The following is a 144179-nucleotide window of genomic DNA, read 5'->3' on the forward strand; positions in this document are numbered from 1 at the left end:
CCAGCCTCAGATATTTGTTAGTGGAGAGAGATATGAGAGATATGCTTTTGCAGTTGGAGAGTTATTACACTGAGGTGATTTTCTGGTACCTTGTTTCGTCCCTCATTTTCTTTCTGCCATTTTTGTCGATTTATTTGGTATACAATGTTGTACCTCTGCTAATCCTTCTGTTCAGACACCTTAGCTTTGATATTTTTGCCCTCTGATCTTCGTACACCGGAACAAACTTCACCGGAGCTGGCCGAGTGAGTTAAAAAAAAAAAAAAAATAGTAATAGATTTAAAACAAAAATAAATAAATAAAAAATAAAAATAGTATTTGTTGTTGGTATATTGTTCTTTGTTGAGTTCATTAAGAAGAAAAATGAAAGTGAATACAAAAAAAAAAAAAAAAAAGTTCCCATAATCAGAGTTCATACAATCTATATAGAGACATTCGGGTTGAAACCTCCATTCACACCAACAAAAGCATTTTAGCACCGATCGAACAGAACGACGGATTTTGAACATACACACAACAAACAAGTAAGATCTGGTGCAAGGAGAGGAAAATCCCAAAATAAATCGAGTTATGCGTACCAGAGATACAAACACGGAACAAGGTTACGAGTAGAGGATGGTTGAGGCGTTGCGGAAGTAGTGTTGGCCTGGATTGATCGTCTGATCTTGGGCAGTCTTCTCTCATTTTTTCGTTCTTCTTCATCATTGTCTACTTCGTGTGTGAAGAAAATGAAACGCTAGCATCCACACAGAGATGTGCATTGGTGTATATGGGGTAGTTTGGTAATTGTCCATTCTCCTCACGTACCTAGCAATTTGTGATTTTGTAGCCAAATTTGTCCGTATGTGATTTTTTAGCCTAAAAACGATTTCCCAACCTAGGCCAAACTCAACTTGTTTGACCCCGATTTGTCCAGCTTTAATTAGAATTTATCTCGGTTTTAATTATTTCTCATCATTTTTGTCTAGATTTAATTGAATTTTGTCTCGATTTTAGTAGACTTGATTCTTGATTAATTAGATCTAAACTCAATTTGTTTGTTATTGTTATTGTGTTTATTTTTTCCATAAACAAAACCCAAAAGAAGGCAGTTTATTACTAGCTGACTGAATTTCGAAATCTTACAAAAGTTTACTATCACTGTGTACGGGGAGTAAATATTCGTCTCTTTCCGTACTCGTTGTGTCCAAGTTTTACTCATTTCCGAATAACCTGAGAACACAAAGACGGTGAGCTATCCAGCGGTGTGCAGCTGGAAAACCCCTCTGACGATCAAGTTAGCTCACTTAGAGAGAGGGAAGGAGGAGGTGAGAGGAGACAAAGGAGTAGGTAGCTTTGATAACTAGAAGTTTCAGACCTGTGCATAGAGGCGTAGCACCATTTATATACTTTCTGCGCGCTTCTCTCTGTCCATCTTCCTTCTGACGAGTGGATATGTTTCCCTCTTACCTTCTTTCACGTATAGGCGCAAATATTGCCAAACACCAAATAGTGAAACCGCCTAATGGTATTGACGTGTACGGACAGCAAAATCTCATTCCTGCAATCTAAACACGCCATGTGGTACACCTTACCGAGCGGTGCTAAGCACAGTGGCACAGTTTTCTCTCAGGACCGCGCTATTTGCACGGTCCCATCGGAGAAGTCCTGCGCGCAGGCTCAACCGAGCTCTACGGTCCACAATAAGCTCTTGCTCGATTGAACCTAGTCTTTTGAGGACAAATTCTGCCCAACTTAGTGAAACGCACATCTCTAGATGGAGCTTGTACCTCAAGCTTGTCCTTAGCTTGACCGGGCTAAGACCTCGGTCCAGCGCGTATCCAACATCTGACCGAGTAAAGACCTTGACTAAGGCCCAAACTAGCTCGGCCCATATTGGGTCATAAATCTCCCTCTCACACTGTTATTTTATTTTATTTATTTATTAGAAGTCTGCTATCTTACTATGATTAATAAGAAATTTTAAAATTAACTTTAATTTAGTATTGTTAATCCCTTGTCTTGTATTTAGCCCATTCATTAAACAGAAAGATATAGGCCCTGTTTGGTGATTTTTTTTAAAGTTACAAGTTAATAATCAGAAAGTAGAAGTTAAAACATCATTTTTTCAGTTTTTATTGTTTTGAAAAGTTGGTTAAAGTTAGTTTTTAAGTTTTTTTTTGAAAAAATATGTAAAAAAATAGAGAGGTGATATAATATAACTTAAAAGTTAAAAAATTGGTTTTTTTTACCATCTTTCCAAATTGGTCCTAAATAATTTGATTTTTTTAAAGTTTATTTAAGTTATTTTTACCTAAAAAGTTATAAACAGAAGTCGTACTACAATTTGATACAAATTCTTAAATTAAAATACTAATCACTTCCTAAAAATTATCCCAACAATCTCATAATAATAAATGGCAAGATTAAAGGTAAAAGATTATACTCCAATGCATGTCATTACAGCAAGAAATATAACGAAGACATTATTGAAGTAAAAGCTTCTCTAGTTTGGCTCAATAAATATAATTTGTGAATAAATATGATTTTACTATTAATAATTTTCCATCAATATTATTTATTTATATATTTATCCTTTTAAAGAATGGGCTTGTTACATTTTCTACCTTTAAATTATTACCAAAAGGTTTACTTAATCTTTAAATTATTAATTGAGTCTACTTTGTATTTAAAGTATACAAATTAAAATTTATTTAGTTTTTAAACTATCGATTGAATCTATCTAATCCGTAAAGTATTTAATTCAAATATATTTAATTCCTGAAATGATTATAAAAATAAAATATATATCTATAAATATTATAAATTAGTAAAAGACCTTATCAAGTTAAAATTTTATTTTAGAAAAATTTTAAATTTTTATTTTGTCTTTTAAAATGTGCTTGATTTACCTGTGTGTTTAAATTATACAAGTATTAGACGTACTAAATAAGTAAAATACGATAATTTAAATAATAACATTTCGCTACAAAGTATAATAGAATAAAAGAATACATTAATTTAGTTATAAAAAGAATTCAACGACAAACTTAAAAACAATCAATTATAAATTATAAATCTAGTAAAGCTAAGTGAATAGCTATTGTAGAAAATAAGTACGAAAATATTATAAATAACTACCTTTATCTTTATAAAAGAAAATTCACCAGAAGAAGTGACACCCATTTTTTGAAGACGGAATAAAAATTTAAGATTTTTTAAAATAAAATTTTGACTAAATAAAGTCTTTTCCTAATTCATAATATTTATGGGCTTATATATATATATATACATATGAGAGGGAGATTTATAATCTAGTTTTGGACCGTAGAAGAGGTCGAACAGGTCATGGCCGAGAATGTTTGGGCCGAGATCACTTGGGCCTGATTTGGAGTGGGATTTGCTCGGTCGAGGCCCCAGCCCCAGTCTAGGCCGAGCTAACTGGGGCTTCCCTGGAGGTGATCTTGCTCGGTCGAGGCCCAGGCCTGAGGTTCGCGCCCATGTGATTGACTGAACTCCCCCGGATTTGGCCTTGCTGGGCCGAGATGAGCATCTGCTACACAGGTTTTGGGGGAGCATGGTTAGCTCGGTAATAAAGTCTTCTATTCACCAGCTCGGCTTATCTTAAACTCGGTTATGCCGGAATGCTACCGAGTTCGGTTGTTATGGTGCTCGGCGAGTGGAGCACTCGGGCACGTTACGCAGCACGGACGTGGAAGGCCGAGGTGATTCTGCCGATCTGCCGAGACCCTGTTAATGTTGTCTGGCGGTTTGGTTAGGTGGTGATTGCGGGATTTGTGCTGACAGATGGGAGAGCAGCTCCACGTGTCAAGGGACTAATGGGAGCAGATATAAGCGCATAAAGTATATAAGCTTGACTGCGCCCCCCATGCTGGGATGGAATATCATTTGGTGAGATAGACTTACATTCATTGAGTTTCTCTCTATCTCTCTCTCTCTCTCTAAGTGTGTGCTAACTTGACTGTTGGAGGGGTTTTCCGGCAACACACCGTCGAGTAGTTCACTGACGTTGTGTTCTCAGGTTGATCAGATAGATTCGGAGCTTGGACGAAAGGAGTACGGACAGCGATGAATATCTTTTCCCTGTACAATTGGCGTCGTCTGTGGAAACTTTGATAGACAAAACCTTGTCTTCCAAGCTCATCTGATCGCCTTCCATGGCAAACAACGGCGAGATACCGTTGTCTGCCATCGACGGTGTTACCCTGGAGTCAGCTAGACGGAGAGACGGACTCCCCGCCGTTCTAAACATGGCGGGCCTGGAGACTTTGTCAGGAGGACATTCAAGAGACGCGCGGGATAAGCGCAGTAGAAGTTTTGGTAACTCTCGGAGCCCAGACAGGCACCGGTAGAGACGAGAATCGCACGCCAGGCGTCTGGAGCACAAGTTAAGAGACCAAGACGCCATCATCCGGAGAATGGCGGCGGAGATAGAAGATCTCAAATGACATGTCAAAAGGAAGGGTGTTGCTGGAGTGGGAGACTACAGTGAGCGCACCCAACCACGCCGTTCAGGCAGTTAGAGCTAGCGGCACCAGAAGCTACAGGATTGGAGAACCGACGCGCCTGTAGAGAAGTCTAGCGCGCAAGATAGTACCTATCAACCCTCACATCTGGCGACGACGTCGAGGTATTCCTATTTCGCTCGCTTGGAGGACTTGCGGGTAGTCTTGAAGGAGCGGGCTCGCCGGCAGGAGACTCAAAGGGTGCCGGCGCTCCAGCGGCTATCTTTCGGCGGCGGCGCTAGTGAAGAGGTCATAATGCCACCACCCCGCCCAGCCGTGCCTCTTCATCTAGACACAGATTTGGCGCGGCTGAGCGCCACCCTCTTCTCCCTTGAGATAGAAACCACTCATCTCCCCATGGGCTTTCACCAACCCAAGTTTACGCTCTATGACGGAAAGACCGATCCATACATGCATGTAAGCCACTTCCGGTAAGTCATGGCCAGACATAGGCGCAATAACGCTCTTATGTGCCTTATCTTCCCATCAAGTTTGGGTGAGCTGGGCTTGAAATGGTTTAAGAGGCTACTGGAAGAAAGCATCGAAAGGTGGCAACAGTTGGCGGAAGCATTTGTGACTCGTTTCAAGACCAACACCAAAACACCAAAGGAGGTGGACCACATTCTCAGTGTCAAAATGGAGTTGAGCGACACATTCAAGGCATACAACTCCAGATACTGGGAAACCTTCAACGAGATTTTAGATTGCCCGATCAACCTGGCCATCACCCAATATAAGCGCAGTCTCCCGGTCAGACATAGGCTGCGGGACTCGCTTACCATGAACCAGCCGACATCCATGGGCCAACTAATACAGCGCATCAATGAGCACATCCCGGTAGAGGACAATACGGCGACATCCACCGTGAAGACAACTCCGGTGGTAACAGACAAGAGGTCGGCTGGCAAGGTACACGCGGTCGGACAGAAGTCTAACCGACCAAATGATCGCGCCGAGGAATCTGACCGTGGGTCAAATCATCGGAACCGGGAAAGGGGCCGTCGGAATGACCGAGCTGAATACCCCCGCGATGATGTAGCTGATGCGAACAGAAGGTTGAAAGCTTGCACGGGCATCACCACGGTCTTCAAAATTCCAATCTATCGCATACTTAGTGAAATCCGTGACGAGGATTACGTCCGGTTTCCTGCTAAGATAGGCAACGCGCAAAAGGGCTTCAATCCACGGTATCGTTATACATATCACTGGGAGCGAGGACACCGGACAGAGGACTATTTGCCTTTGAAGCAACAGTTGGAGGAGTTAGTCGCAGCCGGACACTTGGATCTTTACATTGATGGGGGAGTTACGGCCGCGCATCCCGCCCCGGTTGATCCGTATGGACCGGATGACTAGAAGGCGCCCCCTTGAGGAGTGGTTAATGTGATCCACGGCATAGTGGAGCCAGCGCGTGTATGCGAGCTCCGAGGAATGATCAAAAAGGCTGAACATATGAGGGAAGTTTTGTTAGTCCAGCCCGCGATCAAAAGGGAGAAGACCGAGCAAAAAGACGTGATTAGTTTCTCTACCAGGGACCTGGAGCGCATTCAAATGCCACACAACGACACCCTAGTGGTCACTCTTGGCGTCAAAGAGTTCGATGTCAAGCGCATCTTAATTGACCAGGGAAGTTTGGTTGAGATTATGTACTATGATGTGTTCAACCAACTCAAACCCCGTGATACAGACTTGGCTCCGGTGACTTCGCCACTGGTAGGTTTCAACTCGCAACCGGAATGGCCTTTGGGAAAGATAATTTTACCAGTCAAAGCCGGAACCGTGGTCAAGCAGGTGGAGTTCTGGGTACTACAGGTGCCATTTACGTACAATCTGATCCTCGGTAGGGGATGGCTTCACGCTATGCAAGCTATAGCATCGACGTACCACCAGGTTATGAGATTCCCCTCGGCTATGGGGGAAATTGAGAAAATTTGGGGCGATCAAGTCATGTCGAAGCAATGCTTCATGGCAGTGAACGGGAGTCATGCTGCCAAAGGCTTCGTCCAAATGATCGAAGGACCGGAGGACCAGGGAGTCCTTGAAGATGTGGGTGCCAAGGCTGAGGATAAAGCTGTTGAAGAGTTGGTAGAAGTGCGGATTGACACGAAAAGTCCGAACAAGTTCTTTTTGCTTGGATCAAGCCTTACTGCCCAAAAAAGAACCGAGATGGTAGAGTTCTTGATGGCAAATATCGAAGTCTTCGCATGGTCGCCCTACAACATGCCCGACATCGATCCAAGCTTTATTTGTCATCACTTCAATGTTTTCCCCAGTGCACGGCCGGTCATTTAGAGAACGAGAAGATCGGCGCTGCACCACGCCGAGGTAGTCGCGGAGGAGGTAAGGAACTTGCTTGAGGCACGGGCTATTCAGGAAGTACACTACCCTCGGTGGATTTCAAACACGGTCATAGTGCCCAAGAAGAATGGGAAGTGGCGAGTTTGCGTCGACTACAAAACCGTCAACCGAGCTTGCCCTAAAGACAGCTTTCCCCTGTCCTGAATAGACAAGCTGGTGGATCTAGCGGCTGGACATAACAGGTTTAGTTTCTTGGATGCCTACCACGGTTATCATCAGATTGCCATGCATGGCCCCGACCGTGAAATCACCTCCTTCACTACTCCAAGAGGACTCTTCTGCTACCGAGTCATGCCTTTTGGTTTGAAGAACGCTGGGGCGACTTTCCAAAGGATGGTGACCAAAATGTTCACTCCTATGCTAGGGCGGACGATGGAGGCTTATATCGATGACATGGTGGTCAAAAGCCGGCATCAAGCAGACCACTTGTTCGACCTAGCTGAGATGTTCGCTATTCTCAAACAGCACAAGCTACGCCTGAATGTGTCCAAGTGTGCCTTTGGTGTGAGATCCGAAAAATTCTTGGGCTTCTTAGTCATAAACCGAGGCATCGAGGCAGACCCCACACAAATCAGAGCCATACAAGAGTTAAAGCAGCCAAACTTGGCGAAGGACATGCAACATCTTGCTGGTATGGCAGCTGCGCTTAACAGATTCATAAGTCGGTCATCAGATCGCTGCCACCCTTTCTTTCGAGCCTTAAAATCCAAGTTTTCATGAGACGAGGAATGCGACAAGGCTTTGGCCGAGCTAAAGGCATATCTGTCTTCTGCTTCATTACTGGTGACGCCAAAGCCCGGCGAAGAACTCTACCTTTATCTGGCGGTTTCTCAGCATGCAGTTAGCGTGATGCTTGTTCGGTCAGAAGGCATCCAGTATTTTTCCATTTTTTAGTCAGCAAAACCATGCTACCGGTAGAGTCGAGATACTTGCCACTGGAAAAACTTGCCTTGGCGTTGATGATGGCCTCAAGGAAATTGGCGCACTATTTTCATGCTCACACAATCATCGTTTTGACCGAGTTCCCTCTCAATGTCTTGTTCGAGCGGGCAGATTTCTTCAGTCGAATCCTCAAGTGGGCGATCGAATTGGGACAATTTGACGTCAAGTTCCAACCACGAACTGCCATAAAAGCACAGACCTTGGCCGATTTCATTGCTGAATTCTCACCTGGCATTCATCCAATATGCCCGGTGGATCTTGCCACGGCAGCTGAGGAGGTGAATGCAGGCTCAACCGAAATTACACAGTACGGTGATGTTGGCAACGCGGAACCTGCGCACCCCGCCGTAGAACCTCTAGCCGGCATGATACTGCAGACCGGCGATGTGGCGACGGACTTGGGCATAACAAACCAACCTGTTGGGTCCAGTGCCACATCGCCGAGGGGGGGAGGAATTGGAACCGATCAGCATTGAAACTGAAGCCGAATAACCGAGCGACTGCGATCCCCTCAACTTTCAAGTCTCCTAGGACCCCTTAGAGTGTTGGAAGCTCTTTGACGGCGAAATGTGGAAACTCTTTGTAGATGGAGCCTCGAACCACCACGGTGCCGGGCTGGGCATAGTTCTGATTTCACCAGATGGTCTGACCATCGAACACTCCATCACTCTTGGGCTCCCTGCATCAAACAACGAGGCTGAGTACGAGGCGCTGTTGGCCAGGCTCAAGAGCACCCTTCAGGTGCACGCATCCGAGCTAATGGTTTACAGTGATTCCCAACTCGTTGTCAACCAAGTGTCTGGGGTTTATGAAGCTAAAGATGACAGAATGGAAAAATACCAAGCTCTAGTGAGAGAACACATCAAGCGATTCTAGGCAATCAGGGTCTAACAAATTGGCCGGGAAGACAACGGTCGTGGGGATGAGTTAGCCGGTCTGGCTTCCATGGTCGACCGAACATCTCCTAATCCTTTCCTGATTGAGTATCTTCCAAGGCCAAGCATCGAGGAAACCGAGTTGACAGAGGTACTTTGCACTGAGCTAGGTCCTTCTTGGATGGACTCTATTATCCTCTTCCTCAAGGAGCAGACCCTTCCGGCCGATAAAAAGGAAACGCATAGAGTCCGGGGGAAGTCAGAACGATTTTGGCTCTCTCCATTTAGCGCTTTATACAAGAAGTCTTTCACCGGCCCCTATCTCAAGTGTGTACACCCAAACAACGTGGAAGCTTTCTTGTACGAAATTTATGAAGGCATATGCGGCAGTCACATCGGGAGCAGATCTTTGGCCTACCGGGCTATTTCGCAAGGGTATTGGTGGGTGTGCATGCAAGCGGACACTCAGAAATATGTTCACAAATGCGAGAAGTGCCAGAAGTTCGCCCACCAAATTCACCAGTCGGCCAGAGAACTTCTTCCCCTCACAAGCCCTTGGCCTTTTGCGATGTGGAGGCTGGACACAGTGGGACCACTCCCAACGGCACCAGGCAACTGGAAGTTCTTCATCGCAGCTACGGACTACTTCACCAAATGGGTTGAAGCAGAGCCCTTAGCAACTATCAAGGAGAAAGACGTCAAACGGTTTGTCTGGCAGAATGTGGTAACGCGGTTTGGCATTCCTAAAATTTTGATCTCTGACAATGGCACCCAATTTGACGGGCGCCTATTCAGAGGATTTTGTGAAGAATTGAAGATTGAATTCTACAACTCCACCCCGGCTTACCCGCAGTCCAACGGCCAAGCCGAAGCATCAAATAAGACCATTCTTGATGGGTTGAAGAAAAGACTGGAAAAAGCCAAAGGAAAATGGGCTGAGGAACTCCCAAATGTCCTTTAGGCATACCGGATGACCCCGCGGCGATCTACCGGGAAAACTCCTTTTGCCCTGACATACGGCATGGAGGCGGTCATCCCGTTGGAAATCGGCATGCCCACCATCTGCAGTGAAAATTTTGAGCCAGAGCTGAATGCTGAAGCAGCAGCCCTGGAGTTGGACCTTGCTAAAGAGCGCCGAGAAAAAGCTTTGATTCACGTGGCTGCGTACCAACAAGAATTGTCCAGGAAATACAACAAAACCATGCACCCCAGACCGTTTAAAGTAGGCGATTAGGTTTTAAGGAAGGTCATGGGCAACACCCTGGTGCCAGGCGAAGGCAAGCTAGGGCCAAATTGGGAAGGACCCTACAAGATAACCGGTCTGGCGGGCAAGGGGGCATACCACTTGGAAGATTTGGATGGCAAAGGCATACCCCAGCCATAGAATGCAGCCAACCGCAAACTATACTATTTTTAAGTTTCTCATAGTTTTTATGTTATTCTTTTGAGCAAGAATTTGTTTGCCTTACGCTTCAGAATGTAACTCTTTTTGTCAATATAATAGAAGTGACTTGACTTTGCTGGAGCATTCTGTTGTTTTCGATGCTTACTTGGAGATTTCGACCGAGATGTTTTATTCCGATTGAATGAGTTGATGATTTACTCAACTCTTTGGAATTATAACCGAGATGTTTTACTCCGGTTGAATGAGTTGACGATTTACTCAACTTTTTGGAATTGTAACCGAGATGTTTTACTCCGGTTGAATGAGTTGATGATTTACTCAACTCTGAGATTTCAACCGAGATGTTTTACTCCGGTTGAATGAGTTGATGATTTACTCAACTCTGAAATTTCAACCGAGATGTTTTATTCTGGTTGAATGAGTTGATGATTTACTTAACTCTGAGATTTCAACCGAGATGTTTTACTCCGATTGAATGAGTTGATGATTTACTCAACTCTGAAATTTCAACCGAGATGTTTTATTCTGGTTGAATGAGTTGATGATTTACTCAACTTAGACCGAGATGTTTTATTCCGATTGAATGAGTTGATGATTTACTCAGCTTAGACCGAGATGTTTTATTCCGGTTGAATGAGTTGATGATTTACTCAGCTTAAACCGAAATGTTTTTCTCCGGTTATGTGAGTTGATGACTTGCTCAACTCTGTGATTTAGACCGAGATGATTTTGCTCTGGTTAAATGCATTGATGATTTACTCAACTTAGACCGAGATGTTTTATTCCGATTGAATGAGTTGATGATTTACTCAGCTTAAACCAAGATATTTTTCTCCGGTTACGGGAATTGATGATTTGCTCAACTCTGTGATTTAGACCGAGATGATTTTGCTCTAGTTAAATGAGTTGATGTTTTATCAACCGAGATGGTTTATCTCGGCTATATGAGTTGATAATTCGTTCAAGGACGAGTTGATGATTTTCTAAGCCAAGGTGATTTACCCCCGCCAAAGTTGTTTAGTTTAAACACAGTGCAAACACTTAATGAAATCAGAACTTTTCATTGATGAGGAATATAATTACATACAGTGGGGTTGGCAGCCCGGTTACATTCTTAAAAACAAAGAATAAAAAGACAAAACTAAACCAAGGGGGATAGGCCGGCGAAGTCATCCCCGGTTGAGGTTGCCTCCAGGTCAACCGTGATTGTGGTTTCTTTGACGCCAGTCTCAACTTGGCCGCCCTGCTTTGGACGGTTATCTCCCTCGGCAGTTTCCTCGGCCTCCTCCAAGCTTTCTTCTTCCTCGGCCTCAGCCTACGACGCGCTGAAGACGTCATTGGTATATGGCACCATGTATGCTGGCAGAAAGACAATGGGGGGAGAGGCAAACATGTCGGTCCCAGATCCTTGGCCGAGCTATTCGCAAGCAACTTTCCATCCAGACTTGAAGAAAATGTCCTTGGTGGCCTCCACTTGCTTGGTATAGTTTTCCTCGGCCTCATTGAAACCTTCGTTGTTTGCCTTGTCCAGTTCGTCCTTCCTCGATTGCTTCAACGCCTCCAGCTCGGCCCAGAGAGCGTCCCTTTCTTTCTCGGTGGCACCCAGTTGGCCAAGCAATTTGGAGTTGTCGGAGTTCGCGATCTCCAAAGAAGCTTTTGATTGCCCCAGCTCGGTCTGAAGGTGCTCAACCTGGCTGGTAGCGTCGATTGCCTTCTGCCGGAGTCTGTGAATCCGCTCCAATACAAGGTGTTGTTTTTGGATGGCCTGTAAAAAGAGAGTTTGATTAGAGATGGAACCGAGCAAACACTTTGAAAAATTTGAATAAAGCATGCAAAACTCTTACCCGGGTCATGGACTTGACCGAGGACTTCACCAGTCGGGTGTCAGGCACGTGATCGCTGCCGACGACGTCGCTTGGCAGTAGGAGGGCTTTTGTCAAGTCGAAGGCTAGGAGGTGTTCCTTGTTGCCTTTGATCGAGGCGGTCGCTGGGATCTCCTTACCCCGGTGTTTCAACTGGGGCTTCTAGGGCGTTGGTAGCTCGATTGTGACCGCGGGTTGCTCGGTGTTCAGCTTCGCGACGAGCTCGGCTGAGGGATCGGCGGTTCAAGGCCTTTTTCTAGCTCGGCGGGTGTCCTTGCTGGCCTGTGATGGGGGGTTGAGGCCAAGGCAATGACAGCCTCAGATGTTTGCCCGGCTCTTGAAGTGCGAGGTGGGATGCTCGGTAGCTCAGTGGATGTGGCGGTGATGAGATTCTTGATGCGGCTTCATTTGGCCATCTCCTTTGTCTCGGTCAGCTAGATGAAGGGCACGTCGGGTAATGTGGGGTTAGGAGGTGGCAATGGCGCTCGAAGAAAGTCTGTCACTCTACTCCGGCGTGGAGCGGAGTATCGGTAGGTCGGTACGTAGTCGAGAAGTTCGTGACAATCTCAGTTTCGATACCGCAGCACGGTTCTGATGGCTGCTTCATTGGGATAATGGTAGTTGGCTTGCAAAGCCTCAATTGCTGCAAAAGAAGAAAAGATATTAAGTATGGAATTTAGAAAGGAAGAAATTTGACCGAGCAGTTAGCACGGCTTACATGTTTCACCAAAGTTTTTGCTTATATACCAGTCCGGCACGTCGGTCGTTTCATAATTACCGGACACCCAGAAAAAGTCGTCGTCGTGCATGTCTTTATTCGAGGTGCCGGTCACTATCTTCTCCTTGCCCGGTCTGATCTTTAAATAATAGGCAAGGTCGTCGCCCGTATGCCCGAGGGTATATTAGCGAAGTATTTCGGCTAATCCTAAGTTGTTTCCTAGCCGGTTGTTCAGTTCGTGGATCCTGTTAATTATCGTGTAAGTGTTGGTTGAGACTTGGGTTAGCGCTAGCCCGGTGCGCCGCAAGAACTCGCACAAAAGGGAGTTAATCGGGAAGCAGAGGCCACCTTCTATTATGGATAGCACGGTGAAAGGACACTGGTGTAGTCTGTCCCAGGAGGTTGTTTCCTCGGCACCAAGCTCGAGATGTATGTCGGCTGGGATACCGTATTCTTCCCAGAACGCGGCTAGAGCGACCGGCGTGTCGACCAGGAAACGGTAGCGCCCCATGTGTGGTCGACTGGTTTTAGCACGACTGTATTGGTTTGGCACAAACTCTTGTTTGGTGGCTGCTCGGTCTTTGAGAGCCTCAATGTTGGTGCGTGGTCCCCTTGGACTCTGTAGGAAAAGGAGGGTAAGTGTAAGTGGGAGTGCGGTCGCGCAAAACGAGCTTGACTTTAGCTCAGTCAGGTGGAGTGCTAGACCACCCCAGTCATGAAGGTAAATCCAGAAGCTCGGCCGCTCAAGCAGACCAGATGTTAGCCCGGTCAAGCGGTCAAACCCTCTACCTACCTCGGTTCCTACAGGAGTTTTTACAAACTCGCAATTTGCTCGGTTTAGATGTTTTTTGGGATCAAAAGAAGACCTGGAGCCCGGTCCGCTCCAAATCTTCATGTGTTCATCATTTAGGCTGAAGAACAGTAAAGGGAACAGGGGTAGAGGTGGGTTTTGGGGAGTTATACCCTAAAATCTATGGTTTTGGTGCCTGAAAACGTGAAATACCAAAGGGAAAAGCTATAAAGAGATTCGAAGAGCTTACCAGTATAGAGGCAAGTGCTGGTTCCTCGAACACGAACGCAGAGGAGGGCAAGAATGGAGCTTGAGGAGGGCATTGCAGCTTCAGGTCGTCTGGAACGGAAGAGAGTCAGTAAGGAGGAAATGAAAGGGGGGAGAGGCGTATATGTAAGAGAAAAAGGCCGCCAAAATTCGAATTTGAAAGGGCGACTGGGTTGGCTGCTCGAGGTCAATAAATGCACGACATGTGTTCATAATGGCGGCGACGTCAGTACTTAGGAGACAAGATGGCGAGTTGAGGCGTCAACTGAGCAAGCCTAGAAACCGGGCATGGAGATTAGCGCGGTTACTGTCTTGCAAACTGAGGACCTCAGAAGAGTCTACCTCGGACGGATGATGTAATCCCAGTCACGCTTGCGCGGACGGAATTAAGGGGCAATTGAGAGGGAGATTTATAATTTGGCTTTGGACCATGGAAGAGGTTGAACAGGTCAGGGCCGAGCATGTTTGGGCCGAGATCACTTGGGCCTGGATCACTTGGGCCTGATTTGGAGTGGGATTTGCTTGGTCGAGGCCCAGGCCTGAGGTCTGCGGCCATGTGATTGACCGAACTCCCCCGGATTTGGACTTGCTGGGTTGAGATGAGCATCTGCTACACAGGTTTTGGGGGAGCATGGTTAGCTCGGTGGTAAAGTTTTCTGTTCACCGGCTCAGCTTATCTTAAACTCGATTATGCCGGAATGCTACCGAGCTCGGCTGTTATGGAGTTCGGCGAGTGGAGCACTCGGGCACATTACGCAGCATGGACGTGCAAGGCTGAGGTGATTCCGCCGATCTGCCGAGATCCTATTAATATTGTCTGGCAGTTTGGTTAGGTGGTGATTGCGGGATTTGTGCTGACAGATGGGAGAGCAGCTCCACGTGTCAAGAGACTAATGGGAGCAGATATAAGCGCAGAAAGTATATGAGCTTGACTGCGCCCCTCATATTGGGATGGAACATCATTGGTTGAGATAGACTTACATTCATTGAGTTTCTCTCTCTCTCTCTCTCTCTCTCTTTCTCTCTCTTTGAGTGTGTGCTAACTTGACCGTCGGAGGGTTTTTCCGGCAACACACCGTCGGGTAGCTCACTGCCGTTGTGTTCTCAGGTTGATCAGATAGATTCGGAGCTTGGACGAAAGGAGTACGGACAGCGACGAATATCTTTTCCCCGTACAATATATATTTGTAATCATTTTAGAGATTAAATAGGTTTGAACTAAATATTTTAAAGACTTAATAGATTTAATCAATGGTTTAGAAATTAAATAAGCTTTAATTTAGGGACTAAGTAGATTCAACCGATAATTTAAGAACTAAATAGACAATTTATCGATAATTTAAAGGTAAAAAATTAACAAACCCTTAGATAATCTCAATTTACATATGAAAAGGTCAGTATACAACAAAAAGTCTGAGTTTCATAAATACCAAAGGTCACAAACTCAAGCTTTTTTTTGGAAAGAGATCAAATTAGTTAAAAAATTTAAAAATTATTAAAAATATTAAATAGAATAAAAAAAATTAACAATATTTTTTTTCTATTTTTTTGAGAGAAATGTGATAAAAATAAATAAGTTATCGGATCGATTTTATTTCTTTTCTTAGATAACATATATATATTCGGAGAGCCTTATAAAATAAAATGCTCAAACCATCGAAATAAGACTAAGGTTCAAATCATCGAAATAAAACTCGTGGTGAATTTCACGAATCTGAATAGCACTCTCCAATCCAAATGAGGACCAGAATTAAGTCCTACCGATAACGAATATCTTGAGACACTCATTAGCATTTGTCTAAAAAAAAATAAAAATTGATACACACAATCTTATTTCACACACTAAAAACAACTAAATGATTCTTACAAGAGTCTATTAACATTAACACGGGTCTCTCTTCATTTTTCCACCCATGCTACATATATCAAAATGCACAAGAATCCTAGAAAGTAAAGATTACTATTTCCAAGCTATATCATATGTGAACCATAATCTATCTTTCATCAAAGAAAAATGTTAAGCATATACAAATTTTTTATTTAATTTTTTTAATCATTAAAACACGCAAGTATGAATTCCAATCTATGCTTGTTGATAAAATAACATTACTTTGATCAAATACTCTGTGAGAGAGAGAGTGAGAGAGAGAGAGAGTGGGGGGTGGACTTAGAGCCAAGGAGAATTGTAGATGGGAGTGACAGCAGATATTTGTCAAGAGCATCCATTCCCAAATCTCTTCCAAACCCACTCATCTTGAAGCCTCCATAACGGCAATCCGAGTCAAATGCAATATAACAATTGATCCAAATGACACCTGCCCTTATTGATCTTGAAACTGTATTTGCCAAGTTTAAGTCATTTGTCACAATCCTGCTGCGTGCCCATATTTTGTTGCATTTGCTCTCTCTATTGTCTCTTCCACAGTCCTACCAAAATGTATATCACATCAATGTTATAATTTTTTTTTTTAAGAGTTTGGCCATTATAACAAAATTAATGTTGATTTTTTAATTTGTCAATTTAAATCTTAAACAAAATCTAAATTATTTGTCAATTTTCATAAAGTACACAAAATGTATTTTTAGCCATCAAACTCAATTTAAGTATATATAAAATATCTAATGTACATGAAATGTCTAATATAATCTAATTGTTGAGTTTAATGACTAAAATATTATTTTTCTGTCTGTTTTACCTAACGAAAATAGACAGATGATTTAGATTGAAAACAAATTAAAAGATTAGAATTTAAATTGACAAAATAAAAAATCAGAGTTTATTTTGTTACAACTGTCAAATTCTAGTTGTTGTTGTTTATTTGTTTATTTTTTTTTTAAATTTATTTTTAAGTTCAATACTCCACTAGTCATCATTTTTGTTTAGGACTTTGCCCTTTTTCTTGAAATGCTTTTTAAAAAATGCTTTCTTATAAAACAACATCAGTTATGCCTTTTTATCTCCAGCAAGGGGTTCTGGAAAATTTGAACTCACTTGAACTTCATGAGTGACATTACAGGCCCCACTATTTCCTCTTTTGCAATTACCATGTTGTCCTGTGCAAGCCCATATATATATAAGATCAATGAAATTTGTTTGTGTTGATTTCTGACCACACTGCCAAACAGGTACTCAGCTGGAGAGCACCGGCATAATAGATTGTGCCCGAACAACCTATCACAGAAAGATAAGACTCCGGCGGTGGTTCATCCACCCAGGGGTACTTCGACGATCAAGTCAGCACTTAATTATCTCTTAAAGATAGCAAACAATGCTTAACTCACTAGCCAGGATACAAAAAGCGTACCTTAGACCTACGAGGGTGTCTTACTTTTATAGCCAACATTGACTTGATCCTTGTAAAAGCCTAGCTTCAATAGACTTTGGCTCAATGCTTATCTTGGACTCTCAAACATATAAAGATAAACTCCCTAAGAGCTTTATCTTTATCTAAGCTGAGGTCTTCCTCCATTCTAAGACTCTTATAACTTATCCGTTCATCTCGGATTCCGGTATCTCCCCAGATAACTTTGGCCTAGCCGAGATCACCTCGGCGCCATGACCAGGACACGTAGCACCTCGGCTGGCACTTCGGCGCCACCTTGGCCATGTGTTGACATTCACAAAAATATGCCCCCACAATTGCCCCCTAGGTTCTATTACCTCGGCATCCTGAGGTGATAGAACCTACATCATTTGTCCACATAGCACGTCGGCTAAAACTTTGCCCTATCTTTCATTACCGTCATCAACCGTCGGCTCCATATGACCAAGACCACAGTCTGCTTTACCAATGCCTAAGAACCAAGAACCAAGTTTTTCAAGCTTTTTAACCGAGATCATCCCTCTAGCCGAGGTTCTTGTTCCATTAAATCAAGAACTCCAAGAGTTCTATCTGCACATGAGCTGTCATGCATGGTTTCTCAACCGTTTTCACCACGCGTTTTTTTGTCATTGATCCGTACCTGACACGTGCCATCAGGTTGCGTCGCTTCTGCGCGCGCCGCCTGACAGACACATCGTCCAAGGTACATTCATTGTGGTTTGCCGCCTTGTGTTTTAACAAAAATGCTTTCCCTCTTTCCGTCTTTTCACTTCACATCTTTGATTTCACTCAAGCTTTCTCTCTCTAAAGTTTCTCGCTTCCAAACCGCCATTGTCCAAGTTCTCAAGCTCTGCAACTTGCCCCATTTATCCCCTTCGGTGAAGTATTCATCGTTCCGCTCCATTCACTGTCACTGTCTGACTCCGGCATACCTCATACCGGCATCATTCTCTTTGGTAAGTCACTGTTTCCCCCATTTTCAGTCTTTGATTTAATTCAAACTCTATTGCACTGTTTGTTGCCATTGTGAATCTGTTCGTGTTCTTGAATCTTTGCCTATGTTTTGAATTTCATCATTCGTGTGTTGAGCATGTTTGTTTGCGACTTTGCTTTTATCCAATCTCTTTCTGGGTGTGTGCATACACATACTACTCACACATTTGTTATTCTACCATTGTACTTGACTTTGCACATCTGCACACACTTTGTACAATGCTCTTGAATTTCTATTGGTTTTCTTAAGCCTGAATCATTGTTCTTTTCTGTTTTTCTTGCTTTATTTCCATATTCTTACCTTTGACTGCGTAGATTTAGGTTTGAGTTTTGATCTTAGAACTCCTATTCTTAGGAAAAATTGAAACAAATTCCCCTCAGATCTTCAAAAACCCTTGCCCCAATACCTGTTTAGGGTTTAGCCGAGGTCTTTTAAACCCACACAAACCATCTTCTTCTGAAATCCTGCACCCTCCCCCTTTAGCCAACGTTATGGGTATGTTCTGGTGGAGGGTAGATACCCCGGCCAAACTAGAGTACTTTAGGACAGAGTTCTCTATCCCAACCGATGTTCACCTTAGGCTGGTAGGGGAGGAGGACTCCATCATGCCTGATGGGGACTCTATGCCTTTCCCCAGAGTGACCTTCATATAGTGTGGACTAAGGTTCCCTCTCAACATTCTTTTCTGCCAAGTCCTTCATTATTACAAACTTAAACCAATCCAGCTGGCCATTAACTCTTACAGAGTCATTAATGGTATAATTGCCCTAGCTAGCCGAGAGAACGCTAGGATAACACTAGCTGACATCCAGTACTGTTACACCTTGTGTGGCCTAAAATCCGAGAAAGGCTACATCCATTATCTTAAGCCGAGATCCACTGAGTACAAACCCATGGCCGACCTCCCAGACTCTAACAAAGGTGCTGGAGATGATTATTTCATCGTCTCAAGCAACTGGGAGTTCCTATCTGATGATGACCTCCACCTCTACCCCTTAAGCCGATCAGTCTTTAAAGAGGGTAATGGTAAGAACCAAGTGTCACTTTACCTGTTTTCAAGTCTTTACTACTTTGTTCCTTTCATATGTCCTAATGGCTGTTTTTTTTTTTTTGTTTTTTGTTTGTTTGTTTGTTTGTGTACTTGCAGCTCTTCTTCAACCACCAAAGGACTTCCGCAAAACCTTTTACCCCGGTAAGGATTTTAAGAAGTTGTTGGGCTTGCCAGTCAATCTGCGCAAGGCCCCTCTGCTACTCAACTACATCCCAATCTACAAATCCGCCCTGCCCGACATCCCCAAGAAAAGCAAGTATCCACCTTCAGTAACAACTCCTACCACTTCATCACCACGGCCTGACCAAGCCTCAACCTCTGATCCAGCAGAGCAGCCATCAACATTCGCTCCCCAACTAATTCCTCCAGCCCAGCGTCAACGCCAATGTCGAGTTCCACTCCTCGCCCCCGCAGGCAGAACTCATAGCCGAAAATGCCAAAGTATTGAGGCGTTGGCTTACGATCCAACAAACCTGCCTACTGTATTGCCAGTAATTCGCTTTGGTACCAACGTCACTGTTGCCGCCACCGCTAACGAGATGGGACGCAGTGAGGCTGTCGTTGAAGATCTCCTGGCCGACATCCCTGGCGTTATGTCAGTTTAGTCTTCCCTATCACAATCCCAGCCAAAGGCCAAGCCAAAGAGGAGGAAGAAAGTCCAAGCAAAGGCAACGGTGACTCAGATCGATTCTGAGGACACGTTGCCAATTTTGAAATTGGCCGAGGCTGAGAAAAGTAATCCTTCGACCTACAAAAGGCCAGCCGAGGCCAAGGCATTTGACCTACCTCAATCCAAAAGGCCGAGGTCCAGTGGCTTCTCTGATCCTTCTACTTTCCAAGCCAATGCTCCTTGGAATCCATCCATTATGGTCGGAGACCGACCATTTCTTGCTGGGGATAGTGCCCTTGATAGCCTAGAGGTCGGTGCTGAAATATCCACCGTTGTTCTACTCCTAATCGACCTCAACCGGATGGCCAAGCTCACGGAGTATGAGAATTACGCTATGATGATGCAACATTGTGTCTTGGAAAGTCCCAACATTTGTAGCTTTTTACTTAACTTTTAACTTTGGTTTCCATACATAACTAACTTCTTTTGCAATCTTGCAGGCTATCCAACAGGGTCACTCCCAAGCAGTCAAGGCCAGTGATTTCAAGAAAGAGCTGACCAAAAAGACCAAGGAGGCAGACAAACTCCTTACTTTCCTCAACAAAGCCGAGGCTCGTATCCGAGGTCTCCTAGACCAGGCCAAGGTTACTGAGCTAGCCCTAAAGAATGTCAAGGATCATGCCAAGGCCGCAGAAAATGTTGCCCAGGTTGCTCAGGCTGAGGCAAAGGACGCCAAGGAGAAAGAAACCCAGGCCCAAACCGAACTTCAAACAGCTCTGGCTACGAAGGAGGCTGAGATCAAGGCGGCGGACGAGAAAGCTTATTCCGAGGGGGCAGCCGATATCTGTGAGGACTACAGAAAACAAGTTAGATAGGCATGCAACAAGGGTTACGCCCTTGGTTGGATGGCTGCTCTAAAAGGGCTGGCTGTCCCCGAGGACTCTTCCCTCCGAGATGAAGGCCAACTTTCGGTGCCATTCCCTCATGCTTCAAGCCAATCTGAGGCAAAGGCTGGGGAGGAAGAAAGAGGAGATGAAGACGAAGACGAAGAGGCCGAGGTGGTAGCTGATGCTGAGGGTTCTGCTGGGGCCAAGTCGCCAACTCTGAATGAGCAAGTCCTAGACTTGACTTAGGATGAAGAGGATGAGGTCTCAAAAAGTGCCTCCCCCAAGAAAACTACGTCCGAGGTGCCTATCGCCAAGAAGAGCCTCGATCAAACTCTACAAGAAACTGACGCTGAGCTCGAGGCTGAGAAGGTTGCCGAGAAGATTTCTCAATTGTCTTCTGAGGCCGAAACACAGTCTGCCACTGATGCCTAGTAATCTAACTAGAAGCTTTTATCTCTGTACTTTGTACTTTTTCCTTTGAACAATATTAGCTTTTAATTTGGCTGATGTGACCCTTTTTTTGTACTCCGAATAAGTTTTGTCTTTTGAATGCATGTCTCTTCCTTTGTCTAAGCATTTGAATGCCTTCTTTCTCCTATGTATGTTTTCCATTTCCATACTTAAAATATCTTTGCATGTTTTCAAAGTACACCTTAACTGTGCAATCTCCTCGGGGTAAAGTACCTCCGATATATCTTCTGATTGTTTACTTTGGCCTTGGCCTAACACTTAAAAATATTGTAAAATATTTTCATAAGTATTGTCTCTTTGACCTTGCCACTTCAATCTCATTTATTGTCTTCTATCCTTTCCAAGTTGGCAACCTGGTCATCTCGGCAAGTACGTATGTACTTCTTGCAATATTACCTCGGCTAATCTTCACATTGTAAATTTTTTTTTTGAAAATTTCATCGAGTGTTAAGCAATTTAAACTTTATTTCATCATGCTCCAGTTCTCTGGCCCCTAATGTGAATTTAAGTATTACTTATGTTCACATTAAGGATGTGCCTATGATTTTGTTGCCGAAGTTAGATTCAAACAATGACTAGCTGAGGTCCTCAACCTTGGTTTATCTGTTAATCTTACTGAAAGGCACTTAGTTCCAATATGAGTTTTGATTCTGCCGACATGGCAAATCTAGGTTATTCCAACTTAGTTCAACTCCATTATATGCAAGTATAATTTCACCTCTGCCATATAATGAGTCTAAGTTATTCGTCATGTTTTAATCAGAAACATCGCCAACTTAGTTCAACTCTATTATATGCAAGTATAATTCGACTTTGCCATATAATAAGTCTAAGTTATTCATCATGTTTCAATCAGAAACATCGCTAACTTAATTCAACTCTATTATATGCAAGTATAATTCAACTGTGCCATATAATAAGTCGAAGTTATTCGTCATGTTTCACTTTAGAAACATCGCCAACTTAGTTCAACTCTATTATATGCAAGTATAATTCAACTCTGCCAACTCTGCCATATAATAAGTCTAAGTTATTCGTCATGTTTCACTTTAGAAACATCGCCAACTTAGTTCAACTCTATTATATGTAAGAATAATTCAACTCTGCCATATTCTAAGTTATTTGTCATGTTTCATTTAGAAACATCGCCAAAGGACTGGTCAGTCATATTACACAAGTTTGAAATTAAAAATTGAGCTAAAATTTTATTATTACTTCAACTAATAACAAAAAATTTTAAAAAACAAAAAATCTAATGATAGAAAAACTTCAAGTTGCAAGTATTCCAGGGTCTTGGCAACTCTTTGCCGTCGCTGTCCTCAAGTCGATATGCACCATTGCCGGCAACCGAGATAATTCTATAAGATCCTTCCCAATTTGGGCCAAGCTTGCCCTTTTTGGGATCCTTCTTGTTACCGACCACTTTCCTCAGCATGAGGTCCCCAACTTTGAATTCTCTTGGGTTAACCTTTTTGTTGTAAGCGCTAGCAAGTTGTTGCTAGTATGCTCCCAGCCGAATTGCTGCTCTCTTCTTTCTTTCTTCCAACAGGTCCAGATCTCGGGCCAGGAATGCCTCATTGGTCTCATTCTTTACTCCCTGGGTTCTGATCCCTGGGATGCCGACTTCCAGTGGGATAACTGCTTCAGTGCCATAGGCCATGGCAAATGAAAATTCCCCAGTTGATCTTCTCGGCGTAGTCCGATATGCCCAAAGTACATTGGACAACTCTTCCACCCACTTTCCCTTTGCTGCTTCCAGCCTCTTCTTGATCCCATCCAAGATAGTTTTGTTGGATGCTTCTGCCTGACCATTGCTTTGAAGGAAGCTTGGAGTGGAGTAGTAGTTCTTGATTTTGTACTTGGCACAGAAGCTCTTGATTAGCTTATTGTCAAATTGTGTGCCATTGTCTGCTACTATTGCCCTTGTGATCTCGAACTTGGTGATGATGTTCTTCCATATGAAGTTCTTTACATCAATGTCTCGAATTTTTGCAAGGGGTTCAGCTTCTACCCACTTGGTGAAGTAATCTATTGCTACTAGTAGGAACTTCTTTTGTCCAGTCGCTTGAGGCAGTTGTCCAACAAGATCTATGCCCCACTGGGGAAATGGCCAAGGGCTGGATACTGGGTTTAAATCTGTTGCTGGTTGATGTATCAAAGGTGCAAACCTCTAACATTTCTCACACTTTCTGATATAAATTTTAGTATCTTTCTGCATATAAAGCCACCAGTACCCTTGAGTAATGGCCCTATGAGCAAGTGACCTGCCCCTAGAGTGGCTTCCACATACTCCTTCGTGTATTTCAGACATGAAGTCTTCAACTTGTGAATGACGCACACATCTCAAAAGGGGACCAGTAAAAGATCTTCTGTAGAGATGTCCTTCTGTTGTCAAACTGAACCTTGCCAACTTCAGTCTGATCTTGTGTGCTTCTTTGTGATCATCTGGCAGTTTCCCATCTCTAAGGAATACTACTATCGTATCCATCCAACTTGGTCATATCTCCACACACATTGCTTCATACACTGTGTTCAGTGGTTTTACACTTGGGCTTGACAAATAGTCAACCATTATTGTCCTTGCCTTTCTTGATTTCATTGCACTAGCCAGGTTAGCCAAGGTATCAGCATGGCTGTTATCATCTCGGCTAACTTGCTGTAGTCGGCAATCCTGGAATAAGGCTACCAGTCTGACAGCCTCCTTTACATAGGCCATCATTTTTCATCTTGGGCTGCGTATTTGCCTGTTGCCTGGTTGGCGATAAGCTAGGAGTCACAGAAAACCACCACCTCGTCGGCTTCCATTGCTGCTGCCAACTTTAATTCTGCGATCAGTGCTTTATATTCTGCTTCGTTGTTTGAGGCTTTAAATCCCAAATGAATAGATTGTTCTAGCATCCGCCCATCTGGCGATACTAGCACTACTCCTGCCCCCGCTCCCTGACGATTTGAACTCCCATCAACAAATAGACGGAAGGAGTCCCTGATGTAAATATTGCAGGGCCTGAGTTTCTCTTCTTTCTTCTGTTCTGCTATCCCCAGCTGGGTTTCGTCTTGTTCACCTGGACATCCTCAACCGCGACTTAACGGAGCCCGATGTTGAATGGTGCCAGGTGTGAACTCGGCCACGAAGTCAGCCAGAACTTGGCCTTTGACTGCTGTTCTGGGTTTGAATTCCAGGTCGTATTGGCCCAACACCACTGCCCATCTGGCTATCCTGCCTGTCAGATCTCCTTGCTGCAACAGGGATTTCGAAGGATGCTTAGTTAATACCACAATCTTGTGGGCTTGAAAGTAATGATTTAGCTTCTTGGAAGCCATTACTAAGACCAGTGTCGGTTTCTCCAAGGATAAGTATCTGGTCTCTGCATCTGCTAAGGTTTTACTCACGTAGTATACTGCCCTTTGTTCTCCATTCTCTTCTCTGATTATTACTGCACTTACTGTATGCTCCGAAACCGCCAAGTACAAGAACAGTTCCTCTCCAAGTACTGGATTTGAGAGAACTGGAGCTGTGGTTAAGTATTTTTTTCAAGTCAGCCAGGGTGACTTTGCACTCTTTTGTCCACAAGAAATCTGTGGCCTTCTTCTCTAAACTAAAAAAAGGTTTGCATTTGTCAGAGCTTCTGCTTATGAACCTATTCAAGGCTGCGGCCCTTCCAGTTTACATCAGTACTTGTTTTGCCGATGTCGGGCTCTTCAAGTCCAGGATGGCTTTGATTTGATCTAAGCTCGCCTCAATGCCCCTTCTGGTAACCAAGTATCCCAAGAACTTTCCTAACCCAACTCCAAATGCGTACTTTGACGCATTGAGTTGGAGCCGAAATGTCCTCAAGATATCAAAAACTACTTTCAGGTCAACCAGATGATCTTCAGGCTCTTTGGTCTTTATGACCATATCATCAATGTATACCACCATTGTTTTGCCTATTAGATGTCCAAACATCTTAGTCACCAATCTCTGGTAAGTTGCTCTTGCATTTTTCAACCCCAAAAGACATCACTTTGTAGCAATACAGCCTTTTTGGGGTGATAAATGCAGTCTTCTCCTCATTGGGAGGGGTATATGGCTATCTGATGGTACCCCCTGTAAGCGTCCAAGAAGCTCATCATTCCATGCCCTGATGTGGCATCTACCAATTGGTCAATCTTGGGGAATAGGAAACTGTCTTTGGGACAAGCCTTATTCAGGCTGGTGAAGTCCACGCAGACCCTCCACTTCTCATTCTTTTTCTTCACAACAACTGTGTTTGATAACCATGTTGGGTAATTAACCTCTCGAATGGCTCTCGCCTTCAGCAATTTATCCACCTTCTCTTCTACTGCCTCAACATGCATCAAGGTCGGCCTTCTAGCCTGTTGAATGATAGGTTTAGCCGACCTGTCTACATTTAGTCTATGGTAAGTGACCTCAGGGTTAATGCCAGACAGCTCGTATGGTGTCCAGGAAAACAACTCAATGTTTGCTTGTAAAAACACCTCTAACTCCTTTTTCCTCTTCTTCGGCCAAGCCTGAGTCGAGAAGGAAGAAGCGTTCTTCATCCCCTTGCTGGACCAGGATTTTTTTTAGGGCTTCCTCGCTTTTGTCAGCTGGTTTCTTGTCGACATCATCCAGGACCGTTATGTCCTTGTCTTCAATTTCTGTTGATTCTGCTTCTCACACGCTGTAGGTGGATTTCATTACTGCCACGGAGCAATTCTTTGTCTGCACCTGATCCCCTTTGACCTCCTCAACTCCATGCTTTGTTGGGAACCGCAACAGTTGGTGCAGTGTAGAGGGGACAACCCTCATTATGTGCAACCATGGCCTTTCCAAGATAATATTATAAGGGAAGGGGGTGTCAATCACTGTAAATTCTGTACTCACCTTCCTGGTGCCTACCTGTACCTCCAAATTTATTGCTTCCAAGGGCCATGTTGGCATTCTGTTGAACTCGACCATTGGACTACTGGACTGCTCGAGGTCATCTTGGTGAAGACCGAGCTCCTTGTAACATCTGACATACATGATGTCACAAGAGCTGCCTTGGTCAATCAGAATGTGCCTTACGTGGCATTCTCCAATCTTGAGGGATATCACCAGAGGATTGTTGTGTGGATGCTGTACCATGTCCAGGTCGGATTCAGTAAAAGACACCATGGGTCCTTGGTACACGTCTGCCCTAGGCCTCTTTTGTTGGGCCTAATATACATGATGTAGGTGTTTTACCTTCTGTGTCTCTCCCTGCATATCATTCTCGTTAACCTTCAAATGGATCACATTGATCACTCGAGGTCCGTCTGCTTGTGGCTGTGGTGCGAGTGGAGGTGATGCTGCTGGTGCTTGGGGCAGCCTTGCCTGTTCTTCCCTTGTTTTGGCTTCATTCACCAAGTCCCTTAAGTGACCTTGTCTTACTAGATCTTCCAAATGTACCTTTAGCGCTCTGCACACCTGAGTCAGATGCCCATCCTCATTGTAGTAGGCACAACGCTTTCCCAGACTTTTTTCCATAAATTTGCTAGGAATCTTCTTTGGAGCTCTATAATAGGGCTTATTCCAGATTCTTTCCAGGACTTTGTAAACCGGAATTTGGAATACGGTAGTGACTGCCTGTGTAGCCCTCAGTCCTGTTTCTTCCTTATTATATCCAGTATTACCTCGGCCTCGCTTCGGAAAGCCGTTTCTCTTCTCTTGTTTTGACGCCTTTGTCCCTAGCGTGTCTTCATCGGCTCTCGCATACTTCTCGATCTTGGCCATGAGTTCCTCCATACTTTTTGGCAATGTCTTTGCCAGTGATTTTCGAAGTAGACAGTCATCGTTCAGGCCGTTCTTAAAAGACACGACCGCCACCTCTTGGTTGCACCCTGGTATTCGGTTAAACACCTCATAGTACCTTTTGGCATAAGCCCTGAGGCTTTCATCCTCACCAATTCTCAGAGCCATCAGGGAGTCCACGCTCAACGGCTGTAGTTTGTTTGTCACAAACCTGGCCATGAACATTTTGGCCAGGCCTTCCCAGCTTTTCACAGTTCCTTTCGACAACTTGTGAAACCGGTCTGATGCTATTTTCCCAAAAGATGAGGGGAACACCTTGCAAAGCAACCGCTCATTCCCGGTGTACAGTGCCATTGAGTTAGGGTCAGACTTACTGTTGTATATCTAGAATCTCGGCATGTGGAACCTTTTTGGGGCCTCAAATTTGTCCAATTCTACCGAAAATGGCGTTCTCGGCTTAACTAGGTTACCTCGGCATCTTGTCGCTTTCTCTGGAGGTAATCCCTCAAATCCTCCTTGGTCCGTCCAGGAGCTCGGCTATCAACAGATTTCAGCCTTTTTGGTGCGCTACTCTTGGTGTCGTTATGAGTCCTCTTGGACCTCTCTCCATTAGTCGTGTCGAAACAAAGCTCATTTCCTTGAACATGCCGATATTCTTTGGTGTAGGCTTCTTTGGTACGATGTGTCTTCTGAGACTTTCATTTCATAGACTCTCCCCGCCCGACCTCCTATGAAGGCCAGTGAGAATGTTCCTTTGTCCTGTCACGTTGAGGGATTATAGGAACTGTTTTCTGCCCCCTTTTCTGGGCATCGGTCTTGGCTGCCGGAATCGGCATGTCTTGTAACGAAAACGGTGGCTGCATGACGTTCTGCATTATGAAACTGACGACCGGTTGTAGGTTTGCCAATTTGTTCGCAATTCCCTTCATCTCACTATCCCTCTGCAGGCATCTATCTTTCCATATCTGGAGGTCATTTTCGTTATAATACTCACCTTGGTCTGCCTTCTTTGTACATCTCCCTCTTGGCCGACGTCTTTCTCTCCGAGATTATTATCCCAAGGTTCTTCATTGCAGTTGTCCTCCTCAACGTTAGGGTCAATGTGTTTACTACTTCCAGTAAGGATGTCGTCCCCAATCTTCTTTTTCTGTCTATCGTTGGCTATCTATTCTCCTTTCTTTCCCACAGACGGCGCCAAATTGTATGTGTTGATTTCTGACCACACTGCCAAACAAGTACTCAGCTGGAGAACACCGGTAGAATAGATTGCGCTCGAACAACCTGTCACAGAAAGATAAGACTCCGGCGGTGGTTCGTCCACCCGGGGGCGCTTCGATGATCAAGTCAGCACTTAATTATCTCTTAAAGATAGCAAACAGTGCTTAACTCACTAGCCAGGATACAAAAAGCGTACCTTAGATCCATGAGGGTGTCTTACTTTTATAGCCAGCACTGACCTGATCCCTATAGAAGCTTAGCTTCAATGGACTCTGGCTCAATGCTTATCCTAGACTCTCAAATATATAAAGATAAACTAATTAAGAGCTTTATCTTTATCCAAGCCGAGATCCTCCTCCATTCTAGGACTCTTATAACTTATCCGTTCATCTCGGATTCCGATATCTCCACAGATAACCTTGGCCTAGCCGAGATCACCTCGGCGCCATGACCAGGATACGTGGTACCTTGGCTGGCACTTCGGCGCCACCTTGGCCATGTGTGTGTTCACAAAAATATGCCCTCACAAAATTAATATTAAACTCCACATAAAATACACTATGTTCGTGCCATTCAAGTATGAGCAATTGTAAAATAAAGTTGAAAAAAGGTTTAATTATCTTGACATTAGTGAAAATTGTTGGCTCAATATAGTATCCCTTCTGGCCACAAGGCTTGCCACCAGTTAACAATGTGGCTCCTTCTCTCTTTTCATGCTCAATGTATGAAAGTATTCTCTCAAATTGGGTCTTGTCAACCTGCACCATTTGTAATGTTGATTTCAAGACAAATATTTAACTAACTCAACAGGTGCTATTAGGGCATTGTGAAGCATTGATCACGTCACTACTAGAAATAAGACTTTTTGCGTCTATTTTTTTGCAACTGATTGTTTGACCGTCGCAAAAATTCACTTTTTACACCAAAATGTCATTTTATTTCAACTCCCAAATTGTGTTTTGAAAAAAAAAAAAAAAAACAAATCGTGTAAAACTTGCCCTATCTATCCCTTATTTCCCAAATCAATTCACTTTTTTCGTTGAAGACCGACCTCCAACGATACAAACTCTTGCACTCTCTCTCGCTCGACTTTCTCTTTGGACTCTCAATCTCAATTTTATTGTTTATTTGAAGATTTTGATCAATTGTTGATGAAGATTTGAAAATTTTGATGGATTGTTGATGAAGATTTGAAGATTTCGATTGATTCATAATCGGTAAGCCTAATTTCTATGAATGAATCCAACTTTCTCTCTCTATTATATTTATTAGCTGTGTTTAATGATTTCAATATTATGCAATGTGGAGGTTTTGGGGAGGTTTTGGTTCTCTCCTCTTCATTATTCTGTTGAATTTAAATATTCTGTTGAATTTAATTGGTTTTTGAAAACAATAGAGGTGTTTGAACCTCTTGGAACAATCTCTATCTACCCTTACTATTTCAACTGTGATTTCATCTGTGTTGTGTTGATCCAGAATTGTTGATTCATTTGCTTGTACACAGCTATGTTAGGTAGTTTCATGAACTAGGAACAGTGATAATTAAAGAGAGATTGTAAAATCTAGGGCTATATGGAAGGGCAATTGTTTGAATTGGCTTGGTTTTGAAAGTGTTTGGTTGCTTGAATTATTGCTGGAATTTCTGGATGCTAGCTAATAAGAGGTTTTCAAAACTTTTTTTATGTGAATTTTCCTTTATTTTTAGTGATTTGTTTTTTATTTATATTTTAGTCAATTCTTTTTTAGATTCATTAAAAATAAAATAAAAACAGTGGGGTAGAGGAAAAACAGTTTTGAAAGAGGTCATTAAGTGGAGATGAAGAATAGAGAGTATAGAAGAAAAATTAGAATGAGAACGAAAGTTTAAAAGAGAGAAGGGGTAGTCATCAAATGTTGTTTGCAATTTCAACCAACCTCTGTTTTTTACTTTTTACTTATGTTTTTATTTTTAAGAAGTGGGGTAGGTTGGTTGTTGAAGGAATTAAGAATTAAACTTAAAATCTTTTCTTGATATGCCCATGTACCTAAAGCCTAAATTGACCCCTTTCTTATTATTGTTTTTCCCAAATGTTTTTTTGGGAACTATGACAATGCTTTGCTTGTGGGGATTAGTTACCTGTATAGATATATCAAAACATCTATTATGCATGTGTCGTTTAACTATTGACAATGAAAACAAGTATTTATAGAGTATTTATTTAGTTATATAAAGAAACCAACAAACATTTGAGAGGAAAATCACCACCTTGCAATTGGAAGTATGTTAAAGAGTTTATAAGTAATGTTTCTATTGCAAGTTTTTAGTGTTTGATCTAATTATAAATTATTTGCTGATATAGGAAAAGAAACTTGTTGCAGAGATAAAGAGAACCACTAAAACAGGAAATGAGGTACATTCTGGGACGTTTTATCAAATATTAACACATTATACTAACATATTGTAGGTGCTGGATGCATCTAGTTGGCAATAAGCTTCAAAAGAAGATGAATAGGTATGCCACTATTCGAACAAATATTGAGTAGTCCATAATTTGATTTGGTGTTGATTGTTGCTGATAATAATAAATTACTTCAAACTTAGAGCAACAACTTTTGCATCTTTGTGAATTTGATAGTGCTCTAGGACCATGTAAATAAATATGAGTTTATTGACAATTTCGTACCTCTACGGTTTGTTGATTTGTAGCTGATCAATTGATTTCATATTTTTTCATCAATAGCATATTTGGTTATTCATGATTTTGTTTTGATTTTGTTTCTCAATCTACGTTTGTCTTCTATATATCGATTTATTGATTATAATGTGCTTGAAATTAGATAGAATGGTCATGTTTAATATTTCTCTTATGATTATGTGTGCACAGATGGAATGTAATTTGATATTTGTCATTGACATGTAATGGAACAGATTTGAAATTAATGGTATACAAGGTCTATTTGGGCGGGAAAGTTTTGCAAGTTTGAAACTTGTCATTTGGGGTTGGTTTTCTTATATCATTGTGTGGTGTAATAAAATGTTGTTTTTAATATTAAAATAAAATATGTGCATTTTATGCGCCAAAACCTGAATTTCAGCATTTAACAAATAAATTGGTTTTATTGCTAGATATAGCTCATAAAGAGCCAATGGATGGAAACCAAATTGACGAGGATTTAAATGAGCGAACCATGGGTGAGAAACTTGCAAGTTTAAATTTACTAGAGAATGATGAGATTAAGAGCCTTGAGAAAAAAGAAATTTCTAAGCACGTGATGCCTCCAAGTGTGGATTTTGTTCATGTTTGCTTAAGCAAACGCTACATACTAATGATTGAGCACTAATCTTATATTGCTTATATACCCAAGATGATAAGGTTCTTCCTTTAGTCCCTTTTTCTTTGGTTACATGTTTAAGGTTGTGAAGGTATGACTCACCTAATACTATGTTTTTGGTATTTCTTGCACGTGATTGCAAATTCAGTCTCACTATTAAATTTTCAGACTCAATGATATCTAGGTAAAGCACATTTGGCTTAATTGGTTTTATATAATACCTATACATGATGAATTAAAGTATTGTTTCAAATGTTACAAATTATTATGAAATTTTCAACTAGTTTGTTAATATTACGAACAATGCTAGCTGAGAAAGTCTGATATTGTGTTGGTTTTTGTGTTACTAGTGTTCAATAATCAAATTCGCACATTTTTTGCTCGAACTTGTAGTTTCAATATTAGAGGTTGATGATTTGTTTCCGATATTCTCTTGACAGCAGTGGTGGTAACAAGATTGTGACGAGAATTCTTTCAGGACAACCTATATTCTTCAAGACTTTGTAACAAGACTGTAAAGGAGTGCCTTGTTTCTTGTTTCCCTATACTAGTTTTTTATATGAATTAGGGTGGGTATTTGCAAGGATTCTTGGAATCAGAACTATTGTAACGTCTAATGTTTTTTGTAATTGCAAGAGGTGGAAAACTTTTGTAGGATTCTTTCAAGAACTCTTTGTTATTGTAACAAGAATTTTATTAAGAAAAGAGATGGAAAATAATGCATGAATGTTAAAATTTTTGTGAATATCTCTTCACATTTATTGTGTTGTATATAATATTTGAATATATGTATATATATATATATATATATGAGAATATAAGTTGTTAAAACATTGTAGGCATTTCTTTTTTTCTTGGCGATGGTAACAAGATGGTTGCTAATACATTATAGGCATTTTTTTACCTTTTTTGCGACGGCAAAACATCAGTCGCCATAAGTAGTTTAGGCAATCACAAATACTTTGCGACTACTATTTTGCAGTCACAAAAATTATTTGCCACCCCCACATTCGCAACTCCCATTTGTTGTCGCATGGGCCGTCGCAAAAAAAAATTTGTGACTATATTTCTATTATTTGTGACGATTTGTAGCGATCGCAAAAAATACTTTTTTTAGTAGTGTGTGGTGCTCCACATCATTCACAAACAGACACACTTTTGAGTAATTTGTCAGTGAATTCCACTTGTGATTATGTATCATATTGAGCGCTCAATAATTTTACCTCTTATATTTCTTGTGTTTCAGTTGATAAAATTTTCTTGCGTTTGCCTACGGGGATGGAATTAGAAGACTATGGGGGTTATGACCCCCTGTTTTTATGAAAGATATTATGTCATAACACTTTAAAAATATATATATATATATATATATATATATATATATATCATTTTATACATAAAATAGCCTCCCAGTATAAAATATATATATCTCATTCTTCTCCCAACTTGCATTATCTTTCTATTTTGCACAAAAAAATTTCATCATATTACAGATTGCTTCTACGGTATTTAACTCTCTCTCTCTCTCTCTCTCTCTCTCTATATATATATATATATATAATTTATATATCATATTCTATATACATGCATGTTTGTGTATATGGTGAAAAAAAAAATTTATTTTGTGATCCCTCCGGTAATAAAATCATGATTCCGTCGCTGTTTACCTATGACCTTAAGGCTCAATTTGGATGGGTGGATTTCAAATAAAGGGATTTGACATTGAATTTTATAAAATTATAAAGTAGATTAGTTATGGAAGGTAGATGGTAATTCTAAGGTGCATAATAGAATATAGGTATGTTTCATGTATTTTGTTAAGTTCTTTGTACAAGTATAGTATTTTATGGAAGGATTTCAAATAACTATTTTTTTTTTCAAAATTATTTGAAATCCATCATTATAAATCTCTCAATTCCATTCTTGATATCTAAATCTAAATTATTACATAGACTTAAAAGGCTATACTTCTCAAATTATTAATGTCAAAACCATTTATTTCTAATTTGTAAATTGAAAGGGTGCCTAAGAATGATAAATTTGGTGGTTGTGATAGTGATGTTGATAGGGTGGCAGCGGTGAAAAAAGGGTGGTGATGGTGATTGAAGCAATGGATGGTGGCCTTAGTAAAATTTTGACGTGTAACAATGTAAAAACTATGTTGTATGTGACAAATTGATGAAAAGTATTGGTTTAGAAAAAAGGGACAATATCAATTCAGTGCAAGTTCTACAAAACAAATAACATATATTAATAATTAGAGTTTTAAACTTTTTCATCACTCTATAATAATTTTTTAAAAATACCACTGAATAATAATTTTCTCTTCTAGTTACCTGTGGTCCATAACGAACAATAGGATCAAAAGGATCTCCAGCCACCCATGTCTTTGCCTTGTCTTCCAACTTCTTCACCAATTCTTCATAAATTCGTTCTTGAACAAAAACACGTGATCCAGGCACACAAATTTCTCCCTGCAAACAAAAGACTGCTATTGAGTTTTTGAGCTAAAAAAGTTGTTTCAATTTGGTTAGGATGAAAGTGTTGGAACAATCTTCTTTGTAAAATAAATAATTTGAAACTATATCAAACAAATAAAATAAATTACTCACAGAATTTATTTACCGAACCGAATAAATATTTAAAAGATCAAGTCGAATGTATGATACTCTGTCCTTAAGACAGATTCGTCCAGCTTCGGTGCTTACGGATGAATGGCGTCTATCTTTCAGGATACAATGATTTACCCAAATTGTAGTAGCACTCCAAACAATTTGTACGGCGAACAAAAACCTGTGTTCTATACTCTCCAAATTTTTCCTAAAATAATATGAAGAATAAATTGATGCAAGAGAGAAAAAGGAAGGCAAGAAGATGAATTTGTCGGAATGCCTTGACTGCTGGAAATGGCCTGGTATTTATAGATCTGAACAGGTAAGAAAATAAAACCGAACAGGTACAATTTCGAAATTGAACAGGTGCAGTTCAAATTTCAACAGATCTACTGGAATTGTTTGATTTGTCCGAACTGCTAGAACTGTTTGAATCTGTCCGAATAGTGCAGTTTCAAATATGTTGGAAATTAGACCGGAGGCATTGGACAAAAAATTTGAATTCAAATTTGGCGAAAAATTTGAATTAATTTTGTTCAGAAAAAAAAAATTCCCGCAAGAATTTTTTAGAAAAATTCAAATAAATTTTGTCCAAAAAATTAATGTTAGAACCGATCCGACCCATAACACACACCCAGCACGGCTCGGCCGGACGGCGGCTTGTGTGGTGGTTTGATTTGAGCCAAGGTTCACTTTGTGAGTAACTCTTCATTTCTACAAACTTGGGGTGCCCATTGGGACCCAATCCAAGTGTTGCCACCTAGAACTTATATACACACATAAGTTCTCTTAAGTTTTCAATGTGGGACAACCCATTTCAGGAAACCCACATTTACTTTTTTAATTGTCTATACCACGAACCTGAAAACGACGTCAACTTACTATTCACTCATAAATGGTTTTGACGAACCGTCTTCACCGTGTGACTTGCCATGCAGTAAAGAACACGTTACCTCTTTGGACCCACCCAAAAGACATGTGGGCCCCATCCAAATTTGGACTCAAAGTTAGCCGAAAATAAGCCTATAAAACTATTATTTTCAATAGAAAGTTGACGAAAATGCGAGCAATTAGATCCCAAAAAAAAAAAAATGTAACTTTTCTTGCATTAATTTAGCATAAGAGTGCAATAAATATAAATTTCCTGTACAACCTATATCAGTATGATAACTTGAGGTCTAATTTTTTGCAAAAAATATATGAGATTTTTTTTCTCTCATTAGGTAATCTTTCTTACAAAAATTTCATTTTATCTAAACACATATATTGAAAAGGGCAATCCAATAAAAGAGAGTTTTACCAAAGTGGAGTTTGAAAACGGTAAGATGTATGTAATTTTACTCTTATTCTTGGAAAGGTTGTTCATGTAACCAAATGTGCACTAAAAAAATTGACAAATTGCACTTTCCCCCTCATTATGAGCCGTTGTCACTCTACTCTTTCAACTAAAAATTCCTTTTGTCGCCCTAATTTTCTAATTTATTTCAATTTTAACCTTCTATTAACACTTTGTTATAAAAAGAGGATGAAAAAGTGGCATGTGAGCTATAAGCACCAATTTTATGATTAAAGTGGTCATTCGAGGGTTGGTTTTTTTATATATATATATATATAATATATATGTGTATGAGAGAGAGAGAGATGCTTCCTCCGATAATGAAATCTTAGTTCCGTCCCTGTATATATATATATATATATATACGTATGTGTGTGTGAGAGAGAGAGAGAGAGAGAGAGAAACATGTATATATATTTCAATTTAATCATAAAATTGACACGTGCATAAATTTTATGTCACATATGTGTAAACAAATTAGCTCTTGAATTGCTATAGTACGTGTAAATTCACATGTAATTTTTCGGTCTTCTTTCTTCACTAATGTCAACCGAATATTGAAATTAAAACAAATTGAAAGTTCAATGAAGCAAGATGTAATAATTTTTAGCTGAAAGTAGTAAAATGACAACCATCCATAAGCAAGAGAGAGAGAAAATATAGTTTACTCAAAAATTCATTTCACTCTCATTTTTTTTTACTTCACTATGGATCATCTTTTTCACTCTAACTAACGCTGTCATTCATATAATTTTCATTTTTTTTCATGGAATGAACTAAAAAACAAAGGAAAAAAAAAAACACAAAAGTGTGACTAAGACCTTGTTATACACAATTCCGAGGAGAGCAAGATCAGAGACTTTGTCAAGGTCAGCATTTTTTAAAATTATGACAGGTGACCTCCCTCCCAGCTCCAGCGACACTTCTTTCAAGTTGCTTTTTGCTGCTGCTTCCATTACAATCCTTCCCACTTCTGTGGACCCTGTAAAACTTATCTACAATCCATAAACACAAAGAGACAAAATTTTGTGAGTTGGTCCAAATGCCGGATAACAAGTTGTAATTTTTTTTTTTTATCGGACATAACTCTTTTATATGAGTGAAACTAGAGGGTAATTTTGTCCGGTTCTGTGAGCGCATTATGTGCATAGAGAAGAACTGTTAATAAGTAATGAAAAATTCTAAGGTTGTATTTTAGATCATAAATTTAGGTAGAGATTTGAAAAATGAAATGAAAAAAAATGAGAAAATTATGAATAAAATATAAGCAAATTTTTTTCCCCTTCATTTCACTCCCATTTTCTTACCTAATCAAATTACAAAATTAGACACAACCTTGTCGTATGAGATAGGTCTCATAAAATGTATGGATCCCAAGGTTGCATCCGATTTTTCCAATTCTGTGATCGAATTAACAGATAATAGCAACAAAAAAAAAAAAAAAACTGGAAATGTATAAAGTAAGTTATATCAAGAATCACTTTATCAATGTCCATATGAGAGGAAATGGCAGCTCCAGTAGTATGTCTGTACGGGAAAGAAATACACCTTCTCGTATAATTCTGTTGACTAAGTCTGTGCTCCTCCGTACGACGTCGCTTTATCACCTGAAAACACAAACGTGAGCTAGCCGGCGGGTGTGTGCCGGAAACCGCTCCGATGCCTAAGTCAGCAAACTTGACAAATAGACAAAGCTCTGTGTATTCAGAAAGCAAAGTTGTGTGTTACCTCCCCCAAGGTGATATTTGTGAGCTTTTATAGGTTTCGTGTAGCACAATCCTAGTAGGACTTCTATTCCTCCATGCAGAGTCCTCCTAGGATTCATACTCCTGAAAGATAATGCTTATCCTTCAACACCCCCCTCACTGCTTAAACCAAGTGAGATGGTTTTATCACGGCCGAACTCCAATGCGACCGAAATAAACACGACTATGCAAAGCCGTAGAAGAAGCCGAACTAGTTCTTCCTTTTACTTCTCTGACGTCGGCTTCTCAGGCACAGCACATGGCATGTTTGGACCGAGCTAACAAATTGCGACCGGTATAACTTCAAGACCGAGCTACCGAGTAGCTAGGTTTTGACCGTTCTAACCACAATACGTCACGACCAGACTAACACTGGGACCGGCCTAACTCCAAGTTGCTTCCAGATTGGAGTATCTTTACAATTCTTGGGCCGAAGTAACTTTATCTTTCTGGGGCCGGAGTAACTTTATCTCTCTTGGGCCGGAGTAACTTTATCTCTCTTGGGCCGGAGTAACTTTTCGGCCTTTTTACCCAGTCTTTCATACTTTGGGCCATAAAGTCCATCTCATAGCTCAGCCCAATTTTTACAAAAATTACTCTCTTAATTGCCCCTTAATTCCATCTGCGTAGCTTGATAGGGATTACCTGTTTACCAGCCGAGTTGAAGTTTTTAAGCCTTTCCAACCGAGCTAAAAACTCTTTAGCCTTCCAGCCGAGCTAATTTCACTCCGGGCTCTGTTTGTCCGGTCAAAACGTCCCTTCAGTCACAGCGACTGAAACGCTTCCCTTTCCAATGACACGTGGCAGGTTCTGATAGGCTGGGGGCAGCTGTCACGCCGCCCTCGTACTACGAAAAATTTGAACAGTTCCCGCTTTTTCTCTTTCGTCCTTTCTTTTACACAAAACACCTTTTATATTCCAGATTAACCATTCCATTATTACATCTCTTCTCTCTCCATCCTGTGTTCCTGTGTTCTTGCTGTTCTTCCGTTGCATTTGAAGAGACTGACTTTGCTGCTGTTTTTCCATCTTCAGTGTTTCTTTAATCTGGTAAGTAAGCCTATCCTTCTTGCTTTGTTTGTTTCTTGTATTCGTTCTATGTGTTCTGTTGTTTTTTTTGTGTTTTTGTAAAACATTTCCTTCTATTATACTTTGCTCTTGTGCTTCCATGAAAAAAGAACTTTGACAGTAGAACACATGAGTATATGATATATCCTGTAGAAAACTAGGTTTCGATCTAGAATCTTGTCCCAACCGAACTAGGAGACTGTTTGTGCTATATATGTAGATAAATTCAGACAATAACCGAACTAGAACTTGTAGAAATAACAGTAGTTTCAGCAAGTTACCAACTCTTGATTCACTTTAGCCGAGATAATCTCACCGAACGAAGTTTGCACTCATTAAACTAGGAACCCCGGCCTTCAACCGAGCTAAGCCTTTGGGGCTAATCCAGCTTTCTTAGTTTCTGAACCAAACTCAGAAAGCTGCCCCTAGGGGCTCAACCGAAGTAACAAAACTCATAGTTCAAACCGAGATAACCAACCTTATAAAAAAACCGATCTTGCGAACCCTATGCTCAAACCGAGCTACCAAGCATTTTGCTGAACCGAGATAGAACCTGTCCACAAAGCCGAAGTAGGGCTCTTTTACCTTGCTTTTAATTTGTAGCACGGTCCAATGATCTGTGCTTAACCCCTTTGTTTTTTACTTTGCAGACTTAGGTTGCCCAGACACTCCTTCATGCGCTCAACCGAGCTACTGAGCACAACTTTTGCACTGATCTAATTTATTCATAATTTATACCATAGATGGGGAAGTATAGGCATCTAGTAGACACTCCGGGCGGCCTAGCCGAATTCAGAAAAGACTTCAATATACCCGATGACGTCCACCTGATTTTGGCCGGAAAAAATGTCATTCCTTGGAACAATGAAGGCTTTGTCCCCTTCACACTCTTATCCATAATCGAAACCGGACTACGATTTCCAGTCCAACCTTTAATTTGCGAGTTTCTTAGGCAAACTAGACTATGTCCTACCCAACTATCCACCAATTCATACTGCATCATAATGGGAGTAGCCGAACTGAACCGCCAAGCCGGACTAAACCTAGGCCTGGCCGAAATCTTCCATCAATACTCCATTGGTTCAAAAGAAGATGGATGGGTCTATTATTTAAGAATACGTCGTCGCCGAGAGAAGATAATAAAACATACACCGGATAAAGACTTGAACGACGACGACTTTTTCTGGGTATCTGGGAATTTTGAGGATCTCCAAGCCCAGATTCCTGGCCGACGTATAAATTGGAAAAAAGGAGAGCCCGGTAAATGTACTTCGGTTTTCTTGCTTGCTATTTTGTATTTCGGTTTGTCAATCTTTCAGCCGAACTAACAGTTGTCTTTTTTCGTAGATTTTGCCCACCTCCATTCTTTATACAGCTATCCCAATCTAGCGACTTTGCGCGCCGCACTACGGTATCCAGAACGTAGTTGGGCTAAGCTGTTAAAGTTCGAGCCGACCTACAGATACAGCGGTCGCCGAAAAGCCAGAGTGACTGATTTTCTTCTTGAAGACGCACCAGAGCCGGACCCAACCTTACCACAAATCCGACTAATTCCACTAACCGCTGAAGAGGAGATGGCCAAAATGAACAGAGTAAGGGCGTTTCTAACCGAAACCAACAGGGCCGAAGTACCACCATCAAGTCAAACCCAAGAAGCGGTGGTGGCCCTTCCCACTCAACAACCGTCCTCATCCCGCCGAACCAAGCGCGCCCGGACCACCGAGACTGAACAAAGCTTGGTTGATGAAGACGAAAATGCTGTTCCACCGAGCCTGCCACCGAGCCCCCAACCGGAGCCTACCAACCGAACTACCACCAGCTGGGCACCCAAGCTTACCTTCAACGACCGAGATATCCAAGATTCTGATTCGGTTGTTGCTGACAAAGATCACCAGTTGGCCTTCAACCTGGGCAAAAGTGTGTGCCTCCCCAAAGACATGGAGCACCACCAAAAGCAACTAAACACCGAACTGAAGGCCATCCGATCTTCAACAAAGTCCATGATCCTGGTAAGTAGTTCTGTCCGTTTTTCTGTCTAATTTTTCCAACTTTCACTTCGGCTCAAGGGAAATCTTTGTTTTGTCAGGCCATTCAGAAAAACAACATCATTTACAAGAAAGTGCTAGAGCTCAGGAAAACAACAAGGCAAGCCGTGGCGGAAGCCGAAGTGAAAGCGGCCGAGCTAGAAGAAGCCAGAAAGCAAATGGCCGAGCTACAAGCTGAGAACGGCCGACTGGCCGGACTGGTTAGTTCGGCCGAAGCAGAAAAGCAGAAGGCCGCCATTGCTCTAAAAGACAAGTATCTGCGCGAGTTGTTGAAGCTTGAAAAGAAGAAAGATACCGAAATAACCCAACTGAAGGAGAGCGCAAAGGGAGCCGAAAAGCAAGGCTTCAAGAAGGCAGAGGATGTTTATATCAAGCAGTGCGAAGCCGCCAAGGAGCTATTCTTTAAGTGCGGCTGGAGGGCAGCTGTTGAGAAGCTCGGTCACGATCCACAGACTGAGGTTTTCAACCCTCCAGTCTACTTCATACCGAACTCCCTTGTGGAGTATGCTAATGCCATGCAACAACAATTTCTTGAAGGCTCGGACTCTGACGAAGACTCCGCTTCTGAGGATACTCCAACTGTCAGTGCGGACCAGTCAGTTCGGTTGGAACCCACGGTGGAAGACCTGACTATTGAACTACCAGGTGAAACCGTGGTTCCGACCGAAACTGCCCTTGAGAGCGAGCTCCCGCCTGAAACCGGTCTTCGTGTCGATGCTGATGCTGCGTTTGATGCCGAAATTGATGATCTTTTCAACTGATTCTTTTTGCTTTTCTTTTTTGTTACTTTTTGCTTTTGTAACCGGGCTATGCCCCTCCTTTGTAATTGCCTTTCAATGAATGAAAATCTTCTTTTGTGCTCAACTCTTATTCCGGTTTTGACTTGTATGCTTGTACTTGTAATGTCTTCTATTACTCCAACTGCTATTTCGGTTTTAGTAGGTTAAACTATGCTTACCAGCCAACCACTCCTTAGCCGACATAATTACTTCGGCTGAGGAGTACACAGAGTTTGTTTAATCCAGCCAACCACTCTTTAGCCTTACCCTTACTTCGGCTGAAGAGTAACAAGAGTTGGTTTATTCCAGTCAACCACTGTTCAGCCCTACCCTTACTTCGGCTGAAGAGTAACAAGAGTTGGTTTATTCCAGCCAACTACTCTTCAGCCCTACCCTTACTTTGGCTGAAGAGTAACAAGAGTTGGTTTATTCCAGCCAACTACTCTTCAGTCCTACCCTTACTTTGGCTGAAGAGTAACAAGAGTTGGTTTATTCCAGCCAACTACTCTTCAGCCATACCCTTACTTCGGCTGAAGAGTAACAATACTTGGTTTATTCCAGCCAACCACTCTTTAGCCCTACCCTTACTTCGGCTGAAGAGTAACAATGGTTGGTTTATTCCAACCAATCACTCTTCAGCCATACCCTTACTTTGGCTGAAGAGTTCAAAGAGTTGGTTTATTCCAGCCAACCACTCTTCAGCCATACCCTTACTTTGGCTGAAGAGTAACAAGAGTTAGTTTATTCCAGCCAACCACTCTTCAGCCATACCCTTACTTCGGCTGAAGAGTAACAAGAGTTGGTTTATTTCAGCCAACCACTCTTCAACCATACCCTTACTTCGGCTGAAGAGTAACAATAGTTGGTTTAATCCAGCCAACCTCTAAGTTAGTTTTTCCAGCTAACTTAGAATAAAATGTTTGGTTATTCCGACCAAACGTCCTGCAGCCTGGATCCTTATCCTGGGCTTATGAGGGGTGTTGGTTTATTCCAGCCAACCTCTAAGTTAGTTTTTCCAGCTAACTTAGAATAAAATGTTTGGTTATTCCGACCAAACGTCCTGCAGCCTGGATTCTTATCCTGGGCTTAGGAAGGGTGTTGGCTTGTTCCAGCCAACCTCTAAGTTAGTTTTTCCAGCTAACTTAGAATAAAATGTATGCAATGTTCCTAAACTTCACAAAAACTAACTTTTACAGAGAACAACTTATGCTGAAAAGAATCGCTCGTTTTATTGAGGGAAAAAGAAAACATTACATATGTTTGAAAGAGAAAAGCTAAAAGTAAAATAACTTGAGATTGGCCGTGTTCCATGGCCTAGGGATTGCTTTGCCGTTCTTGTCTTCTAGGTGGTATGCCCCTTTGCCTGCTAACCCAACCACCTTGTAAGGACCTTCCCAGTTTGGCCCTAACTTGCTGTCTCCTGGTACCAAGGTGTTCCCATCACTTTGCGCAGTACCCAATCCCCAATCTTGAATTGTTTTGGATGCACCGTTTTGTTGTATTTTCTGATTAGCTCTCGTTGGTATGAGGCTATGTGAACCAGTGCTCTTTCTCTTCTTTCTTCCGCAAGGTCGGGTTCCAATGCTATGGCTTCTCCATTCAAGTCTGGATCAAAATTTTCGCTTCGAATTGTGGAGGCCAACTTCTAGTGGGATTACTGCTTCCATTTTGTAGGCTAAGGAAAATGGTGTCTCTCCTGTTGATCGTCGAGGTGTGGTGCGGTAAGCCCATAAAACATGAGGAAGTTCATCCGCCCACTTGCCTTTTGCCTTCTCTAGCCTTTTCTTTAGTCCATCCAAGACGACTTTATTTGATGCTTCTGCTTGGCCATTTGCTTGAGGATATGCCGGTGTAGAATTGTAGAACTCTATCTTGTACTCTTCACAAAAACCTCTGAAGATTCTGCTGTCGAACTGAGTGCCATTGTCTGAGATTAGGGCTTTTGGTATGCCAAACCGAGTGATGATATTCTGCCAAATGAACTTCTTCACTTCTTTTTCTTTGATTGATGCCAATGCTTCTGCTTCCACCTACTTTGTGAAGTAGTCAGTTGCTGCGAGAAAGAACTTCCTGTTGCCGAGTGTTGTTGGAAGTGGTCCTACTATGTCCAAGCCCCACATTGCGAAAGGCCATGGGCTAGTTAATGATAGGAGTTTTCTTGCTGGTTAATGTATTTGGTGCGCGAATTTTTGGCATTTCTCACACTTCTTCACATATTTCTCTGAGTCTGCCTGCATATATGGCCACCAATATCCTTGCGAAATGGCCCTGTAAGCTAGCGATCTTCCCCCTTGATGGCTTCCACACACCCTTCATGTATTTTGAAAAGATTGCTTCCACTTTGCTGGGATGAACGCACTTTAGGTAAGGCCCTGAGAATGACTTCTTGTATAATGCCAAAGATGGAGATAGCCAAAATCGCTGCGACTTCGCTCTTATTCTGTTGGCTTCTTTTTTCTTTTCTGGTAGGATGCCGTCTTTTAGGAACAGGATGATGGGATCCATCCAAGAGGGGCCTAATTCTGCGCAACATACCTCTTCTGCTTCGGGGTCTTCTATGCTTGGTCTTGGTAAGTAGTCGATGAGCAATGGATGAGGGATGGATGCATCTGCCATTGAGGCAAAGCCTGCTAGTTCGTCTGCTCTGCTGTTTTCCTCCCTGCCAATTTGTTCTATCCTCACTACATCAAACTTCTTGATCTCTGCTCTGACCAATTCTTGGTACTTGGCCATTCTGTCATCTTTTGTTTCATAGTCGCCAGAAATTTGGTTTACCACCAACTGTGAGTCGCTGTAGACCATAAGTTCGGTGGCCTTCATGTAACATGTTGATTTGAGTCCTGCGAGAAGCGCTTCATACTCCGCTTCATTGTTTGATGCTGGGAAGCCAAGGTTGATTGCTTGCTCTACAACCAGGCCGTCTGGAGAAATGAGGACTATGCCAAGTCCTGCACCATGCCGGTTGGATGCTCCATCCACAAAGAGCTTCCACATCTCTCCAACGAACAACTTCCAGCAAGTGGAGGGGTCAGATGATGTCGTGGGGTCAAGAATGGTGTTTTCTTCAAGGTCCATGCTTGCTGTCTGCCCCTCGCCTTCTGATTGTACTTTTGGTGAGTCTTGGACTGTTTCTTCCTTGCTGTCTTTAGTTTGGTCTGCCTTGGAGTCTGACCGAGTGCTTTCTGCTAGGGGTTGTGTTATTCCGGCGTCAACTTACATCCCTAGTTCGGTTGTGTCAGTTAGGTCGACTGGGCAGATAAGGTGGCTTCCAAGAGTAAACTCTGCAACGAAGTCTGCCAAAGATTGGGCGTTTACTGCGGTTCTGGGTTGAAACTTAATGTCGAATTATCCCAACTCTACTGCCCACTTCAAGATTCGCCCAGAAAAGTTCGCCCTTTCAAACAAAACTTTTAGTGGAAAAGCTGTGAGGACGACTATGGTGTGGGCATGAAAGTAGTGTGCCAATTTCCTGAAGGCCATCATTAAGGCCAATGCTAATTTCTCCAAGGGCAAGTACCTTGTTTCAGCTCCCAACAATGTCTTGCTGACATAAAAGATGGGCAAGTGTTGTATTCCTTCTGCACGAACCAACACTGCGCTAACTGCGTGCTGAGAGACTGCCAGGTACAAGAAAAGTTCTTCACCAGGTACTGGGGTAACAAGCAGTGGTGGGGAAGACATATATTCCTTCAAGCTTTCCAGAGCTTGGTCGCATTCTTCATCCCACTCAAACTTGGCCTTTAAAGCTTGAAAGAATGGTCGTAGTCTGTCTGACGACCTGCTTATGAACCGATTGAGCGCAGCCGCCATGCCGGTGAGATGCTGCGCTTCTTTGACTGAGTTTGGTCTCTCCAACTCCTGGATTGCTTTGATCTGGGAGGGGTCTGCTTCTATACCCCGGTTGGTCACAAGGAAGCCCAAGAATTTGCCAGATCCTACTCCGAATGCGCACTTGGATGCATTGAGGCGCAACTTGTGCTTCTTCAAGACTTCAAACATCTCTCCTAAGTCCTTGAGATGGTCATTCTCATCCTTGCTTTTGACCACCATGTCGTCGATGTAAGCCTCCATTGTTCTGCCTAACAATGGTTCAAACATCTTGGTGACCATCCGTTGGAATGTCGCCCCTGCGTTCTTTAGGCCAAAGGGCATGACCTTGTAGCAGTATAGTCCTCTTGGTGTTGTAAAGGATGTGACCTCCTGGTCTGGTTCATGCATAGCGATTTGGTGGTAGCCTCTGTATGCATCCAGAAAGCTAAGTCGGTTGTGCCCCGCCGTTAGGTCCACCAGTTGATCTATCCGTGGTAGAGGAAAGCTGTCTTTTGGGCACGCCTTGTTGACTATTTTGTAGTCGACGCAGACACGCCATTTGCCATTCTTCTTTGGCACTACGACTGTGTTGGAGATCCATCTTGGGTAGTGCACTTCTCTAATGGCTCCTGCCTCCAGCAGGTTACCTACTTCTTCTGCCACTATTTCGGCATGGTGGAGTGCAGATCTGCGAGTGCGCTGAATGACTGGTCTGGCTGATGGGTGGACATTGAGTTGGTGACAGATGAAGTTTGGATCAATGCCTGGCACGTCGTAGGGCGTCTAGGCGAACACTTCGATGTTAGAGGTTAAGAATTCTAAGACCTCTAACCTCTTAGTGCTGGACAACGACGAACCGAGCAAAAAGAACTTATCCGGGTTCTTTTCATCTATTTTTACCTCTACCAAGTCCTCCACTGCTTTCTGATCAGCCGCTTTGCCAACGTCTGCGAATAGCTCATTGCTCTCAGGTTCTTCCACCGAATGAACGTATCCTCTGGCAGCGCGGCTGCCGTCCACCGTGGCGAAGCATTGCTTTGACATGATCTGATCTCCATAGACTTCTTCAATTATACCGGTGTCGTTGGGGAACCGCATTACTTGGTGGTAGGATGACGCCACCGATCGCATGGCATGCAGCCATGTTCTGCCCAAGATGATGTTGTAAGTGGAGGGGACCTTCAATACCCAGAACTCCACTTGTTTTGTCACGGTTCCTGCTCTGACTGGAATAATTATCTTACCAACGGGCCATTCTGGCATGGAGTTAAATCCAATTAGGGGAGATACTGCAGGCGCCAAGTCTTTGTCTTGCAGCTTTAATTGTTTAAATGTCTCGTAGTACATGATTTCACATGAACTACCCTGGCCAATCAGAATCCGCTTGACGTCAAAATCCTTGACTCGGAGAGTGACGACTAGGGCATCATTGTGAGGACAGTATATTCGATCCAGGTCTTTATTCGAAAAAAACATGACGTTTGTTGCCTCTGTCTTCCCTTTCTTAGTGGCAGGTTGGGCACTTAGCACCTCTCTAAAGTGCTCAGCCTTTTTGATTGATCCTCTAAGCTCGCATACACGCTCAGGTTCAAAAACTCCATGTATGACATTGATAATGCCTTGAGGCGGAGCGTCGATTGGCATCCCATTGGGGTTATTTTGGTCCTGGGGGGCTGGCTGCATCCCTCCTTTAATGTATTTGTCCAAGTGACCTGCCGCCACTAACTCTTCCAGGTGCTGTCTCAATGGTGTGCAATTCTCAGTTCGGTGCCCCTTTTCTTTGTGGAAGGTGCACCGTGATCTTTCGTCATAGTCTTTCTGAGCTTCTCCCAGTTTGGCTGGCCACTTGACGAAAGGCTCATCCCTTATTTCGCTCAGAATCCGATATATCGGTTTTTTGAACACCGTTGTTATGGCAGTGTGGATTCTCAACCATCTTTTATCTGGGTCTTCTCCGTTATCTCGTCTGCCACGTCCGTTTCTGTTCTGACGATCTACTGCATTGACCTTTGCTGAGGTTTTCTTTTCCGGTACTGCGGTCGCACTAGATTTTGCTTTGGCACGTGTGCCATCCTCTTCTACCCTGATGTGCTGATGCACTCTCTCCATCAGGGCTTCCATGGTGAGGGGTGGCGTCATGGTGATCGAGTCCCTTAGTCTGTTCCCGACTGGAAGGCCTCTTTTATATTGTGCAATGGCGAGATTGGTGGGGCAGTCCCCAATCTGATTGAATGTCTCCCAGTAGCGACTATTGTAGGATCTAAGGGTCTTTTTATCTCCCATGTCGATGGAGAGTAGCTGGTCGATCTCCACCAGTGTCTTAGTGTTAGTTCGGAACCTTGTTACGAATGCTTCTGCCAATTGAGCCCAGGAGGCTATGCTGACCTCTGGAAGTTTCTCGAACCAGGTCAAGCCTAAGTCGCCAAGGCTTGATGGGAAGAGTATGCACATTAGGGCCTCGTTTTGCCTGTATACAGCCATGACCTGGCGAAAGTGGCTTAAGTGTGAGTAGGGGTCCGTCTTCCCTTCATATGTAGTGAATTTGGGCTGAAGGAAGCCTGATGGTAGGGGCGCGTTTTCAATCGCCGGAACAAATGGCAAAGTCTGTAGCCTTGCCAATGCTTTGTCCGTTGGTACATAGGCAGGGCGCGGTATTGGCATTCCAACCTCGACGCTTCCATGCGTCTGAGGAGCCAACCGCTGTAAGACAGAAACTCTGTGTGGATCTCGCGCCCTGGCATCCTCCTTGCATCGTGCTTTTTCTTCGAGCACGGTTCGTAAGTCGGATGATCTGGGCAACTCTGTCTGTTTAGATCTGGTTCGGTGCGAATGTGAGGGCCAATATGTGCTTCCTTCAGTGTATGACCTTTCAGATCTCGTCCTCTCAGACCTGGAGTGACGAGTTCTGGAAGACCAGGATTGAGTGTCGCCTGTCTTGAGGCTTCTACTCTCTCCTTGCGAGGGTGTGGTATTCCTACCACGGTTTTCTGAGTGGCGAGGGGGTGCCTTGTTTTTGCGCCCCTCTCCTGTCGCCACTTCTTTTCCCTTCATCTGGCGTTTCAAAGCTTCCATGTCCGCCACCATCTTTTTTATTAATTCATCTTGTTCTTTCACGCGGTCTTCCAAAGCTTGAGGATCAATCCTTCGCCTTTGTCTGTCAGGACTTTGCGAACGAGAGCGATGGGGGCTGTTATTCCGCCTTCCCCTGGTATCCCTCCTGGTGTTATGTCGTTGGGGCTCCAAATCTGTCATGGGAGGGATAGAAGGTAGTCCTTCACGCCTTGCGCCCCCATTTGGAGTTTGTCCGTCGATGGCGGACTGTGGCAATTCTTCAATGTGCGCCATTGTCTCTGAAGAGGAGGAGTTTAATCAAGAGGTTTTGTTCTGTCTGTTTTTCCCATAGACGGCGCCAATTGTACGGGAAAGAAATACACCTTCTCGTATAATCCTGTTGACTAAGTCTGTGCTCCTCCGTACGACGTCGCTTTATCACCTGAAAACACAAACGTGAGCTAGCCGGCGGGTGTGTGCCGAAAACCGCTCCGATGCCTAAGTCAGCAAACTTGACAAATAGACAAAGCTCTGTGTATTCAGAAAGCAAAGTTGTGTGTTACCTCCCCCAAGGTGATATTTGTGAGCTTTTATAGGTTTCGTGTAGCACAATCCTAGTAGGACTTCTATTCCTCCATGCAGAGTCCTCCTAGGATTCATACTCCTGAAAGATAATGCTTATCCTTCAACACCCCCCTCACTGCTTAAACCAAGTGAGATGGTTTTATCACGGCCGAACTCCAATGCGACCAAAATAAACACGACTATGCAAAGCCGTAGAAGAAGCCGAACTAGTTCTTCCTTTTACTTCTCTGACGTCGGCTTCTCAGGCACAGCACATGGCATGTTTGGACCGAGCTAACAAATTGCGACCGGTATAACTTCAAGACCGAGCTACCGAGTAGCTAGGTTTTGACCGTTCTAACCACAATACGTCACGACCGGACTAACACTGGGACCGGCCTAACTTCAAGTTGCTGCTAGATTGGAGTATCTTTACAATTCTTGGGCCGAAGTAACTTTATCTTTCTGGGGCCGGAGTAACTTTATCTCTCTTGGGCCGGAGTAACTTTCCGGCCTTTTTACCCAGTCTTTCATACTTTGGGCCATAAAGTCCATCTCATAGCTCGGCCTAATTTTTACAAAAATTACTCTCTCAATGTCCGAATGCTGTTATAACATTTATCACTCCATCTGGGATTCCAACCTTTATCCCATCCAACAGTACACAGCAAAACCAAAGCAAAAACAAACAACTGTTAGAAGAGCTGAGTGAATATACATCTTTTACCCCAAAAAATAAAAAATTAGTGTGGCTGAGATTCAATTCTACTTTTGTGAAGCAGGATCACATATTGAATGAATGTGGATCACATATTGTTTTTCTGGGTATTTTATACGAGTATCTCGAATTACTAAAAATTGAAAGTTTTGGAGACATCAAGTTCATAATTTTGAGTCGTATGTTTGGCATACACTTAAAAAAGTCATTTTTTTTCCTTACTGAACTTTGTTATAGTTGGCGATCTTTTTTTAAAATTATGTCAATTTTTTAAAACTTTTTTAGTCCATCTTACGTAAATGAATCTAAAAAGTCACAAAATAAAAAATAAAAAAAACAAAAAATAAAAAAGATGCCAAAAAAACCACCTGTTTTTTACTTTTTTGTCTTTTCAGGACTTTTTTCAAAAGTTGTGCTTTTTGATCCATCTATTCGAATAGAACTCAAAGTCTAAAGTTTTTGAAAAAATTTAATAAAATTCATTAAAGACAGAAAAAAAGCAAAAAAAAAAAAAAAAAAAAAAAAAACCAATATAAGCAAACCCCAAATACCAAGATTAGAGCATTTAGATACAAACTATATACCTTAATGGGGAAAGAATCCAGTTCTGGGAGTATAAATGGATCAACAATTTATGTTTGAAGGAGGAATTTCCCAGGTTATATAGCTTATCTGAGGAGAAAGGAAGCACCATTATGCAGGTATATCAAAGGAGGAGCTCCTTACATGATTGGAATTTGCTTTTTAGAAGAGCTCTGTTTGCTTGGGAGGAGGAGGAGGTTCTTAGGCTGCATGAAGTACTAAGGGAAGCACCTTCACTTTCTATAGAGTCTGAGGATTCATGCATATGGTTGGCCAATCCATCAGGTACCTTCACAGTAGCAACAGCATGGAATTGGTGGGAGTCTTTGAAAGGTCCTATTGTAAGAGTAGCTGATGAACTGTGGAATAATATTGTTCCACCCAAGGTGAGCTTGCAGAGGTAGACTTAAAACTACAACTTTTATGAAGAGGATTGGTGTGTTGAATATGGAAGCAGATTCATTGTGCTTATTTTCCAAAGCAGAGGAGGAGACAGTAAATCATGTAATATTACTATTTTGTCCTCTGGTTTGGAAAGTGTGGACTGATATGTTAAAGTGGTGGGATTTGGTTTGGGCTTTGCCAGGATCAATTGAGGATTTATTGCATTGGCGGGCAGGCTTCAAGTTCAAAAAGGTGGTTCTAAAAATGTGGAAAGCAGTACCCTTAACAGTTATGTGGTCAGTTTGGAAAGCTAGAAATGAGTGTCTTTTTAAAGGGAAGATAGTTGATGGGAATGAATTATCTGAATTGGTGAAAGTGAGGGTAGCACTATGGAGTAAACTAAGTATAAGAGGATTGCAGTATTCAGTGCAGGATATAGTCACCAACCTTGATAAAATCAAAGCTTGAGTGTGGTGGAGATGTTGGTCTTACTTTCATATATGTGCTGCTGATGTTTTGGATTTTAGATCATTAGGAGTGGTTGGAGTTGTTCCTCTGTTTTCTTGTTTACTTTGGTTGGTTTCTCATCAATTTGGGATTTGCTCGCATATGATTGCACTAGATTTGCGGTGCCAACCTAGTTGGGATAGTTTAGTTTAGCTATGATGCATGTAGCCTTCCCCTTGCTTTATTGATGTTTGTATGATTTGTATCTTCGTTTCATCAATAAAGTTTTCCTTGCTTATCCAAAAAATATATATATATATATATATATATATATATATATTTTTGATCAGCAAAAAAGAACTTTATTGATGAAGAAAACATACAATACATATGAGATGAACATCAATAAAGGGGTGGAAGAGTAGAAGCGCATCAAAGCTAACAAACCCAATCCCAACTAGGTTGGCACCGAGAAAAAAACTCAATCATCTGCGAGCTCAACCACAAAGGGATGGCGAGAAACCATGCCCAGCAACAGAGAAAAAAAGAGAGGAAAAAAGAACGAACAAAATGAAAAGAAGACCCCAAAAACTCAATCCCCAATTCATACCCACACAACTCAGTCCTCACAAATCAATCCCACACAACTCAGTCCACACAATTCACCTGCAGAAACACCCATAAGCAAAACACCAGACCAGTCAGCCAATACCCCACTTCACAGCAGCAATCACCAAACAATCACCAGCTAACAGCAGCAGTGGCAAAGCCTGTGATGACTGTGATAGTAGCTTCATGCCTTCAAACCTCAGAAGTTTTGACCTTTGCTTCCATATGAACCTAAGTGCATACATGAGCCTTAACTCAGATCAACCCAAACAGAACACATCCAAGGAAAACAGACCCCAAAAGCTAGCAGCAGCAACCTGTTTGGAGCCTACCTTAAGGCAACTCTTGCTCAGGTTATGATCCCAAATTGGCCTAGACCTCCTAGAACTGCATAGAACAAATCCGAGTTGATGTGTTTGGAACAAGTGACAAGCTCTCCTTTCTTACTGTTTTCCACACCAAAATACTACAGCAGCAAACCAAAAACCAGAACCAGACCAACCCAGAACAATCTAAACCAGAACCAGAGCAACCCAACACTACATCTGGGACAACCTTCAGAACCACCCATATATAACGCAATTTATGAACTATTTGAGTATTTTATACAATATTGTTAGTTAAGTTTGATATATTTTCATAAAGTGAACCATATGACAAAATAATTGCATACCAGCTTAGCCAAATGGGCATTGTGAAGAGCTGAAAGCGGTGTCTGTTCAGCAGGCTTGACAATCATGGTGCACCTGGCTGCCAATGCTGGTGCAACCTTAGTAGAAAACATGATACTTGGGAAGTTCCAAGGGATGATATGCCCGACTACGCCCACTGGTTCGTGCAATGTGTCCGCTTGAAGCTCCTGCGACATTTTTAACGTCTCTCCGTGAATTTTATCTGCAGCACCGGCATAGTAACGGAGAGTTTCTGCTGCCGCAGGAATATCCACGGCCTTTCCCCTACCGAACAATTTACCGGCATCAATGGTGTCCAATGCAACTAGTTCTTCTGTATTTTCGTTGATTAAGTCTGCATATGTCATCATTATTCTTCGTATTGCCTGATTACGCCTCCAATCAGGCCAAAAAGAAGAAATATTTAGCTAGTCACTTCAATAAATTAATTAAGGTTTTAGAGATAAAATCACTTTTTTAAGACAAAATATTTGAAGGGTTACGTGCAGTTCTTAATAGGTGGACTTATTATCCAATATATCATTTGATAATAAATGGTATTTTTCATCAAGCACTATTAAACGTCACTAATTATAAATTTTCAAAGATGGTTTGAAAATTGTCACAAAAAATGTCACTAATTGTAAGTTTTAACGACAGGTTAAAAAAATCGTTACAAAAAAATCACTAATTTCAACTGTCAGTGACGGGTTGAAAAATCCGTCATAGAAAAACGACACTAATTGTAAGTTTTAGGGACAATTTTTAAAAACCGTAACAAAAAAAGTCACTAATTATTAATATTTAGCGACTTATACAAAAATTTTGCACAAAAATTATTTTTAACGATGATTTTACTATGACTTGATGGGAATTAAGTTCAACTATTAGGACCTATTGATAGTTTAAATATTTTTGTTATCAAAAGTATCGTTATTGTATTTTTAGCGATGAAATTGGACATTTAGTGATGAGTTAGTATTCTTTTGGGACTAAAATTTGTGTCTCAAAACAAAAACTTTCTTGGGACTAAATTGTTTTCGGGGAAATATAAAATCAGTGGTTTTTGGAAAAAGTAATTACAAACAAATAATAAATTTTACAAATATCAATAATTAAAATAATAATCTTTTTCATGATTTTGTAATTATTTTTGATAAGATGGATTGAAATGTAATTCTACCTTTTTCTTCTTGATTAGCGACATTTTTAAAATTGTATCTAAAAGTTATTTTTTTGACTTTTCAAAATGATTTTTTAGTGACTATTTTCACGACGACAAAAATTGAACTCTGAATATTTTTTGCAACAAATTTTTCACTTTTGAAGACAAAATTTTAATTTCTAAAACTCTTATTTTATTATGGTGAGTGCACAGATTTATAGTACACAAAATAGGATGTGACATTATCATAAATATTTGGAAAAAAAAATTGTTGCCATAACCTTCTCTGAGGCAATTTTCTTTATATTTTTCAAGAAGGATTCAGAATTTGCCAATATAATTGGTGGTGCTAAGTAATTTGGAATTGGAATTTCAAAGGAGAAAAGAGGTGAGGATATGATAAGGACATGATGAAAATAGGGAAGAAGGGAATGAAAATGCTGTCTGCATTTTTTTGATCCACAAAAAAAGAATTCATTGATAGAGTTAAAAAGCCAACAAAGACGCAATCCAATAGCCAGCAAGACTGGCAAAAAAGGACGGCAAGAACTTGATCCAATTGCCAGAAAAAACAAAGTGTTGACTAGGAATCAACACAACCACACCCTCCTGACAATTCATTGTTCAACTCTAAAACGAAGTGTTGTCTGCATTTAAAGTTGTTTGGACAGTGGCTACACCATTGATATTCAAAATAATTGTTATAATTAGCATCCTATAGACATTATTTGGAAAAATTACAAAAAAAAAAAATAAAAAATTGTACTGTTGTGTTTGGTTGGGGGATTTGAGGAGGGATTTGGAAAGGAAAATAGAAAAGACAGATAAAATGTGAATAAAATATACTTAAATTTCATCTAGTTTTACATACCTTTTCCATTTCCCTTTTCAAATCCCTTTCCAAATCCTCTAACCAAACACAACATAAGGTTTGATCTTTTTAACAAATTAAACTCTGAATTTTTAATTTTATCAATTTAAACCCCAAACTTTTGATTTATTTTCAATATAAATCATTTGTCTATTTTTGTTAAATAAAATCAACTGAAAAATAATATTTTAGTCATTAAACTTAATGAAAAATGATATTTTAGACATTTTATGTATACTTACATTTTAAAATACTTTTTTTTTCCTGTCGATTTTACTTAATAAAAACAGGCGAATAGTTTAAATTGAAAACAAATTAAAATATTAGAATTTAAATTGAAAAAATTAAAAATTCAAGGTTTAATTTGTTAAAAGGGTCAAACTCTTGGTTTTTTTTTTTTTTTTTGGTGTAATTGTCCCAAATTATTTTGATTAGGCCTTTAAATATACTATATCATTTACAAAAATAAATAACAATTGTGGCTATGGGAGGGAAAATTGAATGATAATTAGCATGAATTAGCCAACAGTAAAATTATTATTGAAATCATTTCCCTAAGTTAAATTCATAAAATAAAATAATAAAATAAAAAACTGAACTCAAACCATTTTTGGTTTCGCAAAAGATATTCTACTCAACCAATCACATATGCATAGGCAGAAATACCACAAAAGTCTATTACACTACGTGATTGTGTCTCTATTTAATGAAATTTTAAGATTTGTCTATCATTTTTTTAAAGGTGGTATTACATGTACCAATTAGTGTACTAACGAGTGTACCAACATTAATTATGACATTATTATTGACCACACTCATTAATCACATTACAAATATCAAAAACCTCTTAAATTATGCTATATCATCAATTGATACATTAATTAATACACTAATTGGTGTATATAACATTATTCTTTTTCTAAAGATCATGTAAGCATTTAATCCTTACTATCAAGTAGTATATAGCGAGTGTGGTATTTTTGAAATGAAAAATGAGTGGGAGCACTAATTAGTGCCACCACTAGTGGGTCTCACCCACTGTCATAATGTTGTTGTGTTTGTTTGTTTTGTTTTGTTTTTTTTTTATAATAAAAAAAGTGGATGTCACATTGTTAGTGGTTGCTTTAGAGCACCACTTTTAGTGATTTCTAACATTACCCTTAAAAATAAAATTAAGAGTTATGGATTAAAAAATTTAAACATTTTCCATGAAAAAAAGAAAAGAAAAAGAAATGGTTACTTACAGAACCAGATAAGCGAGGCCATGGGCCATGATCGAATGCAACTCGCGCAGCGTTGACTGCTAAATTAACATCTTCCTTGTCTCCCTCTGCTATCCTTGCTATCTGTTCTCTATTGTCCCAAATGTTTTTCCTTTAATTTAAAAAAAAAAAAAATTACTAAGATTCACAGATTCAAAAAAAAAAAAAAAAAAAAATTTAAGTTGCTCGGAAAAAATAATAATAATAATTTGAAATTTACCCAAGAAGAATTTTGAAAAAAATAATTATTTGAAAATGTTTATAATTTTAATTATTAATATTTATAAAATTTCTCATTGATTTGTAATTATTTTTTTAACAAATTTCATAGATTTGATATTTTCTCAAGTAAATATGGTTCTTTTTGTGACGTTGTTTGGGACCAACTAAGATAGCAATACACTTGTTTTTATATCCATTCAGTGATTGAGAGAAAAAATTATACAATGGTTGTGGAGCAAATCCATGTAGGGTTTCAACTTATATTTTACTAGCCTATCACCCGTGTTATGCATGGAATAATTATAGATATTTATATTTATTTTAGATTTTTTTTAATATATAAATTATGTTTTTTAAGATTTTTTATGAAAATAATTTAACAATCTTATCACTGACCATAATGTATGAGAGAAGTTGAAACGGGTACTGCAGTAACTATACACGGATTGTATCTATAATTATTTGTATGAGGAGATTTTAAATGTTGGTCAGGGGATTTTTGACCAAATTAATAAATGTAGGCATGTGGAAAGACATATGGATTGAAAAAAGTTAACAAATGTTGATCAGGAGATTTTGACCAAATTAATAAATGCTGAGTTTTTTTTTTTGCAGTAACTATATACGGATTGTATCTATAATTATTTGTATGAGGAGATTTTAAATGCTGATCAGGAAATTTTGACCAAATCAATAAATGTAGGCATGTAGAAAGACATGTGGATTGAAAAAAGTTAATAAATGCTGATTAGAAAATTTTGAACAAATCAATAAATGTTGAGTTTTTTTTTTTTTTTTTTTTTAAATAAAAAATTTAAAAAATTCAGATTAAGATATTGAAGCTCCCACAGATCTGGAGGGGTTAAAAACCTCATTTTACTTAATATATAGTATAGATTAGTTGAAACAATGAGACTCATAAAATTAATGTTGGATTGAGGGATAACGGAACAAGTGTCATACATTGAGGGATATGAAATATTAATCTAAAATTATCAACTAACCTCTCTATAGCGAGGGTGTGTGAAATTTACACCCATGTGAGTGAGACTCGTTCCCTCTTTCTCTTTGCAAATTATTGTTTGGTCAAGATGTAGCGGCATCTAATGCGCCTACAATATTTCAATTGGCTAGTCCCTTGTTGATGGCGCTGTGAGAGGTTATTATTGTCGATTCCTTAGACCATACACCAATAATAAGGGAGCTTCTATTTACACACACAACATACACTTTCTACACATCCCTCCTCACTACACTTTTTACACACTCTTTTCATTAAGTGTGTGTATAAAGAGGGTTTAGTGTGTGTAAATAGAAGCTCCCCAATAATAAGAATTTCAGATCGCTAGTTAAACTTGATCTTAGATAAGCCAATAACGTCTCCTCTACATATGTAAATGGGTGTATATATAGTGCGCTCCTAACATTGTTAATTTTGGACTCACTTTTATGTTAAAATCATTTATTTTGTAAGATCTAACTACACCATAAGATCATATTTAATCAAATTTGATGAAATCATAAATAGTAGATTGGTCTTCCTTTACGAATCAATCCAAACCATGTGCAACCCTCTCATTTACATACTAAAGCTTTTTTACAATTAAAAAAATCAAAGCATAGTAGTGATCAAAAGCACTCAAAAGGTAACAAAAACAAAATTTTTAGTTATAAATACGGTGGTGATTCTAAATTTTTTTTAGAGATAAGGTCACCATGCACAAGTTCCACAAATTCTTTAAAAAAATAATACAATAAAATAAAAAATTAAACTAAACAATACTTGGCCTTTGTTTGAAAACTTGACTTTTAGACTAGAAAAAGCAAAAAGGTTTATTACAAAAAATAAAAAAAATCCCAAAGAGTAATTAAAAAAAATTCAAAAACAAAAACTAAAAGCTATTAAAAAAAGAGTCATACAAACGAGTACGTTTTCTCGTACAACTAAAAAAAGTTAGAAAAATACTTTGGAGCTCTAATTCTTGAGTTCTAAAGCTAGCTCTAATGAGTTGGTAGTGAGCTCTACCCACAGTGATGTGATGTTTTGGTTTTAGTTTTAGTTTGTTTTTATTTTATTTTTTTTGCCCATTGCCATATCATCAGTGCTCTATTAGAGTATCAAAATTAGTGCTCTGAATCATTGCTGAAAAAGTTATTGTCAAATACAACAAAAAGAACTAAAAAATTATTTACAAAGTCAAACCTCAAATGATATCTTAAACTTCTCAAGTTTTAAATAGAATAATTTGTAAAAACATTATACTATTATTTGAACAAAAAAAAAATATAAACGTTTACTATTGCGTTTGATGAGATTTTATTTTTTTAGAATTATTGCATAATAATTTCATTATTAATAATGTCAAACAATACGATGAGCTGCCTTGATATTTTAATGAGGTTAAATTATGTGCACACATGATGTGTGTACAAACTCATTTGGAGTTATGATATGAAATTCATATTTTTTTTTTCTTCTAATAATGCACATATAAATCATATGTATAACTGTACACACACACATCAAAGAAGGAAGATCTAGAAAAGAACATGAAATGAAAGCAAGCATGTAAAAGAAAACACCTGAAATGGAATCGACGAAATTTCCATTGATGAAGAGCTTCGTGAACTTCATGTCTGGAATCTTAACAAAACTCCCTGAAGCCATTTCTCTCTCTGTCTCTCTCTGTCTCTGTCTCTCTCTCTCAAGTTTGTGCTTCTTTGTCTTCTGGTTAAGCTCACACCACATATATATATGTATAGCTTCTTGTCTTCTTATGTTAAGCTCACACGCGGGCATAGCCGTCCTAAAATAAAAAATCAAATATGCTAGGGACCAGATTAATTCATCAAAAAAAATTCTGAATGAGTGATTCTGTGATGAAAATTAATTTGTATAGTATAGAGTTCATGCGTAAAATAAAAGTAAATCATAAGATGAAAATTTTAGGTAATTTCTGGATTGACTAGGGTGGGCATGTATACTCTTCCCCAATTATATATTATATTGTTGAGTTTTCCTATGCAAATACGGTTTATATAAATTTCTTTTTTCAATCTAAGGAGGACCTGACTTGAGGACTCAGGACTTATCCAGGCTTAATTCGATAATCTGAATAATTCATATTATAAAATTTGTTAAATAGATTATTATCGAAAAAATTAAGTTAATTGGACATCTATAGTCACATAACAAAATCGTATTTGTTTTTAGAAAAATAAACAAGAATAACAATAGACTATCAATTTTTTTAAAACAATTACGACCTGATCTTGTAGTTATAAATATTTGATCAACTTAATTTTTTTTTATGGATAATTTACTCAATAAATAGTTTAGATTATCGAAATAGACTAAGGAAACCCCCCCCAACCGACCTCACAATCGCAATCCCGAGTCTATGTAAGTAACTAAACAATCATTCATTTATACAACTTTTATATTCTAATTCCTTTTTGATAGTCAGGTGTCCAGATCCACTTGCATACAGCTCGACTGATCTCGCACTACAAGAAAAGTCGCCTATTGCAACGTTTCTTTTATGGCGTTTATGAAAAACGCCATTATAGATTAGTTAAATACAACGTTTTCAAAACGTTGTCTCTCATCTCAGTAATATGGCGCCGCTTGGGTCAATTTGTTGACACCGTTCAATACTCCGTCCATTTCAAAAACGTCTCTCACTCTCACTCTCACTCGCACTTTTCCACAATTCAAACTCTCTCTCTATCACTCAGAAACTCATTCAATTTGAAGCTCAGAAATCCTCATTCTCACTGATCAGCTCTCACTCTCGCTCGATTTCAAACAAACTCACACGATTCCAAACACTCTCTCACTTGATTTCAAACAAACTCGCTCGATTTCAAAACTTGTTGCAGATTTTGAAAGCCACCAGATTTGCGCTTCTCTTCCGATTTTGGTTCTCCTCTCTTTCGATTTTGTGAGTTTCGATTTTGATCCTTTGGTCAATCCAGATTTTGAAGAATGTATACATTGGAACTGATATCTTGCATGTTTTGTTGCTGCTCTGTTTTGTTGCAGATCATATATTGGAACTGATACATTGGAACTGAGTTTCGATTTTGAAGATTTTGCTCAATCGGTCACTCAGATTTGTAAGTTTTTATTATATATGATATATATATATATATATATATATATATATATATATTACACAAAATCATCGAGTACATCATCCAGATCTCGCTCAGATTTGTAACTTGTAGAACAGATCTCGCTCATGGGTGAACAATACACAAAATCTACTTGATATATATATATATACATGTATATGTGTTATCTCTGATATTGAGTTTATTGTTTTGGTTCTATATATATACATGACCTGTATGTGTGACTGCTTGTTTAGGTTCTTCGGATGATTTTTAGTTGTCAACTTATTTTGGATATTTTTCTTTTACACTGCTATAAAGGTTTATTTTCTCAATTAGGGAAAATTATTTAGGGATATTAGGTTTAGTTGATTAGAAATGTGTTGTTGTCTTCACAATTCATATTTTAGTATTAGATATCCCTCTAGTGTCTATGCTATAACCCTATTGAAATTAGCATTTGTGTGTGTGCCACTCCTGGCTTTTTCACACTTGATGAGAATTGGAACATTTTGATGTGTAAAATTTGTCTTAGCTCAGAAGAAAAGAAAAAGTAATTATGCTTGCTTTTGTAATCAGTGTTAGAGAGGTGTGAATGGATTGAAGAAAGATATATAAGTTTTTTTGCTTTTGTTAATTTTGGTAGGATTTCTACACCATGTTTTGAGGGGTCAATTTTTTTTTTTGTCTGAATTTTTCATGGAATACTATTTTGAACTGTTATCGGATGATATTTTCTTTGTTACCGGTTTGAACTGCTATAATCGTCACTTTGAGTAGCCTTCATGGCTCTTTTTTGCACCTGACGATAATTCATATATTTAACTGTGTAAACTTTGTCTTAGATGTGGAGCAAAGCCTTGCAATCAGCAATTGTAAGTTAGGAATGCTGATGGTGGATATGATGGAGGGGAAGCTTTAGAGATTACTATGTATGATTATTTTACCAAACACCATAACATTGAACTTACTTATTCCGCATTCATGCCATGCATTGATGTTGGAAACCAAAACCGCCCAATTATCTTCCACTAGAGGTACGCAAAATTATTTTTTCTTGATTGTGTTTCTCAATCCCCACCCCCCTGGCCCTCCTTTTTTCTTTAACTCTCTCCCGCTACTCCCTTTCCTTTTGTACAAGATTTTGATGTTTTTGTCCTGGTATTCCAGCTTTGTACCCTTGTATCTCTTTAATGTTATACGAAGGCTTTATCTTCAATACAGAGAGCATCTTTAGTTGAAAAGTCAAGGCAAACGCCACAAGAACGATTACGAGTTGTGACTGATGTAAATTCTTGTTGCCATCTCGTACATGTGTTCTTAGTTTTTAATGTTGTAATCTTACTATTCATTTAATTTTGCAGGCTTTGAAAACCTACCGTTATGATGATGACCCTCTCTTTGTTGCTTGTGGCATTTCAATTGAGAAACAGCTCACCCAGGTTGATGGTCGTGTCCTTGAAGTACCAAAGGTAAATTTTGACTTTCTGTTAAAGGATGTTTCTATGTAACTATTGTTTCAAATATCAATAGTCTTTTAAATTTATTTAAGGATGTTGTTGTGCAAATTTTATTTCAAATTCCAATTAACTACCATTGTCTTTTGACTTATATTTGTCTTGCAATTTGTGGTTGAAGGTTGGTAATGGTGAAGATTGCATACCTCGTAATGGACGATGGAATTTTAAGAAGGTATTCCCTTGGTTTCGTTATAATAATGGAAGAGAAGTGTTCCAACTTTAGGTGGAGGGTTGCAGAAATTGATAATTCTTTTATATTCCCTATTTTGCTTAAATTCAGCAACTTTGTGAACTAATTTGGCAGTTGCTTGTTCTTGTTTTATTCTTTTAAAGCAACTCTTCACCCCTATCCGAATAGAACGGTGGGAAGTTGTCAACTTCTCTACTCGTTGTGATACAAGTCATCTTTCCCGAGAACTTATTAACTGTGGAAGGAACAAGGGCATTGTAAGTACCCTATATTTGTTTCTGTGATGGGTATTATTGTTTCAAACAAGCTTTGCTTGATATAATTAATTGTTTTCTTTACATTCAGAATATTCCTTTTTGTCTTGAAGGAAGAACATTAGAATCCTTGATTTTTTTTATTTTATTTTAGTTATTTATTTTTTTACTATAATGCGATGTTGGTTGTAGGCATCAGGCTCAGGATAAGTGAGTTTGTGTTTGCTTCATGATCCAAGCATCATAGTTTTTGTGTTGCCGCGGTTTTGACAAGTTTCTAGTTATGCACTGGACTTGTTTGTGGTAAGGTCTTAGAGAGGGATTTTGGGATTTTGGACTTGTTTTGTTTGTACTTAGCTCTTGTAAGTGTTGAATATTAGATATACTTTCCTTCATTCAGCTCCACTTCTATCTTCATTAACTTCTTCCAGGTCTTATTTAACATTTATCCTGTTAACTTGTAATTTTTCTTTTGAATTCCACTGCATGTTGTATGCTTTCCAAATTATTTTGAAGCCTTCTTTGGGTGCATTAGTATTTGGCATTGGCACAAATGCACCAGAAGCTTCATTTGTTGTTTTCTCTCGTATCTTTGTTTAGTTAGTAAAAAAAATATAACTATAAAGATGTGATGCCTGGGTTGCAAATTGTTCTTTTTCTTACTAGTTTTTTGTTTTATCAGTTCAGCTGACTTGTGACTTTTTGCATATTATTGTCCTTATATAATTTATGGTATTTGCTGTGTGGTATCTTGGTTTCTTTTGTGAAGATACTTTAATTTTACTTGATTTTGCTTTAACGTCAAGGGTAAGAAATGCTGCTTTGAAGTTATAATTAATCGTAAAAATAAAATTCAGTTTATTATTTATGTTTTGTTGTAATAGTTCATAAAAGCTCTGCAAGAGGATCCGTCAGCGTTAAAAATACTTTACTCATTTCCTCACCTGCAGAATTTTTCTCTTCAAGCTATGTCTCTTAACTGTTGTCTTCATTTTTTTGCTTGCCCTAGGTATGCAGATGATGTTGGTTCTCGATCTCATGTGCATCTCAGTTTGTGGGCAAATAGGAAAAATATATTTATGGCATCTGGTGGACACTCTAAGCATGGAATGTCGAAGGTTGGAGGAGAGTTCATGGCAGGGGTTTTAAATCATCTTCCTTCAATTCTGGCCTTTGCGGCTCCACTTCCAAACAAGTTTTTAATTTTTTCTTATAATTTTGATGATTCTTGTGCAAAACATGTGTCAGAGTTGAACCCATATGAATAGGTAGTTAGGTACTAATAGAGAAGTATGCATTTTTAGAGAATTGGGTGTTTTTGGTTTATATCATTATATGCTTGTGAGTTCGTTGGTTGGGTTCATTTTGTGATATGCTAGTTTTGGTGAATTAATTTGGTTCAGTTTCTGTCACTCTGCTCTGAATTTTGTGTATGAACAGAGTTGATTGTTTGTGTGTGTTGGAGGGTTTGGGAATGCTTGAAAAGTGGATGCTTGTCATGGAGGAAATCTTATCAGCCTCCTCGAGTTCTTGAGTAGTTAGCATAGTTATTTTTTTTCTGAAATCAATGCTTTCCAGATTTAGCTTATTTTTTTGATACCAATATGAATGAGTTTATGTTGTTCATTCTATTTATTTCTTTTGTATAGTATAAGTTTGGTTGCTGAGAAATTTGGAAGGAAAGGGGGAAAAAGGGAGAAATAAAAACTCTATAATTTACAATTAGAAGTCAAAACCAAAGCTACTATCCTGTTCCTCCATGTGTTTAGAATTTTATCTTCATAGACTGTCATTATGGAGGAGTCTATTGTGTTGCATGTGCTGTGGATGTACCCTGTGCATTAAAATTTGTTGGCCAGACATAGCCTTGTTTCAACGGACTATTGACTATTATGTCTTTTATATTAATTATCTTGTCCCTGTGTTCTGTCGTGAATCATTCTACAGGTTTCACAAAGTAGTTTGAGGGATTTGCTTCTTCAATGTTGCATGGACGATGCTCCTGATATCCGACAAAGTGCCTTTGCATTGCTTGGTGACCTTGCAAGAGTAAGTCAAAAGTGTATATATACTATACTATATGACTTTCTCTTGGTCTAACAATAGGAAAGCATTCTTGCCTCTATCATTAGCTCAGGTAGTCGCTGTTTTGGCAGGTTGCAATTTGAGACTTGTAGGCTACTAGATATGATTGGGCTGTAGGGCCAATTGGTGCCTCTGGAAGCTCATGCTCAATTTTATTTTTTTTTCTTGTTTATATACATATTTATGTTGCTTTTTATTGACAATGAATACTATGGCCTTTGTTGTATTTCATTAGGTTTGTCTTATTCATTTGCACCCGCGTTTGTCCGAATTTCTTGATGTTGCCAGTAAGCAGCTGGTAAGTAGAATGGATTTCTGATTTTTGAGATCCTTCTGATAGTCTTATTATTTCATAGATTTACTTATACAAACTTTCTACAGAGCATCCCTAAGCTGAAGGAAACTATTTCTGTGGCAAACAATGCATGTTGAGCAATTGGAGAATTAGCGGTTAAGGTAGTTTCACCTCCCTATTTGCATCAAAATGAATCTAGATAATATTGCATTTTCATGCACCATTCTCTGTTCTTCAACTAGTTAATTATGGCTTAAAACAATTGTGACTCGCATTGAAATGTGGGTTCTTTTTATGACTTCCAATTTTGCATGGTTCTCAATTTTTTTGGGCATAATTCTAATTTCTGATTTGATCTTTATGTTTCATATCATTTTGTGTATTGACTGGAAAAACATCATTAATGTTCATTTTGTTTTAAAATGAGGAAAATTATTAATCCATGACCCTAAAACAAGAGATGTCAAAGATGTTTGTCTTCATAGTTGATCTTCTTGATTTTGTGCTTGAATATATTAAAAGTATGTAACATGAAGAATGATCCTGTTATTTAGCAGGGGCAACTTAATTGAAAAAAAGGCAAGGTCCAGTTACTTTGTACATGCTACATGTCCTAAAACTGAGCGGGATGTAAATCCGTGAGCCTGGACATGATCCTTTTCCTCATGCCATACATCTGAAATTTCTGCCAACTTTATAGTTCATTTTTAGAATGCCAATTAAATTTGCTTCAAGTAGCTTCTTGACATGGTGAAAGTTGTCTTATCCGGACAATAAAGCTACATATTCATTTCACTTCTGATACTCTTATTACAGTCTTTGATGCTTGGAAATGTTATGTGGTTCACAAATTGTTTGTAGGAATGACAGTATTCTTTGCCAAAAAAATCTAGTGAATTGCACAAGTAAAATTTGATGATCAAAGAGCTTATTTATTTATGTGTGTATGTTTATTCTTTTTAAAATCTATTTGCTGTCTACTTACATTTGACACACATTTTGATACCTCCCTTTTTTTTTCAAAAATTATTTTTTTTTCTTCCCCTTTTCCTATGTCCATATATCTTATGGAGTCAATAGTCTGAACAAAATAAATTTCAAAATGTTAAATTATTCTATGTTTTGGCATTGCTGGCTAGCTTAACTAGTAAAGTCTCTTGGCAGTTGTACCAAAGACCTAGTTTGAATAATGCCTTCATCTGGGTTGGGGAGGTCAACCGAAAAAAGGAAAAAAATAGTGCAGTGACCATGTTCAGTCTATTTATTTTTCATGCTAACATGAGTTGTGTTGAGGTTTCATTTGATTGCTAAGCATCTCATTTCTTTCATGTCTATGTTTATTATTTGGGGCATGTGTTTCTTGTTGGTTTCCTTTTTGAATCAAATAGTAAATGGGGTGCACAAATTTATCAACAATGCCCTTTCCTAGACTAGAAGTATTTTGACATTTTGTAAACTAATAATTTCAGGTTCGTCAAGAAATTTCTCCAATAGTGATGACAGTCATTTCTTTCTTGATCCCGATTCTTCAACATGCTGAGGTGATTGTTTCTTTGCTATTTTCCAGTCATGCATGTGTATGCGTGCACACACTTGTGGGCATGGGTGTATGTTTCGGACTGTTATCTCTAATTAGTTACATTTCTTGATGTTGAGCAGGAGCTCAATAAGTCACTTATAGAAAATAGTGCTACAACGCTTGGTCGAGTTGCCTGGGTTTGTCCAGGGGTTGTATCACCACACATGGAGCATTGTCTTAGGAGTTTTTGAGTTGTTTGGGAAAAGATTGAAAGCTGGAGAAGGGGGTGGGATGGAAAACTTATGTTTGGGTCCCATATTACAGTGACAGGTTGATGTAGTTGCATCTCTATTGATGGTTAATAAGAGGGGATCCCTGCCAACCACACAACTATATTGACTTTGTCCGATCTCTCTCTCTGCAGATTATTGGAAAAGGTGCTTCATATATGTGTGTGTATTTGATGCACACTACTCTTTACATGTAACATGACATTTTTTTATTTTTCTATATGATGAAATTTAGAGAACAGAAATGTAGCCTTCAGTTTTTTGTTCTTTGATTGGAAGATGACATTCAAATAATAGAAATTCTTTAGGGGCCCAAATTGCTATTCATTTATGTGGCTCATGGTATTCTAGTTTTGCCCCACACACACACACACACACACAAAAAAGGTGGCGTTTTTGAAAAAACGCCACTAAATGACGTCATACGTTAGCTTGACGGAAGTTATAACCGGAGTCAAAGATTTTGCGGCATTTTATAAAACGCCATCTAATGTTTTTAGCGACGTTTTTCAAACGTCGTAGAGCTATTGCGACGGCTGTATCAGCGGCGTAAATATTAAACGTCACTGTACCTTTTTACGGCGTTTTCCAAGCTTTTAACGGCGTTTTTAAAACGCCACTAAAACTCCAATTTCCTGTAGTGTCGAAGTCCTAAAATTAACGACCAGACAATCTCCAATGATCTTTTGGAGTGACTTAAACTTGAGATTTTAAATCTTATTCTCAATTATTAGAATTTAATGTCCTAATTCAACATGTTGCATTAAACAGATATACCTATCTTTTGGATATATTTATTTTATTTGAAAAAATCTAAGAACAAATGAACCAAATATAGAACTGACTATTCAGAATATATGGATGAATGAGATTTTATCAGTTTGTTAGTAGAGTGTAGTTCTGAAAAATTAAAGAGGTGCAGTTCTTGAAAAGCCTATTCATTCATGAATTTTTTTATATTCAATTCTTTGTTTGATTTCTAACTTTTTGAATTATTTTTTATTTTTTTAAGAATTACTTTTCGGTCTTGACATAAGACCATTACATTAAAAAATAAAAGAAATAATGTGGGTAAAATATGCAGTGTGTGTGCAAAGATTGAAAGGGCTGGTGTCCATAGTATGAGTAGGAACAATGATTAAGGGCGCTAGAAAGAGAGTTTTAGAGGAGCTCTAAATGGGTGGGGTCTATTTGTGATGTGATGTATGTGCCTGTGTGTTTGTTTGTTTGTTTGTTTGTTTTTTTTTTTTTTTGAAAAAAGATTTGAAGCTCTAAATTAAGATCTTTAATAGCTCAAATTGGTGTATGAGTCCCATGTGATGTGATGTTTTAGCCTTGGTTTTTTTTTTTTTTTTTTTTTTTTTTGATTTTCCACATCATTAGTGTTCTTTTAGAGGTCCCAAATTAGAAGAATGTATCATTTATGTTTTTTTTTTCCTTGCCACATGTGTAGAGTTCTCTTTAGAGCTCAAATATTAAAACTCCCTATCATTGCTCTTATGAGTAGATTAAAAAGACCCATCTAAAAAGAAACTTTAGGCTTAGTTTGTTTAGAATGAAATAGATTGAAAATGAAAGAAAGAGAAGAAAAAAAAAATAGGGAAAATTATTTATAAGTCCTATTAAGGAGACTTATACTATGTTAAGCCTAAGAAATTTCTTATTAAGTTTGAAGTCCTATTTAAATTAGAAAGTATTCCATTAAGTTCTATCTGTTGTGTTTTAATTGAATTAGTTTACTATTATACCCTTGATACATGTTGCAATGTGTTAACCGTTTTCTTTCCATATTGTTTGGTGCCGTGATATGCGTCATGATCGTGGAGTCTGTTAGGTTTTCAATTGGTGAGTGTTGCTCTGGTTTGGTTGTTTCATCTTGCCGCTTTCGAGTCAGATTGTTTGAGGGAAGGAGATCAAGTTGTCTGCTTATTCAATTGGTGAGTGTTGATCTGGTTTTTTTTCGAATGTTTTGTTTTCAATGTCCTCATATATCGTATGAATTTCGCAATCTGTCATAGCAATCCATTGGTAGACTTTGTTATGGTAATCTTGCATCAACTTCCATGGTAATGATATTGTGTTATAATGTTCACATACATGTCACATTTCGTTTTGTAATAGTATTTTACGATAGCTTATTAGATTAGAAATTGAGAGTGTGAGAATGTTGCTGCGTTCTGCGAAATGGTGCAGCCTTGCATTGGCGCAATTCTGTAGATTCGAAGGCTGTTATGTGGTGATGGTCTGTGTTACATTCGTTTGTATTTAGTTTGTGTTTTGCAGTTGTGCTAGTTTTTCAAAACATATGTGTCACGTTACGAATCGCAAAATTATTGGGCTTTATTTTCTTCTTTCTCAATGTCATATTTGCTTGTCTGTGGATACTATTGGAATGTATATGAATGTAGCTCACATACACATGGAGAAGTACTTGGTTTTTGTATTGTGTTGTCTGATTCTTGTATTTACTGTGGAAATATGTGTCACATCTCGTTTCGCAAAGTCTTTGGTTTCTATTTTTTATAATTGAATGTGACAATTGTATCGGTTGATGGAATTTATTGGAATGTATATTAATGTTAATCTAACTTCTCTTTGTATGTTATTTAATTTGGGTTGTCATTGTGCAGATATAAAATTGAATGTGATTGAATGTGGGTTAGGTGATGTTGTGATTGTTTTTTGTAGGATGTATGTCACGGTTAATGTTTCATTCATTTTGTTGTGCAGGATATGGACATCATGCTTTTTTGCACCTTCGGTTCATCCACGGTTGCTGTCAGGGGTGTTAATGGATTGACATTAAAACGTTTGATACAAAATTTATGTGATAGGTGGGTGGATGTGACACCATCATCGATTTCAATATCTTACAAATTACTGTGTCACGAGAATCAAGTGATGTTGTGTAATGATGTGGACATGGAAAACATGTTTTCTATTGCAAGATCCATTGGCGTTACCCATATCAACGTTGTGATTGACTCACAAAATGAGGTGGATGATTTGAATCGAGGTACTCAATTCAGTGGGACTATGTCTGCAAATCATCTGGATCCTGACAGTGAACCATTTACAAGTTCCCAACCTTGTGTAGATTTGTTGGCCAATTATTGTCACCATAGTGAGAAAATGTTGATGACAGTTGATTGGTCACATGGCATTAGTCATGTCAGCCAATGTTTTGAAGGGGGTGTTGCTGCTTTTCGTTTGGTTTTGTCCAAATATGCTATTGAGTGTGGGTTTGACTTCAAATTTGTTAAAAATGACTCAGTTCGGGTTACGGCAGTGTGCACATTGCGAGAGCAAAAAGGGTGTTCATGGTTGGTACATGGAAAGGTTGAAACATGCAATGGTTATTTCTACTTGAAGAGGTTGAACAACTTGCATAGTTGTGGTGCTATTGTTCGCACTGGGAAGAATAACAGGCTTAACTCTGAATTGGTTTGCAATGTTATCGGTGATCGGTTACGTGATAAGCTGCTTACACGTCCTACTGACGTCGTGTTTGAGCTAAAAAAGGAGTACGACCTTAATGTTAGTTACCATGTAGCATGGTTAGGTGTGGAGAAGGCAAGAGGCGAAGTGTATGGTGACTACTATGCTTCATTTGATCAACTTAGGTGGTACGCGGATGCGGTTATGCATTACAACCCTGGGAGTTATGTCAACTTGGATTTTGAGTAGTCTACTGGCCGATTTAAGCGGTTCTTCATTTCATTTAAAGCTTGCATTGACGGATTCAACCATATCTGCCCATTATTGTTTCTTGATGGCACTTTTTTAAAAGGGAGATTTAAAGGCAATTTGCTTGCAGCGACGGGGAAGGATGAAAACAAAGGTATGTCTCTTATGATGATTACTTTATACTTCCATATAGTAACGCATTACATTGTGGCTAACCTTTTTTTTTAAGTCCACTACAGTAGTGGGTGATCCCCAATTGCAAGATTGTTTCCAATTTAATGCTATTTTACTAACATTGTGTGTGGTGCGATTCAAATTGTAAACAATTGTTAATGTGGATGTAAACTTTGTTAAAAATATTTCATCTAAGGTAAACCTGTTGAATCTGCCAGGTTTATTCCCATTAGCTTTTGCAATTGTTGACTCTGAAACAACTACAAATTGGACTTGGTTTTTACAGCAACTGACAAAGGTTGTTAGTAGTGCTCGCGCATTAACTTTCATATCGGACCGTAATATTGGGCTGCTTGAATCCTTGCCTGCTATATTCCCATCTACACACCATGCGTACTGCTTACAACATCTCCAAGCAAATTTGAGGGACAAATTACGATGGGTTGACAACCGTGTACGTTTTGGTTTAATGGCGAAGTTGCGTGAATGTGCGTATGCTCCAACCGAGGCTTCGTTTCAGCAGCATTGGAAGAAGCTAAAAGGAACAGGACGATCTGGAATAAATAATTTCTTGGAAAATATGCCACTGAAGCATTGGGCCAATGCATATTTTAGGTTCGTACGAGACTTACATGTGCTAACATTGCAAGTACCCAATATGTGATAGTATTTTCATTATGTTTTCATAATGTGAACAGGGGAAAACGGTATGGAGAGATGACCTCGAACGCTGCAGAATCGTTTAATAAATGGATACTTGATGCCCGTAATTATCCAATCACAAGGTTGGTTGATACAATCAGAAATCAAATAATGACTATGAGGGCTGAGCGTAAAGTTTTGGCTACTAATTGGAATGGGTTACTTTGTCCGAAAATGGAAAGCCGTGTTAGGGAGGCGTACTCCACTGGTTGCACATGGATTGTTAGGCAGTCAAATGAAGACATATATGAGGTCCATTCATTTACGACGGTGTTGGTAGACGTTGGCAAGCATTCATGTTCTTGCTTCCAGTGGCAATTGAACGGATTCCCATGTGCACATGCGGTGGTTGCAATACAGAGTAGTGGAAGGGATTTCAGTACATTTGTTGAACAATTTTTCACTGTTGATCAATATAAAGCCACTTATTCTGGATACATTCAGCCAATACCAACAGTTGATAAACCCTCATTCTCGGAAGACGACTTCATCATATATCCACCGGCAATTAAACGTCCTCCAGGGCGACCCAAGAAGAATCGAATACCCTCTCGGGGAGAGAAACTAAGTCAGATTAGGTGCGGTCGATGTGGGCGCATGGGCAGTCACAACCGAAAGACATGTAAAGAACCAATTTAGTAATAGGCATTTAGCATTCACTTTTGTAATCTGTTTTGAACAGCAGCATCGTATTATTGTAGTAGCATGTATCGAAGCCAATTGGTGACAGATTTTAATAAGTAAAGACACTGTTTACAATTGATCATTCAGCTATTTTTTCTTTCACACTGTCTCATTCATAAGTTGCTATTACATGTTTACTTATTTGGTCATGCAAACGTATGTTTCAGACCGGCAAAATACGTTAGATAATATGTGTTGCACACTGGCCTTATATGTGAGAAGACATTTATTTTGTAACAAACACAATCACATCCTATTTCACATTCACTATCATATAAACATAATAATTCACATTCACACAACCACATTCACATCTGTATTTCACATTCGTAAAAATAGTGTAGAACACAGTCATACATTTGCATTTGCATTTTGGGCGTAACAGGTATACAACCAAACCTGTTACGTCATCCACAATCACATCCAATTTCACATTCACCATCACATAAACGTAACCATTCACATTCACATAACCACATTCACATTTGTATTTCACATTTGCAAAAAAGTGCAAAACACTGTGATACATTCACATTTACTTTTTGGGTGTTACAGGTACACAACCAAACCTGTTATGTTATTCACATTCGCATTCGCTGTCACAATCACCATCACATTTACATACAACTTCACCCTCAGTCAACCACTTTCACATTTGTAATTTCACACTCCCTAATACAAGTACCAAACACTGCCATACATTCACAAACACAATCTATGTATTAGAAATGAACAACCCACATTGTTTTATGGCATTACCATTCACATTCACCTCACATTATGAGTGGCATTACCAATTACATTCACATTTATGCAACCTGATTCACACTTATGTAGCCAATATTCCTGCTGCCCTTAAATTCCTATTGACATTACTGAATGACACATAAAGCCATATTAACAAAATAAAGTGCATTCCCAAAAAAATCAATTAACCATTGTTGCCTATTCCCAAAACAAAATACACTAATCAGTAATCCATATTCACAATGCTACGAAAAACATCAAAAACTTCCATTTTTTCCTGTACCAACAAGCTTTTAATAACATTCCAAAGAAAAAACAGTGTGATTATATACCCAAAATATCAAATTTGCACCTATATACCACCATCAGTAGATAGTCAATTGCCAGCCACAAATGACCTTCTCCTGTCATTCACAAATGACTTCACCATACCGGCTCGCATTGTTCTGCAGCTCCCCCCTCCCATTGACTTGTCAACATCTAGGTGACGCACAAGTTGCTTCATAATGAAGCATACTATAATTCCACAATCATTCTTATCACGAAAATTTAAGTCATTAGTAACAATGTCAAAAGAGACCACGTGCAATGTACGGAAACATGAATGACATACGTTGCAAAGAAACGTAACAAACTTACGAGTTTGGTTTTTGTTGTGGACAATAATCAACCACTAGAAGCTCCTTCACCAAGTCTTGTGTTTCAACAGTGCCTACCTTCAGTTTGCGATTTATGTAATCCTCAAAGTAGGATTTCTACGTTATTGTCAAATTTATATTACAATAATTAGTATTGTTGTCCAAAATAAAATACAAATATCACTGCAAGAAAATAATTGATGTTTACTAACCAGCAACGACGCTTTCTAGTAATGTTTGTCTTCCCTCCCACGTCTTGGTTTCATAGAGTTGTAATGCAACCAAAACCCCTCCTCAGTGTCATAAACCATTAGTGTCCAATGGTTATCTAAGTGGATTGGGAATTGAATATATCTGGCCTTCAGGGCATGCGGGGCACGCAATGCCAAGTACCTGTCACGTACATCTTCGGCTACATCTCTTATCGTAGGCTGCAGACATTCATTTTGGAAATTTAAAATGACAAACTAAAAATGAAAATATTCATTTTTTCAGTTGCATGTCTTACCAAACATAATGTGCTAAAAATGTATGATTTTTCATCATCCGCGGATTTAGGCGACTTCATCTGCTGCTCGTACATCAGCATTTCCGCGTAGGCATCAATGACCTACGTGAAAAAGAAAACAATTTTTATTTTTCCTTCCCTTGTATACATGTACGTAAATTGCATTCTATGTGAAGAAGCTTCAGAAGTTTGACGAGTAATTAGAAATACCATACTTACATTGCCTCGTAATGTCAGCCCCTTAACAATCGCCCGTATGTCATTGAAAGACACAGAGTTGAACACATACGGTCCAGTCCAGACTTGCGCACTACAATACATTTTTTGAACAATAAATTCATGTAACATTGCATAATGGTAAGAGCAAGTTGCATAACCTACCTGTCACCCCCTTTCTCATATACTTCTTTAAGCTTGTCTTTCTCTTGCGTTGATAACAACTTCCAGATTGGTAGACGGTTAGTCAAGTCGAACCGAGAAAATGTCCTATCTGGGTCTGCAATGTTGTCAACCTCAATGATGTCATCTTCCATTTCTTGTTTACTGTCACACTCACCCTCATTGACCACACCACTATCAGATGGTTTCATCTGCCTCCCCAAAACCAGTGGATATTCATACTCTGGCAGTTTATGCTCTTTCTTATTTTTCTTTTTAATGTTTCTCACAAGCGAGTTTTGTAACACAGTTGTTCCAGTGTTTTGATTAATACCAGCCATTAAATCCACATCACATGCCATTTGCCCAATGTCGTTGATCGGGGTCACATGAGTATCCATCCCTTGCAACTCTGTCTTCTCATTCACATCAGATGGAAACGATGTTGACAATGGCATAATGGCAAGTACGTTTGCGTCACAGTGGTACATTTCCTCGTTACTTTGCTTCATCTCCTGTACACGAGTAGCTGCTTAGGTGTATTCATGGACTACGTACTCCTCCAACTGTTCCACGAGCTTCGCGTTTTTGTCATTAAGTTCATCCACTAGCTGCTGCATCCTTTCAATGTCATATTCCTTCTGCTTATTGTTCACTGTGATTTCTTGTTCTAACTTGGCATATTTTTCTTTGTACGCTGCCCTCATTGTTGCTAGTTCTGTCTGTAATGCAAATATGACATCAGATTTGCGTACTACTTCTATCTTAAGCACACCAATATCAAACAGTGCTCTCTGGTATTCTTCAGACATAGATGCACCCCGAGCACACTGATCATTACTCTCAGCACCAATCCCACTGCGCTTTGAACATTCGGCCTTTGCTCCAATTTGTTTAACGTCTTTTGTCTTCATGAAGCGCCGTTCAGAATGACTGATGTGCAGATCTCCTACCACAACCTGCAAACAATTTAAAAATCAAAAATCAAAAATAGTAAATAGGCACATCTAGTATTTACTCTAACGGTACAGAAAATTGTACTTCCACATCATTTGGCTGCTCAATGTCCACTGCTCTTATCCTTGTGACCAACTTGCTGATATTCCATTTCATAAACCTTGGAAATCCATCTCCACGATCTGCTTGTATCAAGTTAGTGTGCTCACATATCCAAAGTTGTGTGACTATGGGTTAAAAATATTAGCTGTGAAAGTTTTTCAAAACAAATACAAAATTATATTGTGGGAAAAAAAAAAACAGAGCACTTACAAGTAGGGCAGTAACATATCCAGTAACTTTTTCAGGCTTAGAGTAAAATCCCTTAATTGACTCCATCAAAGTTGTGCAGATTGCTCCAGCCCAATCATATGCCTTCATGTTGTCTAGATCCTCTACAACCCGGACGAACCCCCATCCCACGGTCTCTCCTGAAGTAGCAAAGAATAACTGCCCACACAAGTACAAACTTAGTAACTTTGCTACATCCTGGTGATCCTGAGTAGTGTCCCCGAGTAATGCATCCATTAATAGTTCCTTAATGGTCTTCAAGTTTATGCGTGCTATTTTGGGACACCTTCGTTGGATGAAGTCAGTCGGGAGTCTTGGCCCATGTGACACATCTAAACTCTTCTTACCACCTTGAATTCTAAATATTAGTTACATATCAATGCTCGTAAGCCCAATGTGTTTACCACCAATCATGAAAGCCGACTTATCTAGAACAAATGTTTGAATGATCCTTATTACAATGTCATCACATTTTTGGAATTCATGTTGGTTTAGATCGGTTTTTCGCATCGCATCCAACAACAACCAGAACGGTGTTTTCTGAAGATGTTGCAAATGCTCATCTTTCAGTTTTGACACTGCCACCAGCTTTACAATTCCAGCAATGTTGGAATGGTAGCAAAATGTTGGTTGTTTGTTCAGTCGTTGTTGAGGCTCATATTTCAGCTTCTTTCCTTTACGGGCACTGCTTTGCCGTAATGCGTTCACATTCTGTGACGGAGTTTGAGACCGCCATCTTTTACCAGTTCTAGTCCCTTCACTGCTGCTTACTTTCGCCTTGGAGCCTGACTATGGTGTACGTTTAATTGAGCCTCCTGAAAAAAATGCCACCAAAAATTCACATTTCATATACAAGCAAGATCCTACTGATAACGTATGTGAATATGTACTTTAATAGCAATACGTAACATTGCATGTTAGTTTGTTCATGATGTGACTAGTGTCACTGAGAAGTACTTGTAACTGTGACAAATTACGCGCACACATTCACGGCCATGTTTTCAAATGTGACTGAGAAGTACTTGACATAACTGTGACAAATTACGCACACACATTCATGGCCATGACTGTGAGAAATTACGCGCACACATTCACAGCCACTGTTTCAAATGTGACTGAGAAATACTTGATGTAACTGTGACAAATTACGCACACACATTCACAGCCATTTTTTCAAATGTGACTGAGAAATACTTGACGTAACTGTGACAAATTACGCGCACACATTCACAGCCATTGTTTCAAATGTAACTGACAAGTACTTGACGTAACTGTGACAAATTATGCTCACACATTCACGGCCATGACTGTGACAAATTATGCGCACACATTCACGGCCATGTTTTCAAATGTGACTGAGAAATACTTGACGTAACTGTGACAAATTACGGGCACACATTCACGGCCATGACTGTGCCAAATTACGTGCACACATTCACGGCCATAGGTTCAAATGTAACTGAGAAGTACTTGACGTAACTGTTACAAATTACGCGCCATGGTTTTCAAATGTGACTGAGAAGTGTTTGATGTAACTGTGACAGAGGTGTGCGTGTAATTTGTCAAATTTGTAATTTGTCACATTTGTATATCTGAGTGAAAACAACCAAACGACATCATACCACAACGTGGCACTGTACACACAGTCCAACTTACATGTGCGTCCACTCACATCCGACACTAATTTCATATTGGGCCACAATCACATTCATTAACTGTACAACACACAACGATAAACCCCCAAAATAGTCTACCAAACCCAATACTATGCTCGGATCGAAAAAAAAAAAAAAATCAAATAATGATTGTGACTGTGGCCCCCAAAATAGTCTAGCAAACCCAATTCAACAACGAATCAAGCATAAATCACCCACATTGGTCAACCCGCATAACCTCCATCGTACAATCCCAACATACATATTATTTCCAATTCGGAAACAATAAAATCAATTATTCATCACAATTCTCACAAAACATACAAATAACAAAGCAGGTTACGACTGAAGGTCACACAAACCCTAGTTTTGGGTTGTTAATAAAAGTCAAATAAATAAATGCACACTTACGTTTCGGAGTCATCATTCCTCATTCTCACTGTAAACGGTAACTGTTGTCACCTTCCCGTCGATCGTCTCTATCGAATCGCGCCCCTTCTGCTGTTCGTGGTGAGTTTCGAAATGTATACAACTGAATCAGCCTATTTTGGGGGTTTCAAAATGTTTTCTGAATTTCGAAATTAATGTATATGGATATGATATTAACATCTACTATTAAGGGTAAATATGTCAAGTAAATTTCCATAGGACTTATGAGAATATAAGTTTTTACTTAGGACTTAATCTATCATAAGTGTGTGAAAAAGGACTTATAAATAAGTCTCCCAAAAAATTAACTTCTATGGGTTTGTTTAGTTTGAAAATGGTGGAAAGTATACAAAAACTAATTTTCTTGTATAACCCGTATTAGCATTGTAACTAATTTTTTATTTCTTGGAAAAAACACAAGAAAACATAAGCAAAATTGAACATGTGAGTTATCTAGATCTAAACTTTTAAATTTTTCTATTTTTTCTTACAAAATTTTCATCTTGATCAAATATCTGCAAGAAAATATATATATATATATTTATTTATTTCTTTTCTTTTACTTCATTTTCTTTTATTTTTACTTTTTACTAAAATTTTTTCTAATCAAACGGTCGTAGAATATTCAATTGAACGTCTTGAGTATATATGTGGCCACCCCTATAAAAAAGAAAAATTTATATTAATCTCCATTGTTTTTTTTATTTTCTAATAGAGAAGTTAAATGCAATTATGGGGTGTTTTAGAAAGTTAATAAAAGGTTAATTTTTTGATTTTTTTAGTTTATTTTGTCTTTTGTGAGTAAGTTATGTGAGATGAGATATGACCCAAAATTGATAAAAAGTTAAAAGTTGACTTTTTACTAGCTTTCCAAAAGAGCACTATACTAATAAAAAAAAGAAGAAGGTATATGTCTCCATTGCTTTCAGCCGTCTCTCTGAAAAGTACAAGCTTTTAACTTGTTGCATTAAGTTCAAATCAATGACAACTTGGGAGAATTGCTTGGTGGGTTTATTGAGGGTTTGATTGGGATAATTCCAATAATTTACTTTTTAAGATTTTTTTAAAAGCATATTCTTACAAAAATATTAAAATAATTGAATATCGATAGTTATATATTTAAATCACATTTATATTATAAAAAAATGATGATTATTTTTAAAATTATTTTTATTATTTTTATTTTTAAGACAAATATGATTTAAACATTTAATTATTTATGCCTGATCATCTTAATTTTTTGTATGAATATTTAATTCAACGAGTCCTGAAAGGTAAATGGTTTCGATTTTAGCACCAAAATGAGCCCACTAAGCCCAATTGCTCTCTTTTATTTTTTATATATATATATATATATATATATATTTTTTTTAAGATCTAAAAGAAAATCTTCAGTGTAAAATTGATAAAAGATCAATCAATCCATTATAGTAGTATCACAAAAAACTTACAAAGAAATAAATAACCTCCATTGAATAAAGGATCTAAACCTCCAGAGAGAAGGAGAAAGGCCCCCTATAAGGGAGGGAAACAAACCTCTACAAGAAAGATTATTATATTAACAAACTAAAAATTAAAAAAAAAAACAAACAGGAAAAAAAAAAAAGAAAAAAAGATCCAAGTCGCCACCAAACTCATTCACTTTGCAACCTTCAACTTAAAATCTGAAGACCTTACCTTCGTTAGTCAAGATAGAACATTAAATTGAAGTGATCACCTAGCGTGTTACAAGCAGTATTGGCCTTCGGATTACGAGAAAATCTAAAATCACATCTTAAAGTTTTTGGCTCGAGCACGGAGAAGGTACTGTGGTGATTTAGGATTGTGCGAAGATCTAAAACTAGATCTTAAAGTTTTGGGCTTGAGCACGGACAAGGTAATGTGGTGATTTAGGACTGTGAGAAGAATTGAAACTAGATCTTAAAGTTTTGGACGTGATGGTGAAGAAGTTAAGGCGATGATTTCGGACTATGAGAAGATCTAAAGTTAGATAAGATGGTGATGGCCAAGTTGGTGAGGCAAATATCAAATCTGAGTTAAGGACCAAATCTGAAAGAGGATTTAAGGAAGAGAGTCCAAATCTTCTATACCAAGTGGGCTTCTCATCTTGCACTAAGTATCAATTTCTTTATCCAAATCCAAAAGGAAAAAAATAGTAGTTACAAGAAGGGAACATGACCTGAACGTATGACCATTGGCTTAATAAAGAACACTTTTACCACTTGAACAATATAGAAAATATATTTCAGAAATTGACCAATAAGTCCCATATTTTGGACTTGTAATCCACATAGTCCCATTTTTTTTTTTTTTTTTTGTGTGATCCATTTAGTTATTTTGGATGTGTAATGACTCATTTGCTTGCGACATTAGAATGTCACATTTGGAAAAAGTACACTAAAGAGTTTTTTAGTGTCACATCATACCCGCCACGTTAGGGTGTCACATTTGAGAAAAGTACACTAAAGAGTTTTTAATTTTTCTAGAGTGTTACATCATACCTGCCATGTTGAAGTTGTTGGAACAATTTTCTGTGTACAATAAATAAATTGAAATAAAATAAAATAAATAAAATAAATAACTTATAGAATTTATTTATCAAACCGAACGAAAAATAAAAAGACCAAGTCGAGTGTGTGACACTTTATCCTTAAGACAGATTCGCCCCGCTATGGTGCTCACGGTTATGTGGCATTTATCTCCCAGGATTCAATGATCTTCACAAATTTGTAGTAGCACTCCAAACAAATTTGTCCGGCGAACTAGAACCTTGTGTTCTATAACTCTCTGAAATTTTCCCTAAAATAATATGAAGAATAAATGATGCAAGAGAGCAAAATGAAGGCAAGGAAAATGAATTTTCGGAATCAATCAAAATTGGAATGAGACTGCCTTTATATAAGCTTTGTTGGCACCTATTCAATTTGAATAGAAGAGGCATGAAGAAGGGACATAACCCTTCCTTTAAAATAAAGAGACACCATGAAATGGTTGCACCCTTTCATTCAAATGAAGGTTTGACCCTTCATTTAAAACAAAAAGACACCATGAAAGGTTACACCCTTTCATTCAAAATGGAGTTTATTTCAATTTACAACTACCTCTTTATAAATTTTCCAACAATCCCCCACATGAATGAAATTGACAAAAAGAAAATGCAACAACATGATGTAAATACAGAAAGTACAGAAATTGAAAATATTCTGCAAAGGATAGGTAGCTTTTGGCTTTGAACCTTCCCTTGTGAGACACTATCGGATTTACTAGCTAACCAGTGAACATGATGTCTTGAACTGTTCAGCCGTTTGTGTAAACCAAGACAATAGAACTCACACAGTATATCACCAGACACAGTTTAGTTCTCACTATTGTGTTTATTTTGGCCCTGAACAACCTGGTCTTTCATGAGTGCTCTAGAGAATTGTAGCCCTTCACAAATCTCATAGAACCGGCCCAGTTCACACTCACATAGGTGATTCTTATGAAGAGTATCCTGCCATACTCCACTAGGTTTACCTAGCTATAAGAATCATTAAAATTTTACTTAACCTAAAACGCTGCAGACGTCACTTATTTCATCCTAGAAATGGATAGGAGTTGGACTCCTCAGTGATCCTTCTGAGTCATTCATAACTTAGTTGTCCCTTTGAACCTGGATCTTGGGATCTCCAGTCAACTAGGTTGGGTTGCTGTTGTGGTAACTCTTATTTAATAGGCTTAAGTCCCACTCCCTTTGATGAATTCTCAACTAACTCTCTTGTTAACCCTGTGGTTAGTGGATCCGCTATGTTGTCTTTAGACTTCATATATTCAATAGAAATAATTCTATTAGAGAGTAGTTGTTTTACGTTATTATGTCGACGGCGAATGTGTCGTGACTTACTGTTATATACATGACTCTGTGCTCTACCTATTACTGATTGACTATCACAATGTATGCATATAGCAGGCACTGATTTTGGCCACATTGGAATATTTTCAAGAAAGTGGAGAAGCCATTTTGCATCTTCCCTAGCTTTGTCTAAAGCTATGAGTTCTGATTCCATAGTAGACCTAGCAATGCGAGTCTGTTTGGAAGATTTCCAAGATACAACCGCTTCACCAAGAGTAAAGACATACCCACTGGTTGATTTTGAGTCTCTAGTATCCGATATCCAGCTTGCATCACAGTAACCTTCAAGTACTGCTGGATATCTAGTATAATTTAGTCTAATGTTACGAGTAAATCGGAGATATTTTAGAACCCTTATAATTGTTTTCTAGTGTTATACTTCTGAATTGCTTGTATATCTACTTAATTTACTTACTGCATAAGCAATATCCGGGCGAGTGCAGTTCATCAAGTACATTAAGCTTTCAATAATTTGGGCATACTGTAATTGAGAAATACTTTCTTGTACATTCTTAGATAGAAACAAATTAATATCTACAGGTGTTCTAGCAAGATGATCATCATCTTTGCTAAATTTGTCAAGTATTTTCTCAATGTAATGAGATTGTGACAAAGCACAACCTTCTGATGTTTTGGTAATTTTCATACCAAGAATTACATCAGTAATGCCCATGTCCTTCATGTCAAAATGTTTATTCAACATTTTCTTGGTAGTTTTGATCATTTCATTATTACTACCTATGATGAGTATATCATCTACATAAAGACATACAATGACATAACATTTGTCTGTATTTTTAATATAAACACATTTGTCACACTCATTAATTTTAAATCCATTTGACATCATTGCCTTATCAAATTTCTCGTGCCATTGCTTTGGCGCTTGTTTTAAACCATATAATGATTTAACTAATTTACACACTTTCTTTTCTTTTCCTGGAACAGAAAAACCTTCTGGTTGTTCCATGTAAATTTCTTCATCTAACTCACCATTTAAGAAAGCGGTTTTCATATCCATTTGATGAATTTCTAGATTGTACAAAACGCAATAGCAATTAGCATTTTTATGGATATTATTCTAGTAACCGGTGAGTATGTGTCAAAGTAATCTAGACCTTCTTTTTTACTATACCCTTTGACTACAAGTCTTGCCTTGTATTTGTCAATTGATCCATTTGCTTTCATTTTTCTTTTGAAAATCCACTTGTACCCAAGAGGTTTACAACCTGGTGGCAAATCCACCAATTCCCAAGTGTGATTTTGCAAGATGGATTCAACATCACTATTGACAGCTTCTTTCCATAAAGGAGCCTCAGGACTGGACATAGCCTCTTTAAAAGTTAAAGGCTCATTTTCTAACAAAAATGTTAGAAAATCTAGACCAAAAGATTTTGAGGTTCTAGCACGTTTACTACGCCTAAGTTCCTCTTCCTCATTTTGATCTATTTCTTGCTCTTGATCTTGTTCTTGATCATTAATACTAATAGCATCAAAAGATCTTTTATTAGTACTAGTTTCTCGTCTAGTCTTATTTGGAAATATATGTTCAAAGAATGATGAATTCCGAGACTCAATAATAGTATTTACATGCATTTCGGTATGTTCTGATTTATAAATCAAAAATCGACATGCACTACTATTCTTGGCATAACCAATGAAAATGCAATCAATGGTCTTACGACATATCTTAGTCTTTTTAGGACTAGAAATAGCCACTTTAACCAAACACCCCCACACTTTTAAGTATTTGTAGGATGATACTCTTCCATGCCACAATTCATAAGGTGTTTGATTCACTTTCTTTCGGGGCACTTTATTTAAAATATAATTTGTTGAAAGTATTGCTTCCCCTTACAAGTTCTGAGGTAATCCAGAACTTATTAACATAGCATTCATCATTTCTTTTAAAGTCCTATTTTTCCTTTCAGCAATTCCATTTTGCTGAGGTGAGTAAGGAGCGGTGGTTTGATGAATTATTCCATGTTCTTTATAAAACCTTATTAATGTACGGTTAATGTCACGCCCTCTATCACTTCTAATGTCATGCCCTCTATCACTTCTAATGTCACGTCTTAAAATTTGGACAATTAAATATTAAATTAGAACTAAACCCCAATTAATATTCCATCATCCAAATCCTAGGGGTGAAACAAAAAAACTAAACGCTAACCAAACCATCCACCATAATTTCATAACTAACCAATATCGTCAACATTAAAGTAACAATAAATAGTCAAAATAACTTAAATAATGTACGGTTACAAACCATACCAAATTATTTCAATACTAAAGTCATAAAAAAAAAAAAAAATACATAAACTAATATCAACCCTAAGCTCAAGAAAACAAAAGAAGTCCAAACGACAAGTCCAACAACTATAGTAATTCCACGTCACTAGCGTAGCCCTAACTAATCCTGCAAAGGAAGCTTGACTGCGCTCAATAGAACGCACCCGAGTTGCCAAGAGACAAAACGGGTCAGTATACAGGTATACTGGGATGATTACAAGATTTAACACCCACGTGTCCACCAGACACAAACAAAAATACATTTAATTCTTGTGACGGGACAAGGCAAGTAGTTCCAACCACACCGAGACGAATGGATAGTTTCCTGAGCCCGTACACAACAAAATATAAATTGAGTATAAAATAAACAAAATAGAAATAAAAATATGGTGGGTCAGCCCTGCATAAAAAGTTAGTAAGACCCACCATCCTGCAAAAAAAAATAAAGTTAGTATAATTTAATCATAAGTAACTTGCTGAAGAAGTATAAAAATGCACTGTTTCATGCTTAAATTATTCGAATTGACTAAAACTCAAAGAACAAAAGTTGTATAGAATCAAATTTCCTAAAAGAGAATTCGAATGAATTGAACAGAAACTAAATAGGTTGAGAGAAAAACTTGATAGAAAAACCTAGACGGAATTCAATCGAAAAATCTAAAATTGAAAACGAACAAAAACTTCCCTAAGATGATTTTTTTCGAAAAAGTTCAAAACATGAAAAGTGCAAAGAATAACATTTTACTTTAGTTTACGTGAAATCAATAAAAATGAGCTCGTTTCGTGGATTAAAACAATCTCTAAAATCTGCATTGCTAAAATGAATCAAAACTACAATAACCAAGATCATCCAATTATAAATTCTAATCGATCTTTTTAATAAAACGTTGAAACACAAAAGTTGTCTAGAATTACGTATACATACCTCTGCTCAACTTTCATAATTTACCGAGGCCGTTTACTAGTTTTCAAGATATACAAATCAACACAATTCACACTATATCAATAAACTCGTAATTTAATTCTTTGTACCTTAACTCTACCACTTCGGCCTCCACTTCCGGTCTACACATATATCCCATGTGCCTCCCGTATACCTAACACTGCTCCAAAGCCAAACTTGCATGGGGATACCGTCCCGAGTTTGACCCACACCTCTCGGATGGTTAGCATATACGTACACGCGTAAATCAAAGCACTCGTCTACTTATGAGAACGAGGCAACAATATATATATACAAAACATCTCACTCATGAGAACAAACATAATAATGCCAAGCCTAAGGCATTCAAATAAATCTCATAATCCTCACTTTTTTTCTCATACACTCTTTCTCACCATCACTCAAATAAAACAACAATCCATGGAGTCATAGTGGAGTGTAAGGAATTTATCTATGGGTTCCTAATTAATTTTAATTTCATATAACCATGAATGTGATTACAACCATAAAATAAATCCACATAAAAACCCTAAACATGGCATACACAACTAATCAAAATAATTAAAATTAATCAATCAACTAATAACCCTAAATCTTACATACACAACTAAACAAAATAATAAAAATCAATCAATCATCTAAAAACCCTAAACCTTACACACACAACTGATCAAAATAATTAAAATCAATCAATCATCTACATAAAAATATGAAATCAATTCAACATCAAATAAATAAAAATAAATAAATAAAAACAACAAATTAAATATAAATCAAGAGAAGTGGGTTTTGTACTCACAATATTATTTTAAAGATCAAAAAAATATTTGAATGATTAATGAAACCACCAAAATAAAACCCTAATCTTTTTCTTCCTTCTACTCCTCTTTTTTTTTTCTTCCTCTCACCGTTCCTCTTGATTCCTCAAATCCACTCACAGCCACACACAACACTATGTTTTGATCTCTCTCTCTCTCTCTCTCTCTCGGCGCCGTACAACTGCTCCTCTCTTTCTTTTCTTTGATTCCTCCATCCATATTCTAACCTAATTCACTTTATATAATATTATATTATATAATATAACATAATTATAATATATATAAATACAAATATAAGATTAAATATATATATATATATATATATCTATATAACACCTCTTTTTTTTATATGTAACAAATATAAATATTTAAATATTTAGATTAATTATACACAATTAAATAACACATTAAATTAATTAATTACCACATTAAATTCATTAAATATCAAATTAAATACTCATGTGACCACACAATTAACAAAGTCAAAAATAAAATAAGATAATAATAACCATAATAATATTAAATAATGACTTAAGAAAATTAGGGTCGCTACATCTAAGTTTCTTAATTTTCATACCAAGTTTCCAAAATTTCATCCTTCGTTCGAATTAAATAAACATAACTATATCTAGTACAATTATCTATAAAAGTGATAAAATACTTTTTTTCACCTCTAGTTTGAATTGATTTAAAATCATAAATGTCACTATGGATTAATTCAAGTGGTTCCGTACTTCTTTCAATTAAATGGAAATGAGTTTTGGATAATTTTGCCTCAACGCAAATTTCACACATATAATTTGAATCAATGTCAAATTTAGATAAACATTCCATCTTAATTAATCTACGTAAAGATCCATAATTAACATGTCCTAGTGTACCATGCCATAAATTTGAAGATTCAAGCAAGTAAGAAGAAGATGTATTTTTATTAATAACTGAGGGTACAACGGTCATTACATTCATCTTGAAAAGGCCATCAGACATGTAACCTTTTCCTACATACATCCCATTCTTAGTAAGTACAAATTTATCACTCTCAAACACTAGCCTAAATCCATTCTTACTCAACAAAGATTCGGAAACAAGATTCTTACGAATGTCCAGTACATGCAGCACATTGTTGAGAGTGAGTTCCTTTCCAGATGTCATCTTCAGAACAATCTTCCTTTGTCCTTCAACTTTGGAAGTTGAGGAGTTGCCCATAAAAAGTTGTTCATCGTTGTCCACTATAGAATAAGATGTGAACATCTTTTTGTCGGCACAAATGTGACGAAAAGCACCAGTGTCCACCCACCATTCTTTAGGATTTCTGACAAGATTTGCCTCAGAAACAACTGCTGAAAGATTGATGTCATCTACACCATTGGAAAGATTGTCCACTTCAGTTATATGGGCGTGAGCAGGCTTCTTACTTGTTATTCTTTTGCCTTTGCCTTTGCTACGACAATCTTTGGCCCGATGTCCCTTTTTGTCATAGATGTAACACTTGCCATTAAACTTGTACTTTTTAATTTTCTCTCCTTTAGAGCCTTGTGATGAACTTTCTCCAGAAAACTTCCGTTTCTTTGCTTTTGGAGCATGTTTCACCACATTTGCCTTAGACTCCATAGGATGCTTACTAGCCCGCTTTTCAGAATTACGGTTGTCCTCCTCAATCCTCAAACGCACAATTAATTTTTCTAAAGACATTTCTTTGCGCTTGTGTTTGAGGTAGTTTTTGAATTCCTTCCAGCCTTGTGGTAATTTCTCAATTAAGGCTGTAAGTTGGAAGGATTCACTGAAAGACATGCTTTTTACGTGAATCTCATGCAGAATGAGTTGGAGATTTTGAACTTGGCTAATCATAGTTTTAGAATCAACCATAACAAAGTCCAGGAATTTGCCAACCACAAATTTCTTTGAGTCGGCATCTTCCGTTTTGTATTTTTTTCTCCAAAGACTCCCAAAATTCCTTTGTTGTCTTTGTAGGACTGTAAACGTTGTATAATGTGTTGTCAAGTCCGTTCAAGATGTAGTTCCGACAAAGGAAATCAACATGTTTCCAAGCATCGACCGCAGCAACCACTTGCCGGTCAGTTTCATCTTCTTTAAAAATAGGAGCATCCTCACGGAGAAAACAAGTCAGGTTCAGAGTTGTAAGATAGAACAACATTTTCTATTGCCATCTTTTAAAATCAGCTCTTGAGAACTTCTTTGGCTTCTCACCGTGATTTACCGGCACTGTCACAACAGGAGAGGGTGTTGGCGCAATTGCAACCACCACACTAGTACTTGTTTGAGCATTTGTTTCGGTAGCCATGAATTCTAAATTATAAAACAAAATTATAATTAGAATTTATACTACACAGAAAATTAATCCAAATTCACAGAATTAAATTCTGTAAAAATAAAAGAAATAAGAATGTAACTTAAATAAAATAAAATTTTATTTTTCAATTAATTTGGAAATAAAATAAAATTTTATTTAACCAAATTAATTCCACACAGAAAATTAAATTTCTGTAACACTTCAATCATTAAAAAAATGAATTTATTTATTTATTTATTTTTAATTAATGAACACTCAGAAATAAATTAAAAAAACCAAAATTAATTTCTGACAAACTTCACAAATAAATATTCTGAATTGTTAATGACACCAGTATATTACTACTAGTTGTCAAAGAAAATAGACAGTATATTACTACCATCTGTCAAACAGTATATTACTACTATTTATTTTCCAACCAGAATATTATTTTGTAAAATCACATAAAATAATTTCTGTAAGAAGAAGAAAGAAAAAAAGAAATAAACGAAAAATTCTGTAAACAGAATAATTTGAATCTATCTCAAGATTGTTGGAACAATCTTCTGTGTACAATAAATAAATTGAAACAAAATCAAATAAATAAAATAAATAACTTACAGAATTTATTTTATCGATCCGAACGAAAAATAAAAAGACCAAGTCGAGTGTGTGACACTCTGTCCTTAAGACAGATTCGCCCTGCTACGGTGCTTACGGTTATGTGGTGTCTATCTCCCAGGATATAATGATCTTCACAAATTTGTAGTAGCACTCCAAACAAATTTGTCCGGCGAACTAGAACCTTGTGTTCTATAACTCTCTAAAATTTTTCCTAAAATAATATGAAGAATAAAGGATGCAAGAGAGCAAAATGAAGGCAAGGAAAATGAATTTTTGGAATCAATCAAAATTGGAATGGGGTTGCCTTTATATAGGCTTTGTTGGCACCTATTCAATTTGAATAGAAAAGGCATGAAGAAGGGACATAACCCTTCCTTTAAAATAAAGAGACACCATGAAAGGGTTGCACCCTTTCATTCAAATGGAGGTTTGACCCTTCCTTTAAAACAAAAAGACACCATGAAAGGTTATACCATTTCATTCAAAATGGAGTCTGTTTCAATTCACAACTACGTTTTTATAAATTTTCCAACAGAAGTGTCATATGTCACGTTTGGGAAAAGTATACTAAAGAGTTTTTAATTTTTTTTAGGTGTCACATCATACCCGCCACATTGTCACGTTTGAGAAAAGTACACTAAGGAGTTTTTATTTTTTTTGAAGTGTCACATCATACTTGTCACGTTGTCACATTTGAGAAAAGTATATTAAGGAGATTTTATTTTTTTTTGAAGTGTCACATCATACTCGCCACGTTGTCGCATTTGAGAAAAGTATACTAAAGAGCTTTTATTTTTTTTTTTTGGAGTACAAGTTTTGAGTGTCACGTTATACTTGCCACGTTGTCACATTTAGAAAAAAGTACACTAAGGAATTTTTAATTTTTTTTAAGTGTCACATCGTTGGAGTGTCACATCAATACCTGCTACATTAATAAAAGGGTATAGCTGTCCACCAAAATACTATCAAAATAAAAAATAGGACCACACGGAAAGAAACTCTCCACTAATAAGACTTAACAGATCAATAGAAAAAAATTTGGTCTAATTAGAGTACGTGTTTGTGAGATGAGATTTATTAATAAATATCCTAATATATTTTAATTTAAAATTAAAATTTATATTTTAAACATACTCATTGGGTGAGCTCACATCCCTAATATATATTGGCCTCAATAAATTAAAAATAACAACTCACCCACTAGATTAAAGATCCACTCGCTACCAATGGAAGTCAACTTAAGGCTACGTTTGTCATACGTTTTTTTTGCTATTTTAGTCACAAAAAGATAAAATAAGCTAAAAAGTTAACAAAACAAAATGTTACATCTAAACCATAATCATTTAAATTTTTGTTCACAAAAGTCAAAAAAGTCATCCTAAACGAGACTTTTTAATCACAGGCTAAAATAATCAAAAAATCAAAAAACCAACACACATCCCAAACAAAGGCTTAAGGAATTCAAAGGGTATGTTTGGTTTGTGTTTGAGAGATGTGTTTTAGAGATAAAAAGTACGAAAACATGTTTGGTTTAGTTTTTTTTAAAAGATGTTTTGGAAAATTATTTTGAGATAGAGTTTTGGAAAAAGTGATTGATTTGATATGTGAGAGAGAGAGATTTGTTTGGAAAACTTGTTTGGTTTACAAGTTTTGAGAAATTTTTTTGGGAAAATTTGTTTGGTTTGATTATTTTTGAAAACTTATTTGTAGAGAAAATTTCCCAAAATTTTTTCAGAAAATCAAACCAAACGAGCCCAAAATCTCTCTAACTTAAAAATGCAACGCTTATAAAAAATGACAACTCGTCAAATGTAATTTTATTTTGTTAAGATAATACTATTTTATTAAAAATTTAATTTATTTAAAGTTGGAGAATTTCAAATTTTAAATTAATTTAATTTTTTTCTCATAAAATTTGTAGAACCTGCTCATCTCTCGGAGCATAGGCCTGCTGTACTGACTGAGCCGAAGCAGCTCCCTGATTAGCTCGCGAAGTCTGGACTGAGTAAGCCTGCTGGTGGCTCTGAGTCTGCCTCGACCTTGATACGCTAGATGCGCCTCCCAACTGTGGGGAAACCCTCTTCATGTGCCCCGGCTGACCACACTGATAGCAAGTAAGTCCTTGCCCTCTATTCTGAGATTGGCTCTGGGATCAGTTAAGTGGTGATGGTGGCAACATCTGCTGTCCCCTCCCTTCTGTGGGCATGAAAAGGCCTTGTGACTTGGTTGGCCACACTTAAAACAAGAAAAACCACTTGGTGCACTCTTCCCCAGGCCCGCACTAGGCAAAGGGAAAGTGGATCTAGATTTCTGTGGTTGGGACTGCGATGAAAAGGTGCTCTTGCTTTTCTTGTTAGGTCTATGGTCCCCCTGTGACCCTTGACCCCTAGACCTTGAACCCCGGATTCTCTCCTCCTCGGCTTCCATGGTAATCTTTACGTGTACTGCCGCCTCCACAAGACGATCATAGTTCCGAATCATGTTCCCGGCAACCTTGAACAAAATCTTGGTTCTCAATTTCTTCTCAAACTCAATGCAACGTCGCTTTTTTGTTGCCACTGACTTCGGTGCAAACTGGGACAAACAAGAGAAGGCCGCTTCAAACTCGACCACGGACATGTTAAGTTGTTTGAGGTCTTGAAATTCCTGCCTCAACCTCTCCCTAGTAGTGGGAGGTAGATACTTATCTTGGAAAGCTACCACAAATGCTTTCCACGTCGGCTCTACTCGACCCTTGGCGTACTTCCACCATTGGCCCGCGTTCCCTTTGAGGTAGTAACTCGCAAGAGTCACCCTTAGCTCGCTATCCTCAATGTGAAGCATCTCAAATGTCTTCATTATTTGCTCTATCCATTCATCCACTTTCTTGGGCTCGGGACCACTGTGGAACTCATCCGGTTTGGCCCGCAAAAATCTTCTAGTAAGGAAACTCGCCCTTGTCTCCATGGCGTTTTCTCGTGCTTGGTTCTCTGCCCTCAATATGTTCATCGACTTCCTCAAAGTTCCCGCTATTTCTCAGGCTAGGACTTCCATTGCGGCTTGACCCGCTTGTCCCAGAATTTCTGCTTACCCTACTTGCTCGACCACATTAACTTGGCCCGCTTGTCTGGCCGTATTAACTTGGCCGAACCCCTCCTCTTGCACCGAAACCTCATGGACTGGTACTTCATGCACACCCCGGCGAGCCCTACCACGTCTCCCGCCTCTACCACCATGGGTTTGACCCCTTCCTGACGTCCTAATTAAGGAACAGATAAACAATTCAGCACATAACCCCAAATGTGCTCGCAACTTGTCTCACACGTTTGACCACAACAATTTTATATATTTATTTACCATATAAACAATTCAATTCCACTCCACATAAGCACTTAGTCACGTAAGCACATACAGATTATTCTTTTGTCATGAAATTCGTCCCATGAAAAACCAAGAATTCTTAGTAGAACGAGTATTGATCAAGTACCCTTCTAATAAGACCTCAAGGAATTTAATAGGCGCAAACAACATCCCAAAAGTCTAACTCCATACCCATATAGTCATATAAACATGTTATCACATAGTCACAAAATACAAAACATCTCCTAATCATGCGAAATGAACCCACTGTGGTATAATAATCACTTCTTACGAGCTCCAAGTATTCAAACCCGGTAGCTCTGATACCAAGTTGTAATGCCTCAAAAATTTTCTAACATAATTTAAGTACATCAACCAACATTCATAAAAAGATAATAACCATTCCCTAACCTTTACATCATTAATTCTTAAGGTTAGTACAAAATAGTCCCACATGTGAATTATACATTCAATGATATTATAATACATGAATCTATGGCATGTAGAACGTCAAATCCAAAAATAAATAAAATGCCCTCAAGGGCTTACACATTCCAAGCTTAAGCCCGGTTTCACAAAAGGTGGTTTCTCAAACCCATACATAAATAGCCCTTAACTTACAAAAATACAACCACAACAAAATAGAGCCTTGTGCTCTCGACACATACACCCATGCCCTAGTTTGGCGGGTTCACCACGTCTTTTCCTGTACCAAAATCCCATAGAGGTGAGCATAAAGCCCAGTAGAGAATTCTTAACAAAGTATATACATTTTGTACAAGCTTCAAGAATTGAAATGCACATGTCATGCTATGTTATGTTTTTCGAAGGAAACCACATTTATATCTTTTGAAAACCATCATGCTCAATGATAACTTGAAATTTAAACAATTCAAAAATTATCAATTCGTTCAGGAGGCGGTAAATACGACTCAGGTAATCCCTAGGTTGGTGTCTGAAAGTAGGCATAACTAGCACTACCAAAACCCCACTTTACCGGTTGCTAACCGGAAGGGAAGTGGAACCTCCTCCGCGCGTGTTTTCGGTCTTTCACCATGGACACTCAGGCCAATTTAATCAATTTCATCTACACTTCCTATCTGGACTTACCAACGTATTTACCTCAAAACATTTCAAATAATTTCATTTCACAATGTTACTTTCTCAATGTATAAAATTTCCAAATTTCAATTCAAAATATGTAATAATCAATTGAATGAACATGCCATGCAATAATTATCAATGCCACATAATATTTCTTCACTTTCCAATATCTCTAGCAAATATTTCGTAACAATCAAAACCCCCATTTCTCATTTCAATGCTATTTCACAAAATAGCCACATATTTATTACAATACATCAATATAGCAATGTTTCCATAATTCATACACTTCCAACATTTTAGTCATTTCTAAGCTATATCAATATTTGGATAACAACTTCCAATCTCAACAATTCTCATATGTTATGAAAATTCATTGTTTATACATATAAAAGTAAGGAATTTTCCCATCTTTATTCATTTTGGCACACAAGTAATATATCAACAATGTAAATCAAGTGTTCTCAACTTTCTTTAAAACCCCCAATTTCTAGGTTTTTCTCACCACACTACACCCACACAAATCTTTTGAAAGAACTTCTTCAAAAACATTTCTCCTAAACCAATGTAATTTAAAACCCTTAAGAAAATTACCCACATTGTCGAGCCAACCATCAATATTCAACATTAACAACAGAAATTCAAAAATCAACAATAAATCTTGCAATATATATATATATATATATATATAACTCTAAGAAAGTCCCTACCTCAAGTTCTTGGAAGAAAAGAGATGAAAGCCCCAAAATCAACAATGTCGAAACTCGATCTTCACTGCACACAATGAAGCCCTCGGTTAGCTCTCCAACTTTGATGAAGAAACTTGGGTAAAAAATGTTATGGATCTAAAGAGATCAAGAGTTTTAAGAGATTTGGTGTAGGAAATGTAGAGAAAATGAGGAGAAAATGATTTTTAGAGAGAGAGAGAGAGATGTGTAAAAAGTGATATACACTCAGCCCCAAAAGAGAGAAAAGACAGGATTTTCGGACTTAGCGGAGTCCCGCACGTGCGGCACCCACGACCGTACGTGCAGAGCATCCTCCCACACGTGCGGCCTTCATCCCCGCACCTGCTGCCCTGCGTGCATTTATTTCAATATGCACTCAGGTTTTCCTATGTTTTCCGTACGTGTGGCCCCTCTCCCGCACTTGCGGTCCAAACCCCCGCACATGCGGCCTTGGTCCTCCAGCCCAGAAAATTCTCAGTTTAACTCCCGCCACTCCGGGCCTGACCTCGCACCCTCCAAAACAAGTGAAACTCAACACCGAAATAAACAAGAACAAGAATTTTGAGAAAAACTTCCGAACGCGACAAACCCAAACGATTAACAAGGCTCCAAACTAAACCCGTCGCTCCAACAAGGGCAAACCCAATGTAAATAAGGAGGGAAGAGACACACAACGTAACCGGTCATCACAATAAAAAATAAAAATAAAAAAAGAAGAAGAAGAAAATCAGTTGAAGCCCTCCACCATTTTGCTATTTTGTCCAAACTACATCATTTAAAAAAATAAAAAATAATTATAAAAAAGCAGCAGCAACAATTGTATGGAAGTAAAAATTTTATGGAAATTGAGTTTTACAATATTTTTATTTATTTTAAAATCACTTCTTTGTAAAAATAAAATTAAAAAAAATTAATGCAAATTAATGTTAAAACATACAAAAATATTATGAACCATGACATATATATCCAGATTTTTCTGAGGAGAGTGATGTATTGTAGCGATCCTAATTTTCTTAAGTCATTTATTTATTATTATGATTATTATTATCTTATTTTATTTTTGGCTTTATTAATTGTGTGGTCACATGAAAATTTAATGTGATATTTAAGGAATTTAATGTGGTGATTAATTAATTAAATTTGTTATTTAATTATATATAATTAATCCAAATATTTATATATTTATATTTGTTATATAAAAAAAGGAGGTGTTATATATATAGGTATATATATATATATATATTATCTTATATTTATATTTATATATATTGTAATTATGTGTATAATATAATATAATATATTATAATAGTCATATTAGATTAGAAAAGGAAATTAGGTTATTATATATATATATTTTATAAGTAATCAACTAGGTATAGGAGTTGATAAGAAAGTAAAGATTAGAAAAGTGATTCAGAGAGGAGGCTGCCGTGAGAGAGAGCCGAGAGAGAGAGAGAGAAATCAAAATAGAGTGTTGTACTGTGTGCCGTGAAAAGAGAAGGAGGATTAGGGTTAGGTTCTTGTTTTGGTGGCTCCATTAATTTTCCAAAGATTTCTTTGATTTTTAAAATAATATTGTGAGTACAAAACTTACTTCCTTTGATTTATGTTTAATTTGTTGTTTTATTTATTTATTTATTTTTATTTGTTTGATGTTAGTTTGATTTTGTTTTTACATAAAGATGATAGATTAATTTTAATTATTCTGATTAGTTGTAGATGTAAGATTTAGGGTTTATAGATAATTGATTGATTTTAATTATTTTGTTTAGTTGTGTATGAAAGGTTTAGGGTTTTTAGTTGATTGATTGATTTTGATTTTTTGATTTGTTGGGTATGTCAAATTTAGGGTTGTTATATGAATTTATTTTATTATTGTAATCACACTCATGGTTATATGAAATTTAAAATTAATTAGGAACCCATAGATAAATTCTTTATACTTCACCATGACTCCATGGATTGTTGTTTTATTTGAGTGATGGTGAGAAAGAGTGTATAAAAAAAAAGTGAGGATTATGAGATTTATTTGAATGCTTTAGACTCGGCATTGTTATGTTTATTCTCATGTGTGAGATGTTGAGTATATATATATTGTTGCCTCGTTCTCATGAGTAGACGAGTGCTTTGATTTGCGCGCGTACGTATATGCTAACCATCCGGGGAGTGTGAGTCAAACTCGGGACGATATCCCCGTACAAGTTTGGCTTCGGAGTGGTGTTAGGTATACGGGAGGCACATGGGATATATGTGTAGGCCGGAAGGGGAGGGCCGAAGTGGTGGAGTTAAGGAATGAAGAATTTAATTATGAATTTATTAGTATAGTGTGAATGGTACTGATATGTACAAGATAAAAAATATATATATATAACATAAAACAATCTTGATAAATTATGAAATTTGAGCAGAAGCATGTATACGTGATTCTAGACAACTTTTGTGTTTTATCTTTTTATTAAAAAGATCGATTAGAACTTATAATCGGATGATCTTGATTATTGTCGGTTTGATTCATTTTAGCAAGGCAGATTTTAGAGGCTGTTTTAACCCACGAAACGAGCTCATTTTTATTGATTTCGCGTAAACTGAAGTAAAACATTATTCTGCACACTTTTCGTGTTTTGAAATTTTTCGAAAAAAATCATCTTAGGGCAGTTTTGGTTCGTTTTCAGCTTCAGATTTTTCGATTGAGTTCTGTCTAGATTTTTATATCAAGTTTTTCTCTTAACCTGTTCAGTTTCTGTTAAATTCGTTCGCATTGTCTTATAGGAAATTTGATTCTGTACAACTTTCGTTCTTTGAGTTTTGATCAATTCGAATTATTTAAGAATGAAACGGTGTAATTTTTTATATTTTTTTAATAAGTTAGTTATGATTAAATTATACTAACTTTATTTGTTTTGCAGGATGGTGGGTCTTACTAACTTTTTATGCAGGGCTGACCCACCATATTTTTTTTATTTCTATTTTGTCTATTCTATAATCAATTTATATTTCGTTGTGTACGGACAAGAAACTAAATGCCATCGTATTTCGGGAAACTACCCATTCGTCTCGGTACGGTTGGAACTACTTGTCTTGTCCCGTGATAAGAATTAAATGTATTTTTGTCTATGTCTGGTGGACACGTGGGTGTTAGATCTTGTACTCATACTAGTATAGTCGTATACTGACCCGTTTTGTCTCTTGGCAACTCGGGTGCGTTCTGTTTGAGCGCAGCTGAGCTTCCTTTGCAGGATTAGTTGAGGCTACGGTGGTGACGAGGAGTAACTAAAGTTTTTGGGCATATCTCTTGGATTTCTTTTGTTTTTTTTTGAGTTTAGGCTTATTAGTAGTTTATGTATTTATTATTATTATTATTATTTTTTTTTATGGCTTTAGTATTGGAATAATTTGGCATGGTTTGTAACCGTACTTTATTTAAGTTGTTTGGACTAGTTGTTGCTACTTTAATGTTGGAGGTATTTGATAGTTATGAAATTGTGGTGGATGGTTTGGTTGGCGTTTAGTTTTTTTTTTTTGTTTCACCCCTAGGATTTGGATGATGGAATATTGATTGGGGTTAGTCCTCATTTAATATTTAATTGTCCAAATTTTGGGGCGTGACATGTATGGTGAAAATTGAATTAATATGGTGTACATATAAAATGAATTTGAGCTATTGATATAAAATTTTAGGTAATTCTGGATTTTTATATTTGGATTCGTAACATTGCTGTAAAATATAACCACTTGAAATAAATGGAACTTCAATTATGCAACCTATAACAACCATATAATAGAAAACAAATTCAACATATAGTTACCAAATATATATATTGTGGGAGCCAAAATTGAATAGAAGCCCACGATGAGGAGCTGGGCCCAAGCAAGCCCAACCCAACTTGGCCCAATCTTAGATTGGCCCACTGGGCAAATCTGTTGGGTTGAATTAGAGCCGAGTGAACATTGAGAAACACCTTAAATACCGAATTAGAGATGTTCAGCCGTATGCCGAAGCCGAGTAGTTCAAGATAGTCGGAAGGGCCCCGTTGGACAACCTTGTTGTCCCATCCTAAGAAAGCATGGTAAGAAAGCAGGACCAATCCTAAGAAAGCATGATAAGAAAGTGGGACCAGAAAAAGATTCTATAAAAGGGGAAAAGAGGCTTAAGAGAGAGGTATGTGAGAATAACTTATGCTTTAAGAAAGATGAAATATCAAGAAATTAGACCTAAAATTGACTGAACTGTCGGAGTGCTAATTCCAGCATCACCGGCCGGAACTCTTTATCTATTTCAAGTGACATTTAAAGAATCTTTCAAACTCCTCTGGATTCGAGGAGTATTTTCGAATTTCCTCCCCCCTCCCCTCACACACACACATATATATATAATTGTAGCAATCAAAGATGACCAAAAATAAAAAATAAAGTTGAATCCAAAAAACTGTAAACTGACCAAATTATACAAATTTAAATTTCCAATATCATCTAAATCTAATTCATTCACATGCCAAAGTTCAAACAACAAAACGGTGGGGTTTTGGTGGGCTGCAGCTTGCAGCATGTGTGCTTGCATTGAATTTAAATTATTTTTCTTTTATGCAAAACAAAATATAGCAAAACGGAAGGGTTTTGCTGTCACATCAGGGTTGTCTAACAACATCCACTCCAAACTTGTCATTTTAGTCCGTAATTTTTAAATTATATTAATTTAGTCTCAAATACATAAAAATATTAGCGGGTAACGCAGGTGATACGTGTGTAATTTAAATAAATAAAAATAAAAATAATAATAATAATAATTTGTGTAATTTTTTTTAAAAAATAAAAAATAATGCCTCGTGGCATGAGGAGAGTGTGATGCCCCAATTTTTATTTACACGGAAATATTACCAAAGCCTGTAATTTAGGTCCATTTTTATTTTATTTTATTTTTATTTTTTACAAACATCCATTATCCTTGAGTAATAGAAATACAATGATACATGTTCTCTCTTTCTCAATGAATACAACAATGACAATAATAAATGTCAAGCTTCCACTACGGAGCTACAAACAAATAATTACAAACATGTACAATATTTATTTCTTTCACATCTATAATGAAATTACATATAAAAGACACATGGACTTCTTAACTCTTCAATAAAAAAATCCAAACTTTCTTCCTGTAAAAAGATGAAACAATAAGGGGTGAGCACTAATGCCCAGTAGGAATCTCATAGTTCTAAATCAATAGCTAACACACAGATAGAAATGATCATGCATGTAGGGTGATACCATATAGTAGGGTAACATTTTATAATTTCAAAATATCATAAGTAAAGTACATTTTTCTCAAAAACTATTCAAACACTTTTAAGAAAAACCTTCAGCCATTAAAAATCATCCATTAACTTTAGAAAACCGTAGATCCTTGTGAAATAAACATATTTAAGAAACAACATCATTTAAAAGTTATTAACCAATTCCCAAATTATTTCTCATTTAATTTTCATTTTTAATGTTTCTCTTTTTCTTTCATTCTTTTTTTCTACTCATTATATTTATTTAGACCTCCATAAATTCAAGTTTAAGTTCCCTAATTTGTTTACAGAACAACACTCATAATTTACCTTTATTGCCACAATTACTTCATTAAGTTTACCATCACCCGTCCATAATCCTCTTACCTATTTTTGGCTTCCATTCTTTACAAATAATGTCTATGCGCATTTCCTCTTTAAACCAAATTACACATCAATATGCAATTTCACAAATTCATCACAAGTCACAAATAACATCATCAACTCAACACACTTCTCAATACATATCTCAACACAATCCACCTTTTGCCGACTTACTACGGCGGGACAGCGGACACCCAATTCATAACACTTTCCACCTTTCGCCGGCTACTATACGGCGGGAAGTGAACTCCCAAAAAAAATATTTTCTCAAAAGTCATTTTCTTTCAAAACTCATATTTTTCCAAAAATCATTTTTCAACTTTTTAAAATCATCCCCTACATTTGCCGGTTACTATACGGTGGGATGTGGACACCCAAAACATTTTCGAAAACCTTCCGTTTTTTCACTTTTGCCAGCTACAATACAGCAGGACTGTGTGGACACCCAAAAATCATTTTTCCACTTTCGCCGGCTACTATACGGCAGGACTGTGTGGACACCCAAAAACATTTTTCCACATTCGTCCAGCGATAAGCCTAGACAAGGCAATTGGGCACCTTTAATTCAAACCACCTACACATTTGCCGACTATTATACGGCGGGACGTGGGCCCCCAAAAACCTTTTTCTTCACTTTTTTTAAAACCATCCCCCACATTTACCGGCTATTATACGAACGGTCATGGGCACCGAAAAACTGTTTTTCAACTCTCCGCGCAGGTACCAACACAACACCACCCAACACAACTCAACCCAAACTCAACACAACTCAACCCAACACAATTCAACATGATTCAAACATAATTCATCATAGTTCAACACAATTCAATTCAACATTATTCAACACAACAACATAACTCAACCCAACACAATTCAACATGATTCAAACACGATTCATCATAGTTCAACACAATTCAATTCAACATTATTCAACAAAACTTAATTCAACATAAGTCAACACAACTTAATTCAACAACACTATTTGCAATTCAACATAATTCAAGATAAATTCTTGAATCCCACTTCAACATTCCATAACTAAGTTTATTGCATCCATATCATTAACACATCTTTTCTCCCAAATTTCATTTCATATTATAGCATGATTTACAATGCCCATAACAAAGGTTCATTCGCTAATTTTTAATATAATTTTCAAACACTTTCAAAATCCAATTAAACTTGTATATATATAATTCAACCTATCAATTTCATGATTCTATTTTCAATTTGGGCAAAATCATTAATTATCATCATGAATTAACTTAGGGTTTTCAAGAAAAATCAAGATTTTCAAGAAAAATTCAAACTTCTCAAACCACTAATTTTTATTCCAATTTTCCCATTGATTATACACCTAAGGTTCATAATCCACAATCTTAACCCGACAATTAAACCCCAACACTTCAAACCCTAAACCCCCAAATTCCATGATATAACACTATATGCTCAATGGAGATTTTGCATTTATATAATCAAAATACTACAAATCTATCTATTAATGCAAGTATTGAAGAAGAACTAGGACTCCTACCTCAAGAATCAATTAATCATGAAAGAAAAGCTCCAAGAAGAATCCTTCGCAATTCCAAATTCCAATCGGTTGAAAAGTGAGATCTTCAAGCCTTCTTCACTTTTTTTGTAAGGGATCTTGGCCAAAACTTTGGGGAATAGAAGGTATTTGGGCCAAAATCTCTAGGGTTTTCGGACTAAGGGTGAGAGGGATGAAGAGAGAAGATGAAAGTGTGTAAAATGATCTAGAAAAGTGCCTTTAAACTTGTTGAATTCGCGCAGTCCGCTCGAGCGTCTATTTACACGCTCGAGCGTACCTACTTCCAGTATAGATATGAAAATTTCAAACAGGTATAACTCTCTCATCCGGACTCCGTTCTAGGTCATTCTTGTGTCCAAATCGAAGCCCCGGAAATAAACTTTCCAATGGTTTTAGCCTCACATCCAAATTCAAAGTGTGGAGAAAGAAAAGGGTAAAAGAGTGACGGCTATTCGTAGAAAAAATTATCCGAATTAAATTCTTGGTTCGCTCTTACTTTACCATTATGTTACCACTTCGATCAATGTCCTAAAATAAAACAAGGAATACACTAAAAAAATGCCAAGGGCAATCCCACTTTCCACGCTCGAGCATCGCTTCCCACACTCGAGTGCGCAGACCAACAAAGCCGTCCGCTCGAGCGAGAACTCACAACTCTCAGAAATTTCGAACAGACTGCAAAAATGCTGGGAGCCTCTCAAGTCGCTCGAGCGTCAACTCCTCCGCTCGAGCGGAGGGAAAATTTTTGGATCATTACAGAGAGCCTGCCACGTGACATGAGGAGAGCCCTTCACTATACTAATTGAGGGTCTTCAGTTGATAATTGTAAAAATATAGATATAGATAGATAGATATATTATAATTTGGTCTCCAATATTTAAATTGTGTCAATTTTTTCCCCAATGTATAAAGCGGTGTTTCGATCTAGTCCCTGCAATGTTTAATTGCGTCTATTAATTGAGTTAGATTGGTTCAATTTAGTCCTCCAATATGACTCTCGAGGTAATTATAACAAGTATAATCAACAGTATTTTATAAACAATAAATAAATTTTGCAAACAGCTATGCATTACTTTTAAATAATTTATCACTTCAATTATTTTTTAAATCTTTTTGGTTTGGGGACCTTATTTTCTAGTTAAAATGTCACTGTAAGTTATCAAATCATATCCCTATTTTTTGTATATTTTTTGTAAAAATTTAAAAAATCACTAAAATTAAAAGTCAATTCTCAAACACTTAATAGTTATTTCTTAGCTTCTTTATAGAATGACTATTCTCTCCTATTGATAAGTGATGATTCCATTTATAATTTTTTTTTGTATTATTTTCTTATCAAAAGTGAGAATAGAAATATGATAATAATTATTTCATTTTATTTATTTCAATAAACCAAACATAGCATGAAAACTAAAATAATTTAGAATTTCGGCGAAGGTCTATGAAGGAAGGACGGTATAGACTTATGGTGCAGCATGCTTCGATCGTGAGCAAGAGAGAGAGGAGATAGAAAATTTTGAAAATTTTGAAAATTAAAAAATAATTTTGGAATTTTTAATTACTATTTTTTTTTTTTAAATATAACATTGGTGTCTCTTCATTTTGTTACCCTAGAAATGCACAAGAATCCTAGAAATGAAGATTACAACTTCCAAGCTATATCATGTGTGATCCATAATCTTTTATGGAAAAATATCATTTTAGTGGGAGGTAGGAATTATATTTACAAATTATCGAAAAACATTGTTAAATTAAAAGTCAAACTCATAAAGTTTTCATGAAATTAATATTTATTTTTTAACTTTTCACTGATTTGGCATTTTTCCCATCTTTTATTAAAGAAAAATGTTAAGCATAAACAAATTTTTTATTTAGTCATTAAAATACAAACGCATGCACTCCAATTTGTGTCTGTTTATAAAAGATAAAAATAAAAATTTAACGAGTAAATCGTTTATGTATAACATTATTTTTGTCAACTACTTATTAAGTTGAGAGAGAGAGAGATGGATTTAAAGCCAAGGAGAATTGTAGATGGGAGTGACAACAGATTTGACTTGAAGATACTTGTCAAGAGCATCCATTCCCAAATCTCTTCCAAACCCACTCATCTTGAAGCCTCCATAAGGGCAATCCATGTCAAATGCAAAATAACAATTGATCCAAATGACTCCTGCCCTTATTGATCTTGAAACTGTATTTGCCAAGTTTAAGTCATTTGTCACAATCCCTGCTGCAAGCCCATATCTTGTTGCATTTGCTCTCTGTATTGCCTCTTCCACAGTCCTACCAAAATGTATATATATATATATCACATCACAATGTTGAATTTTCCAACCAATAATGTTAGAGCACAAGCACAGAACACAGAAAATGTACAGAAATCATATTATGCGGTTAAGACTTTTCTTTTAAGTATGGCTCATAATACACTTTTAATGAATTTCAACTACACAAAGTGTATTTATTTTTGTATTTTGTTTCTGTGCATTTAGCATTTTTATTTTCCAAACACTTTGGGAAGATGTAACGAAAACAGGGGACTCTAAACGTGGGGATAATTTAGGCTTAAACTCTTATACTGTGTTTGGTTGGGGGATTTAGAGAGGGATTCAGAAAGGGAAAGGGAAAAGGTGTGTGAAACTGGGTGAGATATAAACATATTTTATTTACATACATTTCACCTACCTTTTTCATTTTCGTTTCCAAATCCCTACTCAAATCCTCCAATCAAACACACCATTAAGCTCATTAGACTTACCATAGATCTCATTTTAATGATTTGAAGTGTTTATTTTGTAGGTTTCTATGTGTAGAGAATTTATGAAAAAAAGGACAAATTATGCTGGTAATCCCTCTCCTTGTATCATTTTAGTTCCTATAATTTCAATTGACTTGATTTTGATTTTAAACTTGCAATTTTGATTCAATTAACCCAATTGATTACAAATATTGGCATTTTTAATAGAAAATATGCACATATGTGGTATGTGTCATATTTTTTCGAAGCAAAATTAATAAGCTTGGTCAACTTAGTAAGTTAATCTTAACTAATTTAGTGATTATTTTCTATCAAAAACACTAATAATATTATCAATTATACCAAATTGACACAAAATCTAAAATTAGAGCCAATTGAAAGTGTAAGAACCAAAATGACACAAACGACAAAATGTAGGGATTACTAATGTAATTTACCCCCCCAAAAAATCAAATAGTCCGATAATAGTAATCATGTGATTTTATCACATTTATTTTTAAAAAATTGAACAACTATTTTCAATATTTGTCTGTCTATTTTATTTATTTTTGAATAAAATTTGATAAAATCATGTAATTATAATCATCAAATCTATTTAATTTTTTCAAGAATAATTTACATATAAAGGATTGCAAAATATATTATTCACATCACTGCAATGGAATTCTAGTGAGACCCACAAACCTAATTAGAGAGACCTGTCTAACAGAAAATTCTGCACATCATATGCAACATTATTACAAAATTACATAAGTTTTACGAATTTATATAAGTGATAGTATAAAAATGTGTAAATTTAATATAAATTCACATAAATTTATGAAAATTTAAAACTTATGCAAATTTGTATTCAATTTATAGATTTTTATAAATCATTTATGTAAATTTATGAAAACTTATCAGAGCATTTCTCCTCTCTAACTAGAGAAAAACTGGATCCTAGACAATGACTATGACAAGTATCCTAAACACAATAATGGTGTGGTCATTTTCTTTCTAAAGAGCACTCAGAGCATGTCCAACCTTTTTTGCTTTTTTAATCTAATTTGATCTTAATTTTGAATAAAAAGTTTGATTTGATATGAACTATGTTAATCATTTTATCAAGTTTTTATCAAAAAAAAATTAATTTATTTTTAATCAATTTTGATGAACAAAAATTATATCCAATCCATCATTTTTAAATTATTATTATTTTTTTTATTAAATTCAAATTTGATGAATTCTCAATTTGATGAAAAAAATGTTTCCCTCTTGATTTAATAAATATTTGAGGAAAAGATTGGAGATACTTTTTGAATTTTTTTATCAAATTTAAATTTGAAAAGAAAATAATGTTAAGTATTGAAAATACTAATGAATCCTACTTTTCAAATTGTAAGGACAACTAAGTCCTTTAAAGCTTTCTTAGACAAGATAATCTTTTGATAATTAGTAGTTTGTTTTTATTTTTATTTTTATTTTTACAAGTTCAAAACTCCACTAGCCATAAATTTTGTTTAACTTCGTTGTTTTTTTTTTTTTTTTTTTTTGGAAATACTTAAAAATGCTTTCTTACTAAAACAATATCAGTTATGATCTTTTTTTTTTCAATCTCCAACAAAATGCTCTATAAAATTGAACTCACTTGAATTTCATGAGTGACATGACAGGCCCAAATATTTCCTCCTTTGCAATTACCATGTTGTCCTGTGCAAAGGCCATATATGTATATATAAGATCAATGAAATTAATGTTAAACTCCACATAAAATGCACTTTGTGCATGCCATTCAAGTATAAGCAATTGTGATAAAGTTGAAAAAGACTCAATTATTACCTTGACATCAGTGAAAATTGTTGGCTCAATATAGTATCCCTTTTGGCCACAGGGCTTGCCACCAGTTAACAATGTCGCTCCTTCTCTCTTTCCATGCTCAATGTATGACAGTATTCTCTCAAACTGGGTCTTGTCAACCTGCACCATTCATAATGTTGATTTTCAAGCCATATATTTAACTAACTCATAGGTGCTATTAGGGCATCACATAAGTCACTTTGTGCTTCACATTATTCATAGGTAGACAGTATCTGATCAATCTATTAGTAGATTTTTTTTTTAGTTAACGAGTAAACTCTCCAAACCTGTCCCCTACCGACTTTAGAATCAACAACCTATTAGTAGATTCAACTTGTAGATGTTCGTCACTTTGCAGCCTACCAACATGAGATCACTTATTAGGATTATGTGTCACATTGTGAGTGATGGTGCACATAGACCACTTAATAAATTTTATTCTTATATTTTATTTGTTTCAGTTGATAATATTTTCTTGTGTTTGACTACGACCCCAAGGCTCAATTTGACTGGGTTCAGATAAAAGGATTTGATGTTGAATTTTATAAAATTATAAAGAAAATTAGTTATTGAAAGTATATGGTAGCTCGTGTATTTTGTTAAGATCCTTGCATAAGTAAAATATATTATGAAAGGATTTCATATAAAGCTCAAATCCATTCCTAATATCTAAATCTATAAGTTATTACAATGATTTAAAGGCTCTATACTTCTCAAATTATTAATGTCAAAACCATTCATTTCAGATCCATAAATCCAAAGGGAGCCTAAGAATGATGATGTTGGTAGTTGTGGTAGTGGTGGTGATAGGGCGGCAGTAATGATAGTAGGGTGGTGGTGTTGGTTTGTGACAATGAGTGGTAGTGTTGGTAAGATTTTGATCTGTCTCATTAGATTTCAATGTGATAAATTAATGAAAGTATTTTAGAAGTTCTTATAAGAGAAAATATCAATTCGGTGTAAGTTCAAAAAAAAAAAAATAAATAAAATACAAATTTCAATAATTAGAGTTTTAAATTTTCTCATCAATCTGTAATAATTTGCTGAAAGTATCACTGAATAATAATTATCTCTTCTAGTTACCTGAGGTCCATGACGAACAGTAGGATTAAAAGGATCTCCAACAGCCCATGTCTTTGCCTTCTCTTCCAACTTCTTCACTATTTCATCATAAATTCCTTCTTGTACAAAAACACGTGATCCAGCCACACAAACTTCTCCCTGCAAACAAGAAATTCCAATAACAAAAACAATATCACTGCCATTTTTAAGCTAAAAAAGTTGTTTCAAGGGTAAATTATGTCATTTGTCAATGTAGTTATTACTTTACTCATCAACTAAAACTTGCTTTTGTTCAACTAACCTTTTGATTTGTTTCAATCTCAACATTCTCTTAAAATTCTGTTTTGAAAAGAGAACGAAAAAGTGACATGTAAATAAACTATACGCGCAAATTTTATGATCATAGTACTAGGAAGTCTATATACACATACGTGAATATATATATATATATATATTTAAATTTGATCACAAAATTGACATGTGTGTTTAAATATTTCATATATATAGATATAAAACTTGCTCTTGAATGGCCAGTTTGGTCATAAAATTGGTAATGTCAATAGATGATTGAAATTGCAACAAAATTAGAACATCAATAAGCCAAAATGTAATAATTTTTAGCTGGAGAGTAAAGTGACAACGACCCATAACTAAGAAACATAAAACGTAATTTACCCAATAAAAATCTTATTTTTTTTCACTTCACTTTCCATCATCTTGATACTTTATCGATGTGTTTAATTTATGAAGTTGGGTAGAGATTTAAAAAAGGAAAGAGAAAAGGAAAATGTGTGTGAAATGTATGTGAAATGTAGTTATATTTCATTCACATTTAACTTACCCTTTTCTTTTTTCTTTTCAAATCCCTCTCTAAATTCATGAATTAAACACAGTGTAAGTGGACACAAAAAATAAAGAAACACAAGAAGTGAGAAGACCTTGTTATACATAATTCCGAGGAGAGCTAGATCAGCAGCTTTGTCAACATCTGCATCGTCGAAGATTATCACAGGGGACTTGCCTCCCAGCTCAAGTGATACTGCTTTCAAGTTGCTTTTTGCTGCTGCTACCATTACAAGCCTTCCTACTTCTGTGGACCCGGTAAAACTTATCTGACAGAAAATACACAACACACAAACAAAAATTACAACTACAATACCATTAGCTATGATTGGATTAATAAGCACAAAATTCTAAGCGCACATAATTTGAACTTAAAATCAGACATAACTCTCTTATATGTGGTGAAACCAGAGGGTGATTTTGTCCGGTTCTATGAGTAAATTATGTGCATATAGAAAAACCGTTAGGAAAAAATTTTACATGCACAAAATCAAATGATAGAATTGGACACAACCCTTTCACAAGAAGTGAGCTCCCATCAAATGTATGGATCCCATTGAAAAGGTCATGTGCAATTCTATTCCCATCAAATGTATAGATCCCATTAACAATGTTGTGTTCAATTCTGTAAACGTAAAAGAACTGATAAGCTAACATTAGCAAGAATCACCTTATCAATGTCCATATGAGAAGCAATGGCAGCACCGGCAGTTGGTCCGAATCCTGTTATAACATTTATGACTCCATCTGGGATTCCAGCCTTTATTCCATCCAACATTGCACAGCAAAACAAAAGCAAAAACAAATAACTGTTAGAAGAGTGAATATACATAATTTTACCCCCAAAAGAGTAGTGTGAATCAAATTGTCTCACATTAAATAAATCTGGATCATACATTGTTTTTATGGGAACTTTATTTGGGTACCTAGAATTTGTGAAAACTAAAAAGTTTCGGAGACCATAATGCATAATTTTGAGATCAATAGGTGTATTTTATTAGGATTCCAATGATAATTAAAACAGGACATATGAAATTAGACCATTTAGATACAAACAAACTATATACATTAAAATGAAATTGACAATTACAATTTTGGGAACTAAAAAAAGAACACACAACGCATATTTTAGAAATTATTTGAGTATTTTATACATTGTTAGTTATGTTTGATATAGGGTAAATTACACCATTAGTCCTTATAGTTTAAGCGAAGTATCATTTTAGTCCCTGTAGTTTTAATTTGAACAATTTGAATTGTATACTTTCAATTTTGTTACAATGTAGTCCTTCCGTCATTTACTATTAGAATTTTGAACCGAAAAGACTATGTGTAAAACTAGAAGGACCAAATATATTGGTCTTCTAGTTTTGCACGTGATTTTTTCTGTTCAAAATGTTAACAAACGCATGACGAAGAGATCACATTGTAACAAAATTGAAAGTGTAATGATCGAATTGTTCAAATTAAAACTACAAAAACTAAAGTGAAATTTCGCTTAAACTAGAGAGACTAATATACCCTTTGATATATTTTCATAAAGTGAACCATAAAACCAACTATTTGCATGCATACCAGCTTAGCCAAATGAGCATAGCGAAGAGCAGAAAGGGGTGTCTGCTCAGCAGGCTTGACAATCATGGTGCAGCCAGCTGCCAATGCTGGTGCAACCTTCATGAAGAACATGGAACTTGGGAAGTTCCAGGGGATGATATGTCCGACAATGCCAACAGGCTCGCGCAACGTGTACCCTTGAAGCTCCCTCGACATTTTTAATGTCTCTCCGTGAATTTTGTCTGCTGCACCGGCATAGTAACGCAGCATTTCTGCTACTACAGGAATATCCACGGCCTTTCCCCAACTGAACAATTTCCCGGCATCAATGGTGTCCAATGCAGCTAGTTCTTCTTTATTTTCCTCGATTAAGTCTGCATATTTCATCATTATTCTTCGCCTTGCCTGATTACGCCTCCAATCAGGCCAAAAAGAAGAAATATTTAGCTAGTCACTACAATAAATTAATTACGGTTTTAGAAATAAAAATTTAGGAATAAAATCACTTTTTTAAAACAAAATATTTGAAGGAGTTGTGTGTAGTTCTTAATAAATGAACTTATTATCCAATATATTCTATAATAATTAATGACATTTTTTATCAAATACTATTAAAAAACATCACTAATTGTTAATTTTTAGCAATAGTTTAAAAAAATTGTCACAAAAAAATCAAAAAATTGTTACAAAAAAATCACTAATTTTCAACTTTCAGCGATGGTTTGAAAAATTTCTCACAGAAAAATGTCACAAATTGTAAGTTTTAGCGTCAATTTTTTAAAATCATGAAAAAAAAATCACTAATTGTCAATTTACAGTGTCACAAAAAGTCACTAATTATCAATTTGTAGTGTTACAGAAGAAGTCACTATGCATCATTGGCATCAACGGTGTATTTTCGTTCTCTAAGTCTGCAAATTTCAACATCATCTTTCGCCTTGCCTGATCAGCCCTCTAAGCAAGAACACACACACACACATTTAGTTAGTGCACAAGTTAGGGTAAATTAGGCATAGTATCCTTGCATTTTCATTAAAATGTCCTTTTCATCTCTTCACTTTCAATTGTAATAGTCAACTCTTTATACTTTAAATCAAGTTTCAATCTCGCCATTCCGTCCATCTACTATGAATAAAATTAACAAAAATTAAAAGTGGAGAGATCAAAGTGAAATTTTAGTAGAAATGTGAGGGTGTTAATGAGACAACAAAAATGTCATGTATGATTCAAATAACAAGTTCCATCAATTTTGTTAATGGTAAATGGATGGAAGAGTAAGTGGATGTTTGGCATTTCCTAAAAAAGTTAAAAAGTCATTAAAAAAGCAAAAAAGTTAACACTATTGCTGAATAAACAAATGACAAAATTACAAATTTGCCCTTTTGAATTCAACAAGAAAAAGTGCATGTCAGTGTACCTATCTTTTTATAGTTCCAAAAAAGAAAAAAGAAAAAAAAGTGTACTTATCCTTACACATTGTGCCAAATGCATTGACGTGGCTAATTGTAAGTCACGAATTCCTAAAGTCAACAAAATTGAACAATGCACTCACGAAGGGTATAAGAATAATTTTGATATTTGACACAATATTTTATTACATATTTTTTTTATAAAAAGTTAAAAAGTTATCCCCAACATATATATTTTTTCCTTCTACTTTTATAATTAAAAAGTCAAAAAGTACACTTATATTGATCATTCCAAACAACCCATAAAATTGCAATTTGACTTTGACTATTACAATTAAAAGGAAAGAATTAAAGTAAAATTTGATAAAAGTACATAAATACATAGTGTAATTAACTCTTAAATTACATTTTGCGCCTTATGTCATTTTAGTCTTTATATTTTTATTTGGGTCAATTTTAACTCTTAAATTTAGATTATGTGTAAATTTGATCCAATTGATAATGTTGTTAATATTTTTGACAGAAAATAATTACTGAATTGATTAAGATTAACTCACTGAATATTTTAGTTAAAATCAATGAAAAATGATATTTTAGACATTTTTTTATTTTTTTTGTTGGTTTTACTTAAAATAAATAGGTTAATGATTCATATTAAAAACAAATCAAGAAATTAAGGTTAAAATTAACAAAATTAAAACTTCAGAATTTATTTTATTATAAAAGTCAATTTTTGAGATTTCTTATAAATTTCCTTATTTTAAAGAAGGATTTTCATTTTTGCCAATAGAATTGGTGGGCCAAGTAATTTGCAGTTGGAATTTAAAAGGAGAAAAGAGGCGAGGATATGATGAGGACATGTTGAAATTGGGAAGAAGGTAATCCCTTGATTATGATATAATTAGCATCCTATAGAAATTATTTGAAAAAATTATTTATAAGTCCTATTAGGGAGACTTATGCTATATATGGTCCTACTAAAAAATTTATGTTCCCATAAGTCCTGTGGAAAGTTTGTTGACACATTTACCCTCAATATTAGTTGTTAATATCATAAATAATAGTAAAACTATATATAGAAAATTAAATGTTACCATAAATCATATCTATATAAACGTAACGTAACGTGACACCTACATAAACGTAACGTGACACATATACGTAACGTGGCACCTACATAAACGTAATGTGACACCTACATAAACGTAACGTGACACAATTGAATGTTACTATAGATCATATCTATATAAACGTAACGTAACGTGACATCTATGATCTATGGCAACAATTGAATGTTACCATAGATCATATTTATATGAAACGTAACATGACACCAATATAAACTAGCAACATTTTCACATTCAATTTAAAAAAATAAAAACTCATTAAGTTTGCGAAACGTAACGTGACATGTAGGTGTCACGTTACCTTTATATAGGTGTCACGTTACGTTTATATAGGTGTCACGTTACGTTACGTTTATGTAAGTATCACGTCACGTTACGTTACGTTTATATAGAATCTTGTGGAATACATTCCTATCTAAATAGGACTTGAGACTCTATAAGAAATTACACAAGACTTAGCCTATCATAAGTGTCTGAAAAATGACTTATAAATAAATCTCCCAAATTATTTTGATTAGGCCTTTAAATATACTATCACTTAACAACACCCCCCCCCCAAAAAAAAAAAAAAAATTAATGTGCCTATGGACGGCAAATTGAATTATTATTTGCATGAATTATCCAACAGTAAAATTGTTATTGAAATAGTTTTCCTAAGTTAAATTCATATTAGACAATAAAAAAAATAAAAATAAAAAATAAAAACTGAACTCAAACCAATCTTTGAGACTGATTATTTGAGTTGGCAAACGGTAGTCAGCACAACAAAATCACATATGCCTTAGTAGGCAAAAATTATCACAGAGTCTATTGCACTGTATGGTTGTTTTTCTGTTTAATGAGATTTTAAGATTTGTCCGTTATGTTTTTTGATTTTTTTAAGACATTTAAGCATTTAGAGTAATATCAGAGATGTCAAATATTTTATCAGTGTTTAGTAAATTTTTTAATAAATAGAATCTTTAGCATTTTTAAAGCATTTAATCCCTTATTATTAAGTAGGTACACAACTAGTATGATATTTCTAAAATATAGAATAATTACTTTTAGCGAGATCATATATGATGTGAATTATATTATACACAAGTGTACATCACTAGAGGTACAAAAAATGAGTAGTGCTAGATACTCTTGTAACATTTATTTCTAAATTTACTCATTGATATGACAAGAGAGTTAGATCTTAATTAGTTGATTTCTAAATAAAATGAACAATTAATATGTAATAGGCTACATTATTAAGAGTAAAATTAAGAGTGGTGTATTAAAAAATTTAAACATTTTTCATTAAAAAAAAAAGGTTACTTACAGAACCAGGTAAGCGAGGCCAAGGGCCATGATCGAATGCATCTCGGGCAGCCTTGACAGCTAAATCAACATCTTCCTTGTCTCCCTCTGCTATCCTTGCTGTCTCTTCCCCTGTTCTTGGGTCTATTGTCCCAAATGTTTTACCTTCGAAAAAAAAAATAAAAAAAATAAGGATATTTATATGGAAAAATAAAAGGTATTGTGCGTCAACGTTGGATATGAAATGTCATTTTCATTAGCGACGCCTTTTCTCCACTCAAAAAACTTTTTATTTCAAATTCTTTTTTAGGAAAATGCATGAGACGCCGTGGAGGTGCTGGGGTCCATTTTGATTGGTTCAAAACATTTTTTTTTTTAATCCATTGGCAGCCTCCCACGTGGGGGTGGCGGGAGGGATGCTGGGGTCTTCTTCTGCTGGGTCCCAGCAGGACTCTTTTTTTTATCTGATAAAATCATTGCAATTATTAAAGTGATGTGATTTTTTTTATAAATGATTTCTACTCGTGGGACTACAAAATAAACTCCACATATCACGAAATTGAGCCCTGCAAAAGGAGCAAGGATCCTCTAGAGTTTTTTTTCCCTAAAGTTTCCTAGAGTGGTGTGTTGTATGGTTGAGATTTAATGACAAGTCACATCAATTTTTTAGCATTAAATCTCACCCATACAACACACCATTTTAAGAAACTTTAGGAAAAAAAAACTCTAGAGGATCCTTGGTGCTGCAAAAGGATCCAGTTAGACTTTTCTCTCATTGGAAAGAAACCCTGATCCAATAGAATTTAAGCCTTCTGTTATTAAAAAAAGTAGAATTTGAGCCTCATTTGACCCCTTTTTTTTCTTTTGATAGATTCTTTATTTGATTTTTTTAATTAACATTTATTTTGCTAAGATTTATAATTAAAAAAAACCAAAATTATTTTTTTATTGAAAAGTTAATTCCAAACAAGGCAATACAAGCATTACATGCTTATGATTACAAAATTTTAGACAAAGGATATTGTTGACGTTGACCATCCTAACCTGTGAAACTTTTGAACTCTTTTAACATCAGATTCATCTCCCCTATCGGACAGAAAAATTATATATAATATTCCTGAAATAAATTTGGGTGATTTTTCAAAATAGTTGTTATTGGTCTAAGCTATGAAGATAAAATATTAAAATAAAATGGAGTAATACTCGTTGTGTTTTATTCAAATTTTACTTACATTTTTCTTTTTTCTTTTTCTTTTCAAATCTCTACTCAATACAACATTTTCCTTTTCCTTTTTATTCATATTTTATCTACATTTTCTCTTTCTCTTTCTAAATCTCTATTCAAATTTTCCAACCAAACACAGTGTAAGAGTATTGAATAAATTCTACTAATCACACATTACCAGAATTTCTATTCTATGGGTCATTCAAAATAATTATTAAAAAAATCTCAATATTTATTAGTGAAATTAAGTGATGTTTAGTTTATTGAAATAAAGTGAAATACAATGACAATTTCATTAAAATATTTATTTTCATATTTAATTGACTATAAAATAATAAAAATATAATTATAAATGAAATCATCACTTACCATTAATCATCATTCCATCAATGAAGTCTAATGAATGACTTTCATTCCAACATACCTCTAAATTCTATGGTAAAGCAAGCCAATGTTGAAATTACTAATTAAACAACGATAAATAATTAAGAAGACCAGTTATATAAAAATGATTGTAAGATTTTAAAATCCATTTTAATTAATTAATTAATTTATTTTTTGGGCAAATTATACTAATTTCTCCTATGATTTGAAGAAAATACGGTTAGTTTCATATTTTTGACATAATTACAACAATTTCTCTTGAGATTTTAATATTATCATGTATTTTCTAGTAAAGTATATATTTGTTTTTATTTATTTATGTGTCTATATATCATTTGCATTAATTTTGATAACTTTAACCTTATTAAAATAAAAATTAATATAATTATATCAAATTTATGAGACTAATTATATTTTTATCAAACCTCATGCGAGTATAATTTATCCTTCAATTATTATTATTTTTGTTGAAGGAGATGTGTTCATGTGAGTATGCTTTAGGATAGGATTGTATATCTCTCATATTCATATCTCAATATTAGAAAAATTTTCCACCACGGGAATATAAACCATTCGTTTTGTAAAGCTTTCAATGTATATCATTTATATAAAAAAAAAAAAAAAAAAATTAGTTTGATCCAATAATTATAACATTTTTTTTTAGCGCATTTATCTTAAAAAAATAGACGACAAATATATTTTCAAAATAGACCATCTATTTTTTTAGAGACAAACACTATAAAATGAAAATGTCACAATTATTGGATTGACTTAATTTTTTTCATGAATGATATAGATGGAGAGTCACATAAAATGAACTAGTTAAACTATTAAAACGAGATCCGTGATGGATTTTATGGACCCCTCTCCAGTTCTCTAATAGTGATATATGAATATTGAAGAAAAAATTATACACATACTAACAATGTTATTAAAAATCTTATTAAAAAATAGGGGTGAGCATGGTCCGGATTGGACCGAATTGGAGTAAAACTAGGACTAATCCGTTATCTACGGATCCTGAAAAATTGGAACCAATCCAATCCATTTAAATCGTGGAACCAATCCGAACCAATCCATTTAAACACAGATTGGATCGGTTTAGGACCACGGATTTACATAATTAAAAAACAAAAAATATATATAACACTTTAATTTCATAAAAATATAAATATAGTACCATATTAGTTTCACAATAGCAACATGTATTTTCATAATAGCGACAAACTGTTTTAGAATTTAAACAATCATAAGAAAATTAGTTCCACCATAAATATTTAGACCATTACAAATTAACACTAAAAACTAGCAAAAAAAAATAATAAAAGAAGATACTATGCAAGTTTAGGCTTGGACTTAAGTTTTATATGAAATAAGAGAAGATACTATGTAGAAAGGTGTATAATAAAAATATAGACTATTTGTATACGGTCCGGATCAGTTCCAATCTGGAACCGTGGGGTTTAATCTGGAATCAATCCGTGAACTACGAATTTTTAATTTTTCAATCCGGAACCAAACCACGGATTCAAAAAATCAATCCAAACCTACTGGATTGAACTAGACTGGATCGGTTACGGATTTTATGGATTCCTTGTTCAGCCCTATTAAAAATACAAATGGTCAAATGTGATTGGTTGTCAAAAAAATAATAATAATTAAACCTCCAATGATATTTGGACATGGATGTTTTTTGTAAGATTATTAGTAAGATTTTAAGGCCCATTTTGGCAACTTTGGCTTTTTTGGCTTTTTAGATCATATTACCTCTCTATATTTCTATATATTTTTTTAAAAAAATCAACTTTTAACCTGCTTTCCAAACTTTCCAAAACAACCCTAGGTACATGCAGTCTTCATTGAAGAAACCCAATCCTTTAGAATTCTCTATTACAAAATTCTAACGGAATATCTTCATTATATTCCATAAAGATTATAAAATAATTATAAAAAAATATTAATATTTTAAATTTAAAAATAATCATTAAAATTTTTTAGATAATATAATGAAAATCTTTCATTATAATTTTAAAATGAAGAATATTAGTAGAAGAATCAAATTATGAGGGTCAGACAAAAGCCTTCAGCGTTGGAAGCGTCAAAGCCGCTAATGGTGGAATTAGGATGCCCTCTTTGTAATTTTATTTGCAAGGTCATTGGGCCCGTTTTTATGTTTAATTTTTATAATCCGAACCGTTCATATTTTAAGATTTATTCAGTATATCATATCTATAAAAAATCAAGTTGATCGGATATCAGAAAGCATGTATTCGGAAAACTGTTTATTAAATTCTTTAAAAAAATAGTTTTTAGTTCGAGTTTTCCGAACACATGCTTTTTGATACCTGATCAACTTAATTTTTTACAGGTATGATATACTGAACAAATCTTAAAATATGAACAGTTTAAATTATCAAAATAAGACCTAAAAGTAGACTCAATAACCTTGCAAGTAAAAAATGTAAGGAGGAAATGCAAGGAGAGATCTTGATTCCTAATGGTGACCCAACGCCGACAAGGAAAAATTTATTTTAAAAGAAAATTACCAAATTGACAGAATACGAATTGACATAAAAACAATATTGTAGAGTCACCAAATAACCACTCCCCAGTTCGATTGCAAATAGTGTGTTTTTATTGATGGGTCAGCAGCTGACACCAATTCTTTATTAGTGGCTCCGCCATGCGTACTACACGTACACCTTTCCACTCTCTCTCTCTCTCATTTGAGGTTATTATATTTCACACTATTTATTACATGATAAATAGTTATTGTTTTCTTAAAAATCAAAAAAGAAAATACAATTTCATAAAATATTAAGTTGAAATTTATCCAAGATCACTATATAATTTCCCCCCTCTGTTAGGTGTCTAAACGAGAGTAAATATGGTTCTATTTGTGACATTATTATTTGAGATCAATCATGAAAGTAACACACTTGTTCTATAAGTCATGTTAGAGATATTGAGAAATTTATTAAAAAAATTATCAAACACTCATATAAGCGTGAGTTCTACGTGTGAGTGTTTTTATATATTCATATGTGCAATTACCAAGCATTTTTGTGTTTTTATATATCCATACGCTGTCATTGAGAGGTAAAATTGTACACGAGTTTCGAAGCAAATTTATGTAATATCTTAATTTATTTTATATTAATTAAAATAGTGAGACCGACAATTCTTATGTTGAATTTTGAGAGATATAACAAGTTATATATTAAATGATGTGAAATATTGCTGTAAGATTCCCAAATAACTTTTCTATGGAGAGGATGTGCAGTATCTATACCCATGTGAGTGATGCTCATTTCCTATCTATGTTAAAATTATTGTTTGATCGTTGTGCTAGGACTGTCAATGGATTAGATTTAATCCGAATGCAACCCGAATCTATTTACAAAAAAATCGTTTCGGCAATTTGATAATCTGAATTCGTTTATTAAACAGATCGAATATACAAAAATCTAATCTGATTTGATAATCTGATCCAATCTTATATGATAATCTGATCCCATTATTCTCTATTTAAATGTAGGAAACACAAAACGAAAAAAAAAAATCAAATTATATAAAATTGTAACATAATAAATAAATAAATGGATCAGATCATATTATTGGATCAGATATCCAAAATTATCCGATTCAAATTCGGGTGATCTATAATCATATATGAGATAATGGATTCGGATCAAATTCGGGTTTATCTTGATCTGATCCAAATTTTGACAGATCTTACAGGCCTTACACCATTCCAATGGAATTTGGATCCTCGGCCGCCCTTTTGGGCGGCAGTTCCCAGCAGCCCCCCAAAACGACGTCGTTTTGGGGGGTTTTCTGTTTTTTTTTTTCTTTTTTCGCAGAACCAGAGCAGAGCAGAGGGGAGGGGAGGGGAGGGGAGCTCGCCGGATTTTGGGGTCCGCAGGTCGTCGAGCTCGCCGTCGCAGGTCATCGAGCACGCCAGCCGTCGATCGTCGCCCGATCTGCCGTCGCCTCCGCATCCGGCCCGCCTCCGCCTCCTCCTCCTCCTCCTTCTCCTCCTCCCCCGGTGATTATGGCCCCCTCCAGTCCGGTGCTCCCTCTTCTTCTCCCTTCCTCTCTCTCTCCTTCCCCTCCCCTCCCCCTCTCTCTCTCCCTCCCCTCCCCTCCCCTCCCCTCCCTCTGGTTCGGTCTTCCAACGAGGAAGAAGAAAGAAAAAAAAAAAAAAATCAAAAAAACCCCAAAACGACGTCGTTTTGGGGGGCTGCTGGAACGGCCGCCGGGAAGGGCGGCCGAGAATCCGGACTCATTCCAATGGGCTAGACCCCTTTGCTGGGAGGGCCCTCATGAGGCATCATTGTCAATTCATTAGATCATCCACCCATCATAAGGATGTTTGACGCACCAGTTGACCATGGTTTAGAAAATTGAGTCGAATTTTTAAATGTTCAAACTTGTTTACTAAGAATGAGTCGAGCCGGAACCCGAGCCGAGTTCTAGTCGAGTTTCAAAAATTGAGCTCCACTTCGACCCTCAAATATTTGTTGAACTCGGCTCGTCAAAAATCTATCTCTTGGTGAAGTAAAAAGTTGGACTTTATAACAAAACTCATTTACAAACTAAAGGTTTTTTGCAATTAGATGTCAGAAAGAAAAAGAAGAGAAAAATCAAAGCATAGTAGTGATCAAAAGCACACTTAAAAGGAAACAAAAGCAAAATTTTTAATTATATATATACATACACATCAAAGAAGGAAGATCTAGAAAATAATATGAAATGAAAGCCTGTAAAAGAAAAAAACCTGAAATGGAATCGACGAAATTTCCGTTGATGAAGAGCTTCGTAAACTTTATTTCTGGAATCTTAACAAAACTCTCTGAGCTTCCATTGCTTTCATCTGCCATTTCTCTCTCTCTCTCTCCCTCTCTCAAGTTTGTGCTTCTCTGTCCTCTTGTTAAGTTCACACCATATGTATAGCTTCTTAGGCTTCTTATTTTAAGCTCACACCAATGTCATTATATGTATAAATATATATAGAACCTGACAAGTATGCTCGTCAAGCACGGAACTGTGTAGCGACTGGGAGGTTCTTCCATTTTTTATAATTTATATTAACAAATATTTGTAAAATATATAATGGGAGATTTCTTAGTTTTATAAAAATTGTTTTAGTAACTTTCTATTTCATTAATATTTCAGTGTATGAAAATGATCTTTAATTATTTTAAATTTTAAAATATAAAATCAATTTTATCGAGTCAATTTTATTATTATAGAGGTGCATGTTACTTATTTTTTAAATTTAAAAAATAAAATGGTATATATATATATATATATAGAATTTAAAACTTTACTTATAAATTTGTCCACAATAACATTGTAGAGGTTGCGTCTTAATTGATTTATTTTTAACTAAATTAATTGATATTTAACATTCAAGGTCATTGAGTATAAATTTAGAAATTATGTTAAAAGGCTTTAAAATTTTGATTCCTACATATGAAATCATAACAATCAACTCCTTATGTTTCTGATCAAATTCCACTTTTGTTCTTACATATGAAATCATGACAGTTAACTTCCTATACTTATGAAATTGTGACAATTAACTCCCTGCACTTCTAGTTAGGTGTCAATGTCTCTTTTTTATTATTTCATCATATAAGTCTTTGACAGAAGTCATTAATATGACAATTATATGACTATAAAATGAGGATGAAAGAGAAAAATCACCCAATTTTTTCGTCTATACACATTTTGTCCTAAAATTTACATCAAATTTTGATTGTATTCCGCTAAAACAAAACGCAAATTTTGAATGATTCAGGAGATAAACTAGGATTTTGCAAAACTTGGAATAATGAAACTTTGTTTTCCACAGTAACAAAGTTTTCGATTTCTTTGTCACGTTTTTTCTTTTAATTGCAAAAATTTTATTTTCTTACTTGTTCGTCCTAATTTTCAGCATACACACACATATATTGTATTAAATAACTTTCACATGCTTATCACGTGGGACAGAGTATGTATTGATTGGAGATGAGAATTATTTTTCTCTTGCCCTCATTTCGTAGTTGCATGTTTGTTATATGACTAGATTCTATTAAAAACTTAAATAATGGAGTAATAGAAGGGAAAAATTGACATTTGACTAAAAATGTAGGGAGTTGATTGTTACGATTTTATGTGTAAGAACCAAAGTCGGATTTGACTAAAAGTGGGGTTAATTGTCACGATTTCATGTGTAAGAACCAAAATGAGATTTAGTGCAAAGTGTAAGAGTGTAAAGCATAATTTATCCAAATTCATGATTTAGTCCCTAATGGTCGTCATAAGACAAAAAAATTATGTTGAAGATAACGGTAACACCATTCTTCATAATATATGAAAATTACTTATTGGATGCCGATACTCATCATTATATTTAATATTTTCTCTAAAATAAAAATTTATTATATTATTGAGTTTTTAATGCAAATACAGTTAAATAAATCTTTTTCAATGTGAGGAGGACGTGGGGTTACTATAAGTTTGAGAGGCGTATGTTGGAAAATGGTTTTATATAGGCATATTTTTGAGCCCATTTTGGGTGGGCCCCAAACGTCTTTTGGGGTGGGTCCGAAGAGGTGACGTGTTCCTTGCCGCGTGGCAAGTCACACGGTGAAGACGGTACGTCAAAACCATTTATGAGTGAATGGGAAGTTGACTTCGTTTTCGGGTTTAACATTAATTTTTTAGATAAAATTCATTTGAATTTTTTCAATAAAAAATTATTGTGGGAATTTAATTTAATTCTAAAATTCAAATTTTGGATTCCTGAGTAGTTTCTTAAAATTTGTAATTATGAGAATTTAATTTAATTCTAAATTCAAATTTTAAGTTCTTAAGTGATTTCTTAAAATTTGTACCTCTTTATTTATTTAGTAAACTATTCAATTTGTTCAAAATAGTTTATATAAATAAAAGATGCAATAGTTTGTATCAGTTGCACTAACGGACAAAATTTCAAATTTTCCACTAACGGACAATTGATTTGAATATTTGTATTCAAATGTGCTACAGTTAGAATCTCTTTTTTGAATTCGAAAACTGTTGTACCGGTTCTGTCTATCAGTACCTGTTCGGATTGTGTATTTTTTTGCCTATAAATAGAGCTTATTCTAAGCAGTTTAAAGGATCCCAAAAAATCAGTCTGAGATATAATTTTCCATCCGAGTTTTTTCAATCTGGATTTTTTTTTCCTTTACTGTCCAGATTTATTTTAGTGTATTATTCTTCTTTTATAATTTTAGGAAAAATATTCAGAGAGTTAGAACACAGGTTTGGTTCGCCGAACAAGTTGTTTGGAGTACTACTACAATTTGTGAAGATCATTGTGTCTTGGGAGATAGACGCTACTCAACCGTAAGTACCATAGCGGGGCGAATCTGTCTTAAGGACAGAGTGTTACACACTCGACTTGGTCTTGTAATTTTTATTTGGTTCGACAAAATAAATTCGGTATGTTATTTATTTATTTTGTTTGATTTTATTTCTAGTTATTTTATTTACACAGAAGATTGTTCCAACATTCTTAAGACAGATTCGAATTATCCTGTTTACAGAATTTTTCGTTTGTTTTCCTTTTTCATTCTTCGTAAATAATTTCGGAAGAAAATTATTTTCTGTGGATTTACAAAATAATATTCTGATTGGAAAAACAAATAGTGATTATATGCTATTTGACAGATAGTAGTAATATATTGTCTCTTTTTTTTGACAACAACTAGTAGTACGATACTGGTGTCATTAACAATTCAGAATATATTTTTGTGGAATTTTTTCAGAAATTAATTTTGGGTTTTAGAAATTATTTTCTGGGTTTTCATTAATTAAAATTCTGTTTCAGTATTTTAATTATTGAAGTGTTACTGAAATTAATTTTCTTGTGTGGAATTAATTTGGTTAAATAAAATTTTATTTTATTTTCAAATTAATTGAAAAATAAAAGTTATAGTTTTTATTTCTTTTATTTTACAGAATTTAATTTTCTGTGTGGAATTAATTTGTTTAAATAAAATTTTATTTTATTTTCAAATTAATTGGAAAATAAAAGTTACATTTTTGTTTCTTTTATTTTTACAGAATTTAATTCTGTGAATTTGGTTTAATTTTCTTTATAGTGTAAATTCTAATTATAATTTTGTTTTATATATTAGAATTGATGGCTACTGAAACAAATGCCCAAACAAGTACTACTGTGGTGGCTGCAATGACACCAACCCCCTCTCCTGTTGTAACAGTACCGGTAAATCACGGTGAAAAGCCAGAGAAGTTCTTAGGAACTGATTTTAAAAGATGGCAACAGAAAATGTTGTTCTATCTTACAACTCTGAATCTGGCTTGTTTTCTCCGTGAAGATGCTCCTATCCTGAAAGAGGATGAAATCGACCGGCAAGTGGTTGCTGCGGTTGATACCTGGAAACATGCCGATTTCCTTTGCCGGAATTACGTCTTGAACGGACTTGACAACACATTATACAACGTCTACAGTCCAATCAAGACAGCAAAGGAACTTTGGGAATTGTTGGAGAAAAAGTACAAAACGGAATATGCCGGCTCAAAGAAATTTGTGGTTGGCAGATTCTTGGATTTTGTAATGGTTGATTAAAAAACTGTGATCAGCCAAACTCAAGATTTCCAACTCATCCTGCATGACATTCACGCAGAAGGTATGTCTCTCAGTGAATCCTTTCAAGTTGCAGCCTTAATTGAAAAATTACCAAAAGGCTGGAAGGAATTCAAGAACTACCTCAAACACAAGCGCAAAGAAATTTCTATGGATGAGTTAATTGTGCGTTTGAGGATTGAGGAGGACAACCGCAATTCTGAAAAGCGGGCTGGTAAGCTTCCTATGGTGTCTAAGGCAAATGTGGTGGAACATGCTTCAAAAACCAAGAAACGAAAGTCTTTTGGAGAAAGTTCATCACAAGGCTCTAAAGGGGGGAAAAATAAAAAGTACAAGTTTAATAGCAAATGTTACATCTGTGACAAAGAGGAACATCGGGCCAAAGATTGTCGTAGCAAAGGCAAAAGCAAGAAAAGAACAAGCAAGAAGCCTGCTCAAGCTCATATGACCGAAGTGGACAAAATTTCCAATGGTGTAGATGACATCAATCTTTCTGCTGTTGTTTCCGAGGCAAATCTTGTCGGAAATCCTAAAGAATGGTGGGTGGACACTGGTGCTACTCGTTATATTTGTGCCGACAAAAAGATGTTTATATCTTATTCTTCAGTGGACAATGATGAACAACTTTTTATGGGCAACTCCTCAACTTCCAAAGTTGAAGTACAAGGAAAGATTGTACTCAAGATGACATCAGGAAAGAAACTCACTCTCAACAATGTGCTGCATGTACTGGACATTCGCAAGAATTTAGTTTCCGGATCTTTGTTGAGTAAGAATGGGTTTAGGCTAGTTTTTGAAAGTGACAAGTTTGTACTTACCAAAAACGGAATGTATGTAGGAAAATGTTACATGTCTAATGGCCTTTTCAAGTTAAATGTAATGACCGTTGTACCCTCAGTTATTAATAATACTACATCTTCTTCTTACTTGCTTAAGTCTTCAAATTTATGGCATGGTAGACTAGGACATGTTAATTATGGATCTTTGCGTAGATTAATTAATATGGAATGTTTACCTAAATTTGACATTGATTCAAATCATAAATGTGAAATTTGTGTTGAGGCAAAATTATCTAAAACTCCTTTTCATTCAATTGAAAGAAATACGGAACCACTTGAATTAATTCATAGTGACATTTATGATTTTAAATCAATTCAAACCAGAGGTGGAAAAAAGTATGTAATCACTTTTATAGATGACTATACTAGATATAGTTATATTTATTTAATTCGAACCAAGGATGAAGCTGTGGAAACTTTTATTCAATATAAGAATGAAGTTGAAAATCAACTTGGTAAGAAAATCAAGAAACTTAGAAGTGATAGAGGTGGTGAATATGAATCACCTTTTGGTGAATTTTGTAAAGGACATGGAATAATTCATCAAACCACCGCTCCTTACTCACCTCAGCAAAATGGAATTGCTGAAAGAAAAAATAGGACTTTAAAAGAAATGATGAATGCCATGTTAATTAGTTCTGGATTACCTCAGAACTTGTGGGGGGGGGAAGCAATACTTTCTGCTAATTATATTTTAAATAAAGTACCCCGAAAGAAAATAAATCAAACACCTTATGAATTGTGGCATGGAAGAGTACCATCCTACAAATACTTAAAAGTGTGGGGGTGTTTGGCTAAAGTGGTTATTCCTAGTCCTAAAAAGACTAAGATAGGTCTTAAGACCATTGATTGCATTTTCATTGGTTATGCCAAGAATAGTAGTGCATATCGGTTTTTGATTCATAAATCAGAACATTCCGAAATGCATGTAAATACTATTGTTGAATCTCGGAATGCATCTTTCTTTGAACATGTATTTCCAAAGAAGACTGGACAAGAGACTAGTTCTAATAAAAGATCTTTTGATCCTATTACTAGTCAGGATCAAGAACATGATCAAGAATAAGAGTTAGATCAAAATGAGGAAAAGGAACTTAGGCGTAGTAAATGTGCTAGAACCTCAAAATCTTTTGGTCCAGATTTTCTAACATATTTGTTAGAAAATGAGCCTTTAACTTTTAAAGAGGCTATGTCCAGTCCTGAAGCTCCTTTATGGAAAGAAGCTGTCAACAGTGAAGTTGAATCCATCTCGCAAAATCACACTTGGAAATTAGTGGACTTGCCACCAGGTTGTAAACCTCTTGGGTACAAGTGGATTTTCAAAAGAAAATTGAAAGCGGATGGATCAATAGATAAATACAAGGCAAGACTTGTAGTCAAAGGTTTTAGACAGAAAGAAGGTCTGGATTACTTTGACACATACTCACCGGTTACTAGAATCACATCCATTAGAATGCTAATTGCCATTGCATCTCTATACAATCTAGAAATTCATCAAATGGATGTTAAAACCGCTTTCTTAAATGGTGAGTTAAATGAAGAAATTTACATGGAACAACCAGAAGGGTTTTCTGTTCCAGGGAAAGAAAAGAAAGTGTGTAAATTGGTTAAATCATTATATGGTTTAAAACAAGTGCCAAAGCAATGGCATGAGAAATTTGACAAGGCAATGATGTCAAATGGATTTAAAATTAATGAGTGTAACAAATGTGTTTATATTAAAAACACAGATAAAGGTTATGTCATTGTATGTCTTTATGTAGATGATATGCTCATCATAGGTAGTAATAATGATATGATTAAAACTACCAAGAAAATGTTGAATAAACATTTTGACATGAAGGACATGGGCATTGCTGATGTAATTCTTGGTATGAAAATTACCAAAACATCAGAAGGATATACTTTGTTACAATCTCATTAGATTAAGAAAATACTTGACAAATTCAGCAAAGATGATGATCATCTAGCTAGAACACTTGTAGATGTTAATTTGTATCTTTCTAAAAATGTACAGGAAAGTATTTCTCAATTAGAGTATGCCCAAATTATTGGAAGCTTAATGTACTTGATGAACTGCACTCGCCCAGATATAACTTATGCAGTAAGTAAATTAAGTAGATATACGAGTAATCCGGGAGTAGAACACTGGAAAGTAATTATAAGGGTTCTAAGATATCTCCGATTTACTCGTAACATTGAGCTGAATTATACTAGATATCCAGCAGTACTTGAAGGATACTGTGATGCAAATTGGATATCGGATACAAGAGACTCGAAGTCCACCAGTGGGTATGTCTTTACTCTTGGTGGGGCGGCTGTATCTTGGAAATCTTCCAAACAGACTTGTATTGCTAGGTCTACTATGGAATCTGAATTCATAGCTTTAGACAAAGCTGGGGAAGAGGCAGAATGGCTTCGCCACTTCCTTGAAGATATTCCAATTTGGCCAAAACCGGTGCCTGCTATATGCATGCATTGCGATAGTTAATCAGCAATAGGTAGAGCACAGAGTCATATGTATAACGGTAAGTCTCGACACATTCGTCGTTGACATAATACCGTAAGACAACTACTCTCTAATGGAATTATTTCCATAGAATATGTTAAGTCTAAAGACAACATAGCGGATCCACTAACCAAAGGGTTAGCAAGAGAGTTAGTTGAAAATTCATCGAGGGGAATGGGACTTAAGCCTATTAAATAAGAGTTACCACAACGGCAACCCAACCTAGTTAACTGGAGATCCCAAGATCTAGGTTCAAAGGGACAACCGAGTTGTGATTGACTCAGAAGGATCACTGTGGAGTCCAACTCCTACCCATTTCTATGATGAAATAAGTGATGTCTGCAGTGATTTAGGTTAAGTAATACTTTTAATGATTCTTATATCTAGGTAAACCTAGTGGAGTATGGCAGGATACTTTTCATAAGAATCACCTATGTGAGTGTGAACTGGGCCGGTTCTATAAGATTTGTGAAGGGCTACAAGTCTTTAGAGCACTCATGATAGACCAGGTTGTTCAGGGCCAAAATGAACACAATAGTGAGAACTAAACTGTGTCTGGGAATATACTGTGTGAGTTCTATTGTCTTGGTTTACACAAACGGCTGAACAGTTCAAGACATCATGTTCACTGGTTAGCTAGTAAATCCGATAGTGTTTCACAAGGGAAGGTTCAAAGCCAAAAGCTACCTATCCTTTGCAGAATATTTTCAATTTCTGTACTCTCTGTAATTAGATCATGTTGTTGCATTTTCTCTCCGTCAAATTCCTTTCATGTGGGGGATTGTTGGAAAATGGTTTTATATAGGCATATTTTTGAGCCCATTTTGGGTGGGCTCCAAACGTCTTTTGGGGTGGGTCCGAAGAGGTGACGTGTTCCTTGCCGCGTGGCAAGTCACACGGTGAAGACGGTACGTCAAAACCATTTATGAGTGAATGGGAAGTTGACGTCGTTTTCGGGTTTAACATTAATTTTTTAGATAAAATTCATTTGAATTTTTTTCAATAAAAAATTATTGTGGAAATTTAATTTAATTCTAAAATTCAAATTTTGAATTCCTGAGTGGTTTCTTAAAAATTGTAATTATGAGAATTTAATTTAATTCTAAATTCAAATTTTAAGTTCTTAAGTGATTTCTTAAAGTTTGTACCTCTTTATTTATTTAGTAAACTATTCAATTTGTTCAAAATAGTTTATATAAATAAAAGATGCAATAGTTTGTATCAGTTGCACTAACGGACAAAATTTCAAATTTTCCACTAGCGGACAATTGGTTTGAATATTTGTATTCAAATGTGCTTCAGTTAGAATCTCTTTTTTGAATTCGAAAACTGTTGTACCGGTTCTGTCTATCAGTACCTGTTCGGATTGTGTATTTTCTTGCCTATAAATAGAGCTTATTCTAGCAGTTTAAAGGATCCCAAAAAATTAGTCTGAGATATAATTTTCCATCCGAGTTTTTTCAATCTGGATTTTTTTTTCCTTTACTGTCCAGATTTATTTTAGTGTATTATTCTTCTTTTATAATTTTAGGAAAAATATTCAGAGAGTTAGAACACAGGTTTGGTTCGCCGAACAAGTTGTTTGGAGTACTACTACAATTTGTGAAGATCATTGTATCTTAGGAGATAGACGCCACTCAACCGTAAGTACCATAGCGGGGCGAATCTGTCTTAAGGACAGAGTGTCACACACTCGACTTGGTCTTGTAATTTTTATTTGGTTCGACAAAATAAATTCGGTATGTTATTTATTTATTTTGTTTGATTTTATTTCTAGTTATTTTATTTACATAGAAGATTGTTCCAACAGCTTATTCCGGGTCTAATTTGATAAATTGAAATGTTCATATTGTAGAATCTATCGGGCATATCACTTTTAAAAAAATAGGTTAATTGGATATCTTATCACCTAATAAGATTACATTTATTTTTTAAAAAGTAAACAACAAGCATGATTTTAATAATAAATCAACAATTTAAAAAAAAAATAATTAGGACCAAATCTTGTAGTTAGGGAATTTGATCAACTTGATTGTTTTTTTATAAAGAGTAGTGACAATCTATGAGAATATCTCAAGTAACTCTTTCTTTTATATATTTTTAATTGTCAGTCAATTATCATTTTTACATATTATTAGGTCTTAAAAATGAGCTTAGAAGATGAACTTTTATATTATTTTTCTTTTATAAATAATCTACTTTAGCCATATAATATGAATTGAAAAATCTAGAAATTTCCTAGATATTGATTTGTGATTATGTATCAATTATAAGTAGTAGATAACAATCCCAATCAAATAATCAAGACAAATTGGCACAACGATTTTATGTGGAAAAATCATAATTGGAGTGCCTCCAATTGTGATAAAAAAACACAAGCAAAGTCACAAAACAATCCACTAAGAAGACAAAAGGAATTACACAAGTGTACTCTCAATTACCTAGCGAATCCACGCCCGAATTGAATCGACCCCTTTATGCCTCTTCTACCATGGTCCTCACCTCGGAATTGTCTTGCCCAACGTTGAATCCACAATGCCAATGTCGAATCAATGACGATGAACCACTCCGGAATCCACCAAACCTTCAGGCTCAAGTTCCACGGATTCCACCGAAGAACAACACTCTCTTTTGTATTGAACGAAACAAACAATCCTTTGATGTATACCTTTGAAACCAGATTTAAACTCAAACAAATATCAAAGAAACTAGCAAAGAAGCTCCAGATATAAACCATAATATCCAAGAAGAAGATCTGGAAGCCGTAACCCTAAAAACGGATGAAACTACATATTTATAGAAAATTGATCCGAGATCTCCGCTTGAGCGCAAGAATGGCCGCTCGAGCAGACTGACGCTCAAGCGCAGGAAAGGCTGCTCGAGCAGAAAAATGCAATTTCCAATACTTTTGCAGGCAATAAACTTCTGGAACCAAAGATTCTTCGCTCGAGTGAACAAGCAACTTCGACTGCATTTTTGCTTTTTGCTTTGGGGGCGCTGTCTCTTGACCCTGCTTGGGCGCTGCCCCCTAGACCCCCGCAAGCTGACCGGATAGCTCGATCCTCAACGTAGTTAGCAAAGTGGCAAACAATAAAGAATTAACTTTTGAAACATTTCTACAAGGCACAATTCGGGTTGAATTCGCATCTAAAACTCATAACCTCAGTTAAATACAAGATCGAATAAAATTACAACGGAAAGGAAATTTATCAAACGAAATTGTCAAGAATAAAAACCTAACAATAATAAACCATATATATGGTTCGAATTATTATATTAGGCCAAGGAGAAGACACTCCAGACCTCACAACGGAAACCCGAGTCCATATATTGATATCTTATTCACGTATACAATCAATTTATATTTATTTTATTTGAAAATATTTAGGAAAATATAAACCAAATATAAAATCCAACATACAAAATATATGGACGGACGAAATTTTGCCAATTTATTAGTGAGGTGTAGACCGTAGTTCTACAAAATTAGTTGGGGTGCAGTTCTTGAAAATCCTATCTAATCATGCCTTTTTTTGTGCCTAATTTTTTATTTAATTTCTAACTTTTGAATTTTTTTATTTAGAATTACTTATTCGGTCTTGATATAAGAGAATTACATTAAAAAATAAAGCAGATATTGTTGAGTAAAATATGAGTTGCGTGTCCGAAGATTGAAATGGCTGGATAGATTATGAGTGGACTATTATATTGTTCTCCATAATGTTTTGAAAATCGAACCGATGAGTGAATCGGAAAAGAAATTGAGTAGATGGGTTACCGGTTCAATCGTCGGGTCAAAGCGATTGAATCGTGACGTCATAATTAATATTATATAATTAAAAAATATAATTATAAATTATAAATAAATAAAAATATATATAAATACTCAAATAAAAATAAAAACTGTTACATAGTATTTATTAATAATATCTAATAAAATCATAACTGATAAGAAAAAGTCATTTGTTTTAAAGAAATTAAATTTTTGACATTCCCTCCAAACAAATTGATTGAATGCTAGATTTAATTTTGGAGAGAAATAAAATTTTCAACTCTCCCTCCAATCAATATGATTCAAATAATTTGATTGAATCTCAGATAGAATTTTGTAGGTTCTCTTTGAAAAATCTTTTTCTATAAATAACAATAGACTTTCATAATCTCCTCAAGCTTCCAATGAGATTCCTCTTTATGAGAGAAGACTCTTGAAGTAAGAATTTTTAGTCAAAATTTTGAAATATATATATAAATATATAAGAAAGAAAGAAAGAAAAGAAGATAAAAAAAAGTTAAAGACAGAATTAAAAAAAAGAAAAATTGGGCCGACCCTCAAAACCCGGTCCGGATCGCCGGTTCGACCGCCAGGTCTATCGATTTTTCAATTTTACCCCGATTTTGGCCTTAGTTCAGGTTTAGAAGGTTTTTCGAAACAAAACAAGGTTCCATTCCTGGTCCGACCGGCCGGTCCAGTCCGAATTTCTAAACAATGGTTCTCCATTGTTCTTTTCTTTTTTTTTCATAGAAAAGTTACAAAAGCAAATTATATTTAAAAAAAAAAAAAAAAAAAGTATCTGCCTGCGTTTCCTCTCTCAAAAGTACGAGCTTTTAACTTCTTGCATTAAGTTCAAATCAATGACAATTTGAGACAATTGTGGTCGGTTCATTTTAGCATAATTTCAAATATTTATTTTTTAAAAATTTATTGAATATAATATTTTTATAAAAAATTAAGATACTTGAATATCAATAATTATATATTTGAATCACAATTGTATCACAAAAAATTGATAGTTATTCTTAAAAGAGTTTACTATATTTTCTATCTCTAAACTATCACCAAATTATCTATTTTGTCCTTAAATATCTTTTTTTTTCCATAAAAAAGTTAAAAAGGAAATTATATATATTTTTTAAAAGTATGTGCCTGCTTTTCCTATCTCAAAACTACGAGCTTTTAAGTTCTTGGATTAAGTTCAAGAAAAATGCCCAACACCCCCAGTGGGGGTCGCCCTGATTGGCTGAATTTTTTTTTTTTTTTTTTTTTGAATTCCAGCCACTGGCAGTGTGCCACCTGCCACTAGGGGTCACTGGGGGTGCCCCCAGCTGGGGGTCGGTAGCAATGCCCTAAGTTCAAATCAATGACAATTTGGGACAATAATGTGGTCGGTTCATTTTAGTATAATTGCAAATATTTATTTTTTTAAAATTTATTGAATATAATATTTTTACAAAAAAATTAAGATAATTGAATATTAGTAATTATATATTTGAATCATATTTATATTTCAAAAAATTGATAGTCATTCTTGAAAGGGTTTACTATATTTTCTATTTCTAAACTATCATTAAATTATCTATTTAGTCCTGAACTATCAATTGAGTCTAATAGATCCCTAAAATATATGAATCAAAGTTTATTTAGTCTCTAAACTATCAATTAATTCTATTAAGTCCCTAAAATATTTAATTCAAACATGTTCAATCCCTAAAAAGATTACAAAATTAAAATATATGCACATAAGTATTATGAATTAATAAAAGGAGTTACCTAATTAAAATTTTATTATAAAAAAAATTAAAATTTTATTTTGTCTTTAAAAAGTATTTTTTTTTCGTTGTGTATTAAATTAGTATTAGAGTTTGATTTTTCAGTCTTACCAATAAAATCATATAAGTATTAGATATACTGAAGAAAGGTAGATAATTTAAAAAATAACATTTCGCTACAAATAATAATAGAAAAAATAATATATTAATTAAATTATAGAAAGTACATGCAAAAAATATTAAAAAAATCAATTAGAAATAATAAATGAAATCTAACATATAATATTAGACAAAGGCAACACACATAGTCATTTTAGAAGATAAATAAGAAAATACTATAAATAACTATCATTATCCTTATAAAGAAAATTCAACATAGCAGCTGACGGTCGCTTCTCAAAGTCAAAATAAAATTTTAAATGCATATGCTTTTTTACTAATTTATAATACTTATGAACTTATATTTTATTTTTATAATCCTTTTAGTGACTAAATAGGTTTGATTTAAATATTTTAGAACTTAATAGATTTATCGATAGTTTAAGAACTAAATAGATTTTGATCTATATATTTTAGGGACTTAATAATAAGTAGACAATTTAATGATAGTTTAGGGGTATAAAATGTAATAAACCCTTCTTAAAATTATATTTATTGTTTATTTTTTTAAGACAAATTTGATTTAAATATATAGTTATTAATTTCTAATCATCTTGATTTTTTACATGAATATTAACACAATGAGCCTTAAAAAGTAAACAAGTGAACTATTCAGATGACTGATGTCAATCCCAAAATAAGCTCACTAAGCCCAACTTTCTACTTGAGAGAATCCAAATTCTATATATATATATATATATATATGAGAATTACATTCTATTGAATTACGTGGGGGATTCCATTTGAACTCAAAATATGTCTTAGTACGCCTAATTTAAATTCATAAATTTTAATTTCTATTATATCCTAATATGAATTTACTAATAAGGATAATACATATTAAACCCTAAAATAATTTGTTTTACTTATAGTATACGCTAATCAGTTATTTCTATTCAAATCTCTGTATCTTCTTTCCAAAGAGATTAAAGTTATTTCTTTTTCTTCGTTCCTCCAAAACTCCAATCCACCTTACCAAAACTCACCATCATCATCAACATCATTGTTTTTTTTAATTATTTTGAAACCCTAAACCCTAAAAGAAAATTTGAACAAAATCAAATAATGAATGAGAGTAATAATCAAAATAATTTTTGAAACAACCAATAAAAAAGGAGGTAAGTATTCATATAAAGGAATTTCACAATTTTTGTAGAGCACCATCAATTATTTTCTATATCATTTTTTGACAAAAATTAAAGGGTCCAGTAATTATATTAACAATAATATATTATTGAAGTTATTCTTATTTATAAGTTTGATATTTACTTTTCCATGAATATTCTTGTGGATAATTTATAATGTAAAAGTTCTTTTTTCTGTATTGAAAAATTTTATAATGCTTATGTTAAAGTTTTGTTTTTTCTGTATTTATAATACTTATGTGCTTATAAGTTTGGTTTTTTTTTTTAATGTATTTGAGAATTATTTTCTGTATTGAAAAGTTTTTGAAATAATTTAGTTTTTTTAGTTTGTTTATTATTTATTATTTGGGTTTACCATGAGGGTAATTTGGGAAAAATAATAGGGTGTAATGAGAGTATAATAAAATTTTAAATAATTAAATAGGGTGTACTTAGAAATTGAGAATACTTAATGATTTTTTGAGTGTAAATAGAATCTCCCGAATTACATTCTATTGTTGGGCTTTTCAATTTAATGGCCCGTTCTCATTTTGTTAGGTATGTTATTTTTAAAGAGTTTGGTTTCTCTTAAATTGTCATCTCAATTTGAGAGAATATTTGGATTTGGTAGACTTATTTTGAGACCAATTTTAATGATTAGAACCGTTTATTTTTTAGCATTTGTTAAGTAGAATGTTTATGCAAAAAAATTAAGATGATCGAATATCGGTAGTTATATATTTGAAACATATTTATCTTAAAAAAATTGACGACAAATATAATTTCAAAAATAGCAATTCATTTTTTATAATACAAATTTGATTCAAATATATAGTTATCGATATCTGATTATCTTGATTTTTTTTTTATGAATATTCTACTCAACGTGTTAAAAAGTGAATGATTCAGATCATCGAAATCAGACTCAAAATAAGCATACCAAGCCAAATCCATTTATAAAATTCTCAAATTATTATATTAATTTTTTCCCTTTGTTTCCGTAGCCCAACCAATTTCTTCTTTGTTTTTCCTAGCCCAACCAAATAAAAGCTTAGCGTTAAGCTACTTTCACTTCATATTCCTTTTTTATTTCTATTAAAATCCATTTATAAAATTCTCAAATTATTATATTCATTTTTTTCCTTTCTTTCCTTAGCCCAACCAATTTCTTCTTTGTTTTTCTTAGCCCAACCAAATAAAAGCTAAGCGTTAAGCTTCTGTCACTTCATTTTCCTTTTTATTTCCATTAAAGTGAATTATAATGAAAGAAGTATAACAGTATAAAAAGATACACTTATATATCCCCATTGTTTTGAACCACACCTCTCTCTCTCTCTCTCTCTCTCTCTCTCTCTCTCTCAAGGATAAACTTCTACAATTTTTCTAGTGCTAAGCTCAAACCAATGCATACTACATGTACATATATTATATAATATCATTCTATTTTTGCGTATTTCTATGCAATGATCCGTTCTAATATTGTCAGTTTTTTCAATGATTTATTTTTAAAATTATCAAATCATAGATATATATTATTAAAAGTAGTATTTTTTTTTTGTTTGAGTGGCAAAATTTAAAAGCTTATTTTTTTTCTAAAAAATTCATATCTACATGTCTTTTCTGTTTAAGTTTTACCCAAACTCAATTTCAATTATAATAACTAATTTTATATGAATTTTATTTGATAAATACTTATTTTTCATTTATATAATTATATTTTAATTATTATGATATTTGAAAAAAATTATCTTGATATCCCACACCGGAAAAATAAGAAAAAAGTGAGTTGTTTCACTCATACAAAATGAACCTTATACTCCTATTTAATATTGTAATGTTATGTATGTTTTAGTTCAAGATTGTTTAAATTTTAAAATTAAAATAATATTTAAAAATTTTAATTAATTAATTTTTATATAAGTTGATTAGTCTTTTGACCTACCCGATTAGACTGAACCATTTTCGATTTAACAGATTCATTGGTTTAACCGTGATTTTAGCAAAATATATTAGTTAAATTTGTTTGATTAGAAATAAAGTAATCTTAGCAACTTTATTAAAATATATTAGTTAGATTTGTCTGATTCAAAATAAATTAAAGATTAAATGACTGATATTGTTTGATTTGAAATAAGAAAAGGAGAAAAAAATTAGTTGTTTCACTTATATAAAGTAAACCTATACTTCCATTAAATATTATAATATTGTGCATATTTCAGTTGAAGACAGTTTAAATTTTAAAATAAAATGAAATTTAAAAGTTTAATTAATTAATTTTTGTGTAAGTTGGTTGGTCTTTGACCGATTTTAATGATTTTATCAAAATATATATTGTTTTATTTCTATAAGGTATGTTTAAATTTTATGACAAAATTTAACATAGAAAAAACTAAAACTAAAAAAATTATAAAATAAAATTTGTTTTTATATAAATATAATTTTTTAAAAAAATTTATTCTATGTTTTTCATCTTTACCAATTAAATTATGACATATGTTTTTTATTATGAACTTAGAATATACAATTAATGATATAACAATTGTATTATATATTATAATAAAATAGTTAAAATTTAATTCATTCTAAATTATTTATATATATATTTTAAATAAATTTTCTTTTATTATTTAATTTTAAAATTATTTTTAATTATTTATTTAACCCGTAGATAACACGGTTCATATGCTAGTTATAATCAATAGTCCAAAACAAAGGTTAATAGCTGTATAAAATAATTGGGCCCTTGACTGTATATGTTTCCTTGTTTATATATATATATATATATATATATATATATATATATATATATGTATGAGTTATGGTTGGAAAAAGGGTCACTGCTGTGTTAAAAAGTACAACAGTGACTGTGGTGCCTCCATTTGAGGCATATAATGGTCTTATTTTTATAATCAAAACCGTTATTTTGTAGGATTTGTTAAGTACTTCATGCTTATAAAAAATCATATTAATCGGATATCAATAACTGTATGATTGAGTTGCATATTGTTTATGCTATTTCTCAAAAGAAAAACTTATTATTTATTTTTTTGGTTATCGATCATATATTTGTTGATATCTGATTAATATGATTTTTGATAGACATGAAGCACTCAACAAACCCTATAAAGTGAACGATTTGGATCATAAAAATAAAGTTATAATACACCTCAAATAGAGGTACCACAGCCACTGCTGTGCTACCCCATATAGTTTGTTTAGAAAAAGAGAAATGAAAGGGAATTGAAATTACTTACATTTTCCATTTATTTAATGTTGATTCTTTTTTCGCCAAATTCAGATTTTCATTTTACATCTAACTTTTTGGGCAAATAATTTCAATTTTTATTTTTATTTTCAGAAATACCTATTCATTTCCTTTTTTTTGTTTTCTTAGCCCAACCTAACAAAGACCCAATATGGCAGACAAAATTCTCAATCACATCATTCTCTCTATTTTTTTATATATCTTTTCGTAAAAATTAAAAAATCAACTAAAATAATATATTCTCAAAAAAGGTAAGCATTGGGTTTCTTTGACTTCACTTTGCTTTTCACTTCCCTTACACAAATGAATAAAACTTTTTAATTAGGTGATGCCACATTTAATAACCCTACCCACCTTACCCACACTTCTTGACCCACCCATAACAACATAGCAATTTAAAAAGAGATTTTTGCTAACATGTGCCTTGAGTGTATTTGAGGCCAAACTTAAAATAATTATATATTTTTTCTTCTAGAAATCAATACATTTTAAAGAATATACAATTATTTTAGAATTTGTTAATTAATGTGCTTAGGGCATTCGTGAACAAAAAAGTAAGGCTATACAAAGTACAAAACTTACAAAAAATTTTTTTTGCAATGCAATAATAAAGACTTGGTACTGAAATTAGAGTAATCAAAATTAAATGATAGGGACAACTTAATGCTAGATCAATTTGTATAAAAAAGAAGAAAAAAATAGTTTACCTGTATAATATTATACGTATCATATTATTAAAGTGAAATTCAGATTCAAAAGCTTAATTATTGTATGACTTAGGATAGAACTTGAATTTTATCACCGGAAAAGCCGAAGGATGAATATTTTTTTTTACCATGTACACAAACACACATAAATGTATAATATGATATATAAATTATATATGCATAAAAAAAAAAAATATATCAAACACCATGGAAGCATTTTCTAATAGGATGAAGAATTTTTTTTTGTGAAAATAAATGAAGAGATACAAGATGGGAGAAGAATGATATATATAATTTTGTACTAGGTATCATTTTATGTATAAAATGAGATATATATTTTTTAAAGTGTTGTAACAAAAAATATCTTTAACAAAACAAAAGACCATACCCCCTTAGTCTTCTCCTATCTCCGATCCTGTGTATGACATATTAATTAATAAAAAAATTGTATAAACTATTAATTTCTATAGTAGCATTTTCCTTAGCGAATAAATATATTTGAAAATGACCAGAGGGCTTTGGCTAACTAAAGTTTATTGAGCTGCCATTCTGACAGTGAGAGGGCATGGTGACTTCACTGAATTCTATCAGCTTAACAAAATGATGGATATAGAAAGAAAATTAAGTGAAATAACTTGTTTTCTTTTCCTTAGTTGAATTAGAAAAATAATAACATGAGTTTAAAAAAAAAAATCATTTTTTTGTTTTGATACTTACAAAAAGTTTAATTGAATCGAATCATGGGCAGATGGTAAATGATTAGTAGACATATGGTCACGTAATCTTCTTAACTTACAGGATAATTTTTTATATTAAAGAGTCAAGTCACCAAACAAAGTTTAAAATAATTGTTTTCAAATCTTTCTTGTAAAATTTCATTTTTAACCTACTAACACAATGTAGTATTTAATTTACTGAAATGAAATTAAATAGAATGAAATAGCCATTTATTAGCCTTTTCATGAATGATTATTCTCTTATATTGATAAATGATTGTGATGATTCCATTTATAATTATTTCTTTATAATTTTTTTAATGAACCAAATGTGAGAATAGATATTATGATGATGATCATTTCGTTCTATTTTATTTTAATGAACCAAAAATAACATAAAAACTAAAATTATTTAGAATTCCATTTTTTAGACATAATTCGAGGCTTAAGGCTCCGCTTTGTCCACCTTCTATGCCTAAGGCTTCATTTGGGAAGTGGTTGGCTTTTTGACTTTTTGGCTGTTTTAGCTATTTTAGCCTGGGACTTACCTTTTTAGTCAAAAAGTCAAAAAGTTACATTTTTAACCAAAAACCCAACAACTCATACCAAAAAGTCAAAGATTTTCTTTTCTCTTTACTTTTTGCACATCTTTTCGTAATTAGCCAAAAAGTCATCCCAAATATATAAGTTTTTTTTACCTACTTTTTTAGCCAAATAGCCAAAAAGTTACTAAATTAGCCTATTCCCAAACGAGGCCTTAGTTTGGGAAGGATTTTTGGTTTTTTTGATTTTTTTGACTTTTTTGTGAGAGAAAGATGTAATAATTATGGGTTTGATGTGATATTTTGTCTTATTAGGCTAAAAATTCTATTTTATTTTTTGTGACTATTTTAGCCAAAAAAATCTTCAAATCCAACTTCCCAAACATAGGCTAAGACTACTCATATGAGATTACTGATTCTTGGTACATATCATCTGTACAGATATAAAAGAAAAAAAAACCGCATTTGATGTGAAGAAATCCAACGAAGAAGATGATCAACACTACCACGCGATCGTTATCTGCAAGACAAAACACCCTCAGCCGTAGGCGGGGGCCCTCCGACGCCCAAGTCAGTCTTTCAATATTATCAAAATATTTAATGGACTAATTTATAGAGAGAAATTGCGTACCTCAACCCATGAGGGTGTTGCCTATTTATAATATCCAGTAACTTACTTAACAAGTAGTTTGAATGTTCTAGAAGTCGTATCGTATCCCAAACAATTTTCGGTTATGAAGGACTTCTATATTGATAAGATTTCATATCCTAATGAGTTTTACAAAACATAAAATACTAACGCAGTGTTTGATAAGAATTTAATAACTGTCATATACATGATAATCCATAACTATGTCACGCGGCAATGCCTGGATCGGCATAACTCTTGTGGTTATTTTTATTCCCTCTCAATTGCCCCCAAGCTTTCATTCTCTTTGAACCTAGTGAAAAGAGTGGAAGCTTTCTGTTGTTCTGATAAAAATAGCCGAGTAATATTGTCTAACTAGAACCATACATGGGTGCTAGAGCTTTTTCCAAAATGCCTAACATTGTTAGGACTTATTTCGAAAATACCTAGCTTTATTGAAACTTATTCCTAGAATGCCTAATCTTGTTAGGACTTATTTCAAAAATGCTTAATCTCATTAGGACTTATTCTGAAAATGCCTAACCTTGTTAGGTCTTATTCCAAGAACGCCTAATCTCGTTAGGACTTACCCAAACACCAACTTGCTTATTGGAAAGCAAAACCCACTTGGCAAGGAATCCCACTGTTTGACAAACCACCAACCTACGCTACAAAATTTTTCAAAGTTGCTCAAATCTGCCAACCCACTTTGCCAAGTAAAACCTGCTCGACAAAGATTTTTCAAGTCGGTCAAACATGCCAACCTACTTTGTTGCGCAAAACCCGCTCTACAAAAATTTTCAAAGTTGGCCAAACCTGCCAACTTACTTCGCCAAGCAAAACCCACTCAACAAAGATTTTTTAAGTTGGTCAAACCTGCCAACCTACTTTGCTCAACAAAGATTTTCAAAATTGGTCAACCTGCCAATCTATTTCACCAAACAAAACCAGCTCGATAAAGATTTTTCAAGTTAGTCAAACCTGCCAATCTATTTCACCAAGCAAAACCCGCTCGATAAAGATTTTCAAAATTGGTTAAGCCTGCCAATCTACTTCACCAAGCAAAACCCACTCGACAAAGATTTTTCAAGTTAGTCAAACCTGTCAAATTACTTTGTTCGACAAAGATTATCAAAATTGGTCAAACCTGCTAATCTACTTCACCAAGCAAAACCCGCTCGATAAAGATTTTTCAAGTTGGCCAAACTTACTAACTTATCTCTTGCCCAAACTAGCTTGGCAAAGAGATAAAATTTGTAACCAAAGGGTAGCGTAATTCATATTGCCCCCATGATCCATAAAGCATGAATTCCATCTCAGCATATTTGACCCAAATAATAGTCTTCATCCACGTTTGGTATAAAAACTCATATTTTTCAGATAATAAAAATCTGATAATAATTTAATCTTCCATGTATTCGTGGTTGGAATAATAATGCATAAACTCTATATATGCTCCATAGATAATCAAAATTCAGCACAATAAAATATCTTCATCCGTAGAGTAATAATGCATAAAATCTATACTCTGCAAATAATAAAAATTCAATATAATATCTTGGCTAGGAAGCCACTGCCTTTTTGTAAGGACTTATAAGTCATGCTTCGATTTATTCGTTATTCAGTCATATTCGGATTCATCTACTCTTTTGCCCCCTGACTTTAGTGTGATGTAATCACGATAGAAGTTTTCATGACTTCGGCAATTTAACTTCCAAAGCTCGGTTGTTGCTTGTCTTCTTATAAGCATATAAAGTAATTTCTTCCTTGTCAATTAGTCTACTTGGGCAATCAGGTGACTCAATTGCCCAACCGGGCCGAGGTTGCTAGGTCCAGTTATTGAGAAGATATTTCTTTCTTGCTTATCGACCATGTAACAAGGAATTTGCGCATATTAATTCAAACTTTATTTGCAAATTTGGCTATATCACGCAATGACTGTCAATGGGATAATTCTAACCACAAAATTAGATTCTCATGGAAATCTTGACACATACGATACTCATCCAACATCATCAATCTTGTTTTGCCTATGAGGTCCCAGATTATATAATAGGCCAAAACCGTTAATAAAACAAAATATTCTTTCAAAACAGAAAAGAGTGGAAGTAATTTGTCATCAAGCTAATGGTTGGAGTATTATAGTCAAATATCATGTTAACAACAACTTATCTACAGGAGCTTATCTTTTTTTTGAATTCTATCGCTTCCCACAGACGGTGCCAATTGTATGGATATAAAAAAATACCGTATTTGATGATAAAGAAATCCAACGAAGAAGATGATCAGCACTACCACGCAATCGTTATCTACAAGACAAAACACCCCTAGCCGTAACTGGGGGCCCTCCGATGCCCAAGTCAACTTCCAATATTATCAAAATATTTAATAGACTAATTCATAGAGAGGAATTGCATACCTCAACCCATGAGGGTGTTGTCTATTTATAATATCCAGTGACTTACGTAGCAAGTAATTTGAATGTTCTAGAAGTCGTATCCCAAACAATCTCCGGTTGTGAAGAACTTCTATATCGATAAGATTTCATATCCTAATAAGTTTTGCACAACATAAAACACTAATGCAGTGTTTGATAAGAATTTGATAATTGTCATATACATGATAATCTATAACTATGCCACGCGGCAATGCTTGGATCCACACAACTCTTGTGATTATTTTTATTTCCTCTCAATTCAACTTTTAATTAAAGATTAATGGTGAATTTTAGCAAATATAAATATAATAAAGTATTTAAATAAATCAAATAAAATAGCGACATTTTTCTAGTCTAGTTCCTTGTAGTTGCTTTTCAAATACTGTTAGGTTTTATTTCTTGGCAATTCCGTTTGACAAAACTCCTTTGAGTTGTAATTTTATTCGCATTTTTATTTCAGTGAGGCTATGAGTGTTTAGATGCGAATCCAACCCGAATTGTGCCTTTCAGAGAAGTTTGTGATGCTAATGCTTTCAAGATTGCCACTTCGCTGATTATGACGGGGATCGAGCTGCCCGGTCAGCTTGCGGGGGTCTAGGGGGTAGCACCCCTTGGTGGGTCCGGGGCAGCGCCACGGCGGGGTCGAGGGGCAGCGCCCCTGAAGCAAAATGCAAAAATGCATTCAAAATTGCCTGTCCGCTCGATCGGACATACCCACGCTCGAGCAGAGAATTCCTGGTTCCAGCAGTTTTGGTCGCCTGTAAAAATACTGAGATGTGTAATTTTGCGCTCGAGCGGGCTCTCTAGCTCTCGAGCGGACCTCTGTTATATTTCGCGCATATTTTGTTGAAGACGCTCGAGCGGGCTGTTGGGCGCTCGAGTGGAGATCACGGGACAGATTCTATAAATTCGCGTGTTGGGTCAGATTTTAGGATAACTACTCCAGATCTTCTTTTTGGGTTCTAGGGTTTATATCTGGGGATACTTTGTGAGTTCTCTTTGATGTTTTATTGAGTATTCAACTCATGGTTTAAAGAGAGTACATCAAAGGTTGTGTTTTGTTCTACAAAAGAGAGAGTTGTTCTTCGGTGGATTCTGAAGAATTCGAGCCTGAAGCTTTGGTGGATTCCGGGGTGGCTCATCGTAAAGACAATTCCGAGGTGAAGACGGGTTGGAAGAGGCACATAGAGGTTGGTTCAATTAGGCGTGGATTCGCTAGGTAATTGAGAGTATACCTGTGTAATTCCTTTAAATCTTCTTAGTGGATTGTTTTGTGGCTGTTGCCCGTGGTTTTTTAATCACAGTTGGAGGTGTCCAATTGTGGTTTTTTCCACGTTAAAATCGTTGTGTCTCTTTGTCTTGATTGTTTGATTGGGATTGTTATATTCTACTTAAAATTGATACATAATCACAAATCAACATCTAGGGGATTTCTAGATTAATACAAAAGTAAAGTTCCCTATACTTGTGCATACTAGTAGAAAAGTCATGAATACCCTCGGTGTAAAGTGTAATCTCTATATTAGTTAACTATCCACTATAATAGCCTAGTGTAACTCATAATAACACCCATCATATACAGAAAAACTAACCTGTTGCAGCCAAGATTTTCAAAAGTTGTTTTTTTTTTTTAAATGACTGTGCAATGTCCTAATTCATTAAGCTTTCTAATCAACCCATGTAACAAGCATTGGGCCAATGACTCCCAAACCAAACGGTTTTAGGGCACTAGGTGTAAAGACACCCCTACGGGCTTAAGAACTCGAGTTGAAAAGGCTACGAATCCAAACAAGTCATTCTTCTTATTTTTCCTTAACTGTGCAATGTCCATGTTCCTTAAGCTTTCTAATTAACCCATGTAACAAGCATTAGTATTTAATTTCTTCTTGTTCACTGTTTTCAGTGTTTGTGGTTGCTTTTAGTGAGGGGGGGTTTGGTTCATCTTGATTTGGGTTCGTAAGGGAGTTTGGTTTCTCATTGCAAGAGTTTGTTAGCATGAACACTTTGATTTGTTTGGTAAGGGAAATTGGCGATAGTTGTTTTGCATGTTTCTACAAATCTAAACAATAGTGTTGGATGATGAATCCCCATCAAGCATTACACTCTTAATTGGTCAACATATATGTTATATTTTGATGTATAATTGTATCGAGTGACCAATGGTTTTGTTTTGATGGAACCAGTTTAACGTTTTTTTAATATAAAATTGTTGCTAAAAAAAGTTATGATTTTTTTTTTTTTATTACAGGAAAATCCTCCCTACCCTCCCGTAGGTCTAAGGCAGCGCCCCTTGCAGAGATCATTAGGATATTCTGTTAGCCGTTCCGAGCGAGGAGACTATAACCTGAGAACTTGCATCGATCTCCCAAGACAAGCTCCACTTAAGTCAGGATTCGCACAGCGGAGGAACATTGAACCCACACCAAGTGCAGAGGTCCAATCTCCTAACCTCCTGATTAAAAAACTTATGAATTTGACAAATGCTAAACAATACTAACTTTTTTGTAATTGGAAAAAATTTGGTAGGTTGATTATTATTAATTATTTTTTTATCCTTCTAGACTATGATTTGAAAAGTTAAAAAAAAATTACTGAAAAAAAAATGTTAGTTTTTTAGCAGTTATCAAGCATAAATGTATTTCGTTATTTTTTCTCACAATTATCACCTAAAAAAGTCATAGCAAAACGGTTAATTTTTTAAATTATTTTTTTGTTTAAATAGCCAAAATGTAGCCAATTGATAATTGTTGTTCAGTCAAGTTCATTTGTACTTGAACAACTTGAAAAGTTGGGCCAGAGCTTGTTCATAAATATAAATGAATGAGTTCTAAATGAACTCAATTCAAATTGCTTATGAACAGTCCATTCATTTTTTGTTCAATAGCTTGCTTGGTTGTGTTTTTTTAAAAACACTTTTCAGAAAATTTAATTTCTTGTTTTCCATATTTTTTTTATTTTTACTGAATTTTTTAAAATATTTTAAGTAAATTTTTTTTTTACTTTTTAGACATACCTAATATAAATATACTTAAAAAGTAAAAAATTCGTGAAAAAAATCTTTTAAAAATTTACTAAATACCAAAAATACAAAAAAATACGAGAATTCAGTACATTTTTTGTAATTTTATGTATTTATTAAATTTTTAAAATATTTTTTCACAAATTTTTTACTTTTTGGATACATCTAAGTAAGATGCATCTAAAAAAGTAAAAAAAATGTTTAGAATTTTAAAAATATTCACTAAAAATAAAAGAACACGGAAACCAAAAAATTGAGTTTTCAAAAAATTTAATTCAAAAAACTTAAACCAAACACACTGATACACTAATCAATTCAAACAAACTTAATTAGATTTTAATCAATTCATTTACAATTCTAATCATAATATAAATAGTGAAAAATAAAAATTTATAAATTAATACTTTTTAAACTTCAGTTATATACAATTTAATTAGATTTGATACTTAAATTTTAAAACATGTCATATTAATTTCATATTAAAAAATTTAATTAGATTTTTTTTTGGCTCTCAGATTAGAAACAGGTTGGGATTCAAACAGAAAAAGAGAGAGAGAGAGAGTAAGAGGTTCATTAGATGGAGGAGAGAGGACGGAAACACGACGTCAACTCACGTTTACTTTCTTAACGGAAAGACGACATCGACTCACGTTTGCTTTTTTAAAATGTAAGGGTGTGCAACGGTCTATCTGCTCCGTAAAAATCGCTCAATCTGCATATAAATGGGCGGTTTCACAAATATAATGCGGGCAAATACAGTTTGAAATATGAGGTTTAATATGCACCCGCAAGAATCCGTCCGCACTTTTATATATATATATATTTTATTATATATATATATATATATATTTTATCTTAACCATTAATTTTATTCCTA

General features: G+C 35.8%; 4 protein-coding genes and 1 long non-coding RNA gene across 6 annotated transcripts; 2 read left to right on the forward strand and 3 right to left on the reverse strand.

Annotated features, from left to right (window-relative positions):
* Nucleotides 1–25715: 25715 nt before the first annotated feature.
* On the reverse strand, nt 25716–27167 carry LOC145791844 (uncharacterized). The gene is made up of 4 exons (XM_082872290.1): nt 27025–27167; nt 26268–26577; nt 26104–26159; nt 25716–26055 (listed from the first exon to the last, which is right to left on the reverse strand). The coding sequence occupies exons 1-4, from the start codon at nt 27165–27167 to the stop codon at nt 25716–25718; spliced, it is 849 nt and encodes a 282-aa protein (XP_082728416.1).
* A 374-nt stretch (nt 27168–27541) lies between these two features.
* LOC114282311 (aldehyde dehydrogenase family 2 member C4) lies at nt 27542–58026 on the reverse strand. The gene is made up of 9 exons (XM_082872291.1): nt 56289–58026; nt 55045–55174; nt 51767–52160; nt 48949–48996; nt 36773–36814; nt 36113–36286; nt 33680–33817; nt 28658–28789; nt 27542–27778 (listed from the first exon to the last, which is right to left on the reverse strand). The coding sequence occupies exons 2-9, from the start codon at nt 55071–55073 to the stop codon at nt 27542–27544; spliced, it is 1194 nt and encodes a 397-aa protein (XP_082728417.1). The 5' UTR covers nt 55074–55174; nt 56289–58026.
* Nucleotides 58027–63227: 5201 nt separating this feature from the next.
* On the forward strand, nt 63228–65870 carry LOC114293398 (uncharacterized). Of its 2 annotated transcripts, XR_014330445.1 has the most exons (5): nt 63228–63413; nt 63685–63747; nt 63831–63905; nt 65214–65285; nt 65404–65870. It is a non-coding gene; the product is annotated as an uncharacterized LOC114293398 (long non-coding RNA). The 2 variants fall into 2 exon arrangements; XR_014330446.1 differs by lacking the exons at nt 63228–63413; nt 63685–63747; nt 63831–63905 and having other exon boundaries at nt 65082–65285.
* Nucleotides 65871–67367: 1497 nt separating this feature from the next.
* LOC114282312 (uncharacterized) lies at nt 67368–70755 on the forward strand. The gene is made up of 5 exons (XM_082872292.1): nt 67368–67490; nt 68284–69214; nt 69344–69394; nt 69633–70029; nt 70113–70755. Exons 1-5 carry the CDS (start codon nt 67368–67370, stop codon nt 70753–70755), a joined length of 2145 nt encoding a protein of 714 aa, XP_082728418.1.
* Nucleotides 70756–101523: 30768 nt separating this feature from the next.
* LOC114282324 (aldehyde dehydrogenase family 2 member C4) lies at nt 101524–118219 on the reverse strand. Its single transcript, XM_082870352.1, has 9 exons — nt 117944–118219; nt 111577–111719; nt 107753–108136; nt 106848–106937; nt 106273–106446; nt 105356–105493; nt 104255–104392; nt 104064–104125; nt 101524–101961 (listed from the first exon to the last, which is right to left on the reverse strand). Exons 1-9 carry the CDS (start codon nt 118044–118046, stop codon nt 101688–101690), a joined length of 1506 nt encoding a protein of 501 aa, XP_082726478.1. The 5' UTR covers nt 118047–118219; the 3' UTR covers nt 101524–101687.
* Between the last annotated feature and the right edge of the window lie 25960 nt (nt 118220–144179).

Source organism: Camellia sinensis, chromosome 5 (genome assembly GCF_055761805.1).
Source record: "Camellia sinensis isolate YWXY chromosome 5, ASM5576180v1, whole genome shotgun sequence".
NCBI lineage: Eukaryota > Viridiplantae > Streptophyta > Magnoliopsida > Ericales > Theaceae > Camellia > Camellia sinensis.

Bases quoted from the DNA above. Each gene is read 5' to 3' on its own strand.
- LOC145791844 (XM_082872290.1), bottom strand. From the start codon at position 27,167: ATGGCACTGTACACCGGGAATGAGCGGTTGCTTTGCAAGGTGTTCCCC. The intron at 26,578-27,024 runs GTTTGTGACAAA...GCCCTATTATAG, and splicing joins GCCAAAATGTTCATGGCCAG to AGCTCCAAAGAAGATTCCTA. The intron at 26,056-26,103 runs GCACATTCTGAT...CATGTATGTCAG, and splicing joins ATTGGAGAATGCCACGTAAG to ATGTTACAAGGAGCTCGGTC.
- LOC114282311 (XM_082872291.1), bottom strand. From the start codon at position 55,073: ATGGCCCATGGCCTCGCTTATCTGGTTCT. The intron at 48,997-51,766 runs GTATGCAATTAT...GATGGGATAAAG, and splicing joins ATGCCCATTTGGCTAAGCTG to GTTGGAATCCCAGATGGAGT. The intron at 28,790-33,679 runs GTAACTAGAAGA...CAAATGGTGCAG, and splicing joins TTGTTCGTTATGGACCACAG to GTTGACAAGACCCAATTTGA.
- LOC114282312 (XM_082872292.1), top strand. From the start codon at position 67,368: ATGATCGTGGAGTCTGTTAGGTTTTCAATTGGTGAGTGTTGCTCTGGT. The intron at 67,491-68,283 runs GTGAGTGTTGAT...TTTGTTGTGCAG, and splicing joins GTTGTCTGCTTATTCAATTG to GATATGGACATCATGCTTTT. The intron at 69,395-69,632 runs GTATGTCTCTTA...TGAATCTGCCAG, and splicing joins GGGGAAGGATGAAAACAAAG to GTTTATTCCCATTAGCTTTT.
- LOC114282324 (XM_082870352.1), bottom strand. From the start codon at position 118,046: ATGGCAGATGAAAGCAATGGAAGCTCAGAGAGTTTTGTTAAGATTCCA. The intron at 108,137-111,576 runs GTAAGTAACCTT...AGGCGTAATCAG, and splicing joins GGCCTCGCTTACCTGGTTCT to GCAAGGCGAAGAATAATGAT. The intron at 101,962-104,063 runs GTGAGTTCAATT...ACATTTTGGTAG, and splicing joins ATGTCACTCATGAAATTCAA to GACTGTGGAAGAGGCAATAC.